Source organism: Phalangium opilio, unplaced genomic scaffold, assembly GCF_054372755.1.
Source record: "Phalangium opilio isolate 3A_F unplaced genomic scaffold, DU_Popi_V2 ptg000014l_1, whole genome shotgun sequence".
NCBI lineage: Eukaryota > Metazoa > Arthropoda > Arachnida > Opiliones > Phalangiidae > Phalangium > Phalangium opilio.
Genome location: NW_028324149.1, coordinates 4,562,979 through 4,694,449, shown reverse-complemented (window position 1 = coordinate 4,694,449; position 131,471 = coordinate 4,562,979). Strand labels below are relative to the sequence as shown.

Genomic DNA, 131,471 nt, shown 5'->3' with positions numbered 1-131,471 from the left:
TGGTAATTTTATCGGTAAATTAACTAAATTTTAATCTGTACTTTACCCGATAAATTACCATCTTTAAAAATTAAATTGCGGTAATTTCACATCTCTAAGGAATGCATACAGCCCCATATCCGTCATTAATTTCTATGAGGGATTTGTGGGCTGAGCTTGAACACTTCCCGTCACGATTAACTAACTGTCATTTCAATGGTCGATGCAACAGCTAGGCAGCGAGATGGATTATTCGCATCATAAATTTCGTCATACATAATGATGAGTCTAGCTATTCCCACAAAATCTCCCTTTTGATGACGTTGCTGACGGAGACGGCGAAAAATACGTTAATCCTTTTTACCTCTGTCGCTATGACCCGTCTCTTCTTTCATGCCCCCCCGGGAAGGGGGTCGTGGACTTTGACGTGCGCCCAATACACCCTGTTCTCTATTCCTGCTTCTAATATTACATGAATCCCCGGTAACAGTAAATAAATCTAAGTCGACAAAAACACTTGTCTCGGGGCTAATTCGTGATACAGTTGCACGCGTTAATTTTTCAGCAAAACGAAATTGCGTATCCCGGTTTGAGGAAAAAAGGGGGGATACTATTTCATTTCCTCAATGATCCAAATGTAACGGACCAATTGGCGAATGGCAAATCGGTTATCATTGATCAAACGCAAATGTTCTGGGATCCTGGTCGCGGACATTTGTTTAACCTGTGGAATCAATTGGATGAGAAGAAAAGACGGATTTATGTCGGAAAGAAAACTTACGAGCCCATATTCGCTCATATGTTTTTCAACAAAAGAATTCATCGAGAAATCCTTGAAAATGTCAACTATCTGTAAGTATTTTGGACGAAAATTAGAGATGACCGATACCCGGCTTAACCCGATACCGATCGTTGCCGGTGCAAACAGGAACCGATACCGATATTTACTCACTATGATCCAAAAACTCGATTCTTCGACCGAAGCCGATATTTTTAGTAGGACAGTGCCATTTACAGATCAAGGAAATAATTTAATTTAAAGTGTAATTTCATGAATTATACTTCTAAGTACACTGTTTAGAGGTATTTCCAAAATAATATTATTTTTTTATATAAATGAGAAATCATCACGATTGACATTCATAGAAATGAAATATTATCAATACATTACTGAAAGACCTAAAAATGTCACGTAGCGCCATTTAAAATATTTTAAACGAGTATCGGTTTAGTAGCATATTAAACGAGTATTGGTTTAGTATCATATTAAACCAACCGATCTGATACTATCGGGAAACCCTGAGTATCGGTGCCTAGTTTTAAAATCATTCAGAAGTATTTCCTGGATGTTTCACTATGCAGACTGTTCTTATAATAACTAGAAGAATCGATAAAAAGCACTTGATTTTCCACTTCACCCTCCCTTCAAGGAATTTGAAATGTTCATTTTCGCGCGCTTGGAATTTTAAAATATTAGATTTTGCGCGCAATGCCATCTCGCGGTAAAATGGAGGGAAAATAAGAAGTGGCGTTTCTTAAAAGTCGCCCCCTTCGAAACTACTGCGCACAGGCCTTGATTAACGTAGGCAGCCGTATAACTCAGTTCCTGGATAATTCTCGAGGTTTTACGTTAAATTACAGTCGATGTGTAATTCTATAATTAATTTATTATTATTTTTTTTTACCTCTCCGAGTGACGTATGTCACGGAGAGGTTCTGTAACGATCGTGTGTGTCTGTTTTTACCTCTCCGAGTGACGTATGTCACGGAGAGGTTCTGTAACGATCGTGTGTGTCTGTTTGTGTGTGTGTTTGTGTGTGTGTTTGTGTGTGTGTTTGTGTGTGTGTCTGTTGTTACACCCACGTGACCGCGTTCGCAATTTCCAAATCGGAGCAAACGTGTTCGCCATTTCCGAACTGCATTCACAGTCACGGAAATGGCTCCTCTACTTGAGTTCTCACACCACCATCTTCTGGTCTTTGTCCATTCCACACGGACACCAAACTGTACATACTGGCTTCTAATCACCACCATCTTCTGGTCTTCGTCCATTCCACTTGGACACCAGTCTGTACATACAGCTTCTAATCACCACCATCTTCTGGTCTTCGTCCATCCCACTTGGACAGCAGTCTGTACATACTGGCTTCTAAACACCACCATCTACTGGTCTTCGTCCATTCCACTTGGACACCAGTCTGTACATACTGGCTTCTAATCACCACCATCTTCTGGTCTTTGTTTTTGTCCATCCCACATGGACACCAGTCTGTACACCTGGCTTCTACACCACCATCTTCTGGTCTTTGTTTTTGTCCATCCCACATGGACACCAGTCTGCACACCTGGCTTCTACTCCATCGTCATAGTTTGGTTTAAGACTTTCGCGGCGATCAGCTAGGGTTACGAGAAACGTCTAGCCTCCCTAGGGTGGGTTGTCCACGATAGGTTTTCGCAATTGCGGTTGTTCTTGCTTTTAACTGTAGTTCGACACCCTTATATACTACCTATTTGAGTAAAACGAAGCAACCGGCGTATGCTTCATTTCAAACGCCAATATTAGTCAAGTCTCTCAAGAATGTTTAATTGTTCTTTTTTAAAACGATGTAACGTTCAATAAGGCGAATAACTAACGAAGAAAATATTAAATATTAATTATATTTATTTTAATATTTAAGATAATCTTGTTTCTCAATTCAAAATTAATACGGAAAGAGTTAAAAAGCAGTCTATGTTTTTGTCTGTGTGTGTCCGTCCGTTGTTATAGTAGTGCGCTGCGTTAGAAGTTCGTTTTGTTTTGATGTGTAAAGGAATCCTACAGAACCATAATATTCCCTTTATCCTTAATATAAAGTGAATATGTGGAAATATTTTTCGTAATTATGATCCATTTAGTACTTTTGTAGCTTTAAAGCTCTATTTCATTTTGATATTCCAAAGATTTTTTTTAATATTATTATTTAAAATGGATGTTTATATATTACTTAAGCTATACTACATCTGTTTATAGCATAATCCTTTCTAAAGTGAATACAAGCACAACGCTACTATGATGGTCAAATGAACTTTTATTTGTCAATAGACCTAGTGAACCAAAAAGTAAACGTTTGGGTTCGGATTTCGTTTCTGTAATGCAGAGACATTAACGGTTCAGAGTGAGCCGAAAGTTAAATGCACTTTAGGCTTAGATATTATAATCATGGTGGAAATCTGGGCCGCGTTCAGCAGAGCCCAGCGCTGTTAACAGTGTCCTACTTAACGGGATTTTGTTTTTGGATTTTGACGTCACGGTGCTTAGCGCTTAGCTAGCGCGGTCTTCAAAGAAAATAGTCGGCTCATTTTTAACGTGACGTAAAACGCGTATTTCTCAGCTTGGCGAAAAAACCATGGAGGAATTAATACAAATAGCTCTATGGGACTACAGCTATTTAATTGGCGTGAAACCAGTTGATCACGCGAGAATTTTAAGAGATATGTTAGTTTCTAATTTTAATTAAAAAAGTTGTTATCTATCTCTATAAATATGTTATCATCCAATTTTTGTTAAGCCTTGGTACATTGCACGCTTTATTGCGCTAGCGTCATTTATAAAACGCCGATGACCGGAGAAAAGCTATGACGACAGAGCTCACCGGTAAAATTACCATATTCCGCTGTCTTTTTTGGTGAGCTCTGCTGAACGCAGCCCAGACCAGTGAAAGGTCTGATCGTAATCGGATAATAGCTTCGTGTTTTCATGCTTTTTAAGGTACGCATTTACTTTCAGTGTGTGTAGCCACAAATAAGCTTTGGTGTTATGTAACGTTAACAGTCATGTTGACAAACTAAGAAAATCGTTGAGATGAAACGAGAGGATAGTGTTTACATGCCAACCCTGTTGTGAATATGGCTTTGAACATAGAGGGCATACAGTTGAGGAGTAGAAAATTGGGCCTTTACAAACACGTAAAGGTAATATCCCTCCAAAGTTTTATCTCTTCATTTCCCGTTTTTCCCCCATCGGATGATTTTAATGTGTACAAGTATATCATTATTGGATGTAAAATGTCGTCTGATTTACAGTATATTTGCTATTCTTTGTATACTGCTTTAATATTTCATAAATTTTAACTTAAGAAACATTTCCATGTCTGGGTAAATAAGTTTGTAAGTAGTCGTCTTGACTCGGAGAGGTAATATTTTGGTTTTCCCAACTTGTTAAACAGTTGCCAACGAATATTTGAAACTAGTCTACTGTCTACCCACAGATTTTCTGCAAATTTTTACGCTCAAAAATACCTAGTGGAGTCTGGCGCTTTGATATTGGGGGAGCCAATGAACTTGATCTTTCTCACTTCCGTTTTCCGAGTCTGGATTGTAGGAAACATTATGACTGCATTCATTTTCGTCTTTGAAGTGATACTGTCGTTAGTGATACTTTCTTACGGGGGATCATAAATTATTTTTCCGTATCAAATTTCAATAGAAATTCTATACATAATTGGCACATCAATTTAAAACATACTTCGAAATTACTATTTTTATAAGATCAACTCAGACTCATGATATTTACCTCATTTCACCCCAACAGGATTTAAATTAAATAGTTTTTTAATAGAATTGTAATGAAATACAGCAAAATGCTAAAAAATTATACAGTTTAAGATTTTTATGAGTTAGAAGAAGCAGTGGTCACAAAATGTGCCCGTTGGCTATTTGGACGTTTCAAGGGCACGTATAAATTCGTCACCAATAAGGTCATAACACTCATTTCTACAAAAATGCCACCAGAAGTTAGTATTATCCATGAGTTATCTGCAAAATTTAAACTGTTAAACATTTATCAACTAGTTATTTCAACATCACGCTAAGTAAACCCAGGGATAGATGTAATTTTAGAAGCAGGAATGGAGAATGGTTAGTATTTACTACAGTCCGACTCATAGCCCGGTATAGAGCCCCTCCCTTCAACACGTAAAGAAAATTTTAAATTATCTTACTGGCTCACTTAAACTACGTTTTGATGACGCTGCTGAAGGGGACGGCGAAAAATAAGTAATTCCTTTTTACCTCTGTCGCTATGACCCCGCCTCTTCTTTCATACCCCCCCCCGTCCCGTGGAAGGGGGTCCGGGACTTTGGCGCGCGCCAACATTACACTGTTCTCCATTCTAAAATTACATCTAACCCTGGTAAAACTAATTTATTCATACCCACGAAAAGTGTTTTACAAATTTCCTCATGAGAATAAAAACAACAATCAGAACGGAAAGAACATTCTGCTCTAAAATTGCTTGATTCTGCTGCTTAAAAATTCAACTAAAAACAATTTTCTTTTTAAATCCAACAATTTACTGTAACATGTCTATTTACCCTGATTTAAATATAAATTTACCTTTTGGAGCATTATTTACAATAATATAGAAAGAAATTGTACGGATATTGATAAGCCTTCAAATCGTTCGAAAATGTAACTTTTTACTAGAGTACTCCTTATTATCGGAGAGAACTGAGCAATGAACCCTTTCGTTAAGTGCACTATATTGAGGCTATTTTCCATTTTGCGAAAACAGCCTAAAGGGCTGGAGTTCCGTCGAATGGAACCTCCCAATTTTGGTTCCAGTCGGATTGGAATGGGTGAATATATAAAGTATTTGGTCTTTTTGAACTTGTTGAAAAATAAGAAATCGTCATGACAGTTGCGCGCGATTTTGCACGTGACGTGAGTCTGGTGGTTTATTGTTAAGCCATGGATATGGAATGAGCGTAAGGAAATTTTTTTTCACACTATCTTAGAGCATGAAAACAAATCCTCACGCGCATTCTTCGCGAGCGTCATTTCTCCAGACTAGAAACGTCACTCGTAACGATTTGTTATATTTTTCAATTAGCTCCTCCTAGTTTAAATATTTACCTATTCGGTCCATAGGGAGGGAATCTCCAAACCGTGGACCGTCTTCTTTCATCTTGAATAAAAACAGAAAATGGTTTCGAGATAAAGGGAGCTCAGATTTTCACATATGAAATCGTATAGAATCTATTCTTGTGAAGATACAAAATGAGCTTTTAGCATTTTAATTATTTAGGGTGGAACAGAAAAGAAGAACTTTTATTGAAATAAGTAAAATGTCGCTTTACTACTCCTAAAATGAGATCCCTCATTCAGATTTGTGGCTTTAAAAGCAGTATCGTGTTTCTGACAATCAGAAATGGTGTTCTTATGTGTGTGTTGTTTTATGAGTTTTAAACTTCAATTTCAACTCGAGTCATAATCGTCCTTAATTTTAGCTGTTTGGTCCGAAATGCCACATTTAAACCGTTTTTGTTGTAAAATTTCGAATCATAACAAATGTTTGAACTACGTAATTAAACTCAAATTTCTCATATCGATTAAACTTCAATTCAAATTGCTACACATATAATAATTTCTAATTTCGGGCACTTTGTTGGTTTGAAAAAGTGTCACCAAAGATTGTGTATAAATGCAGTTTTGTAAGGAATGCGAAGCAAAACCGGTTTTTGTATAATTTTCTTTATTTTTTCCCTTTCATTAAAACGTAAATAATTTACGAAAGTTTTAATTCACGTTGAAAATTACAATGTTAAGCCTAATTTTATATTTGAAAGCTTTAAATTTGCATTTCCCGAAAATTTTCACGCGCCCAGAGAGCAAAACAAAAATATTTTACAAGTTTTGACATAGCCTCCTGGATCATGCGATTCGCGGACGCAGGCTGCTCGCGCTATAGAAGCCCGCCCAAAAAACGCGTATCAAGCATTTTAAGCCGAAAATCCAAGCTGTCAGCTTTTAACATGGCCGTCTATGGGGGGAACCACGTTTTTTGCCCCTAATTTGGCAAATACTGGCTCAAATCTCTTGAAATTTTAATGAGAGGTGTCCTGAAGGATTATTACTGACCGAGCAAAGTTTTAAAGCTCTAAAACCAAGAGTTTTTTCCCTGAAATTTAATAAAGCTTTGTTTGTACATTATTCGTTTTAAATTTCCCGGTAAGGTTTCGGCGCGAAATATTGGCGAGAAAAACTGGTTACTAGCTGTTGAAACTGGTTTTTAGCTGATGAAACTGGTTTTCACTTTACCTCCCACTCTCCTTCCACCTTCAATCCTCCATTCTTCCAGAGAGAATTTGTAACTTTCTAGTGATAATGAAAAGTTTCATAAGCACATACAATTTGTTATAATTCCTGAAATGCTAATTAGTATCAACATTTAGAAATTCCCTAGATTTATATTTGTATGGTTAAGCATTCAAATTTTAGAAATAGGTTAGTTTTCCCTTCAAGTAGTTTGAAAATTTGAGTTAATAAAACTTTGTATCAGCTGTGAATTCTCCTCTTAAAATTCAACTGAACCACAACAGTTCATTGAAAAACACCTGAATTCCGTATGTTAATTCCTATCTATTCAATAGCATGATAGCATCTAGGAAAAAATGATTATCATATAGGTTTTGATCAAACACGCTCTGAAAAAAAGCCGACAGCTGTCAAAGGTCAACGGAAGCAATCTAGATCTTCTGGTTGTGCTCATGTACAAACAAAGCTTTACTGAATTTCAGGGAAAAACTATTGGTTTTAGAGCTTCAAAACTTTCCCGATCATTAAAAATCCTTCAATACACCTCTCATTAAAATTTCAGGAGATTTGAGCCAGTTTTTGTCAAATTAGGGGCAAAAAACGTGGTACCCCCATAGACGGCCATTTTAAAAGCTGACGGCTTTGATTTTCGGCTTAAAATGCTTTTTTTTTTTCGAGCGAAAATCAACGATACGCGCTTTAAGATAGGAAAATAATTCTTTGGGCGCGAACAGCCTGCATCCGCGAGTCGCGCATAGATATATTAAAAGGGTAGATACACAATTCAATGGGAGGTCGACGCGGAAGGGGCAACGAGCAGACAGCCGCTATTTTCTGGGGGTAGCCGTATAAAACGCCATCTATCGGGAACTTTCGAAACTAAATTAAAGAATGAGCTTAGAGTAGTGGCACTCTATGTTAACCCCCTATAGGGCATAATAAGTCAAACCTTCGGAGATGCCATTACTCCATTTTATACGAGCTAAGAGCAGAAAAACGTATTTTATAAATTTTACACCTGTAAAATCTTTTAAAAAACACTTGGAACTTGTATTTCTACTTACTTTCGAGGAAATAATACCGTTTTCTGAAGGTAAGAGTCTTTTTTTATACATTTATTAGTAATAAAAACATTTAAGGCGAGCTAAGCCTTGGTCATGGCCATAATGTAGATTTGCACATAGAGAAAAGAGGCTGTACTTTTGTGACTTGGAAAATTTATTTTTTAGGCTTTTCGAACATTTCTATGGCAAAATGAGGTAGGCCTAGGAGACTAATGAAATATTTAGAGGATAATTTTGGAAGCAAGGTATCATTGATGAATTGGTTGTCTTTCACTATCATCAAGATTTCGATGTTATTGGGTGGCACAAATACTGCCAAAAAGCATACGGGTACGTTACACACGAAAAGCTGACCCTGAATCTGATGATAAACGTCTAAAGTTTTTCTCCGTTCCAGTTCATCCGTTTCTTCGTCAATGTAAAGGTAAAAGCTACCCGAAGCTGCTTTTCCTCTGATAGTTTCTTTATTCTTGAAAATAGCGTAAGGGCATTTGATCTCCACTAAGTACAGCTGGTCCTCAACCAGTATAAGGCAATCGGGGCTTGCCCCAAGGAAGCAAAATTGATGAATTAACAATCAAACCCACAGAGGTGTTACACTGAGTATTGATGTGTTGCCTGAATATTTGAAAAAGCAGCGGGTTCATGCTTCAATCCATGATCCAAGGACAACGCTCCCATTTCTTCTAATGCTTCAGATTGTTGCTCGAGAGTCAAATTACGGAGAGTCAGTTTAGGGATAATTTCATCGGTTACATTAATTTGAACTCCAAATAAGGATGGAATCGCGAACGGTTTGAGCGCTCTACGTAGTCTCTTTCCAGTGGTGGGAAAGAAATCTGATTTTGTAAAATGTTTTGAACAAATCCGTAAACTGGAGATATCAGTGGACAGAGGTCCTACAGCTGTTGTTATAGAATTAATCCACTTCTTTCTAGTGGCAGTCTCTTTCGGAAAGTTGTGGTAAGAAAGAAAACGTTCTTTACACCTACAGTTTGAACGCAGCAAACATGAGTTGAAGCCATGATTGTTACATAAATAAGTAAATAAAAACGTTTATGTTATATTTTGTTTTATGCCTTTAAATATAGAGACACACACTTAACAAAGTTTGTTATGGTGGGCACCATTATCGACTCTTATTTTAAGAATATGTAACAGTTTAATGTCCGGATATTTAAATATCAGTACCTTAAAACGTTGCTAACGTTTTTTTAACATAATAAAATAACGTTTTGCAACGCTGAAAACAACGCTAATCACTAATCTGCCGTGTTTTACAAGACCAAGGCTTAGCTCGCCTTAAATGTTTTTATTACTAATAAATGTATAAAAAAAGACTCTTACCTTCAGAAAGCGGTGGTATTTCCTCGAAAGTAAGTAGAAATACAAGTTCCAAGTGTTTTTTAAAAGATTTTACAGGTGTAAAATTTATAAAATACGTTTTTCCTCTCTTAGCTCGTATAAAATGGAGTAATGGCATCTCCGAGGGTTTGACTTATTATGCCCTATAGGGGGTTAACATAGAGTGCCACTACTCTAAGCTCATCCCATAATTTAGTTTCGAAAGTTCCCGATAGATGGCGTTTTATACGGCTACCCCCAGAAAATAGCGGCTGTCTGCTCGTTGCCCCTTCCGCGTTTTTTCGTTAAGCCTAAGCCAGCGAAGTGGATCTAGACCCTTTATAGTTTTACTATATCTATGGTCGCGTGATCCAGGAGGCTATGGTTTTGAAATAGAGTGCTGTCAGAAGCGCCGGTGTGACGTCACCCATGCTGTTTTCCCATAAAGAAAAAACGGTAACTGTCATGGCCGCCCATTGCTAAAGGCAGACTCGTGACGTTTCACCTTGGATCTGACGTCACAACTGACAGCACTCTATTATTGCGCAGACTTTGCGCTAGTGGTTTGCCCCTACATGGTTCTCGAGGATGTGAAGCGAGATTTTTCAACAGTCAATAGTAGGCTGTCTACACTCTTTATATGTCTATGATGTCCAATGATCGCATCTTCTTTCAATGTATTACATAACCTAATATATGACATAATTCCTTTAAAAAATACTAGTGGTCACTCCTTTTTAAATTTCTAGTACATTTTCTGAAATCTTATGTCGATTAATTCCATTGCCACTTTCAATGGAGTAGTTTCTCTGAGCAAGAATGAATGTTTTCTTAGTAACGCTTCAATTTCAACTAAGTATACAATAATACTACTCCTTGGTGGTAGTTTCTAGCAGACAACGGAACTCCAGCTCCATCTCTCATGTCTTATCCCAGGATAAGTATCCCTGAGTTAACGGCTATAGCTTATTAGCGTTTTCCTTTGGGTCCTCGCGGAGCGCTCCCATGGAGGAATAAAACTAGGAGATCCTATTTATCAAAAACAGTCTTTAACGAAGCTGGAAACTACTACTACCATTTTTATTGCTCCTTGGGAGCGCTCCGCGAGGACCCAAAGGAAAACGCTATATGATTTCCCGGCGTCCAGTGCCGTCCACCCACTGCCGTCCACCCACCGTGACAACGAAACAAGTTTAACGGCACGCGGTATTTTCGGCGGGAAATTGGGTAGAAGAGGACAAGTTTATGCGAGTGTGCCGGCTGTTTTCTGGTGATGGTGAGTGAATATTGTTTAACTTTAAGAATAATAAACTAGCTATTTATCCAAATAATGGTCGGATTTTACTTTACCTACCTAACCCAACCAACACTTGATTCTGATTAATTAGGCCACGGGGAGTTCGGAAAAAATTTCAATACTACACTAGCAATTTATTGTAATTACTTCAGAATTTTGACCGAACTCGGGGCAAGGGTTATCAAATGTCAGAGCAGACGACGGTTTATATGGCTATGACATCACATTCGTTGGTTTTTTCATTGAGTTGAGAAAATTACTACTAGAGTGGCCTTTGCCTATTGGGGTACGTGGGACACTTTTGAAAACATGGGACGGACGGACAGCTTCCAAGTTTCTCACGCGATGGTGTCTCCATCTCGAAGCCTAGATAAGAAATGTATAAATACATGTATTCTTGAAATCAGTCAAATTTACCGCCTTTTCTTTTAGTTCCCTTGTTTGCACCGGGATGGCACCACGAGCGCATGATATAGTTAATTGGGTCTTCCCGCCTTTTCTTTTAGTTCTTTTGTTTGCATCGGGATGGCGCCACGAGCGCGTAATATATTTACTTGGGTCTTATATCCAAGGATGGAAGACTATTCTAGGGGTAATTTTCTCAACTCAATGGTTTTTTTTCGCCGGTCACGGACTCCCGTGCCTGAACTGGTTCACCTGACCTATTTAGCCAATCACTTTCACATTCAAGACATTTCCCGCCTATTCCGCGCCTAATATTTTCAAAATGTCAACTGACACGATCAACCTTGGATAGTGTTGTCTATTCTCAATTGAAGTTAACATTTAGTTTCAATTAAATATTTAATTAATCTAGAATGTCGCGGAGAAAACCTTTAAAGGGAGATCCGCAGAAGGAATCTCGCGAGGCTTTAGCCCTAAAAATAGGACAGTGGGCTTTTGATGAACTTGAATATTCGGAAGAAGCAACTCGACCTGTTGTTGCGAGTGCGTGCAAGGTATTTCAAAATTTAAGTAAAGGCGTAAATGGGAAATTGTGGGAAAATGTAATAAACGACGTAAAACGAGTCAAAACAGATGGTCCAATTAACGCCTGTACTAGTAAAGCTTTAAAGAAACTGTCAGAATTGAATGAACATTCCAAGGCTCTTGATTTAGAGTTAATGCGAGAAATATCTAATGTTGAGGAGTTGCAAAAGACAGCAACTACCCTTCAATCTAAGATTGACAAAGATTTAAACCAAATAACCCACCTTCAACGCGTGACTGTAATGTTAGAGTCCAAATCCGAAGAAACCAAGTCTAAGGCCTTACATTTTACGCGAGTTAACAATCATCTTCGGGAGAGTTTTGAGTTATTGAAAAAACCTGACGAAATAGTCAATGAATCCTTTTCAATCGCAAGCACGTGTCAAAAAGTACAAAAACGGAAAATTTTAGCCACAAATTTAATGATGGAGATTGAAAAGAATGTTTATTCTCTTTGCTATGATCATTCTATTGGAAAGCTTAATACCGAAGAAGAATCCTTCAATAAAAGAATTCTCACGGCACAAATAATTGACTTAAAGAAAAACATCTCCTTGAAGACCATAATGAAATGCTTAAGCCATCGAGCCCAAGAAGCGACTAATGATGTAACCAAATTAACAAATGCATTTTCCATCAGAGGACAAATGAGTGATCTGGGTGAAAGGGCAGCTTCAATGGGGGATGGGAAAGGCGATTTAATTCACGAAATTGAGGACAAGTGTATGCAACACCACTTTCATACTTTGCGTTGTAAACACGCAAAAATTGATTCTGAATACAGAATGATTCGTAATCAGATTGAAACCTTACTTTTGAGGAGGAAAAAGCTTGAAGAAAAAATGGCCGCCTTAATCTCAGATAGTTCCAAACGTCAGATGATCTCTGATTTATTAAAATCCGAAATAGGCTTAAAAAACGCGGAGACAAAGTTAAGCGCAATTCGCAAAGAAATAAATCTCATTGAAACTTCAGAATTTAACCCAAGTTTGAATGAAAAATTGGAAATTATTGAGGAAACTGAACGATTGATTCGACAAAAGCATATTTCAATATTGTCCGCGTTGTCTACGAATGCGAAAATGAAAGCTGAAATAGTTCTACGCTTCCAAAATCGAAAAGATGCGAGATTAATGTTTACACAAATGAATCTTTGCAATAACTTAACATCTATCGAAATATGGAAGGAGAAAATGGCACTAGGATTTCGCATGTTCTGTGAACTGGATATCGAAAATTTATCCCGTCTAAAAATTAAAGATAAAGTTGTCCCTTGCACAAAGACGAACCTCTCTTTAATTGAACGAAATCCGTTTTTGTCCCAAATTAAAGACATATTTAATGTTTCTCGAGTTCAAAGCTTTGACTACCTTATGAAACGCGCCATTAATGAAAAACAGATGTACGCAATCAATGGAGACATTTGTCCGCAACAAGTGCAACTAATTAATGAAATGAAGATTTTTCAAGCAAAGCAACGACAATTTGTAGAAGACTATCAGAAACGTTTGAAAGACTTGAACCGTGAAATGGCTCAATGTGTACCAGTTATTAAAGAATTCTTAAATGAAATACCCCTTATTGAACAGAGATGTAAAGAGACTGCGGAGCAAATTAACACATGGTGGACTCTACCCGCCTTTAATGTTAAATTTTAACAAAATAATTAACGCTTCTTAACCATTGTGATTTATCAAATAACATTTTTGTTACATTTACACTTCATGTCCTAACAAACCCGTAGCAGAACCAACTATTTTGTCTTTTTCAATTAACCCCAATGCAAAAGCAGCGACCAAGGCTGCACTTTGTTCCGCAAATTTCTTGTTCTTTTCACTATGAAAAACAAAGATGTTAAATTGTTTATATAATATTAAATAACCATGCACTTACTAAAATGAACTGGAGTATTTTTGGCCTCCAACTATAACCGCATAGATGAAAACATTTTCTCCATTGGCCACTTAATTATCTTTGTAATTAACTTAATAATAAAAATTATATCTACAGTCTTATAAAAAGGTTGCTTTTTGTTATTTTGTCGCGTCCAATTTAACAAAATTGTTTTAGGTAATTCTTCCATTGGAAACATTGATCTTTTAACGCAAAAAATATAGTCAGTCAATTCAAATGCAATTAAAAACGGATTAAAATTATTTTACTTGATATATCTGGCTTTCATAATCCACGTTTCACCGTCTTCAGTTTTCATTTTCTTTAATGAGACTTCTGGTGGTTCATCTTCATTACCATTTCCATCTATACTTTCTTTACGTTTCCTATTATTTTGAAAGCTGTGAGCTTTAAGATTTAAATTCTTTTGGTATTCTTCGTAATAGTCTAACACGCCCCATAGTTCACTAAAATTGTTGTAAAGTTTAAAAAAACAAATAACAAATCAAATTTTAAATTATATTTACCATATTTCCTCCATTCTTTGAGAGGCCAAGAGATTTCTTCCACGTTCAGACTCTTAATTGTAGTGAACCCAACATTTGTTGAATGCAATATTTTGTATTGTGAAAATGGTTATCATAATCTATAGCCTAGAAAGTAACACGCCTTTCAATAAATTATAATTTAATTAATTAAATGTAATACCAATTTTAAATAAGCAACAATTAATTCATCCAATGGTATTTTCCCTTCTGGTCTCAAAATGGAACAATTTTTTTCAATTTGTCTGGCAAGCATCACGGAAGAAGCTCCACACCTCTCTTTAAACTCTTTAATATCATTGTAACAATAAATTTCACCGGAACCACCACTAATTTTATTTAAACAAAAGGGGTTAAAGTTTCAAAGTTTGCATTAAAAATTTAAAATTGAATTTTTTTTCTATACTTTGCTATCACCGGGATTTTTAACATTTGGGCTATTTGTTTAATTTCTTCATTTCTGTTCTTGTCTCTCTTCTTTTCTTCTGCCATGAATGGCTATAGCGGAAACAGCAGTGCTTTCAATGACCTTGGCTAGTTTCATAGTTTCTTCTAACTAAAAATGATCATTATATAAGTAAAATTGACTTCAGTATCTATTTAAATTTAGCATACACAAGGAAGCAACCCCATTTTGCAAGTTATTGGCATCTTGGTATTTTTAACAAGAGTGGTCAAAATCTTTTCTACTTTTTCAGGATTTTTTAGCAAAGCAGCTCTCATACCACCCTAAAATTTTTAAGTATTGTTATTTAATGTTATTTGTTTTTTTTTAATTAATTTTTTACTTTGATTGAGAATTCTTTAGGACATCCCATATTTATATCTTATATCTATTAGCCACATCATTCTGCCTGTTAAAATGTTATTTTTTTTTATTTATTAGTTTATACAAGTGATGAAAATATATACTTACACTTTTAACGCTACTTGTAAGGCACGTTCTGGGTTGCATGTTCCCTATATTATTACGAATGCTTAGTAAAAGTTTAGAGAGACTGTTGTAAAAATTATAAGGTTTAATACGTTAACATTTGTAAAATTAATTGCTTCTTTTCATTATCACATGTTCGGAAGACTATGTTTTGATCATCATCAACATAGTCAACAGTACCCAAAACATCTAGAGCAATCGTTTCATAATTAAATTTTTTAAGTGGGGTATTTTTAATACATATTAGTTGAACAAGTAATTTACTATTTTCAATTCTTCGGCATTTTAATAATCGGTAATCAATCAGTTCCTGCAGGAATACATAGAAGTAGTAAATCTATGTATTCCTGATTGGACCTTTAGTTATGGGTTCTCACGCCGCTACTACATGGCTGTGGTTCACCTGGGTCACATTTTCGACGCTCAATGCTCACTCTGGATTTCACATGCCATTTTTCCCTTCTCCAGAAGCCGACGACTATCACCATTTGAAGTAAGTGTGGCTCCTAAGGGTTAATTTTAAAAACGACGCCCAAAACTAACTGTTAATAATGTTGGTACAAGTTGACACGCGCTTACGCTATATATTCTCACATTAGAACGTCTTTAACCGCCCATGCTGGAAAATATTTACTCATGAAAATTTATCAAAAATTATATACTTTCGCCCTATCCAAGTTGAGGGTCGCGGGACCCGCTAAGGTTTTCTTATCATTGCTTTGCAATCACCCCTTCAGTAAATTCCCTTTCTTTCTCTCTTTTGACATCTACCCTTATGTAGGCATCTCGGGTAGTTTCCCTTTTTAGTATCAAAGTTATTTGGAGCAGCTTAAGTCATAAAAGCAAAGTTTTCGCTATATTGTGAGAAAAGCTTCCATTATTGGAGGGTCCGGAGCATTTAAACAGTAAATTCGTGTTGTACAGGCAGGGCCGTCTTAAGTGCTATATGGGCCCCTGGGCAGTGCAGTATATTGGGTCCCTAATCCCCTATACAAAACAAATTAATCGAGAAATAAAAATATTTATTATTTCCTTCAAACGAAAGTCTACAAATTTAAAAGTCAACGCAAAGTCAGAGACATTTGCGCACTTCCTTCCTTGAAAATTCCTTTACAATTGGATCGAAGTCGATCATTTTTTGGATCGCCATTACGTAATTCACGTTTGAACACATTTTTTGACAAATATCTTGTCTTGGAATTCTAATGATTTCTCCATCCTCTTTATACACTCGGCGTGTCTTGGAAAGGTCGCTTTCATGGTTCTGACAAGATGTCGGCCTATTTCGAATCCAGCATTCAACTGTGTAAGGATTGCCGATTACCCATAGCCCTGTATCTGTTTCCTGGGAAATAAGGATATTTTTTAAACTAGTCCTTTGGACCAGTGACCCCCCTAGTGTCCGAAATAATAAACTTGTCTACGGAGTGGTCCCAGCCTTTGTTCTCCTATGGATTTGCAATTAAGAAACTGGTCCCGAGGACCAGTAACCCCCAATTCTTGAATTTAAAAACTAGACTGATGAGAACCTAGGATTTACACTGTGCAGTTATAGGGCTCTGAAACCCCCCCCCCTCCGTCTATCTTTAAACGTTCTCATGTCATATATGGGTTCTTAATTGCCAGAATTTATATTTATGAAAATAATTCAGATAAAAACGAACCGTTTATGGAAAGTAATCGCTCAAGTGATCTTGAACCAACTAGTGGTAATACCTTTCAGCGCAGTTATGTTCCTATTATTGAAACTGCGAGGTTGCGGTTGTGGACAGTTACCGACTTTCCAAAGATTGCTGTTCGAGTATATGATCTTCACTCTTGTACAAGAAACGGGGTTTTATTACAGTCATAGGTGAGGTAAAAGTTCGGAAAAACACAGCTTGTCTCATTTTCCGCCTACTTTATCGGGCATATTTTTGAAAGGAATTAAAGTCGATAGTGTTTGGTCAAACTTAGGCCAGGCTAGATAAGGTTTTTCTTTTCGCTTAGGTCTGGTTAGGTTTGGTCGAGGGGGTAGACACTTGAGAACTCAGGTGTACAATATGTCTTGAACTCAATGTACTGTCAAAGCTGAACTGTGAGTTCCGAAGGCTTTGAACTCAATGCACTGTCAAAGCTGAACTTTTTTGAACTCAGGTGTACACAGAGATCCAAAGCTTCTACCCCCTCTGGTTTGGTTTGGTCAACGCTCCAGGATTAGGGTAGTTAGTTCCTTTTAGATCGTGGAAATTAAGTAAAAATGTTTCAATTTTAGTCCATAAATATCTATTGTTTTATTAGGTTATTGCACCATCCACTTGTGTAAAAACATATCCACAAACAGCACCACTCATGGACTTCACCCATATCAATAACTGCGATTTATTGTCATCCTGTGGAGCATTTGATGTCAAATATTTTACCAGGATATATGGGGCCTTTAATTATGGGCTCTCACATTGGGGTCATATGGCTATGGTTCACTGGAATGTTATTTATTACTCTAAACTCTCACAGTGGTTTTCATTTGCCATTTTTCCCATCTCCAGAAGCCCACGATATTCACCATTTGAAGTAATAAATGACTGAATAAATTACGATCTCTTTATATTTAATTTATGAATAAATTATTAGGTTCAATCAAAATTTTGGAGCTCTGGGTGTGTTGGACCGTTTACACGGAACCGATTCTGGTTTTCGAGCCAGCTCGGCTTATCATCGACATATTCTAATGTTGACTTTAGTACCGCCTAGACAACTCTATCTCGAGGGCTTCAATAAGAAGACTAAAGTATCGATTAAAATGAATATAGTTCAAACATTTATTTCAAGGTTTAATTTGTTCTTGAAATAATTGCAAAGTGATATCTTTTAATAATTTTTGTATTCCTGGAGATAATCTTTTATATTTTAGTCAATTTATATTACGGAAATAATTGACTATATTCCATCGTTGTCAAATTGGAACCAAGCTTTATAATTGTTTGATATGTATTACATAAAGTTTTCAAAGATCTATCTATATCTAAATCAAAGTCCTGACTGACTGATAATCAACGCCCGTCGCCCAGCCCAAAACCGCTTGCCCTAGAAGGCTGAAAATTTTCAGGAACGTTACTCATAAGTAGTAGGCGCGAACTAAGAAAGATTTTTTCGATCCGCCGCCATCTTTAAAAATGGCGCCCAGAAATGTAAAAGATCTTCTCTATGCAACAAAGTCCGCGCGTTTCAACCGATTTCACAAATATTTAGTACACTGGTTTCCTTTGACCTATAGACGGGCTGAATGGTCTTTTGGGTTCCATTTGTTGCCATCTTTTTAAATGACGGCCAGAAATTCAAAAACCCTTTATGGTATAATGTCCGCGTGAAAAGTAATAAAAAAAATGTCCCGAAGGGGCTGACGGGCAACGCCGAGTTCCTTCTCTCCTAGGGTGCTACAAAAATATTAGTCATCAGTAAAATCTACCCATTCTTTATATCATTTTTATGGAAGTTCTTATTACACGCGAGCGACGCCGCGGGTAAAAGCTAGTTGGTCATGGTTGCGCGTCTAATTTCAATCTTTATTCTATCAGGGTTGCATACTACACCCCAGTGATCATCGGGTAATAATTGTCCGAGAGTGTTCGCGGTCTCAGGGGTTCCCAGATAGATTTCAATTCTGCGGAAATATTCTCGAGCGCCACAGACAGGTACGTATGGTTCTAAATAATGTGCTCATAGGGTATGTGGTAACGCTGGGCTGATACTAAGAGCCCGGTTACATGGGCCTTCGAAGAGCGCTTTATCGAAAGGCGCTTTTAATCCGCCCTCATGTAACACCTGGAAACCGGTTTTCACGAAAAATTTTCGAGATAAAGCGCTTTAACGAAAACTACCTCGGACAGGCGGTTTTCGTCGATAAAGCGCCTTTCCGCGGGGTTAAACCGCCATTCCCTAGTCATGTAACTACAAAAGCGATTTTCTTGGAAAACAAGAAATCCCTTATGCGGGAATTTTTCTACTGTAGAGGCTTATTCTCCAGTACTGAAATGTATTTCGCCAAGTGTGGCAGGATTTTTTTACAAACTAGTCTTAAGAAAAAATTTAAATCTTAATTTTGAAAATTGGCGATTTCTGCATTTCTCTCCGAACTAATTAGTCCAGATTCATAAATGAAATCGTAAATGGGAAGAATGCCACTTTTTAAAATTTGGGCAACTACGGATCTTCGTTGTTTAATTAGTTTATCAAATAGTAACCGAATTTTTAATTGAGTTTGAAGTTGAAATTGTGTTGTCAAAATCAATACCTTTACTATATTATGTAATGAAATATCCATAATCATACCTAAAGCTTTCTCAAAAATCCTAACTATTCTCACAAGGAGCTGGGACCGACTGACAAACCAGGCAATTTGTAAACACGATAAGTTCCCCAAAATCGAGAGTGGGAAAACCGAGGGTTTCACGAAGAGCGCGCATGTAACAGTAATCATGTTTTCAAAAGCGCCTTTCGCAAACGCGCCTTTCGTCCGTCCTACGAAAAAGCGCTCTTCGAAGGCACATGTAATCGGGCTCTAAGTCACTTTTTTCAAATTCGGTTGCTAAAAGTCACTTTTTTTGGATTTTTGCGTCTTTCGGTGTTATTTATTTTCTCGACCACAACATTAAACGTTATATATTCCAATTGCCCAGCTGCAGTGGCGGGCAAAACAGGAATGACATTCGTGGCGCGAATGAAATAAGGTCATTCTTTTTCTCTCATTCCCCGAATGGCGAACGTTTTTGTTAGAGCGACACTTTCCCCTCCCACTCTTTGAATTCCAACTACCGAACTCTATCACCCCCTTCTCAAAATTGAAATGTCTCACCCTAGGAATGAAAATTTCCCTTTCCACAAAAGTCTCTCTCCAAACCAGAATGAAAAAAAAATTCCTCCCCTCTCCTAGGCGTAGCCTATACAATTACCGAATGAAAGTAGAGGCCTGCTCGAAAATCTATCTCGGTTTGGGAATGAAAATTTCTCTTTTTAACCCGGTCATTCTCATTCGTGATTTCTGAATGTGGTCAGGACCGAATAACAAAATCATTCCTTTCGCGACTTTTGTCGGTAGATGGCAGCTCAGTCTTATCTCATGCTTAAACGACAGTGCATACATATACTGGTTGCCCGTATATCTCTCGCTGATGATTAGAGAAGAGATTGGGAAAAGTAGGCTTTCATGCGCAGACTTTTAAAGATGAAATGAGCAGTGTGAAGAGATTTTTTGGGGGGTCTTATATCAAGTTCCATTGTAAGCCTCGAGGAACATTGATTTTTAATCATATATTCAAGGATGATAGGGACTTGGACGCGCACCCGAATAACCCTGTTAACCATTACGTCTTAAAAAAGTCTATCTATCCCTGGTTTTAATAAGTAAACGTGCGTAATAAATTAAAACGAATCTCAGTTTCATTTATTTATTTTTTATCTTAATTTATTTTCTATTTTTTTTACTAGGGTCTTCCTCAGGTTAATTTACTAAGCACAGAGTTCCTTTTGCTAACGCACATATCTTTAGGTCAATTTTTAAGTTTTCTAATTTTTTTTCCGAACGTTTAATTTAACATGCACTTGTCTAACAAGCTATATTATCAGTTTCACACTTTATGTTTGATATTAACCTATTAGGGTTTTTACACTTTTTATCCAAAGATAACATTTTTTAATGTCTTTGATTATTTACGAATAATGTACAATCTTGGATTTTTAGAGCTAATGAATTTTGCATAGTACTTCACATTAGCGTAATTTCTTTTTCATAGCTTACATAATTTTCACAAATATAATAATTTGTTATGTAAGGATAATCTTTATAAACGGCCAGCAAGAAGGGTGATGAGATCTTCATTATCGACGACAACGCCTGGTGAAACTGATAAGGTTGAGAACAACAACCAGGTCCAAGGGTGAAACTGATAAGGTCATCCTTCTCAACGACCAGGTCCAAGGGTGATATTGATAAGGTCATCCTTCTCAACGACCAGGTCCAAGGGTGATACTGATAAGGTCATCCTTCTCAACTACCCGGGCCAAGGGTGATACTGATAAGGTCATCCTTCTTAACGACCAGGTCCAAGGGTGATATTGATAAGGTCATCCTTCTCAACGACCAGGTCCAAGGGTGATACTGATAAGGTCATCCTTTTCAACGATCAGGTCCCAGTGTGATACTGATAAGGTCATCCCTATCAACGACCAGGGCCAATGGTGATACTGATAAGGTCATCCTTATCAACGACCAGGGCCAATGGTGATACTGATAAGGTCATCCTTATCAACGACCAGGGCCAATGGTGATACTGATAAGGTCATCCTTATCAACGACCAAGGCCAATGGTGATACTGATAAGGTCATCCTTATCAACGACCAAGGCCAATGGTGATACTGATAAGGTCATCCTTCTCAACGACCAGGTCCAAGGGTGATATTGATAAGGTCATCCTTCTCAACGACCCGGGCCAAGGGTGATACTGATAAGGTCATCCTTTTCAATGACCAGGTCCCAGTGTGATACTGATAAGGTCATCCCTATCAACGACCAGGGCCAATGGTGATACTGATAAGGTCATCCTTCTCAACGACCAGGGCCAATGGTGATACTGATAAGGTCATCCTTATCAACGACCAGGGCCAATGGTGATACTGATAAGGTCATCCTTATCAACGACCAGGGCCAATGATGATACTGATAAGGTCATCCTTATCAACGACCAGGGCCAATGGTGATACTGATAAGGTCATCCTTATCAACGACCAGGGCCAATGGTGATACTGATAAGGTCATCCTTATCAACGACCAGGGCCAATGGTGATACTGATAAGGTCATCCTTATCAACGACCAAGGCCAATGGTGATACTGATAAGGTCATCCTTATCAACGACCAGGGCCAATGGTGATACTGATAAGGTCATCCTTATCAACGACCAAGGCCAATGGTGATACTGATAAGGTCATCCTTATCAACGACCAGGGCGATCGTGATAACATGTTTCTTATCATCGACCAGGACCATTTTGATGTTATCGCCCATTGCTTTTCGTCCATGTTCGAACCTAAATCGGGTTTGCAGGACAGGGTGTATTAATTTTTGTAGTTGATGGGTTCAACAAGAGTACTTTTAATGATCAAAGGGGCTAAATATTATACAACTTAGTTGTTTTTTCAAGATTTAAGATGTGTGTGTCATTTATAGGGTGTTATTAGAAAACTGGCATAGTTTATTTTCTGAAACCTTTCAAAATCGTATGACCTGAAATTATTTTCATACACTTTACGGTATCAATACTGAATGCGGACATATCAAACTCCTAATTGTTTATATGACACTTTGCCGTCCGGACCACTGTTTTCGAGTTATGATTTCAGTGTTTGAAGAAACTACCATTGTTTTTCTGTTTCTTAATTAAATTAACTTGAAAACAGTGGCATATTTTCGGATGTTTTAAGGTTATCAAATGACTGATATTGTATGCAGTTTCTCACTACATGCGAGTACTTTCCTCGCTATAAGGGGAGTAGTTTTACATATAAGAACTGCCCGTCCTGTGTTGGAATTAAGTGGCCGTGAATACGGCTTCATATAGCAGTATCGGTATGTAGCGCTTTTTCGACTACCAAAGGCCTATGGCTGCCAAGCGTTAGCATTCCTACTAATTCCAATTAAAGTTTAAAGTCTGGGTATTAAAATGACTAAACTTCATATTTGCCATACTTCGAATCTTATTTATTAAAACAATTAAATTGGTAATTATTAATTAAACTGAAAGTTTAAATATTACGGTGTTCTTAGCCGGTACTATTAATTAGCATGGCATTATATCTGCCCTTAAAACTAACAATTAAATATTTATCCCCGACAATAACGATTCTAATTAATGATCCCCCAAAGTAGTTGGTAAAGATAAAAATAATGAATATCATGCAGCATGTACGCGACAATTTGGTCTCGCCGATTTGGTCTTGGGACAAATGGGTCCCGGGACAAATTGGTCTAGGGACAAATGGGTGACCAGACACTTTGGTCTCGAGACAAATTGGTCACGGTACAATTGGGTCTCGGGACAAATCGGTCCCGGTACAATTGAGTCCAGGGACAAATGGGTGACTAGACACTTTGGTCTCGAGACAAATTGGTCACGGTACAATTGGGTCTCGGGACAAATTGGTGACTGGACACTGACTAATGGGAGAATATTTTGGAAAAGGTGGCAGCTAACTAATAGCAGAATATTTTGGAAAATGTGGCAGCTAATTAATAGGGGAATATTTTGGAAATTGTGACAACGAATTATTGGGACCATGTTTTGGAAAAAGTGGCCACTAATTAGGTAACCAAATAATTGGATGCCAAATAGTTCCGAGACCAAAAAATCACGATACCTAATAGCACCGAGACCGTAAAATCACGAGACCAAATAGTACCGAGACCAAAAAGTCCCGAGACCCAAAAATCACGGGACCCAAAAATCACGGGACCAAAAAATCACGAGACCAAATGGTCCCAAGACCAAATCGGTGAGACCAATTAGTCCCGCGGAAAAATCAGCGAGACCAAAATGGCGCGACCATATTTTCCTGTTCCGGCATCATAGGTTTAGCTTTTCAATCTAAGAAAAATACTACGATTTTTACTGCTATCCTATTAAAAAAACGTTCCCACTATCGAAAAATACGCTGATTTGCCCATAATCTCTAAAGGTTTTTCTCAAAAAATTCATATGGTATTTCTCAAATAAAAAAAAATCCAAAGGTATTTCTCAAAAAAATTCCAAAGGTATTTCCAAAGTATTTATCAAAGAAAAGAGGTCAATATTCCGAATTTTCCAAAGAATGCCTTAAGGATTTCTAAAGGAATTTCCGAGAAATTTCTAAAGAGTTCTGAAGAAGAATTTTGTTTTCTCCTCAAAATCCATCCACATTAATTTATGACAGACTTATCAGAAACACCCTTTGTATAAGTAATTTTATATAATAGTTCCTCACACCGGTGTATTTTAGGGTGATAGATAGTAGTGAACTCGAAAAGCCCTTGCAAATTTTAAAAGCAAAGTCAAATTTGTTAAACAAGCACTTACATTTGAACGGACAAAGTCCCAGGTCTCGGTAGCAGCATACATTTGATACATTCTCCATTTCTTTAAGTTTTCCGCAGGAAAGGTATTTGAAACAACGTATTAAATTGCCTTTATATAGAGAATAAAATTATATCCGGCTCGTGAAAAACCGGAAAATCGCAAGGAACAGGAGTGTTTAAAAAAAAGAATCTTATTGGCTATTGTGTATGGACGCCAAATCTGAAGACGTTGAAACGTTAGGGCGTATCTATTCTTTCACATTTAACGAATTTGATTTGTAGGTTTCGAATTAACGATAATGTTAGGGCCGTTATACAAATAATCATAATATCTTCTACATATTTCTTTAGTTTTTTTTAGCCCCATCCCATATTTGATTTTGGTATTTTTTGTTTCTTTCCAAATATTTAACAAGATTTATGGTCTTACATTTAATTTGGAGCTTTCTTTCCATTAAGTACCAATAAAATTACTTCAAACTATATCTATTTACACATTAAAATGCAATTAGGCAACATAAGTAATTTTTCTCTTGAATTAGGTCTTGTTTAACTACCTTAAATAAATTTCGAAAATGTTATGGCTCTAGAACAGTGTTTCATTAGACTTGAAATATTGCCGTCAAATTTTCAGATCAGCTTGTAAATTTCGAGCCTTAAAATTGAAAATTTGGATTATAGACAAAGTTTACATTATATCAGGGATAGATTTAATTTTAGAAATAGGAATGGAGAACAGAGTAATGTGGGCGCGCGTCAAAGTCCCGGGGGCATGGAAGAAGAGGCGGGTCATAGCGACAGAGGTAAAAAGGAATTACGTATTTTTCGCCGTCATCGACAGCAACGTCATCAAAACGTAATTTTAGTGAGCCAATAAGATAATTTAAAATTTTCGTTAAGTGTTGGAGGGAGGGGCTCTATACTGGGTTATAAATACTAACCGTTCTCTATTTCTTCTTCTAAAATTAAATCTATCCCTGATTATATATATTCCTACTGAAAGATGCGTATGCCATATGGTAGTTTTAAGTTATTATTATCGATTCACAAATAATCTTACCGTCCTGTGACTTTGATTAATACAAACTATAAAATTATATTTTCGACAAAGACTGACAACACCAGATATAACACAGCTATAAGACAAGTTACTTGAGATTTTCTTTACAAAATGGACTTTCGTCATTTAAAAATTACTTCCCACTGTACCGAAATCGTTTACAGTCGGACTAAAACTTCGAAGGTCCCATTGAACCGAAACCGTGTCCCTGGGCGCTATACGAAAATTGCATCCGCGAGCACTTAACGACAATGAACATCGCTTAAATGCACCCGATTCATATAAAAACATATTTCACCAGGGGCGCAATGATAGAAAATTTACAGGTAGGCCTAATGTAAGATAAGCCTAACTTCGAAATATTTCATTTGATATTATGCTTAAATGGTAATTAACACAAACAAGTTGGGAAACCAAAATAAACCTCTCCTAGTTGAGACGATATTAAGAGGTTTTTCTTAAATAATTAAATAAATATAATTGACGTAAGTTATTTTGATCGTCATTAATATACCTTAATTCTAGTTAAATCGTTTTATGAAATTTATTCCTAAAAATCATTTTAAACATAGCTTTTGTCGATGTTGACATTTGTATTTAGGCGTATGCCTCTTTAACAAATTTTGGGAAATTTAGGGTATATTAGGCGATTGATTCACGATAAATTATAAGAAAAAGCGCAAATTGCGTGAACCTTTTGTGGAAGCCCTGCCTTTGGGAGGCTAGACGTTTTTCGTAACCCTTGCCGGTCGCCGCGTACTTCTTAATCCTAAGAAGCCAAAATTTGCTTTCTGCTTCGGAAAGGTAAAAATATATATATTTATTTATCAGCTAATACTGTTGGTGAAAGAAACTGTTGGTCTTGTATTTAATTTTACTCAAAATCTTCCAGTTTAGTAAAGCATTATCAATAAAAGATAGGGCCGAATATTTTTAACCCGTAAAAGAGGTCATTACGGATTTTTAGAAGAAATAGTGGTAAAATTATTGGTACGTATATGTCTCGACGCCTAAATGTCACGGCGCCAAAATGTCACGGCGCCTTATTGTCTTGGCGCCTAATTGTCTCGGCGCCTAAATTTCACGGCGCCTAAATGTCACGGTGCCTAATTATCTTGGCGGCTACATGGTGGCGCCTAAATAACCAGCGCTTAAGTGGCAGCGCCTAAATGTCACGGACCGATTATAGCCTAACCAAACATAGAATATTCTAGCCTAGCCTCATCATACCAAACTTAACATAGAATATTCTTGCCTAACCAAACATAGAATATTCTAGCCTAACCAAACACAGAATATTCTAGCCTAGCTTCGTCATACCAGAAGTATATAATACTTCTCTTCGAGAGAAGTATACCACAAAGCGGGGTAAGTGTAACGTCACTCTTCCCAACATCGGAACATTTAGAGCAAGGTTACTAAACCGAATCACATACACGATAAATAGTTCCCTCATCATTACTCTATTAGCGTTTAAATATTTGGCAAGACGCATGTGCTTGTGCATTTTGTCCCACGTCAAGACAATCAAGGTTTGTGGGATGATTGCTGGGGATTTAGTGCCAAACAACGATAGAATTCACTTTACAGTGCGATGCCCATTTGTAGTTTGATGAGCGGGAAAGCAAACTAAAAGGGTGAGCCTGGGAAGAATGACGTTACATAACTAAAGCATTAAGAGGATACAGTGTCATCCTTCTTCTATTATCCCCTTCTGGTCATACCTAATCTAGCTTTATCACACCTAACCTAACCTAGAATATTCTAGCCTAGCTTCATCATACCTAACCTAACCTAGAATATTCTAGCCTAGCTTCATCATACCTAACCTAACCTAGAATATTCTAGCCTAGCTTCATCATACCTAACCTAACCTAGAATATTCTAGCCTAGCTTCATCATACCTAACCTAACCTAGAATATTCTAGCCTAGCTTCATCATACCTAACCTAACCTAGAATATTCTAGCCTAGCTTAATCGTACCAAACCTAACCTAACCTCTATTATTTTAGCTTAGCCTTACCATACCCAACCTTACAACCTTACCTACAATATTCAAGCCTAGCCTAACCAAACCTAGCCTTGAATAATCTACATAACCCAACCCAACCTTGATTAACCTACATAACCCAACTAAACCATGATTAACCTACATGACCCAACTAAACCTAGGCTAACCTATCCTAACCTTACCTAACCAAACCTAACATAACCCAACTCAGATACAGAACAAATTTCCTTTCAAACATTAATATTTAGCTTACTTCCGTTCCTGATCTCTCATCTAAACATTAATTATTCGCCACGGGAAGAACATCATGCAAGGTGAACAACATTATTATTCGTATGATAGCATTAGGATTAGTGCATAAATCGCATAGATTCGAATTCAAACCTGCTACGTTAGGATCAATGAGGTGTATGTATGGCGTTGTCAGCTGTGGGCTGTGGCATAGGGGCTAACAACGACCACTCTATACATTGTAATGATGTCCCAGGCTTTGTATGGGCATTCTTGGACAAAGCTTTGATTATTATCATAAACATTTGATTAATTTGATATTCACCATTCCGCTAATTTCGAAAATAGTTTGGCGCATTTCTGTTTAATGTGATTTCATGCCAATGTCAAATTGCTTAACAGGGAGGATACCATTTTGATCGAAGTGTGAATGTTCGAAAAACAATATTAAAATGTTCGGTAGAAGAATGAGATGATGGCACCAGAGGTCAATGCTAGGTCCTCATATTCTTAGCAACGTAAACTAACAAGGGTTAAGGGCTTGTCCATCTTGTTAACTGCCACTAATCTTATTAAATGTATAACAGCTAAACTTCCTTTTCCATTGATTTTTTTTCCAACGGAATCACAAAAAATATAACTTATTTTTCTCTAAACGGATATCACCAAAATAATTCCTAATCGTGTATTTGCCAAGTGTCGAGATCTATATAATAATTTCCTGCTCTATTAGCTGTTATCGAACTTCTCTGGATTAACACGCAGAAAAACCTTTTTTTTAAGCAAATATGCCACCGCAGATAAGAAGAGGGGTCGAAAAAAAAAAACTATTCCGAAAACCCTGTTTTTTTATTTCTTTATTTTTATTTAATTTTCATTAGTGTAATAAGAAAAGCAAAAAAAAAGAGTAAAATTATCATTACTCTTTTAAAGCGAAGGGCACTGTTAGTTATTGATAGAGCTCGGCATTTTCTATCCATTATCCACAAATTGGTGGATAACCGATTATTTATAAACAAAGTTGTGGATTATAATACGATTTAACATGTAAGTTCTTTGGATAATTATGGATAATGATAAAATAACGTGTATAATGATAAAATAACGTGGATAATGGATAGATAATGCCGACCTCTAGTTATTGGCAACTAGCGAAGCGATCCCGTCGTTACGGTCGTTGTCTGGGATATTTTAAAAAGGGGAAGGCGTCCTTTTTCTGTAGACACTAAATAGTCTTTGATGTTTAGCTTCATTGACATCTCAAATGACATGCCTTTTCCAAAACATTACTGTTACTTTATGTTAAGTTAGGTTTGGTTTGGTTAGGAGGACGTCTCTTTCTCTTTGGAGCGGTTATACACTTCAAGTAAATGTATCCCTTATGGAATGAAAAAATAAATAAATAAAACCATCAAATTCTACTCTATTTGAGTCTTTTTTGGGTATGCGTTAGTTAGTTCCATGATTCTAATGACTGTTTAAAAAAGAGCAAGCGATCTTTTCGAAAGGAAAATGTAACTTTTAATAGCGGATACAAAATGAGGGTGATGCGACTAAATTTGTACATTTAACCCCTAATGTCTAAATGCTTGATTTCTTTTGTGGCCACTATTCAGGCATTTCCGCTTCCGTACTTCGGAGTATCTTGGTCAGAACTCATCATACATTTGAAACGTCACCACCCCTTACTTATTTGTAGGCGCTCATGTTTTCCGTTTACGGATTAAGCGTATTAATTTTAGCACTGTCAAGGGCCTAGCTTTATAGATTACTCGTAATCTTTTTAGAACAGTAAAATGTACCTACAGTGTAGAGAAAAAACATAGGAAAAATGTTATTGCTTTGCTTTAAGTAGACGACAAAATAAGTTATCCTTAATCATATTTTTGAATATCAGTCTTCAATACAGATTGGTAATATATAAATCAACTGGAAGGGTCTCCAAACAATTAAACACTCATTTCAAACAGTCGAATAATTGGAAGGTTTTGACTGGAGCCAGAAGTTTATGACTTCTTATCCTGGGAAGTATTGGACTCTAACCATATAAGGAACCATGTCTGTTAGCAAAATTCTTATTAGGTCCGATCACCGCGCCACCTACGGCGCTTCTCTCATTTTGAGCTGGCAGGCTGATATGCGCGCCAGCAGCGGGCAAGTAATGAAACTTTAAGGTGTGTCCTGTGGTGTACGTAACGAATCAGAAACGGTGACAAGAACAGCTGTTTGCTAGAAATTCCGTTCAAACTAGCGTGGGTTCCTAGGCCCAAGGGATTGTAATGGATTTTCAGAGAGCTCTAGACAGACGGCTTTTCAACGATTGGCGGTGAAGAAGTTTTGAACACGCCCCTAAGTTTGAGAGCCACAGCCTCTCGGTGTGGGATTTTTTTCAGTAGACTTGATCGTTTTTCTTGTGGGGAGGAAACTTTCGACCCTCTTTTACGATTGCCATAGGGAATTTTGACTAGCAGGGATAGATACTATATAAAGCTTTAGTGTCCAATACTTCCCAGGATAAGAAGTCATTAACTTCTGCTGGAGCTTATTATTTCTATTATTTCAGCTTTTCGCTCATTTTCAATTAAAAAAGAGTTAAAAATATTCGAAATTTCTCTCCATAAAAAACATGTTTTAAACTTTTTGTTTAAAACGTTTTAAACAAATAAAAAAATTTTCAATGGCTGTTTAAAACGTTTTAAACAAATTAAAGTATTTTTAATGGCTGTTTAAAACGTTTTAAACAAATGAAAGTTTTTTTTAATGGCTGTTTAAAACAAGTTTTAAACCAAAGTTTAAAACAATTTGTTTAAAACTTGCCAACACTGCCCCTAACGGTTGGAAACAGTATTCTACGCAAAAATGCCAACCAGAGGGGGGCTGCGTGACGTCAGACTATCTCTTCCCCGTAGACAGTTGTTATCTCCCTATAGACAAATTCGTTTATTACAAACAGAGAAACCAACACACAGGGGCCATTGGGGTAACCTCCCTTTAGCCAAGAAACAATGCCAGACGGAGCCCGTGTTGACTTCAAGTGGAAGGCTAACCAACTCACACTGCCTCTGGTGGAGCTTCATTGTGAGAGGGAGGATACCACAATGGCTGCCTCATCCCTGTGTGATGATTTCCTTGTTTGTAATAAACGAATTTGTCTATTGTCTGAAAGAAGAACAATGTAGACTTACATTATTTCAGAAATATTCCTCGACTTATCACTTATCCAGTTATTCGTATTGTTTGATGACAGTTTCAAACTTTTACTTATTCCTATTCTTGTGTGTAATGAAGTAAAAAAATCATTTCTTTTTACACCCACTTCCACTCCTCCAAAGGTTTCAGCTCTGTAAAATTGTATTAAAAGAATTTCTCCAAAAGTTGTAATGCAGCTGAGATGTTGCGGATTCAAGAATCAAGGGGTTAGTTACTTAACTGTAGACTGTAATAAAGGATCGAAGGCATTAGGCATTACTCGTAATCTTAAAAGCAATTCCCTTCAGAGTGCGAAAATGATTAAATGTAATGCGCTATAAGTGTACAGAAAATTTGAGAATTTTACGTATGATTGAGAAAGTAGTTTGTTCGTAAATTTGTTTTTAATGCACAGTCATAGTTCGTTACTGAATTTGAAATAACTAAATGGTTAGGGGAAAGTTTAAGAAATGGTGTGGTTCAACTCCTTAAAATTGGGTACATGAAACCCGTAATATTTTAGCCGTATGAATAACTCTTAATTAAGCATTGTTTTATGGATTTTAAATCTTGTAAAAAACTTCGATTCCAAAAAAAAATCCACATCATGCGGATATTTTATACGGGTGACCTAAAGACAATTAGGAGTTCAGTGCATAAATAGAATTGTCATCCTGGTTTCCAGATTCTTAAAACGCCATTAACATTTCTCGAAAACGGTGGATCGGACTGCAAAAAGTCACAAACATTTTCGACTTGAAATCGTCCGAAGAACATTACCCGTAATTGCTGACAGACCTTCAGAAACATTTTGTATTTCACAAAGTGGTTTGTTGGTTTGTTTGCTTCTTTGCTTGAAAGTTTTTTTCTTTATGCACAGTCCCAATTCTTTAACGAAATTGGTCAAAAAGCATGGTTGATATCAGTCAAACTTTGTTAAGGTTTTTGACGTGGTTTGGTTCTGATACTCGAGGTTGGGTATTAAGCCTGTTAAGAATCTTCAAGACCCGTAGCTAAGAAAGCGTTGTTTTATTGAATTTGAAACTTGTTAAAAGCTTCATTTCTTATGCACTTTGTGAAGAAAGCATGAAACTTTGCACAGCGATAAATAAGGGTATTCCTAATTAATTCGAGATTAGAGCCCACCTCTAACTCATCTGTGACATTTGTGACAAGCTTTCAAAAGTCCCCATAATGACATATATATTTGAATTCTGAAATTTATGAAATTCCCCAAACTTCGATGCAGAGCGAAAGGCGTCCCGCCGGGACTGGCTAGAGGCATTTCCGTAGGGACCGTCTCTAAAGCGAAAACATACCCAATTTATGCAATCTTAACTGATTTTATCAGAAGTTTATGACTTCTTATCCTGGGAAGTATTGGACTCTAACCATATAAGGAACCATGTCTGTTAGCAAAATTCTTATTAGGTCCGATCACCGCGCCACCTACGGCGCTTCTCTCATTTTGAGCTGGCAGGCTGATATGCGCGCCAGCAGCGGGCAAGTAATGAAACTTTAAGGTGTGTCCTGTGGTGTACGTAACGAATCAGAAACGGTGACAAGAACAGCTGTTTGCTAGAAATTCCGTTCAAACTAGCGTGGGTTCCTAGGCCCAAGGGATTGTAATGGATTTTCAGAGAGCTCTAGACAGACGGCTTTTCAACGATTGGCGGTGAAGAAGTTTTGAACACGCCCCTAAGTTTGAGAGCCACAGCCTCTCGGTGTGGGATTTTTTTCAGTAGACTTGATCGTTTTTCTTGTGGGGAGGAAACTTTCGACCCTCTTTTACGATTGCCATAGGGAATTTTGACTAGCAGGGATGGATACTATATAAAGCTTTAGTGTCCAATACTTCCCAGGATAAGAAGTCATTAACTTCTGATTTTATTAATGCAATGGAATTATTTAAAATGAGAGCATACACAATTTTAATTTTAATACTTAAAAATAGACAAATTTAAATGCATTTTAAGTAGCTCTCTTTCAATATTTTTCTTTTTCATTTATTTATTTTTTTTTTAAATTATTTTTCACATCCGCAAAACATACGCAATTGCGGCAATTTATGCAGCCTTAACAGATATAATATTTTCTAAAAGCAATTTAAAAAATCTAGAATGTACAAAATTTTGATTTTAACACTTAAAAGAGACAAAACTAAATGCAATGTAAGTAGCATTCCTTGAATATATTTTCTCTGCTTTTGAGGCGAGATGAAAATGCTTTACAAACCAAGACTTACCGTGAATTTACAATTACACGGTGACGTACAACGGGTTTCTAAATTTGTACCAGATTGTACGGAAAAACCCAACCACAGGTAGTAGTAGGTATAGTTTACTGTTCAAAACACCTTCATTTCATTCAATTGCTTTTTAACACGCTGGTGACACTATTTTTTCGATGGTGGTAAGTTTTTTTACTCATTCAATATAGTCTTGTATCTAGAATTCTACATAGTTAACGGCTTGTTAGTATAATGATATGAGGTGTAACTAAATTTCTGCAACATCATGAGCAACATTGAAAACAAAAAGAAAAGAAAATTCTCCTTAGTTAAAAGTAACTCATTAAGTAAGAAAAATAAAGACTGTGTAGCGCAAACAAACTGGGATAAATGCTTTTTATGTCAAAGCGAAAAAGATGAAAGCCTTACAAATCCAAGTGACTACGAGGATAGGTTTAAAGGCGCTAGCTACGCAACAATTGCTAAAAACTTATTAGAGTTTAGGGAATTGACAGACGAATTGCCGCTTAATGTAGACATTGGTGTTCTCGATGAAGGAATTGGTTTGGAAGAGACTTTAAGGAAGAGAAAGGCCAAATATCATAAAAATTGCCGTCTTCGCTTTAATCAAAAAGAAATCAAACGTGCCGCAAAACGAATCAATCGAGTTAATAGCGAGGAAGGACAATCATGTTCCAAAGTTAAGAAATTGTTAAGAAACTCCACTAAAAACTTGCCAAGCATTATCAAAATTAATTGCTTTTTTTGCGATCAACCTGAATCAGTTACGAAGCCCTTTCACGAAGTCACAACTTTTGAACTTGATGATAATGTAAGAGAATGTGCCTTAAATTTAGGAGACCAACGATTGATAGCCAAATTAAGTGAGGGAGATATGATAGCAACAGAGGCTAAGTATCACAAGTACTGTCTCACTCAATTATACAACAGAGAAAGAAGTAGACAATTGGCAGCTGCAAGCAAAGAGAAAACCCCAGATTTTAATCAAAAAACAGCTTTTAAAGAAAACTTCTATCTTATATTCAAAGCACGCTAATAGAACCATAAGTAGAATAATAAACATAAGTATGCCAATTAGCCCATTTCCCGTGTTAATTGATGTCTATAACCTTTTTTCACAACCGACCACATAGCGGACTACAACACAAACTACATAAATGGAAGGATATACAAATAGGGTGGAATTATAAAATTGGAATTTTTTGATTGGCTATCATATGTCCACAAGCTAAAGGGAATAGAGAGGACTATAACGTCCAGGCTTATACCGCTTTTACTAGTTCACGTGCCTTAGTCTTTCTCTCTATTCGTGTTTCTATATGGACGAGTTTCGAACGCGAACTACTTTTTTCCGGCAAAGCAGACGGTTACTCTAGGCCTAGGTGGTTAAAAATGTATAGCATTTTGAAGTCAAATGTTTCAAAAGAAATCGTAACTAATAAGGTAATTAAGTCTATTCAGTGCAATCTAATTCCTAAATCGATAAAGGCTGTATCAAAGTCCATTCAATGCAATCTAACACTTAAAACGTTTAAATCCGCGTTAACTCAAACTACGGCGCTCAAAAACCAATTACCAAGGGTTAAGTTAGTTACCGGCGTGGGCACTGAGCGAAATAACACAAAAGAAGATGATTCTTTTAATCAAGTTAGTTGCTTATTTTGTTACAATTTTAATTTCTGTATGTACGATAATGATAATTTTAATTGACATTCCACCAGAATTTTGAAATAACGTGTCCTAATTCACAAGAAGGATCTGCAAAGTTGTTGTTTAAAAAAGCCTCCGAAACTTCGTTAGGTTTTGTGAAGGTATTTATTTTATGATAGTTTTCAGTTAAATAATAAAAAATATTTGTGTTAATCTGGCTTAATATAATATTTGCGTTCGACAAAGGACCATAACGTTGCAGATTGCGAACGTGAGTTGCAGAGTGTATCACCCAAAAACCAAACTAGTTGGGAAACTTTCAAAGTGACGGAAATTGAACCACGGGATAGCGTAAAAGAATTTCCTGGGGTCTTGGCTAATTCAATGAAGAGTCTGGCTTCTGATTTTAAGAAATCGCTGAAAAATTCTCCCCAGATAAACAAGTTTGTAGATTTAATATTGTTTTTATTTTCAATTTTGTTCAAAATATTGAAATAAGGACTTTTCAGTGTGTTTTGGAAATAACAAGAAGAGGATCCTTTGAAGTACAATACTGTACAGAACCATTCAAATATGTTCTAAATTCTGCTGGCGTTTTGAAATTTGTTGTACTTAACAAAGGGGTGGTTAAAGAGGATATTATATTTGAAAATAACATTTTTTTGGAGAAAAAGGCTAGCGCCATACTGCTAGACTTTTCAGATATTGGAAACATCTTTTGCAACGGCATTGCCAAATAAACCCAGGAACTTAATCATTTATGAGTATCCCATAAAACATGTTGCTTCAAAACGTTGCCCAGGTTGGTTTAAAAAAGGAAATCGTATAGCTGACAATGAAGGAAACGTTTGTAAAGAATGTAAAAGTCTCTTGAGATATTTGAGAAACTCTTGTTTGAGAAGAAGGGTGAATGCCTTATCAAGTCCCAGTGCCCGGAAAAGAAGAAGTGATCCCTCGTCAACACACCCAACTTCATTCCTTTCACCACACAGTCTCGCAGCAAAAAAGATAAAAGTCTCCTACAGATATCAAAACCTAAAGAACAGAAACATTAGGCTAAAAGCGAAGCTGAATGAACTGAAAATTTCCGTGACCGATCAACAGCATGACGATATGAAATCTGCCACGTCAATAATAAGAAGTCGGTTTTCTGGCGAATTAGAGACAATATTGTCAGAAGAAGGTGAAACAAATGAAACTACGAAAGAGGCTCGCCGAAGGCTTCGTCAAGTTTGGGAAGAGGATACTGCTCTGTACTCTGCCATAGAAAAAGAAGATTTCCGGCGTGATCAGCAGAAAAACGGTAATTTTGCCTTATGAATTGTAATAAACAAAATGTTGTAAAATGTTTTACAATTGTAGAAAATGGTAAACACAAAAACCGTTGGAGCATCATTACTTATCGAATTGGTAACGTTTAGTTTTTCATCTTTTAACTTAAAAATGTCATATTAATTCTAAACTTATAAACAAATTTAGCGTTGGCCATTGCTTGTAGAAGTAAAGCTGCATACGAAGCTTTAAAGGGCTTTAATATCCTGAATTTGCCTTCCTGGCGAAGCATGCAAAGGAAAACCGCAAAAAATCTAGACGAGCCCGGAATAAATTACGAGTATTTACAAGATCAAAAAGAACCTACGATATGTTCAGAAAGGAACAGGTTTCCTTAGGGTTAGCTGAACCAAAATCTGATGGTCTATTAATTTTTGATGAAGTAAAAGTTGCTGCAAAAATTATATGGAACAGTAAAAATCACAAAATTATGGGATTGGCAATGCGGAAAGAAGAGTACGCTTACTTAGATGATCTTTATTCTGAAGTTAACGATGAGAAAACGATATCAAAAGCAAATTATATGCTTCAATTCTTATGGAGAGATCTTACATCAAACTACGACGTGATCGGGCCGTATTTCTCAACAGCTTCTACAGCAGATGCCCATTTCACATTTGGCTGCTTGCTTCAAGTGATAAAAGCCTTTCAATGCCAAGGTTTTAATGTCTGCGGAATTATCTGTGATGGTGCCAGTTCAAACTTGTCAGTCCTTAAAATGATGGTTCGTGTCGATAGTTTTCCTAGCTACAAGACTATCAATGGCGAAATTGACGTTAAAATCCCAGTATCATTTCCGAACCCATTTCGGCTTGATAGGAACATTTATTTTATCACATGCCCGTCCCATCAGGTTTAAAATATTTTAATATGTTTTCTGGACATTGATTTATAACTGGATTTATGTGTTTCAGTTAAAAAACATGATCAACCAGCTCTTTGCGTCAGATCCAGAAAGGGCCAAAGATTTTTCGAACAATGGAACACGTTTTGGTTGGAAACAAATAGTGAATCTGAAGATGAGGGACGACGAACTGCGTGACAAGGGAGTACCTAGATTAGTTCCTGGACTGGTTCAGAGCTACGTTGAACGTGACGCTTGGACTAAGCTTAACGTTAAACCTGCGCGCATTTTGCAAGTAAAACAATAATCAACGACTTAATTGAATATTTACGTTTACACAAAGTATGTTTTAGCAAAATGAAGTTCTCTCTGCTTTGTTTGAATACGCAAACCCTCCAAATGGTGAAGATAAACCACAAGATGCTTCAAACGTTATGGAAACATACAACTACCTAAAAGCGTGTAAATGTTTATTTGAAGATGGTTTCTTCCAGAAACACAGAAAAATCGATTCACTAGATAGTCCCATTATAAAAAATCTCGATATGGCAATGAATTATTTCACAAATTGGCTAAAATATCTCCTAGGTGGGTTACGTGAAAATTCTAACGTCTTTAATAAATATTAAATTTTTATTCCAATCTGTTTACGTTTTAGATGAAGACAAAGATTTTAATCCAGGGCATCCCCGACAAAAAAAATTCATTTCATGGCAGACTTGGGCATTACTTCGTGTGATGGTTTATGGGCTTAAAGGATTGTCAGAAGAATATCTGAGAGTTTATCCCAGTGGAGATCATTATTTGAGTCCCATCCGCATAAATGGTAGCGCCGTAGAAACCCTGTTTTCACAATATAAACATGCAGCTGGGGGAAAACTTACAAGCATAAATTTTAATACGTCACGCAAAGCTATCTTAACCAAAATAGACATAAAGGGTCATCACAGCGGCCAAGGTTATCGAGATGTTCCTCTTTATGTCAAGGAATCATTTGAAGAAAAATATGGACAAAAATAAGCGTTAAATTCATTTATTGCAAATTATTTTTTAAAAAACTTTATCACAAGTTTTTCACTTTTTAAATTTTAAACACAAATGTTCTTTAATAAAATCACAATGAATAACGACTAGGAAGTTTTATGACTCTTTTCACTCTCGTCTTTGAAGGTTCGTCTAACAGTTTTTTAGCCAAAACAGTCTGCTTTATAGTTTTAGCTCTTTTAGGGGTCTGAGGAATTTCATATTTCGTTGTTTTAGGAACTTGGTTAGGATTTGTTGTGGTTAGATTATTGCAGTTATCGTTATTAATTACAACCTGTTTTGTTGTTGTAGGAACAGTTGAATTATTTTTTGTTGCAATATTAATGACCTCTTTGAAAGGTCCCTGCGTGGGTATAGGGCTTACATAGTTTTTATCAGGTTTTAAAAACTCTTTGGTAGATTTCTCAGGTGTTAGATCAATTTCCAATGTTTTCTTTGGTATTAAATGGTTTTTGGTAGGTTTCTTTATCTTTGGTAATTTGATAGGAACTTTATTGTTAGAGTCTTTGCCTGGTTTGGAACCTTTCTTCGATATAACGTACAATTCATCGCGCAAACCATTGGCCCCTTTAGAATAATCATTTTTGGAATCTTTAATTCTTTCATCCATGCCGGTTAGAAACTCATTGCTTAGAGCATGGACAAATTTTCGCTCAAACTCCTTTCTGAATGCTTCAGCTGCTTCATCTTCAACAATACCTTTGGTTCCTTCTAAGAAAACTTCTCGTAATTTCTGCTTATTATCATCGTTGTTGACAGTATTAAACACGACTTGAAGAACATTTTGCCCATGCTTAACAATTCCTTTTTTGTCAAGGACAGAACGGCAAATCTTATTGAGCAAGATAAGATATGGTTGCAATTGTTCTTTTGGAATGAATAGCCCTCCAGTGTCTCGTAGTTTGATACCTGAAAATGTTATCTGAGCTTTCTCCTCCGTTGATTGACGAAATTTTAAAACTGTGTCGTACAGCATCTTAGCTTCAGCTTTCTGTTTGTCAGTTAAAATCTGATTCCCAATGTACGATTTCCTTTTGCTTTTTTTCCAAATCTGGCCCATACATCCACCACCCACCGTTAATAGGGATCTTGCATAGTTTTCTTCACCTACTGAAACATTGTGGCTATCTTCAATATCATCAGAATTTATAGCACAAAAAATTCGCCGCTTTTGACACCAATAGTTTAAAATTGCTTCGGCATATGCTTGGATCAGAAGCAACAACTCGTTGTCGTCCACTTCACCAATTGACGACACAGTATTCTTGTAAAATTCAATATTTTGTCTAACAGATTGAGAAAGCATATAAACTGTGAGATTACTTTTACTCTTTGCATTAGCAAGTTCGCCTTTCTTCGTCATAGGTGGTTTATTGTCGTTGTACAGTCTCACAAAGGAATGGTAGACGTTTTGAAGTAAAGTTTTAACAATATTTCCATCAATTAATTTTTTATGAATGCATATCACGTTGCTAGACGGACCAAATAACTTGGGTAACAATAAATTGGTATCGTTTAATAGCTCGCAAAACTCATCAGCATTTAGAACATCCATTTTAAATAATAAAAATATAATAATTTGACCGTTAAAATTATGAACTCTAAATCTAAACAACGGTGCAACTGCTTACAAACAAGTTACTGTGTTTTAAGCCTTAGCCTAATAACACCCCCACCCCCACTCCTCCTCTCTTCCAAACACAGTAAAAAGTCTTATTTCCGCCCAAGACCAAAACCGGAATTCGCGGATGGATACATTGATTGAGTTTCTGCTAGTTTCTGCTAGGGGTCGCTGCGCCGAAGAACTTAAGCAGTTGACGTGAAAAAAGGTTCTCGTTGGATTTGGCTTAATTGGCATACTTATGTTTTATTATTCTACTTATGATAGAACCCATGCCTGAAATCAGGCCTGTTCTAAAGCTAAGTGAGTTGAAGAAACTTTTCGATGCTAGAACAAGTTGGGAAAACCAAAATATTACCTCTCCGAGTCAAGACGACTACTTACAAACTTATTTACCCAGATATGGAAATGTTTCTTAAGTTAAAATTTATGAAATATTAAAGCAGTATACAAAGCATAGCAAATATACTGTAAATCAGACGACATTTTACATCCAATAATGATATACTTGTACACATTAAAATCATCCGATGGGGTAAAAACGGGAAATGAAGAGATAAAACTTTGGAGGGATATTACCTTTACGTGTTTGTAAAGGCCCGATTTTCTACTCCTCAACTGTATGCCCTCTATGTTCAAAGCCATATTCACAACAGGGTTGCCATGTAAACACTATCCTCTCGTTTCATCTCAACGATTTTCTTAGTTTGTCAACATGACTGTTAACGTTACATAACACCAAAGCTTATTTGTGGCTACACACACTGAAAGTAAATGCGTACCATAAAAAGCATGAAAACACGAAGCTATTATCCGATTACGATCAGACCTTTCACTGGTCTGGGCTGCGTTCAGCAGAGCTCACCAAAAAAGACAGCGGATTTTGGAAATGTTTACCGGTGAGGTCTGTCGTCATAGCTTTTCTCCGGTCATCGGCGTTTTATAAATGACGCTAGCGCAATAAAGCGTGCAAGGTACCAAGGCTTAACAAAAATTGTATGATAACATTTTTATAGAGATAGCTAACAACTTTTATAATTAAACTAACATATCTCTTAAAATTCTCGCGTGATCAACTGGTTTCACGCCAATTAAATAGCTATAGTCCCATAGAGCTATTTGTATTAACTCCTCCATGGTCTTTTCGCCAAGCTGAGAACTACGCGTTTTACGTCACGTTATCCAAAAAGCCGACTATTTTCTTTGAAGACCGCGCTAGCTCAGCGCTATGCACCGTGACGTCAAAATTCAAAAACAAAATCCCGTTATGTAGGACACTGCTAACAGCGCTGAGCTCTGCTGAACGCGGCCCAGATTTCCACCATGACCATAAAATCTAAGCCTAATTATTTATAAGTGTATTTAATTTTCGGCTCACTCTGAACCGTTAATGTCTCTGCATTACAGAAACGAAAACCAAACTCAAGCGTTTACTTTTTGGTTCACTAGGCCTATTGACTAATAAAAGTTCATTTGACCAACATAGTAACGTTGTGCTTGTATTCACTTTAGAAAGGATTATGCTATAAACAGATGTAGTATAGCTTAAGTAATATATAAACATCCATTTTAAATAATAATATTAAAAAAATCTTTGGAATATCAAAATGAAATAGAGCTTTAAAGCTACAAAAGTACTAAATGCATCATAATTACGAAAAATATTTCCACATTTTCACTTTATATTAAGGATAAAGGGAATATTATGGTTCAGTAGGATTTCTATACACATCAAAACAAAACGAACTTCTAACGCAGCGCACTACTGTAACAACGGACGGACACACGCAGACAAAAACATAGACTGCTTTTTAACTCTTTCCGTATTAATTTTGAATTGAGAAACAAGATTATTTTAAATTTTAAAATAAATATAATTAATATTTAATATTTTCTTCGTTAGTTATTCGCCTTATTGAACCTTACATCGTTTTAAAAAAGAACAATTAAACATTCTTGAGAGACTTGACTAATATTGGCGTTTGAAATGAAGCATACGCCGGTTGCTTCGCCTTAATCAAATAGGTAGTATATAAGGGTGTCGAACTACAGCTAAAAGCAAGAACAACCGCAATTGCGAAAACCTATCGTGGACAACCCACCCTAGGGAGGCTAGACGTTTCTCGTAACCCTAGCTGATCGCCGCGAATGTCTTAAACTCAACGAGGACGATGGAGTAGAAGCCAGGTTTGCAGACTGGTGTCCATGTGGGATGGACAAAAACAAAGACCAGAAGATGGTGGTGTCGAAGCCAGGTGTACAGACTGGTGTCAAGTGGGATGGACGAAGACCAGAAGATGGTGGTGATTAGAAGCCAGTATGTACAGACTGGTGTCCAAGTGGAATGGACGAAGACCAGAAGATGGTGGTGATTAGAAGCCAGTATGTACAGTTTGGTGTCCGTGTGGAATGGACAAAGACCAGAAGATGGTGGTGTGAGAACTCAAGTAGAGGAGCCATTTCCGAGACTGTGAATGCAGTTCGGAAATGGCGAACACGTTTGCTCCGATTTGGAAATTGCGAACGCGGTCACGTGGGTGTAACAACAGACACACACACAAACACACACGATCGTTACAGAACCTCTCCGTGACATACGTCACTCGGAGAGGTAATAAAACAACTAGGAGGCGATTCAGATGTACATTCAACGAGACTAAAAGAGAAAATCCTCGGCTTTTTCCCCGAAATACAAGCTAGCAAAGACGGAAGAGAGATTTTATTTGTCGCTATCGACGATATTGGGCAATCATTAAAATCAGCATGCTCCCTAGACGACGAAAGTCAAATAGTACAGACATCTCATACTGCGCGTTCGGTTCGTAATGACATATTAAGTCGTTCACGAGTAAATTTCAATGGAACATTTGAAGAAAACTGTCAGATCTAATCCGTACCAGACTCTCTGAAAACACTCGTCACTATGATTCTAGAAGGCTCTGACATAAAAACTCAAACTAACTACGATACGCAAGCTTGCCTTTCGATTTGCCAATTAATAATATTTAATACTAAACGGCGACATTCATCAACGAATAATGATGTCAAACGGCATTCTGACCAAAACGAAACTCCTCTTCCCCTTTTCTTGGGCACCATGGTACATTCTAAAACCAGATCCAAGAGCCTGATTGATACTCTGTACAGTCTGGGACTGTCTGTTTCCTACGATCGTGTACTCGGCTGTTCTTCTGATCTTGGAAACGCGGTTGTAAGACATTTCGAAGAATTGAGGGCTGTTTGTCCACCATCTTTGAATATCGGAGTTTTCACTACATCAGCAGTCGATAACATTGATCATAATCCGACTTCAACAAGTGCTCAATCCTCCTTCCATGGAACAGGTATATCTCTGTTCCAGCATCCAAAGAAAGGAGATTTGGGCCAAAAGCAAAATCGAATTTGCTTAGAAAAATCTGGAAAGAAGCTTCCGAAGCTATCCAAAACCTACACGGATGTACCTCCAATTGCCGCTACAAAGAAAAATGCGGAAATTCCAATGATTCCCGATTTGGAAGAAAAATTTCGAATTGACCACAATCTAATAGAAAATGGATTGAAGGAAGAATTTGATTGGTGCAATCATGTAGCAGAAACTATTGAAAATGAAAATAGTTCCGATATTCACGTATCATGGGCTGCGTATCACTCAAAAAAACATTCGACGAATAGCGAAATAAACAATTGTCCTCTCGTAACAACAGCCATATTACCATTGTTTCCAGACGACTCTAAATCTGTGGCTATGATACGTCATTCTATGGATGTAGTTAAACAAGCAACTGGAATATTAAATCCAGGTCAAGTACCTGTCATCGCTTGTGACCAACCACTTTTTAAAATTGCCAAAGAAATACAATGGAGATTTCCGGAGAATTTCGGAGAGGAAAAATTTGTTATCATGCTTGGAGGTCTGCATATCAAAATGAATTTATTAAAAATCTTGGGTGACCTTCTAGACGGCAGTGGTTGGACATCCGCTCTTGAGCAGGCTAATATAGCGTCATCAGGTACAGCGCAATCATTTTTAAAAGCTTCTCATGTAAAAAAAACAATGAGAGCGCACCAGGTGACAGCTTGTGCCCTGTTCAACCTTCGAATGATGGCGTACAGAGATGGGGATGCAATAACCCCATTTGAGGAATGGTGCGATCAAAAAGCAAAAGTCAGTCCGCAATTTTATTTTTGGCAATTAATTTTGAAAACTGAACTTGAAATTCTAACATGGGATCGAGCTGTCCACGAAGGGGACTTTCATCTATACGTGGAAACGTTAAAAAATGTACTATGGGTTTTCCATTCTCTCGACCATTCAAATTACGCTAGGGCTGTGTCTATTCACTTGCGTGACATGATTTCTCTTAAAAATAAGCACCCCGAAATTTACACGAATTTCTGCAAGGGAAAATTTACAGTCAACAAAACTGAGAGGCCTTTTTCGAGAATGCCGATTGACGAAACCCATGAGCAGAACAATGCTACAATCAAAGGTGACGGCGGAGCCATCGGTCTCACAGAAAAGCCTACAGCTCTCTTGAGATGGATGGTAGCGGGACCCGAAACTTGTCGTATAGTTAATGAATTCCATTCGATCATCGAAAAGGGTAGTTCAGCAAGCCGAACCCGTCATCACGAAGATACTCCATGCAAGCAACGAAAATTCTTGGAACACGTTAAGTCCTTACAGCTAATAATTAACGAAATGGGAAATCCATTTGCAGACGAGAGTCAAGATTTGCTTGTGCTCGATACGCATCAAATTCTGGATAAAAGAAAAGCCGATTCGCTAAAAAATATTAAAAATATTGGTGAAATGCAGTCTAAGGAGCTAATCGAAAATCGTCTCGTTAAGTGCAATGTAGAACTTACAGATGTTTTAAAGAAAAACAAAGTGGCACTTTTCAGTCGACCACCAGAAAGAGAAAAATCCAAGAACCAACTTCAAATCGCGGCCATGAAGAATGATCGAAATTTATTTTCAAGACTATATATCGGTTGTCAAGGCCGTATGGGTGATCTAGAGGATTTTTTTCGACACGAAAACCAACCTTACCCACCCTCATTGTCGGATAATGGTGTCATACGCTTCGGTACCAAGTCTGACCTAACGCATTGCTTAGAAGATATGTTGACAGACGACGACGATATCATTACAACACCCAAATCTGATATGATCGTACTCGATGGGGCTGTGATTGTCAATACCATCAAACCAGTGGCGCCGCTAGAAACTTTTGCGGGGTAAGCGGTGTTTGATGAATGGGCCCCCTACCCAGCAGTGATTCATGCGTGGTGAAAACGGGGGTAAATCTAAGGTACACAGCGGTGCCTGGGCGCTGCTTTCTCGCGCACAGTTGACGTAGGGGATGACAGACATAAGGCGAGGAGGTCAATCCCCCATGCGCAAAGGATGTGCGTCCTAAAACTAAACGTATCGAAAATTGTTTTTACTACCCCCCTACACTCTAAGAAATGGAAGTGTTAAAAACGTGTTAAAACGGTGTAAACACCGTAAAAACACCCACAAGAGAGTTTTATTACCTTGACTTTTTAGGGGTCAATTTAAGGTGTAAATTCGGTGTAAAATAACACTATTAAAACACCGTTCGAAATTAAACCTGAAAAATTATAATACTGCGGGTTTCTTAAATAAGGTCTTTCATTTATTTTTCATTAATGTTCTAATATTAAAGTCAATACAAACAGTAAAAAATTATTGAAAAACGTAATTGTTAAATCTTTTTTAAAGATGATATTCATGAAAGAAAACAGTTTTATCCTTTAAATAAAATTAACAAAGAAATTGGTAATCTGGCGGTGTTGTACTTTCATAAAACTATGCTAAACGTGTTGGGCGACACTCTTACAGGTGTTAAGCGATACTCTTAAAAAACGAGACTAGGTTTGGTACTGGCCTCACAGTAGGGCCAGCTTGAGAAGCCAAAGTGGGGCACTTGCTTTTGTGACATGTTTTATCATTATTTTGAGAAAAATTCGAGTACAAAATGGTTTTTTTTTTTGTAAAATCTGTAGTGCAAATTAGATTAAACGCGTTTCTGGTGCTCGAAAAACTCTTAGTGAAAAGAGATTATTAAATTTAACAAGAACGTCTATATCTACTGCTTGAATATTATAGCCTCCAAAACTAATTTAATACCCTATGCATTTGTACAAATTAAAAACTTTCTGCCTTTTTCAGAAGTTTATAAACCCGTAAAAATGACTTTATATGCAACAACCCTCGCTTAAAGAGCTATAGTTCTGCATGTGAGAACTTTCCTCCCTATAGGTGATGAAGTTCTCTAAAGATGGGACCCTGCTATGAATATAGCACTAATTGCTAATAATACTGCGGAATGGCGGATAATCAAAATTTAATTAAACAGGAAAACCATACTCGATATTTGAGTTATGCCTCATGAGTGGTCAAAATGTAGCTATAGTGTTTTTTACGTCATCGGTTTTGCTCTTAAGTCTAGGAAAAGTACTAGAATTTCTACTATTATCCTACCAATAAATCTCCAACTCTTAAAGGTGTTACGCGACACTCTTAAAGGTGCGAAGCGACACTCTGAAAGGTGCCATGCCGCACCCTTTAAGGAGTTGCACAACACTAATATAAGAGTAAAAATTCACTTTCAGTGCGATATAAGAGTTAAAAAGGTGTTAAACTACACCTCTGTTGCACCATTTTATTCTTCTCTTTTCCACCAATTGCTCAAATAAGTGTTATTAAACACTTTCAGGGGTGTAAATGAACACCTGTAACGGTGTCAAATTTGGACCCATATAAACTACTTTTAAAGGTGTTAAAGCACACCCCAATTTCTTAGAGTGTATTTTTCGGCGGATTTTATAAAGCGCGTTTCTATCTCCCTCTTTCTCCTCTTTGTATTTACTATTTCGAAATAAGAAGTAACAGTAGAGAGTTTAAGTTGCAATACGTGTAATCTTCTAAAGTGCATTGGACAAATGCACTGTAGAAGCCTACAAGAAGTGCAGCATAAACTCTCTAATAATAATCCTCGAGTCAGCGCCGTCCCGTTGACGATCCTTATCAGTACACAAAAAAGTAACACAATAGAGCTGCAGCTCTAAGAAATTGGGGTGTGCTTTAACACCTTTAAAAGTAGTTTATATGGGTCCAAATTTGACACCGTTACAGGTGTTCATTTACACCCCTGAAAGTGTTTAATAACACTTATTTGAGTAATTGGTGGAAAAGAGAAGAATAAAATGGTGCAACAGAGGTGTAGTTTAACACCTTTTTAACTCTTATATCGCACTGAAAGTGAATTTTTACTCTTATATTAGTGTTGTGCAACTCCTTAAAGGGTGCGGCATGGCACCTTTCAGAGTGTCGCTTCGCACCTTTAAGAGTGTCGCGTAACACCTTTAAGAGTTGGAGATTTATTGGTAGGATAATAGTAGAAATTTTAGTACTTTTCCTAGACTTAAGAGCAAAACCGATGACGTAAAAAACACTATAGCTACATTTTGACCACCTTAAGGCATAACTCACATATCGAGTATGGTTTTCCTGTTTAATTAAATTTTGATTATCCGCCATTCCGCAGTATTATTAGCAATTAGTGCTATATTCATAGCAGGGTCCCATCTTTAGAGAACTTCATCACCTATAGGGAGGAAAGTTCTCACATGCAGAACTATAGCTCTTTAAGCGAGGGTTGTTGCATATAAAGTCATTTTTACGGGTTTATAAACTTCTGAAAAAGGCAGAAAGTTTTTAATTTGTACAAATGCATAGGGTATTAAATTAGTTTTGGAGGCTATAATATTCAAGCAGTAGATATAGACGTTCTTGTTAAATTTAATAATCTCTTTTCACTAAGAGTTTTTCGAGCACCAGAAACGCGTTTAATCTAATTTGCACTACAGATTTTACAAAAAAAAAAACCATTTTGTACTCGAATTTTTCTCAAAATAATGATAAAACATGTCACAAAAGCAAGTGCCCCACTTTGGCTTCTCAAGCTGGCCCTACTGTGAGGCCAGTACCAAACCTAGTCTCGTTTTTTAAGAGTATCGCTTAACACCTGTAAGAGTGTCGCCCAACACGTTTAGCATAGTTTTATGAAAGTACAACACCGCCAGATTACCAATTTCTTTGTTAATTTTATTTAAAGGATAAAACTGTTTTCTTTCATGAATATCATCTTTAAAAAAGATTTAACAATTACGTTTTTCAATAATTTTTTACTGTTTGTATTGACTTTAATATTAGAACATTAATGAAAAATAAATGAAAGACCTTATTTAAGAAACCCGCAGTATTATAATTTTTCAGGTTTAATTTCGAACGGTGTTTTAATAGTGTTATTTTACACCGAATTTACACCTTAAATTGACCCCTAAAAAGTCAAGGTAATAAAACTCTCTTGTGGGTGTTTTTACGGTGTTTACACCGTTTTAACACGTTTTTAACACTTCCATTTCTTAGAGTGTGGTCGAAGTGAAAAGTGCTCGGTTTAGTTACCTCTTTCGCTTCCAATAAATTTCTACCAGCAGGAGGTTTCTATCACGTGAAAGTATTTTTGCCTCTCACTTCTAGGCCCGGTAGGACTAAAGGTCCCCATCCCCAAAGCGCATTCTTTACTAACCTAACCCCATCCCATTATGATAGCGACGGTCTACAAAAGTCGGCCAAACCTGCAGTAGCCACCGCGGTATTCCACCTGCGACTCCAGGACTAAATTTTGAATATTTTCAGTAAAATCGTATTTTTGTAAATGAGGCCCTTCCTCCAAAATTAGGCCCCCTTCAAAATTTGAAGTAAGCAGCCGCTTACCGCGATTACCTCTGGCGGCGCCACTGCATCAAACCAGGCAACGCTAAAACGTTCTCTGATTATGCAACTATATTTTCAAAATACATACAGTCCCAGTTCATCGGTTCCGTTCGCCGTATAGATATCGTCTTTGACGTGTACCTGAATGGCAGCCTTAAAGGAGCTACTAGAAAGAAGCGTGGTAAGGGAGTGAGAGTTCGAGTTGAAGGTCGAAAAGATTTGCCACGCAATTGGCCAGAATTTCTAAGGCACGAAGAAAACAAGAAGGAATTGTTTGCCTTTTTAAGTCAAAAGGTTGTCGCGACTCAGTTTCCAGGGGCCATATTCGTCACAAACGGTGAAAACGTAATTAGCTCTGTTGAAGGCAATCTCGGAGACATTTCTCCTTGCTTTCACGAAGAAGCGGATACGAGGATGGTCCTTCATATTTTGAACGGCGTGAAGCAAGGATATAGATCCATTTTGATTAGAATCGTGGATACTGATGTCCTGGTTCTAAGCGTCTCACTGGCACATATTATTTCATGCCAACGTCTGGTGATCGCGTTTGGTACAGGAAGATCTTTCCGTTACATAGACGCAACACGTCTTGCTTACAAAATGGGAAAAGACAAATGCGAAGCGATGCCAGTCTTCCACGCTCTCACAGGATGTGATACCACCTCACAATTTAACGGAAAAGGAAAGAAAACCGCGTGGTCCACTTGGAATGTGTTCAAAGAACTAACTCCCGCTTTACAAGCCATATCTAGAAGACCTTCTATAACAGCCGTTAAAGAAATTTTCCCAACTATAGAGAGATTTGTGATATTAATGTATGATCGGTGTAGTTCTGACGAAAAGTAAACCAAGCAAGAAAAACCTTATTCACACAAAAAAAAACGTGACATTGAAAACATACCACCTTCGGAAGACGCGTTGCTACAACACGTGCTTCGAGTGGCTTTTCAGGGTGTTCACATTTGGGGGCAGACATTGCAAAAACAGCCAGATTTACCGGACCCGTCTAACTTTGGGTGGACCAAACTGGTACACCCAGATAATACCATAGAATGGCAACCAACATGGCTGACAATTCCACCAGCCGCAGAAGCTTGTCGGGAAATGGTAAAATGTGGGTGCCTAAAAGGTTGTCATGGCAAGTGCAAATGCGTCAAAGCAAATTTACCTTGCACCGCACTTTGTAAATGTGGCGGATGTGAAACAGAATTTTAAAAAAATAAATAAATGAAAAAGAAAAATATAACTTGAAATGCATTTAACTTTAACTATTTTAAGTATTAAAATTAAAATTAAAATTAAAATTGTGTACGCTCTCATTTTAAAAAATTCCATTGCATTAATAAAATCAGTTAAGATTGCATAAATTGGGTATGTTTTCGCTTTAGAGACGGTCCCTACGGAAATGCCTCTAGCCAGTCCCGGCGGGACGCCTTTCGCTCTGCATCGAAGTTTGGAGAATTTCATAAATTTCAGAATTCAAATATATATGTCATTATGGGGACTTTTGAAAGCTTGTCACAAATGTCACAGATGAGTTAGAGGTGGGCTCTAATCTCGAATTAATTAGGAATACCCTTATTTATCATTGTGCAAAGTTTCATGCTTTCTTAACAAAGTGCATGATTGTTTTGCTTATCCTATAGACTATATAATTTCTTCGTGAGCCACCAAACTATCAACAAAGTCATCTACTGCTACTACAACTACTTTGCTCATGCTCAAAGAAGTAACAGTTTCAATTTCTTCATCACTAGTTTTGCTCAGCCTAAAATATGTCTGTGGAAGTGCATGAAAATGTAGTAAAATGTGGTGTCAAACTTTAACCAAGATATTTCATACATGATCTTGCATTATGTTTTTGTTAATATTTTCAAAGGACTGACGGTCATCCGAGTCCTCAATGGTTTCAGAAAAATCCATAGGAACAACACCCTGTACTGAATCTTGGGTTTCGCGTGTAAGACTTTCTACGCATGATGAAGAAGCAGCTGTACAAGATGGAAATTCTACCTCACAAGGACCATAAGTTTTCTATAACATAAGTTAATCACATGTTGAACTGGATGTAAAATATTAGAAACGGAATAAATACTTTGGTTCCAGTTTTATTAAATTCTAAAAAAGGATTTTTTTCAATAACTTCCACGACAGTATCGCTTGTCCCGTCCATTTCCACCAATGTATCACTTGTCCCATCTATTTCCGCGAAAATATCACTAGCCCTGTCTATTTCCACAAAAACCGAAGGAATTGCGTTGTCCTTTAGAGTTTTCCGCTTGGACGAGACCCGATAATCAGTTTCTTTAAAGTGGTTTTCACATACAAAACGGTTTTTTCCCGGATGGAGATTCGACTGATTAATCGCGTCTAGCCATTTCGCGCACAATGAAGGTTTAGACACCGGAAACCTTTTAATATTCAAGTTAACTAGGGTATTAAACCTATACCTTGATAAATATACAAACATTTTCGTATTAGTATACCTGTGAAATGCAATCTTATGGGTCGTAGAACGATTTTTACACTTCGAAACTATGCAAGATTTCACCATTTTTAATATTTGGTAACTATTTACTAATTATATTTTTGACATTAACGAAAAAGGTATTTCAAAACGGTATAAACTTTTACTTTTTTATTAAAAACGTTACTTTATACAAAATCGTTAAGTTTCACATTACAATGTTAAGCCTATTTCATACTTGAAAGTTTTGAATTTGTATTTCCCGCCAATTTTCCCGCGCCAAATAAAATATTTTTTAAGTTTCCGTTAGGGACGATAGATGGTGCTGGGGTTTGACCCTATGAGACATGGTTTTCGAGCGAGAGCGGAAGCGGGGTGAAAAACGAGATTTTCGATGCCTACACAGTGATTCTATCCTTTTAATACGTCTATGACAAAGACCTGAAGATGGTGGTGCATAGAAGCTGGTGTCAATGTGGAATTGACGAAGAACAGAAGATGGTGGTGCATAGAAGCTGGTGTCAAGGTGAAATTGACGAAGAACAGAAGATGTTTGTGCTTGGAAGCTAGCAAGTACAGACTAGTGTCCATGTGGAGTGGACGAAAACCAAAGCTGGTGGTGTTGGAACTCAAGTAGAATAGCCAGAGGAGACAAACCCAAATTTCCGTGAACTGTCAATGCAGTCCGGAAATTGGGAACACGTTTGCTCCGATACGCAAACTGCGAACGCGGTCACGTGGGGTCTGACAGACAGACACACAGACACACAGACACGAGCGGTGTAATACCTCTCCGTGACATACGTCACTCGGAGAGGTAAAAATTCGGCCCGTAGGGAGGGAGTTGACACTCCATTGCTATCTTCCCATAGACTCTAATACAATCAAAGGCAGCAGGCTGCCTTTCCCTAGAGACCAGACCCAAACAAGACTACCGAGAGATTATCTTCCCTTTAGCCATGCTTTAGCTAACTGCAAAAATCACTTCATCTACAGATTCTACACTGTGTAGAGCGTAGACAGACATACGAAACCCACCCATAATCCCACTCCCACATACACAATTCAGGCCAAGAAAGCAAACAGCATAGAAGCAAAGGCGAGACAATCTTAGGGATTAACATAGTATTTATTTAATGATCCAAAGTATTTATTTAATGATCCAAAGTATTTATTTAATGATCCAAAGTATTTATTTAATGATCGAAAATCTTGAGGGGGAAAACTTTGAATTAATTAAGTGGCCACCAGGGCCAGTAGACCCCAAAGCGTTTAATTTTTAAACTGGCCCAGGTAATTTTTAAACTGGCTATTGGCCTGTGAAAGTGCTTTATTTCCATAGATGGGCACTATCATATCATTTGATAGTTTTACCACTTGATACGATAGAAAACTATATCTGCCCCTATCAAAGTATCAATTTTGATAGTTATTTTCGAGAAAAATTTGAATTATAATGATCGATTGAGTTTGATAGCTTAGAAAGTGCACTCGAAGTTGATATGATTCATTGATTCGTTGAAATCTTCTAGAGAAAAATATCGATTCTCAACGTGATCTGGCTACTAACCCCATCTTTTAGAAATCATAAAAAATGATAGGCATTATTCCTTGAGAAATATATTGATTCTTTGAGTGATTTTATTTGGCGACATCTGTTTTCTGATTTCATTTTAAAAAATTATGTGCTAATCTTTGATAGGCAATTTTGATAGTTATGAAAATTTCTGGAAAGATAAGTCGTTCTTTGAATGATATCGAAGTTTTTAATATATTTGAACGTTAGCAAGTGTAGGTTTATTCTATAAGAAGATTCTGTACTTGGTGGTCGTTATAACCCTCTCAAACAAATAAATAAAAATAAAATAAACGATGGTTCAACAGTTCAAACTGTGAAGGCGGAGCTTCTTGTATATAGAAGCTCCGTGCTGTCACTGATGTGAACGACTACTCGAGGAGGAAGAGCGATTCCACGAAATCATCCAAACGTAGAAGTAGATAAATTAAAGTGTAGATTTTCTGATTTTTATTACCCACAGTTTTTAATTGCAATTTTTGCCTTTAATTATTATTAGTTAACCGTTTATAGTAGATGGTTTAGATTAAATCAAGGGCGAATAATTTGAAAAAGTTTGGATAGTAGCTTTTGAACTATAGACAGTTAAAAGTCAAACTTGAGAAATGAGATTATGGAAATTATATGAATATATGAAAATATTAGAAATTCTACAAAATCAGGAAATATCAGGAATCGATTAAACAGAGTAAAATTAGGTAGAGCCCAAATCAGTTTGATCGAAAACAATCAAATTTAAAGTCCGGAAATTAAATAATCGATTAATTTAGTCGTTCCTAAAGATTTCGATTTGATTTGATAGGCAAAAAATCTATCTAACAAATAATGCCCGTCTAAAATATAGCTAGAAGAATTGATAGTTTCGCCAAATATGATAGTTTGAGAGGAAAAATATCTATCTAACCAGCAGTGTCAGTCTAAAATATAGTCAGAAGAGTTGATAGTTTCGCTATCTATGATAGTTTGAGAGGAAAAATATCTATCTAACCAGCAATGTCAGTCTAAAATATAGTCAGAAGAGTTGATAGTTCCGCCATCTATGATAGTTTGAGAGGAAAAAAATCTATCTAAGAAGGAGTTCCACTCTAAAATATAGCCAAAAGAATTGATAGTTTCGCCATCTATGATAGTTTGATAGGAAAAAAATCTATCTAAGGAGGAGTGCCCAACTCTGTTTATTTCCCACACTGATGCCGGCCAGTCTGGGAAATAAGGATATTTTTTAAACTAGTCCTTGGGACCAGTGACCCCCTAGTGTCCTAGGGTACGTTCAGTAACGAAAATCTCAAAGAAATCGCTGTTTTCTTGATGTTTGGTTGATGGGCTCGAGACGTCACAGTGACGTAAAAGGTTGTTGAACGGAAAAGTCACATTTTGAAGTTAGCGCTGTTTTCGAAAATGGGGTTGGGGAAATGTCTTACTGGCCCTCAAAACGTTACGAAGCGCAAATGGTTCTTGTCCACTATTAACGAACTCGCAAATAATGAAATTTTTTAAGAAAAGTATGTCCATTTGAATGGTAGAAGTATTTTTGTAAAGAAAACTAATACAATTACTGTTGGAATAGCATTATTGGAATTTAATTTTTAAATCCCGCGCCAACAACAGTCAAGCACTACGTCACGCCATCAAAAAAACCATATCGATTAGATGGTTTTTCTGATGAGCAAGCGCTGAGCATCATGACGTCAAAACCGGAAACGCGAAAAAGCGTACAGTAGTGAAAATCTGACATCGCTTAGTAAGCGCTGCCATCAAAGAGGGTTACTGAACGTACCCCTAAATAATAAACTGGTCTCCGGAGTGGTCCCAGCCTTTGTTCTCCTATAGATTTGCAATTAATAAACTGGTCCCAACCCCACATTTTGAATTAAAAAACTAGTCCAAGCAATTAATGAACTGGTTTTGGACCAGAGGAAGTGTGCTATTTCCCAGACTGATGCCGGCCAGTCTGGGAAATAGCACACTTCCTCTGGTCCAAAACCAGTTTATTAATTGCTTGGACTAGTTTTTTAATTCAAGAAGTGAGTTTTACTGGTCCTCAGGACCAGATTATTAATTGCAAATCTATAGGAGAACAAAGGGTGGGACCAGTCCGGAGACCAGTTAATTATTTCGGGGACTAGGGGGGTCACTGGTCAGAAGGACTAGTATAAAAAATATCCTTATTTCCCAGACTGATGCCGGCCCGGCCGGGTTAGCGAAAATCGGTAGCAAAATAAAACATTAGCAGGTAAACTAGTATCACCAGGCTTAGAAATAAGGTTTATTTTTGAAGTAGTCCTCCGGACCAGAGACCCCTGATGTCTTAAATATGAAACTGGTCCCGGGACCAGTGACCCTTCTCCTATTTATTTTTCTACTGGTCCCAGGACTTGTGGTCGTTCTCTCTTCTAAAAAAATCTCTCTCGGCTTAGGGTTGTATACACAGCTGGACTCCTGGAGTCGAAATTTATGTTAAAATGAAAATAATTAAAGAGGTCCTCCATATCAATTTTTAATAAAAGTAGGAATTAATAAACTAGTCATTGGGACCAGTGACCCTCACGTTTTGAATAAAAAAAGTGGTCCAAGCTATTAATAAACTGGTTTTTGACCTGTAAACCTGTCTTATTTCCTAGCCTGAGTATCACCCGATACTCTTACGGCCCAACCACGTGACGTTAGAGAAGCTAAGCCTAACGTGGAAGACAGTCAGTGTCAGTCGCCGTCGGGCCCAAGAGAACTGGGTGAGTCGCCACTCGCCGGTCAGTTACGCTTACAGAAATAGCTTTTATGTCAATTAATTACGCATTTTAAAGTAAATTAATTACATTAATTAAAATAAAATTAGACTTTAACGCTTTAGTAACAAATTATGCGATCGTCTAGTAGTAGTACTAGTTATTGGCCAAAATGGCAAATCGCATTGGCCGTCGGGGCACCAGTAGCCATAGGGTTAACGACGTACTTATACTTTAGAAAGTCAAAGCCAAAAAGTAATATAGATAGTAATAATCTAAATAAAGAGTACGATAATGCTAGTGTAAAATCAAGTACCGACTCGAAAACGTCGAAAAAGGAAGAAACAGCCATTGTAAGTTATTATCATATCGTTCATTGAAACCTCAACAATCTTTTATCATTCGTTGAAACCGCAATCCACTAACCTTTCTTCAGGTTGACCCTTATGAACGCGCCAAAGCGTCCAAAAACAAAGGTAACAAGTTGTTTAGAGCCGGGAAATTTGACAGGGCAATTGAATGTTACACCGAAGCTATTGCCATTTGTCCACCGGAAAAGAAAGATGATATATCAACGTTTTATCAAAACAGAGCAGCGGCTCATGAAAACTTGGTGAGTTACGCTACTTTAATCTATTAATATTAAATCGTTACAAACTATAAAATTTAACAGAAAAACTTCACGGAAGTAATTAGAGATTGTACACACGCAATTGAACTTAACCAAAAGTATACTAAAGCACTCTCGAGACGAGCAAAGGCTTATGAAGCTGTTAATGAGCTGCAAAAGTGCCTAGAAGGTAGATATAGCTTAATATCTTAGTTAATTTTAATTCTAGGTTCGTTGATAACGGCCCAAATTTTTTTTCAGATATAACAGCTGTATGCATCTTAGAAGGTTTTCAAAATCAAGCATCGCTTGAAATGACAGATAGGGTTCTTAAAAATCAAGGCAAAGTCAAAGCTAAAGACGCTATTAAAGTAACTTATTAAATTAATCTAAGTATAATTTTAATTAAAACAATTATATTTTCAGAACCGCGTTTTATCATTGCCATCGAAACATTTTGTTAAAAATTTCTTCATTTCGTTCAGCGAAGATCCGGTTATGAAAGCCGTTGAGAAATATAAGGAAAAAGGAAAGACGCAAAATTCAGGCGATCTTAGCGGTTATAGACTCGTGTTGCATCTATTATCGGAAGAGTCCTTTGACGATGTTATTGCAGCATGTACAACGGAAATTGAACGAAAGGGACCTGATATGGCAGAGTGTTACTTGATCAGGGGAACGTTTATGCTGTTACAAGGACAAATTGAAGCTGCCATGGAAGATTTGGAGAAAATATTGGAATTAGACAGTGTTGATATTAAGGTAATTATAGATTGGTGAAATTTAGGCGTTGATAATGGCGACGCCGGGCTCATTTATTGGCCGACGCCGGGCTCATTTATTGGCTGACGCCGGGCTCAGTTATTGGCCGACGCCGGGCTCAGTTATTGGCCGACGCCGGGCTCAGTTATTGGCCGACGCCGGGCTCAGTTATTGGCCGACGCCGGGCTCAGTTATTGGCCGACGCCGGGCTCAGTTATTGGCCGACGCCGGGCTCAGTTATTGGCCGACGCCGGGCTCAGTTATTGGCCGACGCCGGGCTCAGTTATTGGCCGACGCCGGGCTCAGTTATTGGCCGACGCCGGGCTCAGTTATTGGCCGACGCCGGGCTCAGTTATTGGCCGACGCCGGGCTCAGTTATTGGCCGACGCCGGGCTCAGTTATTGGCCGACGCCGGGCTCAGTTATTGGCCGACGCCGGGCTCAGTTATTGGCCGACGCCGGGCTCATTTATTGGCCGACGCCGGGCTCAGTTATTGGCCGACGCCGGGCTCAGTTATTGGCCGACGCCGGGCTCAGTTATTGGCCGACGCCGGGCTCAGTTATTGGCCGACGCCGGGCTCAGTTATTGGCCGACGCCGGGCTCAGTTATTGGCCGACGCCGGGCTCATTTATTGGCCGACGCCGGGCTCAGTTATTGGCCGACGCCGGGCTCAGTTATTGGCCGACGCCGGGCTCAGTTATTGGCCGACGCCGGGCTCAGTTATTGGCCGACGCCGGGCTCAGTTATTGGCCGACGCCGGGCTCAGTTATTGGCCGACGCCGGGCTCAGTTATTGGCCGACGCCGGGCTCAGTTATTGGCCGACGCCGGGCTCAGTTATTGGCCGACGCCGGGCTCAGTTATTGGCCGACGCCGGGCTCAGTTATTGGCCGACGCCGGGCTCATTTATTGGCCGACGCCGGGCTCATTTATTGGCCGACGCCGGGCTCATTTATTGGCCGACGCCGGGCTCAGTTATTGGCCGACGCCGGGCTCAGTTATTGGCCGACGCCGGGCTCAGTTATTGGCCGACGCCGGGCTCGGTTATTGGCGGACGCCGGGCTCGGTTATTGGCGGACGCCGGGCTCGGTTATTGGCGGACGCCGGGCTCATTTATTGGCGGACGCCGGGCTCGGTTATTGGCCGACGCCGGGCTCGGTTATTGGCCGACGCCGGGCTCGGTTATTGGCCGACGCCGGGCTCAGTTATTGGCCGACGCCGGGCTCAGTTATTGGCCGACGCCGGGCTCAAATATTGGCTAAAATTCCCGCGATTACATCTTGTAAATTCAATTTCAACATTTATCTTCACAGGTTCGTGTAAATGCCTTAATAAAGGTTGGCACTCTAAAAGTACATTCCGATCAAATGGACGAAGCTTTGGGTTTCTTCAACAAAGCTATCGAGATTGATCCAAATAACGCTGATATTTATTTACACAGAGGACAGGTAAATTTCAATGCACCCAAATATTGAAATATCATCTGTCATTATCGCAACTTAAAAAATTAAAAAAACCTTGCAGGTTTATTTACTTCTTGACAGAGTCGATGAAACTTTGAGAGACATGGAAAAAAGTTCGGCGTTAAATCCAAATTTCCCTTCGGCCGTCGCTCAAAAATGTTTCATTCAATATCGCTGTGGTATGAGATACAACGATAATAAACAGAGAGATGACGCTTTGAAAGGCTTTGAGGAAACGCAGAAAAAATTCCCAAAATGTTCCGAATCATATTTTCTTTACGCTCAAGTAATTATGACTCTTTAATTTATCTATTTATTAATTGTAATTAATTTTTATGGTTTACAGGTTCTTTCTGAACGAGAGGAATTTGATAAGGCGGAAGAGTTTTTCCTAAAAGCTGGAGAATTGGATCCGACTGATCCAAATGTTTACGTTCATAGAGGGTAAGATTAGATATAAATAACAATTAAGGGGTTTGTTAATTGGGTTTCTTTCATTACAGAATTTTAAGGCTACAGTGGAAGCAAGATATTGATGGAGCCGTCAAACTCTTGAATAAAGCTATTGAATTAGATGAGAAGTGTCAGTTTGCTTACGAGACGTTAGGGTCAATAGAAGTACAGAGGTAAGATACCAACCGACCATAATTTTTCTGGGATGGGTGCTTTGAAATACTTTTAGCCCTGGGCGATTAAAACTTTTAATGTATAGAGTTGAGTTACAATATTTAGGCCTTGGCAAAATTAATGCTACTGTTCTCGCGAGTATTCCGAGCCCAGTATAGACTCGCGAGTATTCCGAGCCCAGTATAGACTCGCGAGTATTCCGAGCCCAGTATAGACTCGCGAGTATTCCGAGCCCAGTATAGACTCGCGAGTATTCCGAGCCCAGTAGAGACTCGCGAGTATTCCGAGCCCAGTAGAGACTCGCGAGTATTCCGAGCCCAGTAGAGACTCGCGAGTATTCCGAGCCCAGTAGAGACTCGCGAGTATTCCGAGCCCAGTAGAGACTCGCGAGTATTCCGAGTTAGGAGTAAGTAAGCGTACTAACTTGACAACTCGTTTAATTTTCAGAGGCCAACTGGGTCGAGGATTAGAGCTATTTAGAAAAGCCATACAATTAGCGCAAACTGAAAACGAACTAGCGCATTTATACTCGTTACACGATGCGGCTGAAGCTCAATCGAAGATTGTTGAAAGATTAGGAATTCAGATAGGATTCAACGCTGAAAATCAGTAATTAGTCATTAAGAAAAAAAAATAAAAGAAACATTTCATTTTTAACTATGAATAATAAATAAATAAATCAATTAAAAAGTTAAAGGTTTATCAAATTATCACACAATAAGAGAGAAAATGTTTTAGCTTCTGAGTAGGTTTTACGAGTAAAAAAACCCCGCCACCAAAAATAATAAATGTTGTTAATTAAAGAGTATTTAAATCACTTAATTTTATTTTGAAAAATAATTAAAAAAAAACAATACATATAAACTTTCTTTAAGCTTTTTTAAGATGGATTAAATTTAATCGCTTTTATTAGCATCCACGCTTTCTTCGGGAGATGTAGGTTCCATGGAAGACTTAACGATTGGCTTGGAATCAACTAAATGCGAAAGTAAACTGAGTCGAAGTTTACGTTAAAATTTTATTTAACGTTAACGTACTTTGAGATTGCGGAGTGACTAATAATTTTTGGTAAGTTGCGAAGCAAATTGTGGGTTTGACTTCGACTTGCGCTACAATTTCCGTCACCAACGGCGCTGTTTTGTTAACTTCAAACTTGACCCAGCGATAGCCGGCGCATTTTCGGGCACCGGGACAACTTTGAATTAAATTACGAACAACTGGATGATAAAATCCAAAGAATTCCGTCCCTTTCCCGACAGATGGGACAACTTCTCGACCGCAAGCTTTATTAACCAGCGTTAATAGTTGACCGTGACAATCTGTAGCGGTGTTACCAACGAGAGGATGATCCGGATCATCTTCCGCCATGATTTCAAACTACAAATTATCGAGTTACGTTATCCATTTATTGGGTTGGGAAAAGTTTAAAATTTTTTACTCGTGGTTTCCCAAATTGGTCCATAACTGTACAAGTATACAGGACGCAATGACTCGGATTTTTAAAACTAACAAAGAATCTCGAGCTGCAAAATCCAACAGGGAACATTGATTCTTCCGTAAAAAATCCAGGGCGATCATACACAATCTAGAATTAACATGTTTTTTTTTTTTAGAATTTTACAAATTAATTCTAAAAACAGGGTTGCCACGTATTAGGCAAAACATCAGGGGTGTGCGAGTACTCGTTAAGTTCGAGTACTCGACTCGATACTCGATAACAACACATTGAGATACTCGAGACAGATTCGAGTAGCTTTTTAACATCTTAAATACTCGACAAATACTCGAGTCCGAGGCTTACAACTATAGCAGACGATGAGTTCATGATCATTTATTTTGAAAATCACCTGTTCAATGTTTAATTGATCACTAACAATCTTTTTGAACTAGTTAGATATTAGATAATTGAACATCTTCGTTATTTTCAAGAAATTTACAAAATTGCTACTCGACAAGTCAATATTTAAGACTCGATAATTACTCGAAAGAAGCAAAATTTGACCTATCTAAATACTCGATACTCGAAAGTATTTTTGAGACTCGGCTCGATACTCGATAAAAAATTAGTTTCGATACTCGGACTCGCACACCACTGATAAATAAGCTAAGAAACGCACTTCCCCCAAACTGTGAATTCTTATAGTTCCCAACAATATCGGGAAAATTGGTCTCCCCGAAGTGTCTAGAGGTATTGGAGGAACTAATTTCTTTTCAGTAGAGGATTTTTTACGTTTACTTTTAGTTTTAATGTGTTCATCTATGAATTATAAAAATATATTTTAATCAGGTACTTAAGTTTTAAAGGAATTAGGCTTGAAATATCTTATGAAAGGTTTAAAAGCAACATTAAGGCATTTCCAAGCCTATTTTATACAATATTAACCTATATCTTTTGTTTTCTTCTTTAGTGGTTTCTTTTTCTTTGGTTCATTATTTTCACTCGTTCCTGATGTGGATGCTTGAGGATTCGTACTTTTAACGGAGACAACTTCCTTGACTCCTTCGAAATTCAGTAATTTCTTGAGTAGAAACCTTCTTTCTTCTTTCGTGATTAGAATTTTCTCTTGAACTAACGCAACTTCATCGCAAAGAGCCGCGTTTTCCTGGAAGATGGTTTGATTAAGGTACGAAGGTGTTATAAGTTTAGAGCCAAATGCTTACGAATATTGCAGTTTTTACAATTTTCTTGAGTCTCTTCCATTTTTGTTTGTATCGCATGTTTAAAAGGTGATCAAGATGAGGAGAGTCAGAGCTAGAGCCGCTGAATGCCATGGAACTGTCACCATCAGAATCCGGAAAACTATTGAAATTTGCGGAGAAAAGATTTCCTGATGATATCATTTTTAAAGTTTATCTTTTGAAATTAAGCGCGTAACAATAATTAAAAACTATCATTAAATACAGCTCGTCGTTTGAACCCAAAGAACGGGGTACTTAAGTTCTAACGATATCAAATTTGCGAATGTCTCTGGGTACGTTCAGTAACCCTCTTTGATGACAGCGCTTACTAAGCGATGTGAGATTTTTCCTACTGTACGCTTTTTCGCGTTTCCGGTTTTGACGTCATGATGCTCAGCGCTTGCCCATCAAAAAAACCAACTAATCGATATGGTTTTTTTGATGGCGTGACGTAGCGTTTGACTGATGAACACTTGACAGACGAAAAGTTGGCGCGGGATTTAAAAATTAAATTCCAATAATGTTATTCCTACAGTAATTGTATTAGTTTTCATTACAAAACTACTTCTACCATTCAAATAGACATAATTTTCTTAAACAATTTCATTTTTTGTAAGCTCGTTTATACTTAAAAAGAGCCATTTGTGCTTCGTAACGTTTTGAGGCCCAGTAAGACCTTTCCCCAACTCCATTTTCTAAACCAGGGCTAACTTTAAAGTGTCACTTTTCCGTTCAACAGCCTTTTACGTCACTGTGACGTCTCGAGCCCATCAACCACACATCTAGAAAACAGCGATTTCCTTGAGATTTTCGTTACTGAACGTACCCTCTGACTCAGTCTGAACATAGAGACTATAGAGCTATTTCAGAGGGGGTAATGGCTACGTCACCAATGCTATTTGCCCATAGAGAAACCCTCACAAAATGGCCGCCCTCTACACTCAAAGGCAGGCCCAATTTTCGTAGCAGACGAAATTTTTCCCCCACTGAAATAGCTCTATAGTCTCTATGGTCTGAACTCTGCAGTGTTGCCAACAGTCTGGGAAATAGCACACTTCCTCTGGTCCAAAACCAGTTTATTAATTGCTTGGACTAGTTTTTTAATTCAAGAAGTGGGGGTTACTGGTCCTCAGGACCAGTTTATTTGCAAATCTATAGGAGAACAAAGGCTCGGACCAGTCCGGAGACCAGTTAATTATTTCGGGGACTAGGGGGGTCACTGGTCCCAAGGACTAGTTTAAAAAATATCCTTATTTCCCAGACTGGTTGCCAATGTTCAAACTGTCAATTTCACGCCTGACGACCCAAAATTTCCCACCGACGGTCATTATTTCCCGCAACTCCTTTTAGAGCAAAATTGACGTAAGTTTTACGTTTTCAGCCGCACTACAATTTAAGTAAGCATTGTGAACTTGTGAAGGTGTTGCCTGAGAAGCACTAAATACTAAACTATAAGAAAGGTCCCATTTGGAGGACCAAAACTATGAAGGAAACATTGATGGTCGGTTGGTAAAAATCGGATGTGACAAGCCAAAAAATTAAAATTTTACCAAATGTTTAAAAAAACATGATCAAAACCCCACCAGAACTTTTTGATTTATCAAAAAACTACCTTTTTCCCGCCAAAGCCAAAATACCATCGAAAAATCCCGCAAAACGGGAAATTCCCCGCACATTGGCAACACTGGAACTCTGCAGCAATCACGTGCAAGATTTTCAACCAATGAAATTCAGCGTTTATTAGACAAGGGGAGGGGTAAACAATTTTCCACGGTTATTTGCAGTGCTGCCAGCGTCATTTAACGTTAACGTTTTGTTGCACGCTTGGAAACCCGAGACACGTGGTTGACTCTCTTTTTGTAACGTGTTGAAAGTTAAAATCAATTCGTTAAATTTAAATAACCATGGGAAGGCCAGGTAATTAATGAAATTTATGTTTTCAATTCTAAAATATTAATATCAGAAGACGAAATTTCGCTAACATTTAGTTGATATAGTACTTTTTAAGGAGTTTATTTAAGCCTTGGTTAGGTTAGACCCCCAAAGAGCCTGAAGTTGTTAATGATATCACAAAGATAATTAATTTAAATTTACAGGATTTACGCCAAGAGGTGGTGGAGGACGAGGGGGCGGCTTTAGAGGTGGCCGTGGTAAGTTTTAAAGGAAAATAATTTCCATTAAGCATTTTTAACTTTTTTTTATCCTTAATCACGCAAGGTGGAGATAGAGGTGGGGGTGGTTTCAGAGGCGGCTTTCGAGGAGGTCGTAACGGTGATGATGGAGAAGGAGGTGGTTTCCGAGGTGGTGGAGGTGGATTTCGAGGTAGAGGAGGCGGAGACAGAGGACGAGGTGGTTTTAGAGGTGGCAGAGGAGGAGATAGAGGAGGCCGTGGTGGACGAGGAGGTCGTGGTGGAAGAGGCGGAGGTAGAGGAGGGTTCAGAGGAGGTAAAAAGGTCATCGTTGAACCTCATAGGCACGAGGGAGTCTTCATTGCCAGAGGAAAAGAAGATGCTCTAGTTACTAAGAATTTGCTAACGGGAGAGAGTGTTTATGGTGAAAAAAGGATAGCGGTTGAAGTACGAAGAATATTTAATTACTGTAGATAATAGAGATTAATATTATTATTTGTTAAGGATGAAAATGGAAAGGTGGAGTACCGTGTCTGGAATCCTTTTAGGTCAAAGTTAGCCGCTGCAATCTTAGGTGGTGTTGATAAAATCCACATGCCTCCCGGTTCCAAAGTACTATACTTAGGAGCAGCTTCCGGAACTACAGTTTCTCATGTGGCTGATATAGTTGGACCCGTAAGAGAAATCCACTTTTATTCGCATTATTAATTTGAAAGTAAAACAAATTTCCTTATTGGTTTTTAGGAGGGACTAGTTTACGCTGTTGAGTTTTCTCACAGATCAGGTCGCGATTTAATTGGTGTAGCCCAAAAACGTACCAATATAATTCCTATTATCGAAGACGCTAGACATCCTCATAAATATAGAATGCTAGTTGGGATGGTAGATGTCATATTTGCTGATGTTGCTCAACCTGACCAAGCTCGTATTGTTGCCATAAATGCCCACAGTTTCCTGAAAAATGGTGGACATTTTGTTATATCCATAAAGGTAATTATTTATGTTGTAAGCCTCTGTGTGTGTGGGGGGGGAGATTTGGGCCTAAAATGTAAGCCTCTGTGGGCGGGAATTTGGGCCTAAAATGTAAGCCTGGGGGGGATTGGGCCTAAAATGTAAGCCTGGGGGGGATTGGGCCTAAAATTTAAGCCTGGGGGGGATTGGGCCTAAAATGTAAGCCTCTGTGGGGGGGGGCTTGGGCCTAAAATGTAAGCCTCTGTGGGGGGGGCTTGGGCCTAAAATGTAAGCCTGGGGGGGGGGGATTGGGCCTAAAATGTAAGCCTGGGGGGGTTGGGCCTAAAATGTAAGCCTCTGGGGGGGATTGGGCCTAAAATGTAAGCCTCTGGGGGGGATTGGGCCTAAAATGTAAGCCTCTGGGGGGGATTGGGCCTAAAATGTAAGCCTCTGGGGGGGATTGGGCCTAAAATGTAAGCCTCTGGGGGGGATTGGGCCTAAAATGTAAGCCTCTGGGGGGGGATTGGGCCTAAAATGTAAGCCTCTGGGGGGGATTGGGCCTAAAATGTAAGCCTCTGGGGGGGATTGGGCCTAAAATGTAAGCCTCTGTGGGGGGGATTGGGCCTAAAATGTAAGCCTCTGGGGGGGACTGGGCCTAAAATGTAAGCCTGGGGGGGGAACTGGGCCTAAAATGTAAGCCTGGGGAACTGGGCCTAAAATGTAAGCCTGGGGAACTGGGCCTAAAATGTAAGCCTGGGGGACTGGGCCTAAAATGTAAGCCTGGGGGGGATTGGGCCTAAAATGTAAGCCTGGGGGGGATTGGGCCTAAAATGTAAGCCTGGGGGGGATTGGGCCTAAAATGTAAGCCTGGGGGGGGACTGGGCCTAAAATGTAAGCCTGGGGGGGATTGGGCCTAAAATGTAAGCCTGGGGGGGATTGGGCCTAAAATGTAAGCCTGGGGGGGATTGGGCCTAAAATGTAAGCCTGGGGGGGATTGGGCCTAAAATGTAAGCCTGGGGGGGATTGGGCCTAAAATGTAAGCCTGGGGGGGATTGGGCCTAAAGTGTAAGCCTGGGGGGGGGGTTTGAAGGTTGGTCCTAAAATGTAAGCCTCGGGGGGGGGGGTTGGGCCTAAAATGTAAGCCTGGGGGGGTTGGGCCTAAAATGTAAGCCTGGGGGGGTTGGGCCTAAAATGTAAGCCTGGGGGGGGTTGGGCCTAAAATGTAAGCCTGGGGGGGGGGTTGGGCCTAAAATGTAAGCCTGGGGGGGGGTTGGGCCTAAAATGTAAGCCTGGGGGGGGGACTGGGCCTAAAATGTAAGCCTGGGGGGGGACTGGGCCTAAAATGTAAGCCTGGGGGGGGACTGGGCCTAAAATGTAAGCCTGGGGGGGGGAACTGGGCCTAAAATGTAAGCCTGGGGAACTGGGCCTAAAATGTAAGCCTGGGGGACTGGGCCTAAAATGTAAGCCTGGGGGACTGGGCCTAAAATGTAAGCCTGGGGGGGGGGTTGGGCCTAAAATGTAAGCCTGGGGGGGTTGGGCCTAAAATGTAAGCCTGGGGGGGACTGGGCCTAAAATGTAAGCCTGGGGGGGGACTGGGCCTAAAATGTAAGCCTGGGGGGGGGAACTGGGCCTAAAATGTAAGCCTGGGGAACTGGGCCTAAAATGTAAGCCTGGGGAACTGGGCCTAAAATGTAAGCCTGGGGGACTGGGCCTAAAATGTAAGCCTGGGGGACTGGGCCTAAAATGTAAGCCTGGGGGACTGGGCCTAAAATGTAAGCCTGGGGGACTGGGCCTAAAATGTAAGCCTGGGGGGGATTGGGCCTAAAATGTAAACCTGGGGGGGATTGGGCCTAAAATGTAAGCCTGGGGAACTGGGCCTAAAATGTAAGCCTGGGGGACTGGGCCTAAAATGTAAGCCTGGGGGGGGTTGGGCCTAAAATGTAAGCCTGGGGGGGGGGGTTGGGCCTAAAATGTAAGCCTGGGGGGGTTGGGCCTAAAATGTAAGCCTGGGGGGGGGACTGGGCCTAAAATGTAAGCCTGGGGGGGGACTGGGCCTAAAATGTAAGCCTGGGGGGGGGACTGGGCCTAAAATGTAAGCCTGGGGGGGAACTGGGCCTAAAATGTAAGCCTGGGGAACTGGGCCTAAAATGTAAGCCTGGGGGACTGGGCCTAAAATGTAAGCCTGGGGGACTGGGCCTAAAATGTAAGCCTGGGGGGGGGGGGGGGTTGGGCCTAAAATGTAAGCCTGGGGGGGTTGGGCCTAAAATGTAAGCCTGGGGGGGGGACTGGGCCTAAAATGTAAGCCTGGGGGGGGGGACTGGGCCTAAAATGTAAGCCTGGGGGGGGGGGAACTGGGCCTAAAATGTAAGCCTGGGGAACTGGGCCTAAAATGTAAGCCTGGGGAACTGGGCCTAAAATGTAAGCCTGGGGGACTGGGCCTAAAATGTAAGCCTGGGGGACTGGGCCTAAAATGTAAGCCTGGGGGACTGGGCCTAAAATGTAAGCCTGGGGGACTGGGCCTAAAATGTAAGCCTGGGGGGGACTGGGCCTAAAATGTAAGCCTGGGGGGGATTGGGCCTAAAATGTAAGCCTGGGGAACTGGGCCTAAAATGTAAGCCTGGGGGACTGGGCCTAAAATGTAAGCCTGGGGGGGATTGGGCCTAAAATGTAAGCCTGGGGGGATTGGGCCTAAAATGTAAGCCTGGGGGGGATTGGGCCTAAAATGTAAACCTGGGGGGGATTGGGCCTAAAATGTAAGCCTGGGGAACTGGGCCTAAAATGTAAGCCTGGGGGACTGGGCCTAAAATGTAAGCCTGGGGGGGATTGGGCCTAAAATGTAAGCCTGGGGGGATTGGGCCTAAAATGTAAGCCTGGGGGGATTGGGCCTAAAATGTAAGCCTGGGGGGATTGGGCCTAAAATGTAAGCCTGGGGGGGGATTGCGCCTAAAATGTAAGCCTGGGGGGGATTGCGCCTAAAATGTAAGCCTGGGGGGGATTGCGCCTTAAATGTAAGCCTGGGGGGGATTGCGCCTAAAATGTAAGCCTGGGGGGGATTGCGCCTAAAATGTAAGCCTGGGGGATTGGGCCTAAAATGTAAGCCTGGGGGGGATTGGGCCTAAAATGTAAGCCTGGGGGGGGGACTGGGCCTAAAATGTAAGCCTGGGGGGATTGGGCCTAAAATGTAAGCCTGGGGGGGGGACTGGGCCTAAAATGTAAGCCTGGGGGAATTGGGCCTAAAATGTAAGCCTGGGGGAATTGGGCCTAAAATGTAAACCTGGGGGGGAATTGGGCCTAAAATGTAAGCGTGGGGGGGTTTGAAGGTTGGACCTAAAATGTAAGCCTCTGTTGGGGGGGGGGGTTGAAGGTTGGACCTAAAATGTGAGCCTTGTATGAATTGATTCTTTGATATTTTCATTACATTATGCCATTGTTTTAGGCTAATTGTATTGATTCAACTGCTGAACCTGAAGCTGTTTTTGCTGGTGAAGTGAAAAAATTGCAATCTGAGAAACTAAAACCCCAGGAACAGATCACGTTAGAACCTTATGAAAGAGATCACGCTGTTGTAGTAGGCATTTACAGATCATCAGGGAAGAAAACAGAATGATAGAAAAACCATTTCAATTAAAATAATTTTATTTTTTATCATAAGAGAAATAAAACCCATTTCCCCCTATCAAATTTTATTTCATTCTAAGAAACGATCGAGCATTTTCATGTAAAAAAAATGAAAAATAAAAAATGTTCATTATGTTTTTTCAAATTTGGCGGGAAATACTTCATATTTAGTAGGTGGCGCGCCTGTGTCACGTCACGTGATTAAGGCAGAACGCGACAAAATGGCGGCTGAGGGTTCAACGTCGACATCGTGCTGATCAAAATTTTAAAGTTTTACGCGATTATTATTGGAATTTTATCGGATTTTCGGCTTTTAATCGGTGTTTTAATAAAGCGTACGCTTTTTGCGAATAATTTCGGTGGTTTGGAATCTCCGGATTAAGCGGAGCCAGGAGGATTGGAAGTCGGACTGGACATCGATGGTAGGTTTGAAAATATTACAATGCAGCGTTTTTGGCGGGAGGAAAACGGCCATTGATGGCGCGAGAAGTCTTTTTTGAACAAACCGACTACGCGCCACTTTCTCCTTTCGCTTTTTCTTTCGCTTTTTCTCGGATAATTTAATAGTTTTGAACTATTACTTAGTAAGTGATGTTAATTCTTCGGGTGGAAATTTAGGCCTAGCTAACGTTACATTTTGAACGGCGCTTAACGGTTCTCTCGGTCAACATGTGATCGCCAATGATGCTGCCGAGTCGTTAGGCCTAGGCTAGACAGCTGAAAGATTAAGGGGGGTGAGAAACCATGGGGAAATGTTTGGGTTTTTGTGGTAGGTAGTTGGCTCGATGACGCAGTTATTGAAATTGGAACCTCACCACTCCCCCACCATCCTTCGTCACTCATTTTCACGCGTTTTCATTTCATAGGCAGACAGGCTTAGCAAACTAATTATTGAAGGCTTAGTTAGTATAATTAGTCAAGAAATTAAATCGGTAAATTCAATAATTTTTGATATCTTCTGTAAAATGCTTAGGAAAGTTTAAAATATATTTTTGGTCCCTCTAAATGTAGATTTCCGGTTCATTGAATACCCCCTTTCTACTTTTCATTCTTAAAGAAAATTCTTGGAATTCAAGCGCGTAGATTACATTCAACAGATTGCGGGGGGGGGGGGGGGAAAACCAAAACTTGAGGTTCGGAAATGGAATTTTCATTCAGTGATAAAATTTTTTAAGAGAATTAAGATAACGATGCGATGTTATTTTTTAGTAAGTTTCTTAGATGACATCACTAGGAAAGTAGGAACCAAACTAGGTCCTGTACAGTTTAAAATTAGAGTAATAACACCCCGTAGTATTATTAAATTTTCCTTGAATTGTGTTGATCGTAAAGGTCACTGGAATTATTTGAAAAGACTTAATGTAAACCATTGGTGGCTTTTAGGAACCGCTTGACCTGGTCACACCAGTAAAGGGGTCTACCGCGGGAACTTACAATTAGTAAATGAAGAACGACAAGCGCGACAATAATTAAATCATTGCGTAGGTTTTAAGTATATTTTTATTTCCCAAATAAAATAGTCAATTAATTTATTCGCCGCCTATCTTTCCATTTCATAGTATTTGACCCTGGTTAGATTGTAAGAGAGGACATTAGAGAGTTTAAGCATCCCCTATACGCGTACGTGTAGCCACCTTTGACAATGCATTGGTCTAATGCACTGTGGAAGGTAGCTACACGTACGCGTTTAGGGGATGCTTAAACTCTCTATTATGGGGGGGAGTAATTCAACTTTGGTCGCGCTTGTACAGGCCGGCATCTATTTTCTCTCTCTCGGCTCTCTCTCTCTCGCGTCTCATCTCCTCTCCTCTCCAGGCTCTCCCGGTTCACTCATCCTCCCTTTTCCATTTTGGGATCTTGGATTGGCGTTCGCGCGCGCGTCGACTGTGTCTGCTAGACGTCTGGAATATCCCAAAATGAGAGAGGGCCGAAAGGGAGAGCCCACCATTGGGAGAAAAATATCTGGGGGTGGTTAAAGGCTAGCCCGCCATTTTTGCGCCGTTTTTTTTTTAGCCCTTCCTTTTGCGCGGCTCTTTTGGTACCTAGAGATATTTTGTCATAGATATAAGAAATATATGTTATTATCTCTAATACTTCGTCTTCGGGAACTGATAGTAGTCAAGGGGGTATATTTTTGATGTCTATTTTACCCCTTTAATGGTCGAACATGTAGGTATGGCGGTAGAGTTTTCTTTAAGACTGGAGTATGGGGTAAGAGTTTACCTCTACTTCTTACTGGCGACGTTTTTTCTAGTCAGGGTATAGGGACTTGGCAGTACTACGTCATGCAACCTCACGGCTTGTTTCCTCACTAAGATACCAAGGGAGGGGGGGGAAGGTCTCTGTTGGTATATTGGTATAAAATAAAGGGAATAGCCTTATGTCTCTTTTAAGGCCAAAGGGAGACACCTTGTACATCTACCTATCTCTTTATTATATTACGTAAATGTTTTTGATATTTATGATATTGGTTTTTTTGGAATGTTTTAAATTAATTTATGGTGGGTGGTTTTTTGTATGAAGTGGTGAGTTTATGACGTTGTTTTTTATGGAATGTTTTAATTTATGACGTTGTTTTTTATGGAATTTTTTAATTTATGACGTTGTTTTTTATGGAATGTTTTCATTTATGGCGTTGTTTTTCATGGAATGTTTTCATTTATGGCGTTGTTTTTCATGGAATGTTTTAATTTATGACGTTGTTTTTTATGGAATGTTTTCATTTATGACGTTGTTTTTTATGGAATGTTTTAATTTATGACGTTTTTTTTATGGAATGTTTTAATTTATGACGTTTTTTTATGGAATGTTTTCATTTATGACGTTTTTTTTATGGAATGTTTTAATTTATGACGTTTTTTTTTATGGTATGTTTTAATTTGACGTTTTTTTTTATGGAATGTTTTAATTTATGGCGTTGTTTTTCATGGAATGTTTTAATTTATGGCGTTGTTTTTCATGGAATGTTTTAATTTATGACGTTTTTTTTTCATGGAATGTTTTAATTTATGACATTGTTTTTTATGGAACGTTTTAATGGATGACGTTTCTTAATAGTGACATTGTAATTTGTGATGTTGTTTTTTCGGAATGTTGTAATTTGTGATGTTTTTTCGGAATGTTGTAATTTGTGATGTTGTTTTTTCGGAATGTTGTAATTTGTGATGTTGTTTTTTCGGAATGTTGTAATTTTATTTACTTATTTTGGAATGTTCTAATTTACGATATTGTTAAGTTGGAATGTTCCAATTCATAACATTGTTTTTGGAACCTTCCACAATTTACAACATTGTTTTTGGAACCTTCCAATTTACAACATTTTTTTGGAACCTTCTAATTAATATTGTTCATTGTTTTTTGGAATCTTCTAATTAATATCTTTTTTGTTTTTTGGAACCTTCTAATTTATATAATTTTTTTTTTGTTTTTTGGAACCTTCTAAATTATAACATTTTTTTTTGGTTTTTTGGAACTTTCTATAATATTGTTGTTTTTTTGGAACGTTTTAGAATGTTTCAAATTAATATTTAAATTTAATATATAACAAAACTTAACCCTTTTTTTTATTCCAAGTTTACCCGTTATTGTTAGAATTCATTAAGACATAATTAAAAGCGATTAAAATTTACTCGTTTATTTAATTTTAGGTTCTTGGAAAATCGAGGAAAACATACAGTGTGTTACGTAAATATCGGATCACGTCTAGTTTTTCGTTTTAAAATGTCTTCGAAAGAAATTCGAAATTGTTCGAGTAAAAATCTGTTACGATCGAGCGTTGATTGTGGCACGTAAAAATAATTACAATTAATTAACTTCGCGTCGAGTGAAATTTTCGCGCCTGTTTGTTCGATTGGCTACTTTAAATTATCGACTTCTGCCAGGAAAAACCAAAAAAAAAAAAAAAAAAAAAAATCGCGGGTGCTCGCGTGTAGAAATTGTTTGTGCTTCGAGAAACTTCACTGGATTAACCTTTTAATTGGTGAGTAATTTTTTAATTAAACTTGCCACTGGAAATAGCCAGGGAATAGGTAAAACCAGAAGGGGATAATAGCAGAAGGATGACACTCTGCATCCTCTTAATGCTTTAGTTATGTAACGTCATTCTTCCCAGGCTCACCCTTTTAGTTTGCTTTCCCGCTCATCAAACTACAAATGGGCATCGCACCGGGCTAGGGTGAATTCTATAATTGTTTGCCACTAAATCCCCAGCAATCATCCCACAAACCTTGATTGTCTTGACGTGGGACAAAATTCACAAGCGCATGCGTCTTGCCAAATATTTAAACGCTAATAGAGTAATGATGAGGGAACTATTTATCGCGTATGTGATCCGGTTTAGTAACCTTGCTCTAATTGTTCCGATGTTGGGAAGAGTGACGTTACACTTACCCCGCTTTGTGGTACACTTCTCTCGAAGAGAAGTATTATATACTTCTGGTAAAACTATGTCAGGGGATTGTAACAAAGTTAGGGAAATTGAGTTTAGTCAGAACATTTCTTGGATTTAGGAAAATAGGGAGCTAACAGTTCTGACCCTGAAACGTCACACCCTTCTATCTCTTACTGGAGTTTTATCCCCCCTGACGGATGGAAACAGTATTCTACGCGCAAAAATGCCAACCAGAGAGGGGCTGAGTGACGTCAGACTATCTCTACCCCCTAGCCAGTTGTTAGCTCCCTATTGCATTAATATGTGTTAAAACATAATTTCCAAATTAAGAGTTGACAGGGTTCGTACAAACCTGGAAATTCCAGGAAATTAATTAATTGAAACTCGGGGAAAATAATAATTTTTAGTAAAATTTGTGAGGCTTAAGTAAGTTTGCTCCTGAGGCAGCGTGAGGCTGGAGTGGTACTCGAAACTATAACTCTTCCAGTTATCAGGTGGTCTTGAGCCCGGAAAAACCTGGAAATTTCAAGGAAATATACGGGGGAAAAAACCTGGAAATTTCAAGGAAATATATGGGGGAAAAAACCTGGAAATTTCAAGGAAATATATGGGGGAAAAAACCTGGAAATTTCAAGGAAATATATGGGGGAAAAACCTGGAAATTTCAAGGAAATATATGGGGGGAAAAACCTGGAAATTTCAAGGAAATATATGGGGGAAAAACCTGGAAATTTCAAGGAAATATATGGGGGAAAAACCTGGAAATATCAAGGAAATCGGGCTTCCAAAGGTTGTATCAACCCTGGTTGACTCGTTTTATAAACAATGATATACTGTTAAAATTGACAACGTGTTTTTGGCCCAAATATTACGAGGGAAAAACCTGGAAAGGCCAGCTAGGAATTTGAATTATTCCAAATTGTGGTGGCAACCCCCTGTTTTTTTTTTTTTTTTTTTCTTAATTCTAATTAAGTATCGTTAATTTGAAATTTTACGCAACGCACACTAGGGTAGAATTTATTTGGCTTAAATTAAGGTTTGTCGCGCACGTTCACGTTTGAGCTTAAAAACGAATTACTTTAATAATAACAGAAGTTAGATGAGACTAGAAGTAAAGAGCTCTAGCATTGGTAGTAGATCCTGGCACTAGTGAACAAATTTGAGGATTTTATTCGCCGCTTCCATCGCGCTAAAACTAGAGAGAAAAAAATTGGCCGAGTTCCAAAAACATTTCCTACCCCCTTCCCCTCAACCTAAAGCGGCCGAACACGGACGCGGCTCCTTGAATCTAGTTCGGCCGTCTACCACCGCGAGCGTCTCACGTTTTGGAGGGGAAATTCAAAAAACCGCTACCAGAGGGCCAACCGTTCTTGTGTTATCAAGGATATTCACTTTCGCCGAGTGAAGAATTTGGTTACCTCGATACTTCTGGTCTAATCTCACTTCTGATAATAGTGGTTAGTATCTCAGGGTAAACATTAACTTGTACCAGAAAAACAGAAATTACGCGGCGTAAAATCTTTACGTTGTTTCGATGATACTAATAAGATATGTTTCGTATCCCTTAAAATTGAAGCGTCGAGAGCTTACTAGAGTACCCGCCCATTTCAATATGTTTCATACTGTCAGACGTGGAGGTAAAAATTCCTCGTGTCGCTTCTATTTTGTTTTTGAAGTGCAAGGAATAGACCAGTTCGAATATGACATACTTATTATACAGGGAGCCCACCGGTCCTATAATTCCTATAAATTCCTATATTTTTGAACCAGTCCTATATTATCCTATAGAGCTATTTCAGTGGGGGAAAAATTTCGTCTGCTACGAAAATTGGGCCTGCCTTTGAGTGTAGAGGGCGGCCATTTTATGAGGGTTTCTCTATGGGCAAATAGCATTGGTGACGTAGCCATTACCCCCTCTGAAATAGCTCTATAATTTCATGAAACCTCCCTTAAACACGCTAATCGTAACTCGTAAACTGTGTCCATTAGGGGCAGAATGTCATCAAAGAACATTTTCGACCACCCTTTTCTCGTAACACCCTATATATTACTCGCTTAACCTCTCTAGCGCCATAATTGACTGGTTAAGCACTCCGCGGAAGTTCTTCGGGTAATTTTTGACTGAACAATAATACGAGAAATACAATATTTAACGTAAGAGAAACATTGTTATTAAATAAGCGTTACAAAGAGAGATGATTTTAACACGTGATTAAAATTAATTGGCTATCTGTCAAATTTGCCCTTGCACGATGCGTTATCAATCAATCTGACAGTATGTAATTTTTCAACCCAATATTGTTACTTATTTGAAACCACGTTACTTCCGTTATAACAGCGATGAACCCAAAAATTTTAAAAATGTATCAACTTTTTATAGCGTTTGAAAATACCAAAATATTGGAACACTTCATTTTTTCGAAACTGTGGCGGTCTCTAGCGTCATTACGGGGTAAATTTTAAAGGCGATAGACGCCAGGAAGACTCGGAGGATACGTAACCTCCTTCGTTATTGGCGGGTTTACTCGAGAAGGAACTCCCTTATTGGTTGCTACGCGTCGTCGGACGCGCTTCTCATCGCCTAGCAACAGGAAAAGGCCGCCTAGATCAAATACATAGACCACGTTGGCCCGCTCCGCTAATACTTTCCGCGCCAACGTCTCTCTCCCGAAATTCATCTCGGGCTTCCCACATTCTTAGCTCACGCTAAGCCTTGCTCTTTCTGAAAATTTCTCGTTATGTCCGAGATTCCTAGACAAAGTTAGATTACAGGGGGCACCGAGGCTTAAATCACTTTCAAAGTTTGATTGGTTGATTTACAGTGATCATAAACACTGCGTGTATAGTGTGATATAAATTTCCCACACCAAGGGTTCAGCCAAATTTAATAAAGGTTTGCTCCGGAAATGATGGGGACAGTGAAATATAGGTCAGACCCTTTTTCCCAGTTAATTTAACTTTGCGAGGTGCGTAAGCCTTCTATATTCGTGCTCACTGATTCGTAGGAGCCTCGTTATCAAGGTCAAAGGTTATTTATCGTTGGAATGTTAATTGATTATTAGTTAATTATCAAAATAATATTAAATATATTAGTCCAGTCTAGTACATTGACCCATGATCAATCTTTTTGACGTCTCGCGGAGGCTCAAGAGCGGATGGATAAGAGAGAATATAGCAGCATCCTTTGGCGCGCGCTGAATTTTCTAGGCGCGAGTGAGGGTGAAGATAGAAAGCACGTGCGATAGTCTTTTGGCGGGAAAGAGGAGAAAGAAGCGCCGAAGCTATAGGGACTTTTCCCGCGTGACGTAAGTCTTTTCCATATCCTATGATTGCCCCGCGCTCGTGTTGCTGGGTTGGATCGCTGGCGAATCATAGCAGCCACCCTCTTGACGTATTTAAAGGGAAAAGCCCTAAAGGAGCGTTTGCGCTTGAGGATAGATGAGCATTCGGAAGTTGAATGTAAAGAAAGTATTGGCCTAGATTATATTTTTGCCATCTTTTAATCTTTAAACGTAGTTACAAATATAAGGGAAGCTTGTTTTGATAAAAGAAGCATCAAAGCAACCTTCATTTGGAACTGGGGATTCTTGCGTTTAGGGAACTAACGTCGAGTGTTACAGTCTTCCCTCTCCGGCTGTTGAGGGGTTGAGGAGGGTTTCCTAACTACGTCACGACTTCGTCAGCTGTTTCTACAGCTGCGCCATGGAGCCCTTTAGGTTAACGTTCGATGTGAGATCAGGCATTGCGAGTTTCGCAACCACTTTTTAACAGCTGGTCACGAAAAAAGCCTTAAACATTAGAGACTGACCGATAGATAAGTAAATGAATCCTACCTACATAAGTATGACACTAAGTCTAATGGGATGTGGAGTTTGAGAAATTATAGGAGTGGTCCTTTTTAATCCTAAACTAAACCTTCGTATTTGGTTCAGTGGTTAATATTGCAAGCAGCAAGGGGGCGTGTTCTTTTTAAATGGCAAAATGAAAATATTGGAGTTTGAATTGCCGAATGTCGCGCTTCGTTTCCCTGTATAGATCCCCTCTCTCTTTCCCGTTTCCTCATTTAAACCCGATTCTCGGAATTGTTTGTCGACTGAGAGAAACGATTACCTGAAAAACGTCTCGCCAAAACTCAGAATTATGAATATATTTACTATAAAAGCCAGTCTCAGCTGATACAACGGGCTGCAGCCTTTTAGTTTTAAAAATAACTTAAGCCTTTTTTAGATTTTTAATTTGGCACGATTTTATAATTGATAGAATGTCACGTGTTATGTCAATACGTTAATATTCCGTATTGAGCCTTTGTTTTTGAATTTTGAAAGTTCCCGCGCTATAGTTCATATATGGTAAACCCTAAACGCGCTTTTATTCCGCTAAAGTTAACACGTGGTCCGTTTTTAACCTACAAACTAGAGAGGTCCTATAATTCCATAATAATTCGGTAAAAACAGACTCGTATTTTGAAGAAGTTACGTAAAAATGTGTTTAGTAGTTTCATAATCGAAGACCAATTTGGTTTCTGTTAAATGTCAGTAACGTAGCGTCCCCTATAGCGACGCGCGTGTATGACAGGGCTTTGAACCTCCGTCTAGACTATCTCCAGCCAATCAGAAGCTTCGTTACAAAAGACGCTAGACAGACCGCATTTTCTCTCTCGCTCTTTCTCTTTCCGACGCGTAACCATGGATGCCGTCTTCTCCCTCGCCCGCTTAGAAAATAATCTTAGTAGTAATTAAACAAGAAATTTGTATATCATGATCAGACAAAGTGCCGTTTCGCTATGTATTTGGGATGGGTATCCTGTTTTAATTTGTCCAAGGTTTTGGCGCGGTTGTTCGTGTTTACGGGATGAATTGAACCGAAACGGGGGCCGGCGAAGTAAAGACAGCCGGAAGGCTAGGTTTCCTACCTTTAACCGTATTCCACATTTCCGTCTTGGTATAATTTTCCTTCCGAGATGAAGCGCGTGAATTTTGCGTTTTAGGCTCGGAGTTTTTTATTTAGAAGTTAAGCCTAACTTTTAGGCCTATTTGTTCGTACCGTATCCGCGGGATAGAAAATTGCGTTTCGAGCGTGCGCGGTATCGCCTCTCAGCTGAGAGGAAACTGGGAGTGATAGAGTTGGTGCCGACCTCCATGTTTATAGAAATATCTAGTTCTTCGGGAGGTGCCGCGGCGCCCCGTGTTTTGTAAAGTCTACCGGTACTACTGCCCATTTGTTTTGTCGTCCAGTCGTGTCCGAATTTAAGCCTTTCTCACGTGGATGCGCGTTAAACTTTTAGACATAAGTGCCGTATAAACGAAAAGGCGGTTACGAGTACTACTACCTTCATTAAGCCTCGGAGTTGAAGACGTCAGTTGTTGCTAAGTGCTAGAAATAAGTTTCTCCTCCGTGTAAATTAGGCTTAGTTAATTACGCGGGAATGTATAGAGAAAAAACAGTCCGCGCTATAGATACGGTGTAAGTTAAGACGAAATGTACTCCGAACAAACTCCGATGGAAATAAAGTTACTTAAGCCTTGGTCCGCGTTTATACACCCAGTCGCGCTATGTATTTTGCTCGGGATTTTGATTGTAGACAGTTAAATTAGTAGTAGTTTCAAACCGTAACGAAGAAAAACCCGATCACGTTCTAAGCCTCGGTCGTTATAGTGTCGGTAACCTTCCGTGTTGGTATATTTTGTCGCTATTTCGCAGCGACTCCGAGATAGTGCGAAAAATCTCCCCGCTTTTCTGATATTATTTCAAGGCTAAGATTTTCCTCCCGTCTTGTCTTCCAAATGATAATTCCTTATTCGGGCCGCGACGAACGGAACCCTCGGCCCTCGCGTAGCAACGACAACGTAAAATTTCCAGTCCCATTAGATTGTTTCTCGTCACAAAATTAAAACTGTACCGAACGAGGAGGGAAGTGAAATATACGTTTCTCTGGAATATTTTCAGCCAGGGCAGTAATTTTACATTAAATCGCTTCTCTAAAGTGTTAAATTATTAAATGTAATAGGTGAAAATTACGCGTAGAAGAAACAGCAACCGTGAAAATTGCGCGTTAATTATGCGCGCGACGTTATTTATTGAAAGAATATACTTCAATCTATAATATCGTAATAAAGATTTTTACGTTATCGGCAGTATATTTTATAAGAAATTGACGTTATAGGCATTATATTTAACGAGGGATTGACGTTATTAATGGAAATCCGCGTGATTTAAACCACATTAACTAAGACCCCTCAGTGTGCGTTGGAATTGAAATTAACGTGATTTAATTAGGGGAAGAAGTGATTAGTTTTATTTTTTTTTTAATTAATTGAATGTGTGGCTTCCATTTCCATGGTGCTTCTTAGCGGTGAAGATCACCACCCGGCCGACGAGCGATTTCGCGTCTGCATGGACTCCCAAGAACACTCGGTACTGCTGGCCAAGCAGACCGATTGGCCGAAAGGAGACCAACAGATCTATCTCGACTCGCAACCGACTAGGGTCAAACGTAAGTTGCCATTTTTTTATTTTGACCTATTTCATTTAATACTTCAATTACCGCGAGGAATTACTACCCTGAAACTGAGTAAGAGTCACTCGACTAAGTGACGTACTAGGCCAGACTCGTGTCAGTAGCCAATAGATATCTCTCTTCGCGGTACATGTTAACCTAATCCCCATCCTCCTCTCGTAAAGAGATAAACAAGACGGCCCAAGGGCTCGTAATAGTAGCCATATCGTACGAGTGAATAGCCCCTCTATACCCTACCCTAATGAGTAGATAACCCCTCTATACGTTACCCTAATGAGTGAATAGTGCTATCTTTTTCAATGCTTAAATGATTTACCGTGCATAAAATCAGAGTGAATAGCCCCTCGATTCCCTACTCTAAACAGTGATTAAATTATAACCGTATAAATTTACTTATGCTGTAATTCTAATATTCCGGCGAATCGAAGAACAGATAGTTTTTAGTGATAATCCCCTCGATGAGTTTACGACATAGACTTATGCCGATGCACACTTATCGCATCTTATAAATTTCGAACAAGGACTTTTGCCCAGAAACTTTTGAAAGAGAAAGTTTAATTATAGTGATTACGCATTTTAGTGATTATCCCCTCGAATTACCTTTAGCAATGCTAAAATGATCAAACGCATAACGCTCATTTAACACTATGTTAGCTCTATCTAAACCCACATTTGAATTAACCGCCAAAACGTTCCAGTCAAACATAACATAGATGACGATAGCTACCGAACGAGAACGAAACACATGAGCGCGGTAGGAAACGGGGAAAATCGTTATCTATTTAATTAGCACATACATAAAAAGAAAATAAATATAAAAACCCCAAACATACAAATTCATAAGTATCCGACCCTACAGATAAAAATTCAAAAGTATCCGACCCCACAGATTATGAGGTACCCCACCCCACATCACCCCGACATTTTAGAGATAAAAATAAATAATAAAAAACTCGAGGTTTCTATCAAGTCTCTATGGTTTAGTGGTTAGAATGTTTGTCTACTGTGCCAGCGTCCCGGGTTCGAATCCCGGGTCTGACCTGAAAAAATTTTAATTGAAATTAAATCTCTAACCGAGCCCAGTAACCCCTATGGGTGGGTTGTGGTAATATAAAGTTCCTTTTAAGCTAAAATCTGACGATAACGAAGCGACAACCCCGGCCACTACTACTACTACTACTACTACTACTACTACGGACGGCTCGGGTCAAACTAAGATATGGCTAAAAATAGCAGACAAACGCCGCCACAAAAAAAAAATAGACATTTTTTTCTTCTGTGCTAAATATATAGCGCGCGCCAAGAAAAGTGGCGGCAAGCGTGACTCGTGTTAAAGCATCTCTCTCTTCTCTTGGGCTTCCCATAGAGATGCGTTAGAATGGAGAGGAAAAATAAATTTGACTAGTTTTAAAAAATTGACTTTAAATAGACAAAATAATCGGTTTCATCTTGGGCTTCCCATTGGGATGGAGAACCAAGTAAATTTGATCAAGCTTCCCATAGATATGTATTACAGTAGAGAAACAAAATCGAGGATTTAAAAAAATTGACTTTAAATAGACAAAATAATCGGTTTCATCTTGGGCTTCCCGTTGGGATGGAGAACCAAGTAAAATTGATCAAATTAATTATCCCTCATCTTGAGCTTCCCGTTGGGATGGAGAACCCAGTAAAATTGATCAAATTAATTAACCCTCATCTTGAGCTTCCCGTTAAGATGTAGATTAAATAATCGGTTTCATATTTGGCTTCCCATTGGTGTGAACTAAGAACAGTTGACACAGAAAATAGGCAAAAAACATCTCTCATCTTGGGCTCCCCAAAGAGAGACCTTATAATTTACAGGGTTCATACAAACCTGGAAAACCTGGAAAAATCCGGGAAATAAATAGTTGACAAAAATATCAGGGAAAACTCGGGGAAATTTAGAATTTTTAGTAAAATTCAGGGAAATTTTTGTCAAACAGGGGCCGAGTAATTAAGCAAAATGTTCATAAACATACCCTCCATAGGATTAACATTACACTATACTTTGGAGGCTTATAACTCTGGTTATATTAGAGATACGGGGATGTTCTTTGATTATTTGCCCCTCCCCCATCCTTCGTTAACATTTGCTCCGTAGGATACTCCATATACGGGAAAAACCTGGAAAACTCAGGGAAGTATATGGGGAAAAACCTGGAAATCTGAGGGAAATTTGTTTTAAAAACACCAAATTATTGTATTATTATTAATCTGGGAGTTGGATAGAACAGTTACGCGGAGAGAAAATAGGTCCAAAAAATCTTATCATCTTGGGCTTCCCATTGGGATTTTAGAGTGAAGATCAGTTGACTTGCCATAGAGATGTATTAAAATAGAGAAAATAATCGACTTCATCTTGGCCTTCCCATTTGGGGTGGAGAACGGTAGAATTGAAGGGAGAATGAAATTGTTTGACAATCATTTTTGAATCTATTTGCATTAATAAAATAACATTGAAATCGTTAATAAAACTTTCCGTTATATCTAAATAATTTTTCAGTTTCAACTCTTATTTTAACCCAAAAAAATGGCCTTTTCTAATTAAATATCAAGAAGGAATATACTATAAGAAGGCCTAAACGGTACGACAGTTGTTTTTAATTGCAATTAACAAGTTAGTTAAAGGTTTTGAACCTAACTTGATGGAGTTTGAATACGCGTCTCTACGTGAAAATGGTTTTATAATTATTTCTAAATCGAATCAAGTGTACTAATTATTTCGTGAGTTCTAAAAACCAAACCAAACCAAGGCTTAACGAAAATGTAAAATAGATGGTGGAAAACATAGAGTAAGATAAAATATTTTCCATCCCCCCACCCATGAAGGGGGTATTGTCGTCTATCACGTAAAATTATGCCTTCTTATAGTATATTCCTTCTTGCTAATGATAATAAAATTATTGCGTAACCGATTAGAAGCGTCAAATGACTTTTGCATAGCAGAGAAAAGTCGTATTAAGAAATTGTTGTCTGACCATTTCATTGTGCCTTTATGCGCGAGAGAAAATAGGCGAAACATTCCCGATCCTCTTGAGCTTCCTATAGAAGAGAAAAGAGAAGCCCGAGAGCAACGCGGAATATCACGTGGAGGGAAAAACGAGGATGCGCCCGCGCCCGCCCTACTCGCACGCGTGTTAAAGGTCACGGAGGGCGGCAAGAGAGAGAGATGAATAAAGACAATAGGGTTTGGCAATCCCTTAACTATCAACCCATCTGGGATGTTCCCTAACTATTTTCTATTTCGGAGAAGCCTCCGTGCCTTTGACGCGTGTTTTAGTATCGTCGTGTATGAATGGGGAAAATTGGTCTAACTAAACCGTGCTTCAGTAACTTAGCGTACCGAATCAGTTTTAACAGGGTTGCCACGGGTCAGGGAAGAGTCAGGGAATTACAGGGCCGTCTTAAGGCGTTATGGGGCCCAGGGCTAATTATTTCAGCAACATAAAAAAATAAATATTCAGTTGTAAAAGACTCGAGATAGCCTATTATATTAAAAAGGCAATTTCATGTCGTCAAAAATATAAAAATTCCAGGAAAAGCGTCCATGTTGTTTCAATACAGTAGCGATAAGCTTAAAACATTTTCTTTCTAGTCTTTTCATGAGTTCTGATTATCTTTGATTATCACGCTCTTCTGACTCATCCTGAGATACATTACGCTTTTGGTGTAAATGAGAATCCGATGATGTTGTCCCCTGTTTTGTTGTTAAAAATTAGGTTAATTTCGTTATTTTCGAAGAATTTTCCATCTCCTCAGGCGCCTTTTTTCTCTTTGTAGCTTAACTTTAAAATTTGCGACTCATAGTTTTTACTCGTCTGAAACCCACTGACCCTTGCGATGATTAAGGATATTTTGAAGTTTGAAAAATATAGGCCTGAAAAATCCATGCGTGCTCAAACTAAAACCGACTCATTTAAGAGAGCAAAGTTCATAACTCCAGTTTGCCCTATCACTCACATTTACATCCCTGCATAGTGTTTGAGGGACAATGCGTCACGTTATCAGTTAGCCTTAGGAAAAGTAAACAAGAAAAGTCGATTAGTGTGGTTTATTGAAAATTCAAAATGAGTGTATAAATAATTTAATTTCGTAATCAGATTGCAATTGTTGTATGTTGTATATTATGTATATATTTTGTATGTAAATATTTTACGAATCAGGCCTAATGCGCTCGCGCAAATATTCATGTTTTGAAGAATTACATTCACGTTTTAAAGAGTTATTTTCATTAATTCTATAACTGTCCTGCTAGAGGTGATGTGAGTAATCAGGACAATTAAAACAGAAACTTTGAACGAAGGGACCGGTTCCCACGACAATAACACTATAAAAACTTGAAGCATCGATATCGGAGAGCTTTAGTTTTTTCTATCTATTTTACCGCGAGATGGCATTGCGAGCTGGACCAAAACGTGCGCGAAAATGAACATTTCAAATTTCAAACTAGGGAAAATGAACATTTTAATTTCCTTAAGTCCAGCAAACAGCGCTCTCGTGTGAGGGAATTAGGCAACATAAGTTGCCAAACGAAAAATGAAAATCGGCGCCGCGCACAGGCCTTGATTAATGTAGGCAATATATGAAGTAACAGATTAAGTAAAGTAGAGTGACAAGACAGTTTAGAGTGAAAGACATTGAGTTGATTGGATTTAATAAGCCGTTTGAATTCGGCTAACCGCTAAAGCAAAATTGGGTGATATGTTACTAATCAGACTGATTCTTTGATGTTACGAACGGGAACTAATGTTTTGATTTTTCAGTCGGTCGGAACACTAAAAAAAGTTAGCTCTCCTAAAACGAAGTTAGAGAATAGAACGATGACATCAAAAGTGGATGAGAGGAAAAGTATGAAAATGGCCAAAAGTCGCGAGTCATCAGAGTTTCGCCGTAGTTGGCCGTTTTATTGGCGTAGCTATACTGGGCCTGTTCACTCCCTTAAAATAGGTCTTGTGTTAATTCGCGGTTACGCGGTTACCGTCGTCTGCTATTGTGTAATCTCGGTAATTTAGCTATAGCGCGAGCAGCTTGCGTCGTGATGCGCGTGATCGAGTGGGTTATGGTTAAACCAAGGAGCATAAATGTTTGAACTACTTTCAGTTGCGAGTTTTCAAGTCCATCAGTCACTAGTAAACTAAATAGTTATTGGCGAAACTTTGATGTCCGCGTTATTTAACACAGGCTCTATGGCCATTGTCATTCTTTCCCTCTCATCCACATTTGATGACATGGATGCAGCTTGGGCTAGGTATACTTTTCTATCTGTAAACATGTGCGAATTCATCTGAGAAGGGTGGTTGTAGCCATGGAACCTAGTGTAGGCCATGAACCTCTTTAGAAAGGGGGTCCGCAGAGATTTTGCTTAGAAAATTTGTTCACAACTTAATATTTCCTCGAAGCGTGACGGTCAAAGTTACGTATTGCCTACTTCTTGAACAAGAAATTTGGGGCCCTTAATTCACGCGGGGCCCTGGGCTATAGCCCATGCCTTAAGACGGCACTGGGGAATTATAAAAATTTCAGCAAAGTCAGGGAATTTGATTTTAGTGGGTAAAATTTCTGGGTTGTAAGTCTTTATTGAAAGAGTAATGAAAGTTTCTCCTCATCCTAATATCTTAACACAAAATGTCTAGAATTGTTTTTGTAAAGTATATGCTCTCTAAAAAATCTCTTAGACTGTTATTTATAGTTAAAATGTTTCTTATTCATTTTCGTGCGAAAAATACATTGGAAAACTTAATGTAGATCGAGTTTATTTAAATATAAGCTGTAAACATTCACACTTTCGGCCTAAAAAGGTCAGGGAAAATCTCAGAAAAAGGTCAGGGAAAACCTGAATTAATCAGGGATTTTAAAATTGAACCGGAAGAGGTCAAGGAATTTTGTTTTCAATTGCAATAATTGTCAATTCGGTTTATGAGATTCAGAAGAATCGCAACGTTGAACGTTCCATTGTTGCGCTATACCATAATCATGTTTTAAAACTCTAATATTATTCTCTTATACCATTGACAACTGTAGTTTATTCTGAAATGTTCACTTAAATTCACTTGAAATAGTTAGGGAAATTTCGGAACTAAAACCTCCGTTACTTTCCATCGGATCAACAAACCCGTAAGAACTAAAAGAATTTGGGATTTAAATTTATTTAATTTATTATCTAAACTGATTAAAATGAACTTACGGAGACTGAACCTGGCTCTAAAATAGATCACGAGAAAGATGCGTTAATATTTTATAACCAGTTGGGCCACAATCGTATCTAAAAATTAATTTTTTTAGTTTAATACACTATTGAACTTTGCGGTACTAACGCGGGGTTGCCATAGATCAAGGAAAACCCTGGACAGGGACCGTCCATAAACTACGTCTCACTCTTATGGGGGGGGGGAGGGGGTTTCTAAATTTGTGACGGTCCGTGACAAGGGGGAGGGAGGGGTTCTTCAATGCGTGACGTCACATTTAGCATTGATTTTGTTACGAAGTCAGTAAGAGGCCGATTGGCTCTCTTATGTTATAGAAGAAGAAAGACAACATTCCATAGTCCACCGTTACAATAATTTACCAAAATTGTTATTCCATCACAGGGTTGGCACGCTGGTATCCAGTCCGGTTTTATCCACCTGGATTAAACCGGTTTAAACCACATTGAAAAATCCACCAAAAATCCACATTTTTCAAAAAACGTGATATACCTCTAAAAACATAAAGAAATAGCACAAAAATAGTAGAAAATATTTTATTTAACAAAATTTTCCATTTTGAAAATGAAACGCAAACATTTAAGGATTCATAATATTTCGCTTTTCAATGTTTAGATATCTATTTATCTTTACAAGTTTTTCGGCTTTTTCATAACCTAACCTGTTTCTTATATCGGTCCAAACAAGTCCATATGTCGAAAACAATCTCTCTATACCAGCGGAACTAGCTGGGCAAGACAAAAGTGAAGAAACAAAATGGCAAAAGTCAACCATAAGTTTGGAATTTTCAGTGTTTTCCTTCTGTTTACTCGCTAATATTAGCCACCACTTATGTGGCTTAATAGTTTCTATAATCGTTTGTTTAAACATAGTGGCTGTAGGATAGACATCACTATCTTCAATTTTGAACGCCATAACAGCCGGCAAAAAGTGTTCATGATGTTCTGAGACCCAATTCTCAGCAATTTCCTCTTCTTTAGAGGTTAATCGCTGTCCCTTATAACGTGGATCCAACATATTTGCTAGCAAGTGGCAAGGATGAATTGCATCTTCATAACGTTTTTTGATAGAGTTTTTATATTCTCCAAAGTGTTCGTTATCCAGAAGGTTTTTCCATATTTCTACCGCTTCACTTAGTCCACAATTGTCCGACTGCAACCTGTTTAGACAATCAGTGACTACTCCTAGTTGTTTAGCCATTTGAAGAGCCCCGTTATATATTTGAAAGTTATCCAGAATTTTTTCAATATTTCTATCAAGTGCATTAGGATTATCTGCTCTTATTTCCAAATATTTGCTGTGATTCGAAACGTAAGTGGATACAGTTGCTTCTTGACTGTTCCATCTCGTGGTATTTGGTATCTGCGGCATTTTCCCATTTTTAGCTAACAACCAACCTCTTGGCTGGTGGTGATTCCTGAAGTATTTGTTTACTTCGACTAGGTGCTTTAATACGGTTTTGGGAGTGACTTCTTTTTCTAGAAGGTTCATAAAATGCGCGCTACAACCGTAGGTTATTAGTTTGGGATATTCCTTTTCCAAATCCCTTCTCATTTTTTTCATTTTATTTTCATTGTCTGTTACGACTGCAAAAACCGTAAGGTTAAATTTTTCCTCTACCAGCTTCATGGATTTTATGGCCGCCTCTTTACAGTAGTCACTGCTTTTTCTCTCCTCAGCTGAATCTTCAGAGTTTAACAAAAACACATTCTTCCCAGTGTGGATACTGCTGGCAAGAATCGGATCATTTTTGCAACTGGACCATCCGTCTTGCATCAAGGTTATTGTAACGAACTTTTGATTTCGTAAATCTGTTTGAAGAGCAGCTTCAACTTCTTCAGCAACTTCATTTAATAATTGTCCCGCCAATTCTTTTCGATTTGGTGGCTTATATCCTGGTCGCGTTTGTTTCATCATTTCTACGAAATATCTGCTTTCAGCTGCATTGAATGGAATGTTATTACTGAAGAAAAATTTTGCTACAGATATATCTATAGCGTGTTTTAGCGAAGAAGAGGTTTTAGTTGCATATTCCGTAATTCGAGGCTGATTTCCAAGACTACTACTAGTTGAAAAATGTGTCTCTCGACTCTCTCCACTTGCTTCCTCAAAACTTTCACTTAGTGGAGCTAGTGAAGAAGAGGGTCTATGATGTGCTTCTGCAGCGGCACCTTGGCTTGAAGACCAGCTTGACCTTGATGAAAGTGAAGATCCAGGTCTACCAAAATCCTGGTTAATTTCAGTTTCAGGAGAATCAGGACAAATATTAATTTGCCTTTTTCTACATTTTTCCAAATGTGATCGAATTCTTTCAGCCCTTGCACTGATTTCAGAGTTGCAATGTTTACACCGGGCTTTTACTGATAAACCTTCATTCGAAATTTTTTCTACTTCAGTCCATACGGGATCAACCTTTCTTCCACCAGAGTGGTGGCCGCCACCAGCTTTAGGCATCCTTGGTTATTATTCCTGACACAGCGACACGAGTTCACAAAAGGGAAATGTCTAAAGAGTTTTATCTCAATGAATCTCAAGCAGCCGACGTAGCAGACGACAACTGACGCAAAAAATGTGCCAGAAATAAGCCCTAGAGATTATTTTTCTTCTAATTTTTGAAAAACCGGATAAAACCAATAAAATCCGGTTTAAACCAGCAAAAAACCATACCACTGGTTTTTTCAAGAAAAATCCGGATTTTTGCCAACCCTGCTTAAATAGTAGAAAATTTAAGCAATTATCTACTATTTACACCTTTATATAGCCAATTTAAATAGCGCATTTAAAATAAACAGCGTAAACTCTCTTATGTCTCTGTTTATTCGCCCCTATTATTTGTGAGGATGAATCAAATCCCCTGCCGATTGAAATGGTTTCGATTCTTTGGCAAATTTTCTAAATCTGAAGCTCGATTAGTCTGTTTTTGGTGACAGTGTCGAAACCTAAAAAGTGTGACCCTTTAACTAAGCTTTATGGAACTTTTTTGAAGGTTATAAAAAGCACATCCAGACATTAAAATTCTAAAGGTCAATCAGAGGGAAAAAGCTTAAAACGGAAGAGAACTTGAATTTTCAGCCGAGCAAAATTTTTCTGAGAGGGCGGCATATCACTCAAGAAATTAATCAAATTAAATTTGTAAATAGAGACAAATCATAGTGCATAAGGGGGGGGGGGTTAAATAAATGTTACGTGGTTTTTAGGGGAGGGGTCTGAGAAAAGCGTGACGAAGCGTGATCTGGGGGGACGGGGGGGTCAGAAAATGCTTTTTTTCGCGTGACGTAGTTTATGGACGGTCCCACAGTCGCTTAGTTTCATTTTAAAGATGCTAAAATATCCGAGGTTCAACCATCCAATTGGATGACCTTTTAAAAACCCCGTTTTAGCGAGACATCACGTTTGTTCAGACACCAAAGTCGCGGAGCTCACTACTCGTAATGTGTTACCTTAAATATTGATAAAATGCTTTTAGACGTAAACGAAACCCCTTCTTATACTTAAAAACGATATCAATTGGGGCTAAGTAAAATCATCAGGGAAAACTTTAGAGAAAAGGCCTGGGGGGAAACCGTTGAGGAAAAAGGGTCAGGGAAAACCGTTGAGGGAAAAAAAGGTCAGGGAAAACCGTTGAGGGAAAAAAAGGTCAGGGAAAACCGTTGAGGAAAAAGGGTCAGGGAAAACCGTTGAGGAAAAAAAAGGTCAGGGAAAACCGTTGAGGAAAAAAAAAGGTCAGGGAAAACCGTTGAGGAAAAAAAAGGTCAGGAAAACCGTGGAGGAAAAAAAAGGTCAGGGAAAACCGTTGAGGAAAAAAAGGTCAGGGAAAACCGTTGAGGAAAAAAAGGTCAGGGAAAACCGTTGAGGAAAAAAAGGTCAGGGAAAACCGTTGAGGAAAAAAAGGTCAGGGAAAACCGTTGAGGAAAAAAAGGTCAGGGAAAACCGTTGAGGAAAAAAAAGGTCAGGGAAAACCGTGGAGGAAAAAAAAAGGTCAGGGAAAACCGTGGAGGAAAAAAAAGGTCAGGGAAAACCGCGCAGGGAAAAAAGGGTCAGGGAAAACGGTTGAGGAAAAAAAAAGGTCAGGGAAAACCGTGGAGGAAAAAAGGGTCTGGGAAAACCGTGCAGGAAAAAAGGGTCAGGGAAAACCGTGCAGGGAAAAAAGGGTCGGGGGAAAAAAGGGTCGGGGAAAACCGTTGAGGGAAAAAGGGTCGGGGGAAACCGTTGAGGAAAAAAGGGTCGGGGAAAACCGTGCAGGGAAAAAAGGGTCGGGGAAAACCGTGCAGGGAAAAAAGGGTCGGGGAAAACCGTGCAGGGAAAAAAGGGTCAGGGAAAACCGTGCAGGGAAAAAAGGGTCAGGGAAAACCGTGCAGGGAAAAAAGGGTCAGGGAAAACCGTGCAGGGAAAAAAGGGTCAGGGAAAACCGTGCAGGGAAAAAGGGGTCAGGGAAAACCGTGCAGGGAAAAAGGGGTCAGGGAAAACCGTGCAGGGAAAAAAGGGTCAGGGAAAACCGTGCAGGGAAAAAAGGGTCAGGGAAAACCGTGCAGGGAAAAAGGGGTCAGGGAAAACCGTGCAGGGAAAAAAGGGTCAAGGAAAACCGTGCAGGGAAAAAAGGGTCAGGGAAAACCGTGCAGGGAAAAAAGGGTCAGGGAAAACCGTGCAGGGAAAAAAGGGTCAGGGAAAACCGTGCAGGGAAAAAAGGGTCAGGGAAAACCGTGCAGGGAAAAAAGGGTCAGGGAAAACCGTGCAGGGAAAAAAGGGTCAGGGAAAACCGTGCAGGGAAAAAAGGGTCAGGGAAAACCGTTGAGGATGAAAAGGGTCAGGGAAAACCGTTGAGGATGAAAAGGGTCAGGGAAAACCGTTGAGGATGAAAAGGGCCAGGGAAAACCGTTGAGGATGAAAAGGGCCAGGGAAAACCGTTGAGGATAAAAAGGGCCAGGGAAAACCGTTGAGGATAAAAAGGGCCAGGGAAAACCGTTGAGGATAAAAAGGGTCAGGGAAAACCGTTGAGGATAAAAAGGGTCAGGGAAAACCGTGCAGGGAAAAAAGGGTCAGGGAAAACCGTGCAGGGAAAAAAGGGTCAGGGAAAACCGTGCAGGGAAAAAAGGGTCAGGGAAAACCGTTGAGGATAAAAAGGGCCAGGGAAAACCGTTGAGGATAAAAAGGGCCAGGGAAAACCGTTGAGGATAAAAAGGGCTAGGGAAAACCGTGGAGCAAAGAAGGGTCAGGGAATTTGAATCTGAAAATTTCGTGGTAACACTGTTACAGTTTGGGATAGATAATGGGAGATGACAAGAAATAGGCGTAAGAATGTCCGAAAGGGTGAAATATGGATATAGCTTTTGCATCTTCCACACCACCACGCTTCCATAGAGACATTGCCTGGCGCGCTACTGCCGGCGGTGGCGGTGGCCGAGACTTTGCCTCGCGCTAACATCGGTCACTATAGAGCGCCAGCCGATCGATGCTCCGAACGGATTCTCGCAAAGGTCGGCGTACCCGATCCCCGGTACAAGTGCACTCGACTATGGCTATGGGCCCCGCACACTACTGACCAACCTGTCACAACAACCGGCAACGCTTGCTTATTTATACGCGGATTATTTTTGATTGTGTTCTTCGGCTCACCTTGGTCAAGTTTAGCGAGCGCAACTGGGTTGCCACAGTTTCTGGACAACAAAGGAAATTTGAAATATTGTCACGAAAGTCGCGGAATGATGAACCAATCCTATATTTTTCATCACTTTCTTCCTATATTTTTTTCATCACTTTCTTCCTATATTTTTCATCACTTTCTTCCTATATTTTCTCATCATTTTCTTCCTATATTTATTTCATCACTTTCTTTCTATATTTTTTCATCACTTTCTTCCTATATTTTCTCATCATTTTCTTCCTATATTTATTTCATCACTTTCTTCCTATATTTTTTCATCACTTTCTTCCTATATTTTTTTCATCACTTTCTTCCTATATTTTTTTCATCACTTTCTTCCTATATTTTTTTCATCACTTTCTTCCTATATTTTTTTCATCACTTTCTTCCTATATTTTTTTCATCACTTTCTTCCTATATATTTTCATCGCTTTCTTCCTATATTTTTTCATCGCTTTCTTCCTATATTTTTTCATCGCTTTCTTCCTATATTTTTTCATCGCTTTCTTCCTATATTTTTTCATCGCTTTCTTCCTATAGTTTTTCATCGCTTTCTTCCTATAGTTTTTCATCGCTTTCTTCCTATATTTTTTTCATCACTTTCTTCCAATATTGTCCAATATTTCAAGGATAAATTTCCTGTATTTCCTTTAAAAATAATTTCCCATTTTCAGCGGTCTTACCGTCATTGTAAATATTAAATGATAGGGGAGGTTGGATAGGCCAGAGAAAACCTGGAAACGTCAGTGAAGTTTGAGACGGTGTGACTGTGAAATGTTAGTGAAAAGTATACGATTAATTTTAAACCCACAACATATATTCTGACGAATGAGTTAAATTAAATGACATTTAGATAGTCAGGAAATTTGGAAATTAAAAATATGTGGCAAATGGGAATTTGATAAACCTTGGGTTGTTAAAAGATAACGTATTACCCCAGAAGGGGATAATAGAAGAAGGATGACACTTTGTATCCTCTTAATAATTTAGTAATGTAACGTCATTCTTCCTTGGCGAGGTAGCACTTTATGTTTGCTCTCCCGCTCATCAAACTGCAGATGGGAATCGCACTGTGTTAGAGTGAATAGGCCTTTCCTGTAATGGGTGTAATGAAACTGTACCAGTTTAGAAATAACATATAATTTTGTTTAAGAATGGACTAGCACTAGTTTACTATTTTGTGTTCCTTAAACTTTGTTGAAATTGTAATCTGGCAGCTCTGTTGCCAGGAGTTTTTGGTTACTTTGGTGACGAATAAGGTCTAGGCTGGCTACCAATGTTTTTTCCTAACTTCAGGCTCATACGCGAAAATGCCGAAGTGAAGTGTGTACCTTATTCTAATGTTAGGAAAGGATTTTAAAATATCCATGCGGTGGCATAACTAGTTAAATATCAACAACAGTTAAAAAACCGACGCCTTCTGCTAGAGTATAAGGTACAGTCGCGGAAATAAGTTTCGGATCATTTTCAATCGACGATATTTTCATGATGGATCGTCGTATCGCAAAATTTTTGATATTATTAGTTAAGTGTGAATGTCAAGAATAGGTCAACACCTTGTTTTTGAAAATCAGAAAATTATTGCGCTCGTGACTACTAAAAAACCAAAAAATCACTTTTCGACCAATCAAAATCCTCGCGTCACGTGAAATTTTTTAGATGCATCACATAGCTCGCGTCATTTGGAAACGAACCCTTTTTGAAATTTTAAAATCGGTTCAGCCGTTCAAAAGTTATGGCGTAAAATGTGACTGGATTTTGGTCACAAATTAAGCCTAACGTCCAAAAGATTGTTTAAGAAAAGCCAATGAAGCCAAAGGCGGGTAATGTTATTTCAATGGAAAAAGGAAAAACAAAAAAAATTGCTTTTGAAAAATATTATAAAATTGAGTAACTAATATAAAAATTTATTAATTAAAATAAAAATTGATTAATTAAAATTAAAACTCATTGAATCAAATTAAATTGATTAAATCAAATTAAAATTGATTAAATCAAATTAAAATTGATTAAATCAAATTAAAATTAATTAAATCAAATTAAAATTGATTAAATCAGATTAAATCAAATTAAAATTGATTAAATCAAATTAAAATTGATTAATTAAAATAAAAATTGATTAATTAAAATAAAAATTGATTAATTAAAATAAAAATTCATTAAAAATAATTAAAATTCATAAATAATAAATAAAATTCGCAAATAATTAATAAAATTCATAAATAATAATTAAAATTCAATAATAATAATTAAAATTCAATAATAATAATTGAAATTCAATAATAATAATTGAAATTCAATAATAATAATTAAAATTCAAATATAAACATATAAAAATAATCAAAATTCAAGAATTCAATTCAATTCAATTAAAGAATTAAAATTCAAGAATTCAATTCAATTCAATTAAAAAATTAAAATTCAAGAATTCAATTCAATTCAATTAAAATTGTATTAACTCTAAACAACATGCTTTCGTACTTTTTTAATTAAAATTTATTGCAATTCGACTGTTTATCCGTTCTAATGGGAATATGAGCTATGTTTATGACTATTTATTTGTTTCAAATATTTGTGCTATACCTTAAATTTTTATTCTACGTAAAATTTAATAAGTTTTTTTGTGCGGCATGTGAATTAGGCTTATGAGCCCCTTCAAAAAATCTTTCCATTGCTGAAGGCAATGTCCTTTTTGGGAATGGCTATTTCATGTCCATTAGTCTCTTTCATTTCGATGTGAGAATCCTTTGATAAAATGAAAGGCTGATTCAGGTATTGTAATTTTCAGTTAAAAAATACAAGAAAGGGAAGTGTTTAAAACGTGTTAAATTTAAGAAAACACTTTTTATACACCGTAAAACACCCAAAAGAGTTTTAAAAAAACACTGCTAAACGTGTTAGGCGACACTCTGAAACATGTAAGGTGACATTCTTAAAAGCGTTATGCGACACTCTTTAAAGTGTTATGCGGTGGCGTCGCTAGGCGTTTTATGGGGGCTTTAGCGCCCCCAAATTTCATAGTTAGCCCCCTCAAAATAATCTGTAAACTCTACCAAAAATAGCTCGTAGCCCCCTTAAATTCTGTAGCAATATAGTGTATAAAAATTATTTTGATAAGTTCGTTAAGTTGCATCTTTGTAGGGATAAATTCAATATCAAACAGTAGTGGGGACCAATTGCTAATAAATCACCCACTCTAAAAGGTGTTATGCGACTTTAGGAATTGCACAACACTCATAAGAGAGTAAAAATTAACATTTAGTTCGATGTAAGAGTTAAAAAGGTGTTAAACTGCACCTCTGTTGCACCATTCTAATCTTATTCAAATTTGGACCCATATAAACAACTTTTAAAGGGATAGGCTTTAGAACCCAAATATTAATGAAATTAAACTTTTTCGTCTGCCCATTGTCTCCAACTAAAAAAACGTTCTCGTCACTGAAGAAAACTTTGGACCAGTCATCAATTGTCCAGTTTAGATGGTTTTGGGCAAATTAAAACGAAGTCTTCTGTGATTTTCGTTTAATTTTGCCCTTAAGGCATGAAATTCAACTATTTAAATCCATAACTTTCACGCGCTTATAATATTGGTTTGAATCACGCGATTGTTTCAAACTTCTATCACGAGCAGCTTTGTTAAAAAATAAAACAGGCTATTTTTATTAGGCCTAATTTTTATTTATGTTTCAACATGGATCGTCAAGCTATTCGTCAAAATATAATAGATTTACACAATGAAGGACTTTCAGCTAGAATAATTGCAAGGCGATTGGGTGTAGGAATAGCAACAGTCCTTAGATGGATAAATCGACACAATAACGGTGATTACAATGGCGGTCAAGATAACGTTAGAGCGGGAAGGCCTAGGATTTTGGAGAATCACAACAGAAGAAGACTTCTCCGCGAGTCAAAAGCAAACCCTTTCATGACGGCCAAGAAACTCAAAACTTCGCTCAACCTCAACATATCAGTTAGGCGAGTTCGGCAAGTTCTAGTCCAAGAAGGCTTGCACGGTAGAATTTCATGCCTAAAGGAAAAATTAAATGAAAATCACAGAAGACTTCGCTTTAATTTCGCACAAAACCATCTAAACTGGACAATTGATGACTGGTCCAAAGTTGTCTTCAGTGACGAGAAAGTTTTTGTAGTTGGACACAATGGGCAGGTAATATTTATTGATAAATCGTTTGCCTAATATATAAGACGAAAATGTTTAATTTCATGAAGATTTGGGTTCGAAGGCCTATCAATACCAGGTTTGATAAAAAAAATATAAAAGAAACTCGAAGAAGCGGACGCTTCACCGTGAACGTATGGGCCTGGGTATCGGCCCAAGGAACTGGAATCTGCCATCGAATTGAAGGCCGACTAAATGGACGTGAATATGCCAATTTTCTCGAAAATGTTATGGTGCCTTCCGCAATGGAGACATTTCCTCAAGGAAATTTTACCTTCCTAGAAGATAGGAGCCCTATTCATACTTCTCGTGTGGCTCAAAACAAGCTTCGCGAACTAAAGCAGAACAATGGATTTGAGGTATAGCACAATAAATCGTTAAATATCAATAATAATGATATCAGAAAGTTATACCAATATTTGGGAGTGGATAAGTGGGCCAGTTTTGGTAAGACCACAAATTAATAATATTAGCTATCGCGTCACATCAAGTTGCGCGGTTTGTTTTCTATCCAACATTAAGAACTGCTCAATCGTGAGACTAGTGAGGGTTGAGTCTAATTTTATCGAGAAGCAAATACAGCCTATAGATCTCTGAGTAATCCGACATTACTCCTCACCCTCTTTCACCACAAACATCGTAGTTAGAGGTGTGCGGTTAACCGTTTCAATCGAATAATTCGATCGAATACCGAACCGAATAATTCGATTCGGTATTCGATAAGCCTATTTTCACTATTCGATTCGAATATCGAATACCGAACTGACTATTCGGTTAAAGTTCGACTACCATAAATTTAGGTCCTTGGCACTAGAGAGACCCACCTTATTTAAAAAAATATCATCCCAATTTTATTTGTCTCCCATCAAAAACTACCAGCAAGTGCATAGGAAAATTTTAAGAAATACTTGACCACCAATGAGGAGAGGTATTTTGAAATTTAGGAGCTTCTAAATGTTCTTCTCCTTGCTTTGTAATTTTATTGGCAAATATTAGGGTTACTACCCGATTAACCGCGAATAGTTGGCCTAGTATTCGCGAATATTAGGGTTAAATATTCGCGATTAATCGGGAAGGAAAAAAATTACCAAGGCCCAACTATTCGGTATTCGATTTGGAATAAACTATTCGATTCGGTATTTGATAAGGAAAATTTTTTGGTATTCGATAACCGGTTCGATACCCAAAAAGTGGTATTCGCACACCCCTAATCGTAGTATAGGCTGTATGGGTATCTGCCCATTCCAAGGAGGAGTAAGGTTTCGGAGTGAAATTAACAAGCTGGTTTAGATATATACTAGGTTTTTTTACTAATGACTACTTTGTGCCAGTAAATGAAATTTTTGAAATGGCTAATTTTTCTTCTATTTCGAATACAGTCTTTCGATTGGCCACCATAGGGGGCTGACATGAACATTATTGAAAGCGTTTGGGCTGAAATGGTCAAAGTAATTGACCATAGAGACGTTATTAACGCGGAACAGCTCTGGACTGCAATCCAAAACGCTTGGGAAGAGATTGGCCAAAATCAAACATTATTTGAGAATTTAATTGCCTCACTACCAAAACGGATGAGAGACGTAGTGGAAGTTAATGGGTACTGGACAAAATATTAAATATGTTATATTTTTGAAACTGGTATTCCAATATTTTTATAAAAATAAAGTATTTATTTGCTGAGGAGTATTCATTCTTATTTCTATTTAAAGACTTTTTCACGAATTTCAATAATTATTTATGCACTTTAATTTTTATCAAAGAATGAAATTTTATTGTCATTCGTGAATTTCTATTATCATTCATGAATTTCTATTATCATTCATGAATTTCTAATATCATTCATGAATTTCTAATATCATTCATAAATTTCTATTTTTCCGCGAATTAATTCAAAAATTTTAATTTTTATTCATGAATTTCTATTTTTCCGCGAATTTTTAATTATCATTCCTGAATTTTAATTTTTTATTCATTTTAAAGATTTTTCTGCGAATTTTAATTTTTACACATCAGTTTCCATTTTTATTCATGAATTCTAATTATTATTAATCAATTTTAATTAGATTTAATCAATTTTAATTAGATTGAATCAATTTTAATTAGATTGAATCAATTTTATTTAGATTGAATCAATTTTAATTTGATTGAATCAATTTTAATTTGATTGAATCAATTTTAATTTGATTGAATCAATTTTAATTTGATTGAATCAATTTTAATTGGATTGAATCAATTTTATTTAGATTGAATCAATTTTAATTTGATTTAATCAATTTTAATTTGAATGAATCAATTTTAATTTGAATGAATCAATTTTAATTTGATTGAATCAATTTTAATTTGATTGAATAAATTTTAATTTGATTGAATCATATTTAATTAGATTGAATCAATTTTATTTAGATTGAATCAATTTTAATTTGATTTAATCAATTTTAATTTGAATGAGTCAATTTTAATTTGATTTAATCAATTTTAATTTGAATGAGTCAATTTCAATTTGATTTAATCAATTTTAATTTGAATGAGTCAATTTTAATTTGAATGAGTCAATATTAATTTGAATGAGTCAATTTTAATTTGATTTAATCAGTTTTAATTTGAATGAGTCAATTTTAATTTGATTTAATCAGTTTTAATTTGAATGAGTCAATATTAATTTGAATGAGTCAATTTTAATTTGATTGAATCAATTTTAATTTGATTTAATCAATTTTAATTTGATTTAATAAATTTTAATTTGATTTAATCAATTTTAATTTGAATGAGTCAATATTAATTTGAATGAGTCAATATTAATTTGAATGAGTCAATATTAATTTGAATGAGTCAATATTAATTTGAATGAGTCAATATTAATTTGCATGAGTCAATTTTAATTTGATTTAATCAATTTTAATTTGATTTAATCAATTTTAATTTAAATGAGTCAATATTAATTTGAATGAGTCAATTTTAATTTGATTTAATCAATTTTAATTTGATTTAATCAATTTTAATTTGATTTAATCAATTTTAATTTGATTTAATCAATTTTAATTTGATTTAATCAATTTTAATTTGATTTAATCAATTTTAATTTGATTTAATCAATTTTAATTTGATTTAATCAATTTTAATTTGATTTAATCAATTTTAATTTGATTTAATCAATTTTAATTTGATTTAATCAATTTTAATTTGATTTAATCAATTTTAATTTGATTTAATCAATTTTAATTTGATTTAATCAATTTTAATTTGATTTAATCAATTTTAATTTGATTTAATCAATTTTAATTTGATTTAATCAATTTTAATTTGATTTAATCAATTTTAATTTGATTTAATCAATTTTAATTTGATTTAATCAATTTTAATTTGATTTAATCAATTTTAATTTGATTTAATCAATTTTAATTTGATTTAATCAATTTTAATTTGATTTAATCAATTTTAATTTGATTTAATCAATTTTAATTTGATTTAATCAATTTTAATTTGATTTAATCAATTTTAATTTGATTTAATCAATTTTAATTTGATTTAATCAATTTTAATTTGATTTAATCAATTTTAATTTGATTTAATCAATTTTAATTTGATTTAATCAATTTTAATTTGATTTAATCAATTTTAATTTGATTTAATCAATTTTAATTTGATTTAATCAATTTTAATTTGAATGAGTCAATATTAATTTGAATGAGTCAATATTAATTTGAATGAGTCAATATTAATTTGAATGAGTCAATATTAATTTGCATGAGTCAATTTTAATTTGATTTAATCAATTTTAATTTGATTTAATCAATTTTAATTTAAATGAGTCAATATTAATTTGAATGAGTCAATTTTAATTTGATTTAATCAATTTTAATTTGATTTAATCAATTTTAATTTGATTTAATCAATTTTAATTTGATTTAATCAATTTTAATTTGATTTAATCAATTTTAATTTGATTTAATCAATTTTAATTTGATTTAATCAATTTTAATTTGATTTAATCAATTTTAATTTGATTTAATCAATTTTAATTTGATTTAATCAATTTTAATTTGATTTAATCAATTTTAATTTGATTTAATCAATTTTAATTTGATTTAATCAATTTTAATTTGATTTAATCAATTTTAATTTGATTTAATCAATTTTAATTTGATTTAATCAATTTTAATTTGATTTAATCAATTTTAATTTGATTTAATCAATTTTAATTTGATTTAATCAATTTTAATTTGATTTAATCAATTTTAATTTGATTTAATCAATTTTAATTTGATTTAATCAATTTTAATTTGATTTAATCAATTTTAATTTGATTTAATCAATTTTAATTTGATTTAATCAATTTTAATTTGATTTAATCAATTTTAATTTGATTTAATCAATTTTAATTTGATTTAATCAATTTTAATTTGATTTAATCAATTTTAATTTGATTTAATCAATTTTAATTTGATTTAATCAATTTTAATTTGATTTAATCAATTTTAATTTGATTTAATCAATTTTAATTTGATTTAATCAATTTTAATTTGATTTAATCAATTTTAATTTGATTTAATCAATTTTAATTTGATTTAATCATTTTAATTTGAATGAGTCAATTTCAATTTGATTTAATCATTTTAATTTGAATGAGTCAATTTCAATTTGATTTAATCTATTTTAGTTTGATTTAATCAACTTTAATTTGAATGAGTCAATTTTAATTTGAATGAGTCAATTTTAATTTGATTTAATCAACTTTTATTTTAGTTACTCAATTTTATAATATTTTTCAAAATCAATTTTTTTTTGTGTTTTCCTTTTTCCATTGAAATAACATTACCCGCCTTTGGCTTCATTGGCTTTTCTTAAACAATCTTTTGGACGTTAGGCTTAATTTGTGACCAAAATCCAGTCACATTTTACGCCATAACTTTTGAACGGCTGGACCGATTTTAAAATTTCAAAAAGGGTTCGTTTCCAAATGACGCAAGCTATGTGATGCATCTAAAAAATGTCACGTGACGCGAAGATTTTGATTGGTCGAAAAGTGATTTTTTGGTTTTTTAGTAGTCACGAGCGCAATAATTTTCTGATTTTTAAAAATAAGGTGTTGACCTATTCTTGACATTCACACTTTACTAATTATGTCAAAAATTTTGCGATACGACGATCCATCACGAAATTATCGTCGATTGAAAATGATCCGAAACTTATTTCCGCGACTGTACTATACGTTCAGTAATATAAATCGGTTACATAGATAAGACGCTCTGTACGGGTTCAATGCATTGAGTTCAGAATATATGTATTTCTAGAGTTTTTGTTGAATTTCCTCCTCGCGTACTCGGATTCGTCGAATTTCATTACTTTATCATTAGTCGTTAGCGCCATCTGTCGCCTTACGTGAGAAGCTTAAATGAATTTCCCACGAATTGCGGGAAACCGCCCCGCAAAATCGCCGCAGCTTGAGTTTGAAAATTAGGCTTAGGAAGAAGTAAAGCGCGAAATATGAAAGTTAGGTAATTGAAAAACCGTAAGTGGAGCCTAATAAATAAAATTTGATATTTAATAAATGGAATATTGATCAATTTCTTATTAAATGCGTGTTTTTACTTGGGAATTATATGTTATTAGTTATTAAAGTAACACATAATGTGAAAATGTATTAAATTTTGAAATGGGGTCGAAAATGCTCAGTAGGAAAGTGTGTCAACACTGGTAGAAATAAAAATGTTTTGTGACATAAGTATATAGTATACGTATAGAAAATTAATAAATATTTAGATAGTTCAACCCTTCTTGAACTGTACCATTAAGATTCCATGCAAAAAATTCGGAATTACCAAAACAATGGTGTCAGGCCATTAATGGAATTGTATGGACTCCCAAAAAAGACATTTTCAGTGATCATTTTTGTCAAGTTGACTATCACGAGAGCTCAAAAATACATATACTATCGGTTAATGCAGTTACTTCTCTGTTTTTACTCGAATCTACCAATTTACTTCCATTATCATAGCGGTTTCTAAACATTTCCTATCTATATTGAGAAATTATAGCAGACGCCATAGTAAAAAATATGTGTTTTTAAGTGAAATAGATGGCGCCACCACCTAATGATAAAGTTATCCGTCCGTCCCATAATTTCAAAAACGATGGTCGCGCGATCGCGAAAACCCGATATCCAAATAGAACTCTAGAAAGATATATGTTCTGGACTCAATTATCTCTCCCAATGTACCTGGCCATGGCCAACTTAGATACTCGACAAGCTCGCCAATGAGGCCAGCCAAGTTTGATCGCCCTCTATGTTAACGAGCGTATGAGAAAAAACCTGAAAAAAATATGAAGCCGGGACAAAAAGAGACGAGCTAAAATTTTTTTATAATGTTAATCCTATCATGGATGTACTAATAACTATCGTTACTGGATAAATTACTGAGCCTGAAACGCGGCCATTGTTTTTCCTCCATAACCCCTAGCGCCGGCTGGCGAGAAAAGTACGAACTTATGACCGGAAGTTCTTCGATGGGACAAACAGTAGTCTTTTCCGGTCTTTGTTCATTGGCTATATCGCGTTACGTATTTACATTTTTTCCCGCCAAGTCGTGAACAGCAGACAGCTACAAATTTCAGCCAATGAACGACGACCGGAAAAGACTACCGTTTGTCCCACCGTAGAACTTCCGGTTGTTTTTAACACCCGATGCCTCCCCACCCCCCTACGATTTGGTAGCCAAAGCGCGAGCTTTTTTCAATGCACGGTGGAAGGTACGAGAGATTTATCCAGTAACGATAGTTATTAGTACATCCATGATCCTATGGGGCATGGTCCCGAGAGTGGATTCTATCAGCAATTAAGAGTCCTTTTTAAAATGTTTCCAATTTTTGACAACTCTGGGTATTTTATGAGGCGTGAAGTAAGTTTTGAGCTTCATTTTGAACCTAATTTCATAATTTTACATAAATTATTTCGCTTTCAATAAATTATTGTTCCTAAGCCTTGGTCATGTTTTTGTTTAAGCAAGCCGGGACAACTCGGGACGAGCTAAAATAAGATTCTAATGCTATTCCTATGGAAAATGGTTTCGAAACTGGATTCTACCTTTAATTAGGAGTCGTTTTCAAAATGTTCCCGATTTTTATCAACTCTGGGGATTTTATAAGGCGTGAATCATATTTTGGGCTTCATTTTGAACCTAATTTAAAAACTTTATATCCATTGTTTCACTCCCAATAATTTTCTAAACTTGAACTTCAATTTGAAGGCAAGTAATTATGAAGCCTGGCTTCATTTCCCGCGAAATTTGAATTTGTAAATATTGCAATGTCAAAACTCAATAAATTTGAAAAATAATTTTTTTGCCGTTTTATTTTATCACAAAAATTCATCTTATGTGTAATTTAATAATATAAATACTTGTCAAGCTTCTAAAGGAAATCTTCGGTACCCAAGCAGAACTTTTGTAGCGAACCTTCAAAATTATGTTGAAGCTACAATACCAGACTTGTCAAAATAAGAATCCTGCCAAAAGTAAAGTCTCTGTTACTTCTCAAGCTTGAAGACTGCGGCAATCAGCAACACATCCAGAAAATGGCATAACATTTCCCAAAAAATTTAAATGTTACCAAAGACTTCACGAATAAACCCATTCGTCGTAAAGTTTTGAAATTCTAACTACGAGTCATATGACAAACATTCAGTTTAAACATTGTTTATTTAAATGCAATGCACTATTTAACATCCACAATACATACATTTAATATAATATTAAATCTTATTCCATAAAACAAACAATTCCGTAGTGTAATATTTTAAAATAACACAGAGACGAGCCAAGGTCCAAGTTTAGAAAATTATTGGGAGTGAAACAATGGATATAAAGTTTTTAAATTAGGTTCAAAATGAAGCCCAAAATATGATTCACGCCTTATAAAATCCCCAGAGTTGATAAAAATAGGGAACATTTTGAAAACGACTCCTAATTAAAGGTAGAATCCAGTTTCGAAACCATTTTCCATAGGAATAGCATTAGAATCTTATTTTAGCTCCCCTTGCTTAAACAAAAACATGACCAAGGCTTAGGAACAATAATTTATTGAAAGCGAAATAATTTATGTAAAATTATGAAATTAGGTTCAAAATGAAGCTCAAAACTTACTTCACGCCTCATAAAATACCCAGAGTTGTCAAAAATTGGAAACATTTTAAAAAGGACTCTTAATTGCTGATAGAATCCACTCTCGGGACCATGCCCCATAGGATTAACATTATAAAAAATTTTAGCTCGTCTCTTTTTGTCCCGGCTTCATATTTTTTTCAGGTTTTTTCTCATACGCTCGTTAACATAGAGGACGATCAAACTTGGCTGGCCTCATTGGCGAGCTTGTCGAGTATCTAAGTTGGCCATGACCTGGCGCACGCCCCTACCCTTCGGTAGGCGATTGCTAAGCAGTGTTGCCAATGTTTGAAAGTGGATTTTCCCACTTCCATTTGAAAAATTTCCCACATTTCCCACACCCCCTTTTTAGCCCCGCCCCCAGCTAAAATATGGTAGAAAAGTTACAGTCTTATTTATCTGTACTATTTTTTCCTATTAGGTTTAATATGGAATATCACTGCGCATAGCTTGGACAATATGTACAAATGCGCCAAAACGCTATAAGGCTTTAAAATTCTCAAAATATGCTACTTTTTTCAAGCGCCAAATTTAAAATCACCGGATTTATTTCAAAATTTTCGAAAATACAATAATTTTAACTGCACTGTCTGCACTATTAACACTTAAAGAGAAAAATTCCCACATTTGACCGATTTAGGGAAAAAATTACCTTTGTCCCACAGAGCCAAAACCTTACCAAAATTTCCCGCGATGTGGGAAATTTCCCACACATTGGCAACACTGTTGCTAAGTGCTGTCGCGTAGCGCCATTTTATTTGTATGAGAACTAGCTTCTATTTTTAAGATAGAGGGAGCGCCCTTTACAATTTCGTCCAGTACGACCCTACCTAACCGCTGAGGATGCTGGGAGGACTAGGGTGCCGTAGGTGGGGGTACACAGACAACACTATAGGTATGGGGGTTTCCACTCCATTCCTCTCTCCTTGTACCACTAGTATAATTTAGGGGGCCGGGGCAACATTGTAATTTAGCCTTGTGGAGCGGGGGAGTTTCCAGAAAGTGCCTACAAGTGCCCTCAGTAGGAAAACTACTATAGCAGTAGTTTTATAGAAAAAGACCCATAATTAACTTAAATAATCGCATTTTCTGTAAAATAGTGTGTTGTAGACACCCTGAATTTAAGTGAGATAATAGTAAGTTATTAACTATTTAAGTAGTGTATATTAAACCAAACACGTTTCTGATTATGTATAGTAAATTTGAATTAATTTGACCCGTAATTAACTTAAATATAAGCATTTTCTGTAAAATAGTAAGTTGTAGTCACCCTTAAATTTAAGTAAATTAGTTCGGAATTAAGTTTTAAAATGGTTTATAATATAGATCATAGCTTACTTATTATATATATGCAATTTTGAACCAGTTTCACTGGTAAATAACTTAAATATAAGTTTTTTTCTATAAAACTACTGCTATAGTAGTTTTCCTACTGAGGGTACTTGTAGGCACTTTCTGTAATTCTGTAAAAAAGTGGCGGCCGAAGCGTAGATTTGATGTGTAATGCTAGGGGGCTTATATGTTCCAAGTTCTTTGTTCTGAACGGTTAATCGCGATTAAATTGATTAGTTAATAATTAAAGCTTGGAGATTTATGATAACTACTTAAAATAGTTTAAGATTTGTTGCGCAGAGGTAAATATATTTACTTAATGTTATAATTAGACCTAAATTTTAGCCACCCTAAAGTAACTATTTGAAGGGCAAAATTTAAGAAATTTAGGGCCATTTATTAAGTTTGGAAGAGCAGGGGCTATTCTTAAAAATAGCCATTTGGAGTACTGTTTGACGTTTGTAATGAGTTTTAATTATGATTTAATGTTTTAATAGGGTAATGGCACCCCTCTGCCTTTGACTGTATTAAGCTCTATGGGGAAATAACATGGGGTGCCATTAGTCTATTATACCAATTAATTTTTAAAATAGGCTTAAGATGGATTGGTCTGCCTTGGAATGGAAGCAAGGCCTACCTGAACCAGCTTTGCAGATGATAAACACATTAGAAGAAAAGTTGATTAAAATTAATCAACAGAAACGCCATTTTCTGGATCAGCTTGAAGTGGCTCAGAGACACAAACAAAAGGTAAGCTTTTCTTTATAAAATCCCTTACTTATTGACAGGCCACAGCTGGATTTAATTTAATAGCAATAGAAATGTATACTTTGTTTACGTTCATTGCCCTATTACGGAAGATGCTAGTTTCCATTTTCCTATTGTTTGTTTATTTTGAAGCTGTTATTACTTTAGAATTATTGAATATGTATGAAATAATAAGGCTATGTAGTTCTTTTATTCGTTGAAACATTGGTTTTAAAGCTTCTATCTCAAACCAATCTACATTTTAGTTTTAAATGGCTTTATATTAGGCCTAAAGCTAATAGGACCTAGAACTTCTAACGGAGTCATGTTGGGTTAAATTCATTATAGAATGACTCTCACAAAGAAGTGTTCAAGGAAAAAGAGAATGCGTTAAGGGAAGAGGTGAAACAGCTTTCTCAACAGATGGCCGAGGCTGAAAAACAAATGAACGAGTTTATAATCAAGTTTAATCAGGCCCAACACGAGTCATTGAAGGCTGCTTTAGAGAAAGAAAAAGAAAAACCTTTAAATGTGTAGGTTTTGGTTTGTTATTTAATATTTAATGATCTAGGGTTGGGACAGGGTCAGGGAGAATTTGGAACGGTCGGGGGGAATTTGGAATATTATGTCTTTAGTGTATTGGTAAAGCGTGTTCACCGATTACGATCGATGAGTGAATGGCCCCTCTGTTTTTTAGACTTTTGGGGGGGGGTTGCCAGGGTTCATACAAATATGGGAAACTTGGAAAAATCAGGGGAAATAAATAGTTGACAAACTCAATTTAGTAAATTTTTAGTAAAATTCAGGGAAATCCGGGAAATAAATAGTTGACGAAAAATTCAATTTAGTAACTTTTAGTAAAATCAAGAAGTGATATCTAGTTAACTAGGGAGAAGGTATAAATTCGCGCCACATTCCTAGCTATATCTCCAGTTAATCCCCGCCTCTAAATTACAAGTTCCAGCATCTCATTGGTTCTTCACCTACGCGAATGACGAAAATTGCGTATTTTCCGACTGAGGAGAGGCGAAATATCCCGGCCTCCTTTTACGTCCCCCCTTGTATTTTGAAAGGGGGACTGGGACTATGGCGCGCGAATACCTTCTCCCTAGTAAACTAGACATCGCTTCTTAGTAAAATTCAGGGAAATCAAGTAAGATGACTCTGCTATATAAAAAACACTCATTGTTATTACTCCATGTATTGGGAAAAAAACTGGAAAAAACATGGAAATCGGTTTTCCAAAAGTTGTACGAACCCTGGTTTGCTATTTATTGGTATTATCATAAGTTTATGTGATATGTGTTAACGTCACGTGTTCTCAAACAAAAACGGTTCAAGTATACTAAGCAAAATTACGCCGAATCTGTAGAAACCTCATAACGCGGCGCAAAATCCCAATTAAATTTAATTCACTAATGTAGATTAAAGAATGGCAAACCTTTGGAATTCCCTCTCGAGGAAGAAATATTAACATTAAGAGAAAGAGTTAAAAACGTCGAAGACGCTAATGACTTCTTGAAAAATTCAAACGCCAGTTTAGAAAATCAAATTCAAATATTCGAAATTGAAATTACAAAATTGAAAAACGAAGTCCGTCACCGCGATGAAACGGTCAAGCAATTATCGGCGACTATCGAAGAAATTGAATTAAATTTGGAAGAAGTTTTTAAGGAAAAAAATGAAGCCGTTGAAAAAGTATCGCAATTAGAAACCCAAAACTCGAATCTCTCCCGAGAAATAATCGAATTGAACGAAAGAATCGAAACCTTAAATTCAAACTCGAAAAATCTCGATACGACCTCAAATTTGAAGCTCGAAATTAAGTGTCTCGAATGGGAAACCGAAAAGGAACATCTCGAAATTAAATTGGTAGAAATGTCCCAAAATGAGATGATCTTAAAGGATAAATTGGTTGAAACTTCGGCTTCAAACCAGAACAACCTTGATGAAATCCAGCGTTTAAATGAAGAGATTGCGCAACTCAAAGCTGACAACCTCAAAAGAAAGAACTTGAAAGAATGTTTAAATTCCGTTGAGATTCGCAATAAAGATTTGGAAAGTAGCCTTGAAGATTTGTCGAATTTGAAGAGCGTTGTTCAGGATTTGGAGGTGAAACTGAAGGAGTCTACGATTCGGGAATCGCAACTCGTCGAGTATAAGGTAAAGTACGAGGAAGTCGACGAATCGTCGAAAAACTTGCGACTAGTGGTTCATGAGTTGCAATTGGAGAAACAAAAGTGGATTGAAATAGGCCAGTACCAGAATCAATTGGAACTCCTTAAACAATCGAAACAGGAAGCTGAAGACAATTTGAAGACTCTGCAAAACGATATTGACGTTTATGAAAAGAAGTTGGCCATTTTGGAGAACCAATACCATGATAAACAACAAACAGTTCATGAAATGGAAGCAAAAGTCGGTGAACTTAAGAAGTATCTGGATGAAAAGACGCAGAGTCTTGACGAACAAGAATCGTTGCAAGTCAAAGCCGGAATCCCCATAGCTCGAGAAGTCTTCGAAGTCGTCAAAGAGAAAGATAACGAAATATTGAATTTGAAGGAACTCTTACGCCAAGCCAAATCACTCGATTTACAAAAGAGCTCGGTTTTCTCCGAGAAGGAAGCCAAGATTTTGGAGCAATGCCGTACTATTTTGAGCCTCCAAAACAATTTAATCGAACGACAAAACGAAATTATGTCCTTAAATGAAAAACGCTCCGATGCCAGTTTTATCGATAAGATGCTTTTACATACCGAAGTTCTGCAAGGAAAGTTGAAGATTATGACTCAGGATCGACATAATTTTGAGCGCATTTGTCAGAAGTTGAATGAGAAATTGGAGGCCGAAGTTCAAGCTCAAGTGGATTTGGAACGAATCAAATCCCTTCAGAAGAAGCTCGACACCCAAGATATGCAAATCGGTGTCCTTCAACACGAAAACGACAACTTGAAGACTGAATTAAAACTAGAGAAAGCGGAAAAGTTGTCCATTTGGAAACAACTCGAAGAACAAGATGCTCCAGCTAATCCTATTAAAACAGATCGACAACTTCGAAGCCGTAAACTAAGCAGTTCTCCGACACCTCCTGAAACGGTTGGTAATGCCAACAGAACCCGTTCTCGCGCTGCTACAGCTACAACTGCTACTACCAATGGTCAAACTGAGGCTTACACCGAGACTGGACCATTGAACAAACTGCCTAAAATGTCGTTTGATAATGAGAACCCATTATGACCCGAGCCGCTCATCGAAGATCCTTGCCAAATGGTAATGTGTTCATTTTAGGCTTAGGGAAACTCGTCGTAATCTGTTTGTTCTTCAGATGACTTTCAAATAGCTTCGAGAAAAAGCTTGCTTCAATCATCATCTGTTGCCGTTTCTACCTCAAAGTACAAACCGGAAGCCGCCGCAACTTCCTCTCGATACAAAATGGAACCTCCATCCACTGTTACGTCATTGAGGTACAAATCTTCTTCCGTTTCATCTTCCAGAAGCAAACCTAGTTACGATTCCACTAGTTCTTTTGCTACCACCAAAAAAAGACCTTTGCAAGATACCAATAAGAAGTCATATAGCGATCATAAACAATGCAAGGTTCAATAAGTTTAAGGCATTCCGTCCATAGTGGAATTCTTCCTTTTATTACTTCTTTTTTCTACTCATTTTTTATATTTCTTTTCGTGTTTTGAAGTTATTTTGTAGTCCTTAACGAAAAAAACATTTTCTTTTGTTGAAACACATCTTTTAGCTGTCGCATTTTTTTATATAAGCGCTGTAAAAATTGTATAAAGTTGAATAATAAATAATATTTTAAGGGCCTTTGTTTGTTTTTATAAGAGTTGAATAAAGTTATCTTCATTCATTAAAATTGAATTTATTTATTGGCCTAATTATTTATTACATTCAAAATAGTCTCTTAAAGTTAAGTTAAATCGTTTAATTCAACATTCTAACTTAATTTTCAACAAAAATATTCAGGTTTGTTCGATTTTAAGCCTAAACACGTGTAGTTACAAAGTTGGAATTTTGGCGCCTTTCTTTTCTTAAAATTGAATTTATTTATAGGCCCAATTATTTATTACATTCAAAATAATCTCTTAAAATTAAGTTAAATCGTTTAATTCAACTTTCTAACCTAATTTTCAAGGAAAATATAAACTTTTGTTCGATTTTTAAGCCTAAACACGTGTAGTTAAAAAGTTGGAATTTTGGCGCCTTTCTTTTCTTAAAATTTAATTTATTCATAGGCCTAATTATTTATTACATTCAAAATAATCTCTTAAAATTAAGTTAAATGGTTTAATTCAACTTTCTAACCTAATTTTCAACGAAAATAAAAAGGTTTGTTCGATTTTAAGCCTAAACACGTGTAGTTACGAAGTTGGAATTTTGGCGCCTTTCATAACGATGTAGTAGGGGGCGCTTTACTCGTTGCAACTTTTTGAATCACTAGACCTAGCAGACGACGTTTAAAATTAGGCTTACAAAACATAGAGATTAATAGTATTCTAATGTCTATGGTCAAGCTATAATTCTATCATTTTCTATGCGCAGAATCTGGCAACCCTGAACTAGGGAAATTTTAAGGGCTAGAAAGGGAAATTCCATTTTTCCCACCTGGCATCACTGTGCTGAAGTTTGTTTATTGTTATTGTTATTAAGAAGTTGTCAATTTGCTGTCGTTTAAGTAAAACGTTTATTGTCATTTTAAAATTTAACGAAGTAACATTTAAAGTTAAGCGTGCTATAATTTAGTTTGTTTAAAAGACGTCGTGTGGCCCCGTGGGTAAGTTTCATAAGTTAATACTATATAAAGCGGCGGATGACTAAGCCAAGGCTTCGGTGGCCCAGGGCCAGAAGAGATGATTGTTTAATGTTTACTTGTTTTGACGGTAAATAACCAACGTACTTTTTAATATCAGTCAGATAAGATTTTTTTAATTACAACGACATCACGCGATAGTGTCTTAGAGCTCTGTAAAGTTTACAATTATTCCGTTTTAATGACAAGGTTAATAGAATTCGGAAATGGAGGATAAGATGTTAAGTGGCATTTGTCCGGATGACCATTGTGGAGCTAAGTTATACTTCACATACTATGATGCCAATATCGAATGCAATGGATGTGGTCAACGTTTTGAAAGATCTAAAGTCAAAAACATTGAAGAATTGCCAGATCGTGAATCTTTTATCCATAACTTGATAAGAAACATCCTACGCAATCGTCAACCCCAATCTCCTCCTAAAAAAGGAGCTGAGATGCTTTTAGTTTCTGGTTTATCTAACTACCATTGCAAACGCTTATCACCTTACTTAACAACGTATGGAATGGATAAAAAGACTGGGCAGGCCAAACCATTAAATGCCACAAATCAAGGAGAAATGTTTGACTGTGGAGTTTAACACGATTTTAATGTTTTATTTTTTAATGTTTTAATTTTTAATGTTTTAATTTTTAATGTTTTAATTTTTAATGTTGTAGCGGATGCGCTACTGAGCCTTCACAATCACACTTAGCTAAGCTTATGTCCGGCTCCCTTTGATCTCTAATCTTAAGTTTTTTATATGAAGACTTTTTAACCTCACAATAGATTAGGTGAACACTAGGTGGCGTCTCATATTGCACCTTTGGTGAGCGCCCCCTATATTGAGCCAGGCCTATTGCTAGGGCTATATAAAGTCAGGTCAGCTGTGCTTTACAGTCAGTGTACAGTATCATCTTAGTGCAGTCTGTTAGGCAGTCTGTCTCATAAGTCATTATGATAGTATCCGGATAGAGTGGCAGTCTATCCAGGATAGTTGTTGGTGTTAGTAGGGAGTTAGTTAGCTAGTGCGGTAGGCCTTAGGCCGTATTCACCATCTAAGCTAAGACCTGTTTAGATGTAGGGTAGATTGACCTTCTACGAGGCAATCCAGTGATCAAGTCCGTAATGACTAGTTCTCGCACGTTAACTCTCTCTGTTCGTGCCATCACTTCAGTAGGCCTAAAGACGAAACTCAACTGGCTCTACTTAACCCTAGTAAGTGTTGCTTTCTATAGCTACCTCCTAAAGGCACACCCCTAGTCTGGCGCTCTCACTACCCATCCTATCAATATCATTGTAATTAGCATTATCAATTATTTTGTTATTTATTTAATCAATTATATTCTGTAACAAGTACTAACCCAAGAACCTAATAAAAGAGTTCAAATATATAGTATTATGGTTTTGAGCTCATTGTTTCACTCTGTAACCTAGCTTTGACAGCAAATCGGTTACAGGGGGAAATAATTGGTGAATCTACCAGGGCCCAGTTAGTTTAATTTGACCACCAAATACATGGTGTTTCTGTTAGGCCCTTAGTTATTTTAGTTATTTAAAATTTATTATTTTCTATTAAATTGGCCAAGGCTTCAAGCGCTTTCCGTTTGTTAAGCCTAATTATCCGTCATGTTTACATGAATGGTAGGATTCAGAACGTAATGTTAACTGCCATCACTATTACAGTGGTTAGGCCTAATCTTGTTCTACCAACATCTACACGGAGACAAGAAGTAATTATTATTAATTTATTTCCCGCATTACGTGCTATCCGTAGTATGGAACTAGTTAGGATCAGGCTTGCAAGGCATGTGTCCTGCTTGTCCCAATTAGTTTACAGTTTAATCATTACTGTAGGAATCTTTACTATATCATTCCCATGACTGATTATCCCTTAAACGGTTAGTCCTTTCATTTCGATAAACCCCACTTACAATGCGTCTACACAAAGGCTTACTCCTAATATACATATCACTGTTAGAGAGTGTTTCCTTTGTAGCTTTCGCAAGAACTAGGTTTATGAGTCATGACTAACCCTACTTTATATTAAGGCAGTTCAGTTGAGTCTGCAAATACTTAACCACTTTAAACTTACTAGTACTTAGCTATAGCTAGTACTTATCCTAATTCAATTAGATTATAGGCTTATCTCCTACTTCGGTTTATATGTTCCTTTTACATCTCATGGAACTACACCTTTAGTAGAGATAGCTATTAATTCCTTCAATTAACGTCTATATTTCTGAGTAAACTGTATTAGAGTCTCAGAAGGTTGAAAGCAACGTTGCTGTCTTTGGATGGACAGTTTCTGCCCACCCATAAAGCGTATGTTCTTGCTTGGACCATACCAGCGTTACCAGAGATAACGTCTGAGGACCTGCACAGAGGAGCATACTCCATTCATTATGCATATACCTCTTCTTCAACGATATCTGGCGACTATCATCCGGAATCAGAATCCAGACCATCACGATCTAGTCTGGAGTGGAACGCTGCGGTGCCAAGCCAAGCCAAGTTGCTCAACCACCTTAACCAATTACGACATTCATATTTTGTAAGATGCCAGCCTAGGAGTGTCCCTTTTTAACGTGTGGGGGAATGTAGCGGATGCGCTACTGAGCCTTCACAATCACACTTAGCTAAGCTTATGTCCGGCTCCCTTTGATCTCTAATCTTAAGTTTTTTATATGAAGACTTTTTAACCTCACAATAGATTAGGTGAACACTAGGTGGCGTCTCATATTGCACCTTTGGTGAGCGCCCCCTATATTGAGCCAGGCCTATTGCTAGGGCTATATAAAGTCAGGTCAGCTGTGCTTTACAGTCAGTGTACAGTATCATCTTAGTGCAGTCTGTTAGGCAGTCTGTCTCATAAGTCATTATGATAGTATCCGGATAGAGTGGCAGTCTATCCAGGATAGTTGTTGGTGTTAGTAGGGAGTTAGTTAGCTAGTGCGGTAGGCCTTAGGCCGTATTCACCATCTAAGCTAAGACCTGTTTAGATGTAGGGTAGATTGACCTTCTACGAGGCAATCCAGTGATCAAGTCCGTAATGACTAGTTCTCGCACGTTAACTCTCTCTGTTCGTGCCATCACTTCAGTAGGCCTAAAGACGGAACTCAACTGGCTCTACTTAACCCTAGTAAGTGTTGCTTTCTATAGCTACCTCCTAAAGGCACACCCCTAGTCTGGCGCTCTCACTACCCATCCTATCAATATCATTGTAATTAGCATTATCAATTATTTTGTTATTTATTTAATCAATTATATTCTGTAACAAGTACTAACCCAAGAACCTAATAAAAGAGTTCAAATATATAGTATTATGGTTTTGAGCTCATTGTTTCACTCTGTAACCTAGCTTTGACAGCAAATCGGTTACAATGTTTTAATTTTTTAATGTTTTAATTTTTTAATGTTTTAATTTTTTAATGTTTTAATTTTTAATGTTTTAATTTTTAATGTTTTAATTTTTAATGTTTTAATTTTTAATGTTTTAATTTTTAATGTTTTAATTTTTAATGTTTTAATTTTTAATGTTTTAATTTTTAATGTTTTAATTTTTAATGTTTTAATTTTTAATGTTTTAATTTTTAATGTTTAATGTTTTAATTTTTAATGTTTTAATTTTTAAATGTTTTTTTAAACTATTGAGGCTGATACTGGAGCCGCATCCAATTACGATAATGCCGCTGACAAATCAAATTATTGATTTTAATTTTCATGGAACTTTTTTATAATTTAACATTTTAATTTTCATGGAACTTTTTTATAATTTAACATTTTAATTTTCATGGAACTTTTTTATAATTCTTCCTTTTATTACTTCTTTTTTCTACTCATTTTTTATATTTCTTTTCGTGTTTTGAAGTTATTTTGTAGTCCTTAACGAAAAAAACATTTTCTTTTGTTGAAACACATCTTTTAGCTGTTATAATTTAACATTTTAATTTTCATGAAACTTTTTTATAATTTAACATTTTAATTTTCATGGAATTTTTTATAATTTAACATTTTAATTTTCATCTAAATTTTTAGAAATGCAATTCGACTCATTTAAAAATGTAAATAACAAATATTTCATGTTCAAATAAAAATTCACTGATATTTATTTTAAAAAATGAAATTGGACTCATTTAAAAATGTAAAGATAACGAATATTTCATGTTCAAATAAAAATTCACTGATATTGATTTTAAAATGAGTTTCTATTTATTGAAATAGAAATCGAATTGATTGGTGGGTCTGCAAAATTAATTAAATGCCCAAATAACTGACAAATGGTACTGTCAAACCTTTTGCGCAGCTTATAATCCGTCAATTTATGGCTAAATAAAGTGGTTTCGTTTTGTTAGGGTTTTAAAAATGGTGTCAGAATGTAATACCCATTGAAATATCTAAAAGAAAAACTAATTACAAATTTTCACGATAAATTTTTGGCTTGTTTTTGGGCTGGGTAGTCTAGATCTTAGTCAGTTTTTGGGCTTCTTTTCGAAATATAGATTGGCGGTTTTTTGGGCTTGTTTCCAATTTGATTTTGGCGCGTTCATGGTTTTCAAATCTGGCATCCCTGCAGCAAAGCTTTATTGGCTTAACAAAACTAACTAACCGCTTGTCAAATTCTAGAAAGTTAGGCCTAGGTCAAGAAGTAAAAACCAACATGAAATTAAAAACAACGGTGTTATAATTCAGCAAAATAAAATACGAAATCGTTAATTGGTTACGCGGTAAAGTAAATTCGTGTTTAAATACCGCGGACATCTTATTGAAAAGGTAAGAATAATATAAATTTAACTACAGACTCCTATGTGTTTGGTTTACGTCACGGGTTTCTGCGTATAGTAATGGCAGCTCTAGTTTTCCCCCCATAGAACTTAATACCTCAAACTACGAGAGCTGACATTACATTCTATATCATAGACTAATGGCAACCCGCGTTATTTCCCTCTAGAACTTAATGAGGGTAAACTAGGGGGCTGCCAGGAGTGTCTAGTATAGGCAGACCATAGATAATATATATTATCTATGGGCAGACGCTAACCCTTAGTCAGGTTAGCTGATCGGCCCAACAGGGTTGCCATATTGGGCTGGAAAGCCGCCAATTGGGCTTCTTCTCTAAAATATAGGCTGGAAATAAAAGGGTTGGCTGTCGTGGTTTTTTTTTTTTTTTGCTTTCTGTACTTAAAATACCGCCAATAGGCGAAGATCATTAAAATGGCCAAAAAAACTGACAAATGGTGCTGTGAAACCTTTTGAGCGGCTTATAATTCGTCAATTCATGATTAAATAAAATGGTTTCATTTTGTTTTGGGCTTTAGAAACGGTGTCAGTATAGAATATGCATTGAAATTTCTAAAAGAAAAACAAATTTCAAATTTTTACGATATAATTTTGGCTTGTTTTTGGGCTGGATAGTCTAGATCTTAGGCAGTACTTTTTGGGCTCCTTTCAAAATATAGATTGGCGGTTTTTGGAATTTGGGCTTGTTTCCAATTTGATTTTGGCGGGTTGAAGGTTTTCAAATCTGGCATCCCTGCTGATCGGCCCAATCGGGGTTTGTGGCTAATGGCACTTAATTTTTTTTTATATTTACAACTTACAAGATAACAAGTTTAAATAATAAATATGCATCGAACTTAAATTAATTATTAGTAATAGTTTAAGTTAAGAAATTCCTACGGTTATAACTTTAAAATTATGTTTACGGGGCCTGCGATGATTGCTGTCTGATAAACTGTTTTTTCGCTAAGCCTTGTCCATGAAAATCTATACAAATTTTGGGCAGTTTTGGCCCGTTTTGCAGTAAGTTTTAAATTAATATCACTAATTGTAATTAGAGTGAAATATTAATTATAAACTAGGCTGTCATTTAAAAGTGTTTAAATATTTTAATCGCAATTAGAAAGGCATTTTAATTCTAAATTTTAATAATAATAGGATGTATTTTTTATTCTGTCAAAGTTAAGCCTAAAAATGGTTTTATATTATTTAAAATTAATCTTATTAACGTTATTTAGTGCAAATTTTAAATTAGAATACTTTAAAATACTCTTTTTTTTTTTTGTAATTTTAATAGCATTTACAGTCATTTTTATTGCTTTCTATATAAAATGATAGGAATGCTCCGATGAACGCTACGATCAACTTTTTGAGATGGACTAGCTATTTATCGGAAGTGTTGAACATGATTTAAGTACAACGGGGTCCAAATAAGTGTGCAAAATGTTGGTTGAATCATCTCGAGGGTCATCTCGGTCCGCTCCTTCAACGGGAATGACCCCTCGGGAACTAAGTGATAACGATGACATCGCAACCAGTTTGGTCCTAGATGCCTTTTTTGGCTTCAAAACGCACAAAATGAATATAAGGTAAAATGAAACAAAACGAAATGATTTTGAAAGTTTAGGCTTAACGAAATGATTTTGAAAGTTTAGGCTTAACGAAATGATTTTGAAAGTTTAGGCTTAACAAATGAGTTTGAAAGATTAGGCTTAACAAAATGAGTTTGAAACATTAGGCTTAACGAAATGAGTTTGAAACATTAGGCTTAACGAAATGAGTTTGAAACATTAGGCTTAACGAAATGAGTGTTTGAAAGATTAGGCTTAACGAAATGAGTGTTTGAAAGATTAGGCTTAACGAAATGAGTGTTTGAAAGATTAGGCTTAACGAAATGAGTGTTTGAAAGATTAGGCTTAACGAAATGAGTGTTTGAAAGATTAGGCTTAACGAAATGAGTGTTTGAAAGATTAGGCTTAACGAAATGAGTGTTTGAAAGATTAGGCTTAACGAAATGAGTGTTTGAAAGATTAGGCTTAACGAAATGAGTGTTTGAAAGATTAGGCTTAACGAAATGAGTGTTTGAAAGATTAGGCTTAACGAAATGAGTGTTTGAAAGATTAGGCTTAACGAAAAGATCAAAAAAATTCCAGATTCAAAGCATCAAATATTAGGAAGGAAAAGTTACGTACTGTTATACTGGATTTCAAAGAGCATCAAGACTATGAAAAGGCCTATTTTCACTTATCGACTCTTGACAGTAACTTATCGTCTTTTAAGAATAAAAATCAACAGTCCACTCTGAAAGAACATGTAAGTGTTTTTGTCATTATGTTCTTAGTATGTTTTGTATTTTCTCGGTGTGTTTTGTATGTTCTCGGTGTGTTTTGTATGTTCTTAGTATGTTTTGTATGTTCTTAGTATGTTTTGTATGTTCTTAGTATGTTTTGTATGTTCTCGGTGTGTAATTAACATGTTTTCTATGCTTAAATTTCTTATCATTTTTTCATGTTAATGTTCTCGGATGGTTTATGTGTTCTTAACGCGTTCTCTGTTTGTTAATTAGGGATTAATTTTTGTTTGACAGGTTTTTCGCTATCTAAGAATGTTCGACAAAAATTCTGGCTTTGAATTGCTGCCGTGTAAAAGATATTCGTTGGAAGGAAATCTAGGAGCTAAAATATGTGCCACCAAGAAATGGTTCGTTATTCTCTTTTTAGTCTCTTTTTAGCCACATCGTAGTAGTAGTAGTAGTAGTGCCACAGTCCTGCCTTTGGCAGTATCGTTCGTCATTTTTGAACGTCGAGAGAAAATATTTCTCTTTTCAGTTTTACATCGAATGAAAGTGACCTTATTAGGGAACTAAATATGAGGCATAAAATGTCAGGGAATTCCAAACTAACTTTGAGAAATCATGGTCTTTATAAAAATAGGCCAAAAATAGGCCTAGAATTTGATTATATTTGGGTTATAAAGCACCAAGTGATGATACATGGCGTGGTGGTCAGACTGTGACTCGGTACCGCGAATCTTTGTGGCTAACCCGCGAGTTCTGGGTTAGTACAGTAAACGCGTACCTACATTAAGCCTTGGCTGGCATTATGTCATTTTTTTCGACCAATTGAAACTGTTTTCCCAAAAACATGAGATTACAGTTGGTTAAATGAATTGTCACATTTGTCCCGATAATTTTGATGTTGGTGACGTTTTTTAGTAATCTGATGGTGCTTTAATTTGCCCATTCCCGAAATTCCTTTAAAATCCCGTACCAGAGTTCATAGAAACCTCAGGGAAAATATAGGGAAATAAATAGTTGACAAAAACCTCAGGGAAATTTCGAATTTTTAGTAAAATTCAGGGAAATCAGGGAAATCAGCGTCTAACAGGGGCCGAGTAATTAAGCAAAATGTAAACAAACAACCCCCTCCATAGGAATAGTTTTACACTGTAATTTGGAGGCCTATAACTCTGGTTCTACTAGAGATAGGGGGATGTCCTTTGAGTATCTTATAGTCCAATTTGTCCCCCATCCAATCATACTAAAAACTTAGGGCTCCGACAAAAAGGGGCCGAGTAATTAAGCAAAATGTTCAAAAATATGCCATAGGAAAAGCGTCACACCCAACTTTGCAGGCTCGTAACTCTGGCTCTACTAGAGATAGGGGGATGTCCTTTGAGTATGTTATAGTCCTATTTGCGCCCCATCCAACCATACTAAAAACGTAGGGCTACGACCAACAGGAGCCGAGTAATTAAGCTAAACATAAACAAACAACGCCCCCCATAGGATTAACATTACGCCCAACTTTGGAGGCTCATAACTCAGGTTCTACTAGAGATAGGGGTATGTCCTTTGAGTATGTTATAGTCCAATTTATCCCCCATCCAACCATACTAAACACTTAGGGCTACGACAAACAGGGGTCGAGTAATTAAGCGACTTTTTTTTACTGTTCCGCGAAATTTTCGGCAGTGAAAACCCCGCTTAACTAAGCGTTGTTTTTTTGTTGCTGGTGGTTTTTCAGGTACAAGAACGAAATCATAGACTATTTGGTTGGATGTATCGCGGAGTTGAGTGAGGAGGAAGAAGCTGAACTGTTGCATTGTGGGAAGAACGATTTCAGCGTCATGTATTCTTGCAGGAAAAATTGCGCCCAACTTTGGTTAGGACCCGCTGCATTTATTAACCACGATTGCCGTTCAAATTGCAAGGTAAGCAATTCACTTTTTATTCCTGATTAAAAAAAAAGGTGGCGCTGCTAAAAGCGGGATTATGACGTCATCAAAGGGTGGGGGGGGGCGGGGCCTAAACTTAATTGATAGTATCGATGACGTCATTTTGAAACTTCAAAAATAGTCACGCGTTGTTTTGGCAAACAGTGTCGGATTAGCCACTGGGAACTTTAATGAGTTTCTGTCTAATTAACTTAATTATTTAATTTTAATGATAATTAATATTTCTTATCTTATACGCCTTCGTGTTTTCTTTGCTATCGGAAGTAAAGTAATAACCCTAAGTGAGACGCTATTATAAGTAACCCGTAATAGTAATAAGTGTGACACTCAGAAGTAACACAATAGTAATGAGTGTGACGCTGCTATAAGTAACGCAATAGTGATAAGTGAGACGCTGCTATAAGTGACGTATTAACCCTTAGTGAGACGGTACTATAAGTAACACAATAGTAATAAGTGAGACGCTGCTTTAAGTAAGGCAATAGTAATTAATAAAAAATGTCTTGATTAGAATCAAGACCTAAAAAGTATCGATAAGACTGAGGTTATCACTTGTCTGAAGGATCAGATATTAATTTTTCTTTTTAATTGAAACTTAAATGCATGCTTAAGAAAAAACAACGTTCCATTACCGTTTTCCGTTGAAATAAATTATTTTACTGGTAATCAATTTCAAAAATTTACTTATCTCGGCTTTTCGACCACAATTCCATTCCCCGAAAACATTTTATCATTACATTAATTACTTTTGGGAGAGTACGTGTATGGTTTTGCATTTTGAAAGGTTCCTAAAGACGTTACATCCCCATTCGTGACCGGCACGCTTCGCAGTGGAACATTTTAATTATTCTAAAACCAATGGCGCCAAATTCAATAGGGACAGTAAGATTTTTACTCGCGGTTTTGCAAAATGATGTAATATCAAGTGTACTTTAGTCAACCGTCGTATTCTTCTTTCTCATAGTTCAGGGCATGATCAGTGATACTGCCCAATTTCTCTCTCTAGTTTCTAACAATGGTTAGAGACTATTTGATATGGCACGGACAACATTTGTAAATTCTTAGTAGCACAAAAGGAAAAAAATCCAATTCTTTTATATTTTGGTTTGAATTAAATAAACTCATGATAGTAGTTATAACGAACAGAAAGTCAAGGGAATGGCACCGGTAATGAGCAGCAAAAAGAGAGGAATGTTTGCTTCAAGTTAGCAGAGGGACATGGTAGTGAAAATGGTAATCTAGAATTTTGTTCCTTCAAACCTTAATATATCATGAAAAATTCAAGTGAGGAGGCGGCACTACCATGAAAGATTGATTTTGGCAGATAACAGCGAAAAAATTATGTTCTACACACACTCGGACTATGGGAGAGTTTCAAGGCCGAGGTCGCACATGATGAAATTTCAACTCCAGTTTACATCAGTTCTCCCTAGTCGTACTAGTAGCAGGTTAAGCTATAGTTTGCTCAGGTCCTGTTAGTCTCGAAAGGGTTATATAGTGCTTGAAACTTTTAAAAGGTTCTTGTCATGGCTAAACAGACCGCTATTACAGTTTTTTATTGTTTTATAGGCTATTTTGACACGTTATCTCCCAAAAGTAATTAATGTAATGATAAAATGTTTTCGGGGAATGGAATTGTGGTCGAAAAGCCGAGATAAGTAAATTTTTGAAATTGATTACCAGTAAAATAATTTATTTCAACGGAAAACGGTAATGGAACGTTGTTTTTTCTTAAGCATGCATTTAAGTTTCAATTAAAAAGAAAAATTAATATCTGATCCTTCAGACAAGTGATAACCTCAGTCTTATCGATACTTTTTAGGTCTTGATTCTAATCAAGACATTTTTTATTAATATCTGTTCCTTCAGTCTTCATTTTAATTAAGAATGTTAAGAAACTGTTTTACATTTTCAAAATCTGCACAAGCACCCACAATTACCTACAAGCACCCACAATTACCTACAAGCACCCACAATTACCTACAAGCACCCACAAGCACCCACAAGTACCTACAAGCACCCACAAGTACCTACAAGCACCCACAAGCACCCACAAGTACCTACAAGCACCCACAAGTACCTACAAGCACCCACAAGTACCTACAAGCACCCACAAGCACCCATAAGTACCTATAAGCACCCACAAGTACCCATAAGTACCTATAAGCACCCACAAGTACCCATAAGTACCTATAAGTACCCACAAGTACCCATAAGTACCTATAAGCACCCACAAGTACCCACAAGCACCCACAAGTACCCACAAGCACCCACAAGTACCCACAAGCACCCACAAGTACCCACAAACACCCACAAACACCCACAAACACCCACAAGTACCCAGAAGCACCCACAAGCACCCACAAGTACCTAGAAGCACCCACAAGTACCTAGAAGCACCCACAAGTACCTAGAAGCACCCACAAGTACCTAGAAGCACCCACAAGTACCTAGAAGCACCCACAAGTACCTACAAGCACCCACAAGTACCTACAAGCACCCACAAGCACCCACAAGTACCTACAAGTACCTACAAGCACCCACAAGTACCTAAAAGCACCCACAAGTACCTAAAAGCACCCACAAGTACCTACAAGCACCCACAAGTACCTACAAGCACCCACAAGTACCTAAAAGCACCCACAAGTACCTAAAAGCACCCACAAGTACCTAAAAGCACCCACAAGTACCTAAAAGCACCCACAAGTACCTAAAAGCACCCACAAGTACCTAAAAGCACCCACAAGTACCTAAAAGCACCCACAAGTACCTAAAAGCACCCACAAGTACCTAAAAGCACCCACAAGTACCTACAAGCACCCACTAGTACCTACAAGCACCCACAAGTACCAACAAGCATCCATAAGTACCTACAAGCACCCACAAGTACCTACAAGCACCCACAAGTACCTACAAGCACCCACAAGTACCTACAAGCACCCACAAGTACCTACATGCACCCACAAGTACCTAAAAGCACCCACTAGTACCTCCAAGCACCCACTAGTACCTCCAAGCACCCACTAGTACCTCCAAGCACCCACTAGTACCTCCAAGCACCCACAAGTACCTACAAGCACCCACAAGTACCTACAAGCACCCACAAGTACCTACAAGCACCCACAAGTACCTACAAGCACCCACAAGTACCAACAAGCATCCACAAGTACCTACAAGCACCCACAAGTACCTACAAGCACCCACAAGTACCTACATGCACCCACAAGTACCTACAAGCACCAACAAGCACCCACAAGTACTTACAAGCTTCCATAAGTACCTACAAGCTTCCATAAGTACCTACAAGCATCCATAAGTACCTACAAGCATCCATAAGTACCTACAAGCATCCATAAGTACCTACAAGCATCCATAAGTACCTACAAGCATCCATAAGTACCTACAAGCATCCATAAGTACCTAAAAGCACCCACAAGTACCCACAAGTACCTACAAGCACCCACAAGTACCTACAAGCACCCACAAGTACCTACATGCACCCACAAGTACCTACAAGCACCAACTAGTACCTACAAGCACCCACAAGTACCTACAAGCATCCACAAGTACCTACAAGCACCCACAAGTACCTACAAGCACCCACAAGTACCTACAAGCACCCACAAGTACCTACAAGCACCCACAAGTACCTACAAGCACCAACTAGTACCTACAAGCACCCACAAGTACCTACAAGCATCCATAAATACCTACAAGCACCCACAAGTACCTACAAGCACCCACAAGTACCTACAAGCACCCACAAGTACCTACAAGCACCCACAAGTACCTACAAGCACCCACAAGTACCTACAAGCACCCACAAGTACCTACAAGTACCCACAAGTACCAAAGGCAGTTGGTTCCATAATTTATTAGTGTGGGGGACCTTTTCCAACTTAACTTGTTAGCTCACACAAAGCTAGGTCCCCTTGTTTTTCAACCACCACGAAATATGAACCAAATAGCTTTAAAAGTGCTAACATCATAAACTGACTCTTTACACTGCTTAAATATCGCAGATTGGAATGGTTTTGAAAATTTAAATTTAAACATACTTAGACTTAATTATAGTCAATGAAAATTGCTTAGCGCCACGTTAAGTGTTGTACCTTCCATTTAAAACCGTTTTCAAGTCTAACAAACGTATAGTTTTTCTAAAATCGGAGTAACCGGAATGTTTTTTTCTTAAAATTTCCCATGTTATTTCTATGGGAAAAATTCCTGTTTTTCATAAAAAGGTGTGAAAAATTTTATGGAAATGAAAACCACCCTTAGCAACTTTATTTTTTATAAAATTAACTAATTAATGGATCTCTTTGAAATTTTAACCACATATTGTGGGCCAGAATTGTAGTTCTGTGGAATTTTTTCAAAGCAGTTAATACAATACAAAAAAATCTACATCCAAACAAAAAACCCTCCTTATACATTAAGAGCAGTATGAAGTCATATCTAAGAGAGCTACCGCTCTCTCAGAATAAGTGAGACGCTATTATAAGTATCATAAAACCACCAAATGATGATAAATAGCGTGCTTACGTTGGAGGTATAAGAATCTTGGTTACTGATTTACAAGTATTTTTCCAGTTACTGTAAACTTGTACCCAAATTAAATTAATTTATCGCGTTACCTTAATTTTAATTATTTGAATTATTTTTAAGCATAAAATATTCAAATATTAAGGAACGCTACATTTTATTTTGTTAGTAATTTTGACCATAATGGTGACAATTTTAGTAATCTGATGGTGGTTTTTAGAAATGATTTGGTGTACACCCAAAAGTATATAGATATGAGATCCCCCCTTTACCCTCCCCCCCCCCGGAATAGCAGAGCCCCCAGAGGTCCTATAATTCCTATAAAATCTCATATTTTTAAAAACTGTCCTATAAATTAAGCAAAATGTTCATAAACATCCCCTCGCCTCCATAGGATTAACATTACACTATACTTTGGAGGCTCGTAACTCTGGTTATATTAGAGATAAGTATGTTATAGTCCTGTTTTCCACCCCATCCAACCACACTGAAGACTTGGGGCTTCAACAATCAGGGGCCGAGTAATTAAGCAAAATGTTTGTGAACATTCCCTCCATAGGATTAACATTACACTATACTTCGGAAGCTCATAACTCTGGTTCTACAAGAGATACGGGGATGTCCTTTGAGTATGTTATAGTCCTATTTGCCCCCCATCCAACCATACTGAAGACTTGGGGCTACGACAATCAGGGGCCAAGTAATTAAGCAAAACGTAAACAATAGGATTGCTCCCTAGGATATTCCATATACGGGAAAAACCTCAGGGAAATTTGTTTTCCAAAAGTTGTATGAAGCCGGATTATTTTACGCGTCGTCTACCTCCAAACCAAAGCAAGGCAGCTAAGGAATTGTTAATGAAGCGTACTTTTTGCGTTTATATCGATATACTTTTGGTAGAGCAGTTTGTTATTTGGCGAGTGGCGAACCTTCGTTATACACACAGAGTAATAATTCAAATAAAATATTTCAGTTTGTTTCAACGGGACGAGACACAGCCTGCGTTAAGGTCTTAAGAGACATCGAAGAAGGTGAAGAAATAACCTGTTTTTACGGCGAAGACTTCTTTGGCGATGGAAATGGTTACTGCGAATGCGAGACTTGCGAAAGGTCAGATAACATTTCGGTACTTTAACCAAAGAGGGGGAGTTGAAAATGGACCGAAAAAAGCGGAGGGAAAAGTCCGGGAAATTTAAAATGGACCTAAAAGGTCGGAGGGAAAAGTCAGGGAAATTTAAAATGGACCTAAAAGGTCGGAGGGAAAAGTCAGGGAAATTTAAAATGGATCTAAAAGGTCGGAGGGAAAAGTCAGGGAAATTTAAAATGGATCTAAAAGGTCGGAGGGAAAAATCAGGGAAATTTAAAATGGATCTAAAAGGTCGGAGGGAAAAGTCAGGGAAATTTAAAATGGACTTAAAAGGTCAGGGAAATTCAAAGTGGACCTAAAAGCAGGGTTCATACGAACATGGAAAACCTGGAAATATCAGGGAAATTGGTGTAGAGGACAAAAATCAGGGAAATATCAGGGAAATGAAAATTTCTTCGAAAAATCTGGGAAAATTAATTTTATTCCCAAAAAATCAGGGAAATTAAATAAAGTGAAACAAATACCTTCCGTGGGACTGGAATTCTGTATGTTGGTCCTGTCTTGATATGGTGATGTAGGTATGGTCTGGTAACCCCATTTGAAATTAAACCACTCCTCCAATTAAAAAATGCACCTGGAAATTTATCAGAAGTACTCTGGAAAACCTGGAAAATATCAGGGAAATTGAATTTGGAAATTTCGTATGAACCCTGTAAAAGGTCAGATAAGATTTCGGTACTTTAACCAAAGAGGGTAGAAAGAGGGGGAGTTGAAAATGGGCCCTAAAAGGTCCGGGATATGGAAAATAGGGGAAAAAATCAGGGATTTAAAAGTTTTTCCTAAAAAGTCCGGGATACGTCAGGGATTTAAAAGTTTTTCCTAAAAAGTCCGGGATACGTCTGGGATTTAAAAGGTTTTTCCTAAAAAGTCCGGGATACGTCAGGGATTTCGTTTGGTATATCAAAACACGCTTCGAGCAATGCTAAATTGAGATTTTCACGGATTTCTTTTTTTAAATTCATGGCGTCTCATTTTATTTTATTATCAGACGCGGTTTGGGGGCGTTTTTCGCCAAGAACAAAATATCAGGAGGGAATCAAACGTTGGGAAGTAAAAGCGGAGGCGTGTATTCCTTACGAGAGACCGACAATCGCTTGAACAGATTAAAAAAACTGAACAAAGGACGACGTCATGACAAGAAAACCGCGCAAGGTAAGTATGGCTACAAACTCGGACTTTGGTAGAATATATTTAAAACGAGTCACGTGAAAAAAACAACGTCCCTATTGGCTAGGTGTGGTTGGGGATGGTGGGGGGGGGGAGGGCGTCTTAGTTCCGTATTCGTGTTCTCTAACTTGTTCTCTAACTCGCTAAGGTAATGGCCCAAAAGGTTCGGGTACATTAAAGGGAGCCATCGGAGGGTTTGCATTTCCCTCCCGCGGATTTCCGAGCCCTCTTCTAGCTACGAGGGGAGTGAATAGAAAGTATCCCCCTATGGCCACCTAGAACCAGGCTTCTCCCACAGAAAACTGAAACAAAGTTGAACGTGCAGATTCAGCGCCACAAAAGTGCAGCGTCGAAATTTGAAACGAATAGGCAGACTGGCTAGCATACCCTCCGGTGGCTCCCTTTAAGTTCTTACCACGCCTGGCTTAAGTTAAAAGGCCTATCCAGTCTCCACACACAAAAAACAAACATACACACTCACAGATCATAATGGTGAAAGCCAGTATGTCTTTATATCTATTCATCCACATTGAAGGGTCAGGAGGAGTTTTCAACGACAACTATAACTAAATAACCGCGACTCAGCCTTTAAAGGTAGTGCCCTTTCAGCCTGAAAACTGAATCTCTCTCATTCTCGCTACCGTGCCCCGCATTCCCCCCTCCCCCTCTCTCCCCTCGGCGTGGCAACCCAACAAACCGGAGTATAGAGAAAATATTTCCATTTCAAACGCTTTGCAATTAATCGGCTCTTCGATACAGCCGTCCATCAAATTAAAGCAAAAGCCTTCATATTACGTAATATTTTTAGATCTTTTATGGTATTTGGTGTCTAGGAAGAAGGGGTAACTGGTCGGGTGGTTTTTATGCTCATGAAAATATTGATTTTAAGTTAGTTTCCACCGCCGCGACTTAAATGTAATTAATTATCCTTTAATTAACCTCCAAGAAATGATATCATTATTGGAAAAATTTCCGTATTTTGAATGTGCTAAGGGCTAAACCCTAAAGTTTTATTTATTTATTTTTTGAAAGACGAAACGTCTTCCGCCAATGACGTATTCAAGAATAGTTTAAACTGTTCCGAAAAAAGATCAACGACGAAAAATGGTTCCAAGTTGAGCAACAATCATTCGAAGGATGGCCTAAACGGACTCAACAATTGCATTTTGCCGCTGAAAAGCAACAAGAACAGCGTCAATGGTGTCAATTGCGGCGGTGGTGGTGGTGGTGTCGCTACAACCATCTTTCGTAAAGATATCAAAGAACAAGATACACTCGGGGAACAGAAATATGACGTCAGGTAATTTAAAACTATATTTTAAGCCACCGCTTCTTTTTACTATCGAGACGAATATCGAATTGTTAGGCTTAACGATAATGTAGTCTTATCAAATGCCCGTCGAATATCAAGGACTACTATTCGCGAATATTATTAAGAGGATACGGAGTGTCATCCTTTCCCCCCCCCCTCCCCTCCATAGGATTTACATTACACCCAATTTTGGAGGCTCGTAACGCAGGTTCTACTAGAGATAAGGGGATGTCCTTTGAGTATGTTATAGTCCAATTTGTCCCCCATCCAACCATAATAAAAACTTAGGGTTAAGACAAACAGGGGCCGAGTAATTAAGCAAAATGTTCGTCCCCTCCACAGGGTTTGCGTCACACCCAACTTTGGAGGCTCGTAACTCTGGTTCTACTAGAGATACGGGGATGTCCTTTTAGTATGTTATAGTCCAATTTGTCCCCCATCCAACCATACTAAAAACTTAGGGTTACGACAAACAGGGGCCAAGTAATTAAGCAAAATGTTCGTCCCCTCCACAGGGTTTGCGTCACACCCAACTTTGGAGGCTCGTAACTCTGGTTCTACTAGAGATACGGGGATGTCCTTTTAGTATGTTATAGTCCAATTTGTCCCCCATCCAACCATACTAACAACTTAGGGTTACGACAAACAGGGGCCAAGTAATTAAGAAAAATATTCGTCAACATACCCCCCTCCATAGGATTAAGATTACACTATACTTTGGGTGCTCGTAACTCTGGTTCTATTAGAGATACGGGGATGTCCTTTGAGTATGTTATAGTTCTATTTGTCCTGCCCCCCCTCTTTCGTTAACATTTGCTCCATAGGATACTCCATATAAGGGGAAAAACCTCAGGGAAATTAGTTTTTACCAAAAGTTGTATGAACTCTGCGTAAGTTTATTTTACACGCCGCAAACTTTCTTTAAAGGCAAACCAGATTGCGAAGCCGTCCTAAAAGGCTTAACGATTCGACCAATCACAAAGAAGATGAAAAAACGTCATTATCTAAAGTGCCACTAAGGCGACGATTACGAAACAATAACTACGAATCTGTCGGTAACGCCCCTAAAATAGTGCAGCGGAACAAACGCGAACTTTTAGAAGATAGCTTAGATAGTGTGGCCGCCGCCGCCATTAGTGACGAAACTTCGCGAGAATCGAACGAAGGTAATTCTACCTTGCTTTACCAACGTCTATGCAATGGGAACAACGATAACTCATCGTTTCATAATGAGAAAAACGATATTAAATCCACTAACAATTCCGATAATGCCCTCGGTACCTTAGCCAGTGACGTCATTAGACCTACTGCATCCATTTTAAAAGAAATTTCTACCGCGAAAAACGGGGATGGAGAAATTTTAGACTTGGACATTGATGATGAAAAACCAAGGCTTAGTGATAGTAATGAATATTCGGTAGTAGTTTCGAAAATGACTACTAGCAGCAGGGTTGCCAACTCGCTTAAACGTCCTTTGCGTAATAAAACGAAACGGACTGGTGGTGCTGGTAAATGCGATGGTAAAACGCTAGTTGAAGAGATCGTTCAAGTTCCTAACCCCCCCGATGGTATAACGCTAGTTGAAGAGATCTTTAATACGCAAGTTCCTAACCCTAAAAAACAGTTGTCACGATCTAGAAGCAACCGCCGAATTGCAAAATTACAACAATCCCAACCCGATGATTTACAAGGTCCGTTTTTACATCAAAATCCACCAATCATCACCGGGGATTCGAAAAACTACTTTGATAGCGGACGACGCGTTACGCGGAGTACGAACAAGTTATCTAATTCTACTTTGGAAGCTCCCGTACTGACCAAAATTGATTTCGAAACGCCTGATTTAGCCCCTGATATCGAGACTGAATTACCCCCTGATATCGAGACTGAATTACCCCCTGATATCGATGAAAATGACACGGAACATATCAACGATACTTCCGAAGGGACTCGTAATAATAATATGGTTGTTGTAAGTGCCGCTGAAGGTGCCGATGTTATCGTTGGTAAAGCGGCGGCGGCGGCGGCCCATACCTCGCGTATTGCCAAAGTAATTAGTGTAAATACGCCAGGGACTATTTTAACCACGGAAAATAGTACAATTGCTGCGCCTAAAGTTATTCCCCCGCCAGTATTAGATCTACAGATTTTACCGCCAAAGTTTGAAAAAAATGATGCGTTGGAGGACGGTTTTTCGAATCTTCGTAATTGTGTTGAAAAAACGGGGAATTTCGGTGAAAAGTCGTGGAAATTCGATGAAAATTCGGATAAGTTCCTTGAAAAATCGGGGAATTTCGATGAAAATTCTGGTAAGTTCCCTGAAAAATCGGGGAATTTCGATGAAAAACCGTGGAAATTCGATGAAAATTCGCTGAGGATTGATGAGAAATCGTCGAATTTCGCTGAAATGTCGGAAAAATGCGCCGAAAAAGCGATTGTGCGTGATTCGGTTGTTCTTACAAACGACTCGTCACCACCACTAGCCGCAGCACCACACGGTTGTTTAAAATTAACCATCCGCGTTCGTCGAACGACGCAATTAGACGAGCACGCGACGGCGACTAAAAGCAATCGTAGAAAAAGTAAAGTCCCTGAACGTAAGATTTACGAGATTTTATCACCCGTTAAAGATGGCGGCGCCTGTAGTAGTAGTAGTTTAGTAAATGAAAGGTCACCGATGACGTCATCATCGACACTCTCGAGGTCACGAGGCGCGAGGTCGAGGTCGAAGAAGAAGAAACGTCATAAAGAAAAGAAAAAAAGATCTTCTCGTCGCGAACTCGAAGCCACGTTTCGTAATTGTAACAAGAGTGGTGGTGGTGGTAAGCTTAAAAGCGGAGGCGGCACGAAACGCTTAAGGCTGATTGTCGGCAACGACTCCATCGATATCGAGATTCCGCCAACGCCGCCCCCCAAAATTAGAAAAACAATCACGTGACCAAAACTCAAATCCTTAATGACCACCAAGGTTTAATTGAAATTCTTTTGTACGCGTACATTCTAGGTATATTTCAAATTTGATAATCCAAGCTCAAAGCTGTAAATATTGTTTCTTCCGCGGGTCAAAAGGTCGCGTTGGGCCATTTTAAAAGGAGATTGAAATGGCTGGACGATTAAATCAATTTAAAATTTAATTTATTTATATAAGTTTCCTTTACGATTTTATGAATATAAAATTGAAAGTAAGGCCGTTTCATTCTCTATTTAGTTTAAAAATCTTAAAGGGAGAATGAATTACTTTAAGTTCGCCCCGCGTCACTTGTAAATTTAACCGAAAAGTTTCGTTTAGAACTTGGTTCTACACCACTTCATTCTCCCTTTAGTTTAAAAATCTTAAAGGGACAATGAATTACTTTAAATTTATCCCGCATGACGTGTAAATTTAACCGAAAAGTTTCGTTTAGAACTTGGTTCTACACTACTTCACTCTCCCTTTAGTTTAAAAATCTTAAAGGGACAATGAATTATTTTAAATTTATCCCGCATGACGTGTAAATTTAACCGAAAAGTTTCGTTTAGAACTTGGTTCTACACTACTTCACTCTCCCTTTAGTTTAAAAATCTTAAAGGGAGGATGAATGACTTTAAATCCATCCTCCCTTTAGTTTAAAAATCTTAAAGGGAGGGTGTAATGGATTTAAATTGATCCCGCGTCACTTTTAAATTTATCCGTTTATGACTACCGATATTTAAGTAATTTGGACACTACTTCATTCTCCCTTTAAAATGAAGGCGAATTCGGTGCGTGTAATAATAATTTCCATTTCAAGTATACTCGAGTTCTTTTTGTATTTGATACTTTTGTAAAAGTTGCGTTACACGTTAATAATTATATTTAATTTATATTATAAAGCCTTAAATAGGATGAACCATTTGTTTCTTACACTTCATTAAAAACGAAAATGGGGAGGGGTTTATTGGCGCAATCTTTATAATACTGTTCGCCTTCTTAATTCACTCTACAGTGTTATTTAGACTCTTCATAAACCCTTTCATTCATTTATTACGAAAAGTAATAAATTTCAATTCCTTATCTTTTCATATTGACTTATTTTTAAGGCAGTTATTTAGACTCTTCATAAACCCTTTAAGGAACAAAATCAAAAGTCTATAGATATAAAGGCAAAAAGTACACATTGCTTCATTAAAGGGAGGGTGAAGTGGAAAATCAAGTGATTTTTTATCGATTCTTCTACTAATTATAAGACCAGTCTGCATAGTGAAACATTCAGGAAATACAGTCTCCGAATGATTTTAAAATTCAAATTAGGTTCAGATTTTAAGGATAATTTTAAACAAGGACTGCCGACCAATCGCGTAACGCCCTGCCATTTTATTAACAAAATTCTCGTGGCACGCGCCATGCCTAAAGAAATTTATCACGAGATTTGATAAAATTCGCGCGCGACGTGAAAATCGTGGCGCGAGACATGGAACGTGCCACG

The 131,471-nt window shown here is 37.4% G+C and overlaps 10 protein-coding genes, 8 long non-coding RNA genes and 1 pseudogene across 26 annotated transcripts; 9 read left to right on the top strand and 10 right to left on the bottom strand.

Annotated features, from left to right (window-relative positions):
- Positions 1 to 4,432: 4,432 nt before the first annotated feature.
- On the bottom strand, positions 4,433 to 5,459 carry LOC149705285 (uncharacterized). Its single transcript, XR_016381604.1, has 3 exons — positions 5,353 to 5,459; positions 5,171 to 5,276; positions 4,433 to 4,773 (listed from the first exon to the last, which is right to left on the bottom strand). It is a non-coding gene; the product is annotated as an uncharacterized LOC149705285 (long non-coding RNA).
- LOC149705284 (uncharacterized) lies at positions 5,459 to 6,538 on the top strand. Its single transcript, XR_016381592.1, has 2 exons — positions 5,459 to 5,607; positions 5,887 to 6,538. It is a non-coding gene; the product is annotated as an uncharacterized LOC149705284 (long non-coding RNA).
- A 1,715-nt stretch (positions 6,539 to 8,253) lies between these two features.
- LOC149705283 (uncharacterized) lies at positions 8,254 to 9,443 on the bottom strand. The gene is made up of 2 exons (XM_089865621.1): positions 9,219 to 9,443; positions 8,254 to 9,105 (listed from the first exon to the last, which is right to left on the bottom strand). Exons 1-2 carry the CDS (start codon positions 9,245 to 9,247, stop codon positions 8,712 to 8,714), a joined length of 423 nt encoding a protein of 140 aa, XP_089721747.1. The 5' UTR covers positions 9,248 to 9,443; the 3' UTR covers positions 8,254 to 8,711.
- A 1,166-nt stretch (positions 9,444 to 10,609) lies between these two features.
- LOC149705282 (uncharacterized) lies at positions 10,610 to 13,769 on the top strand. 2 transcript variants are annotated; one of them, XM_089865552.1, is made up of 2 exons: positions 10,610 to 10,737; positions 11,576 to 13,769. In XM_089865552.1, the coding sequence occupies exon 2, from the start codon at positions 11,577 to 11,579 to the stop codon at positions 13,404 to 13,406; it is 1,830 nt and encodes a 609-aa protein (XP_089721678.1). In that variant the 5' UTR covers positions 10,610 to 10,737; position 11,576; the 3' UTR covers positions 13,407 to 13,769. The 2 variants fall into 2 exon arrangements, with proteins under 2 accessions (XP_089721678.1, XP_089721679.1); XM_089865553.1 differs by having other exon boundaries at positions 10,631 to 10,737; positions 10,861 to 13,769.
- Positions 13,422 to 15,141, bottom strand: LOC149705281 (tRNA-dihydrouridine(20) synthase [NAD(P)+]-like; annotated as a pseudogene). The gene is made up of 10 exons (XR_016381613.1): positions 15,099 to 15,141; positions 14,975 to 15,012; positions 14,802 to 14,915; positions 14,593 to 14,742; positions 14,350 to 14,515; positions 14,169 to 14,294; positions 13,911 to 14,123; positions 13,757 to 13,844; positions 13,642 to 13,711; positions 13,422 to 13,584 (listed from the first exon to the last, which is right to left on the bottom strand). The product of XR_016381613.1 is annotated as a tRNA-dihydrouridine(20) synthase [NAD(P)+]-like (transcript).
- A 2,153-nt stretch (positions 15,142 to 17,294) lies between these two features.
- Positions 17,295 to 18,049, top strand: LOC149705280 (fatty acid hydroxylase domain-containing protein 2-like). The gene is made up of 2 exons (XM_089865623.1): positions 17,295 to 17,673; positions 17,734 to 18,049. The coding sequence occupies exons 1-2, from the start codon at positions 17,507 to 17,509 to the stop codon at positions 17,951 to 17,953; spliced, it is 387 nt and encodes a 128-aa protein (XP_089721749.1). The 5' UTR covers positions 17,295 to 17,506; the 3' UTR covers positions 17,954 to 18,049.
- A 17,069-nt stretch (positions 18,050 to 35,118) lies between these two features.
- LOC149705279 (uncharacterized) lies at positions 35,119 to 37,904 on the top strand. The gene is made up of 6 exons (XM_089865562.1): positions 35,119 to 35,901; positions 35,961 to 36,008; positions 36,078 to 36,783; positions 36,845 to 37,069; positions 37,128 to 37,362; positions 37,433 to 37,904. Exons 3-6 carry the CDS (start codon positions 36,241 to 36,243, stop codon positions 37,792 to 37,794), a joined length of 1,365 nt encoding a protein of 454 aa, XP_089721688.1. The 5' UTR covers positions 35,119 to 35,901; positions 35,961 to 36,008; positions 36,078 to 36,240; the 3' UTR covers positions 37,795 to 37,904.
- On the bottom strand, positions 37,889 to 39,454 carry LOC149705278 (uncharacterized). 2 transcript variants are annotated; one of them, XM_089865561.1, is made up of 2 exons: positions 38,518 to 39,454; positions 37,889 to 38,385 (listed from the first exon to the last, which is right to left on the bottom strand). In XM_089865561.1, exons 1-2 carry the CDS (start codon positions 39,371 to 39,373, stop codon positions 37,889 to 37,891), a joined length of 1,353 nt encoding a protein of 450 aa, XP_089721687.1. In that variant the 5' UTR covers positions 39,374 to 39,454. The 2 variants fall into 2 exon arrangements, with proteins under 2 accessions (XP_089721687.1, XP_089721686.1); XM_089865560.1 differs by having other exon boundaries at positions 37,889 to 39,057; positions 39,142 to 39,454.
- A 15,471-nt stretch (positions 39,455 to 54,925) lies between these two features.
- On the top strand, positions 54,926 to 59,296 carry LOC149705277 (mitochondrial import receptor subunit TOM70-like). The gene is made up of 10 exons (XM_089865556.1): positions 54,926 to 55,367; positions 55,451 to 55,627; positions 55,688 to 55,814; positions 55,886 to 55,995; positions 56,051 to 56,386; positions 57,698 to 57,832; positions 57,909 to 58,133; positions 58,194 to 58,291; positions 58,351 to 58,473; positions 58,922 to 59,296. Exons 1-10 carry the CDS (start codon positions 55,149 to 55,151, stop codon positions 59,085 to 59,087), a joined length of 1,716 nt encoding a protein of 571 aa, XP_089721682.1. The 5' UTR covers positions 54,926 to 55,148; the 3' UTR covers positions 59,088 to 59,296.
- Positions 59,273 to 61,465, bottom strand: LOC149705276 (transforming growth factor beta regulator 1). The gene is made up of 6 exons (XM_089865565.1): positions 61,136 to 61,465; positions 60,858 to 61,077; positions 60,592 to 60,731; positions 59,913 to 60,059; positions 59,512 to 59,851; positions 59,273 to 59,450 (listed from the first exon to the last, which is right to left on the bottom strand). Exons 1-6 carry the CDS (start codon positions 61,313 to 61,315, stop codon positions 59,371 to 59,373), a joined length of 1,107 nt encoding a protein of 368 aa, XP_089721691.1. The 5' UTR covers positions 61,316 to 61,465; the 3' UTR covers positions 59,273 to 59,370.
- Positions 61,466 to 62,918: 1,453 nt separating this feature from the next.
- Positions 62,919 to 67,996, top strand: LOC149705275 (rRNA 2'-O-methyltransferase fibrillarin-like). Its single transcript, XM_089865566.1, has 6 exons — positions 62,919 to 63,070; positions 63,250 to 63,303; positions 63,371 to 63,729; positions 63,787 to 63,957; positions 64,027 to 64,272; positions 67,670 to 67,996. Exons 1-6 carry the CDS (start codon positions 63,058 to 63,060, stop codon positions 67,838 to 67,840), a joined length of 1,014 nt encoding a protein of 337 aa, XP_089721692.1. The 5' UTR covers positions 62,919 to 63,057; the 3' UTR covers positions 67,841 to 67,996.
- Positions 67,997 to 68,083: 87 nt separating this feature from the next.
- On the top strand, positions 68,084 to 113,166 carry LOC149705270 (uncharacterized). 4 transcript variants are annotated; one of them, XM_089865546.1, is made up of 8 exons: positions 68,084 to 68,273; positions 71,499 to 71,830; positions 78,592 to 78,734; positions 104,885 to 105,041; positions 105,387 to 105,571; positions 106,463 to 108,308; positions 108,364 to 109,677; positions 110,061 to 113,166. In XM_089865546.1, the coding sequence occupies exons 4-6, from the start codon at positions 104,892 to 104,894 to the stop codon at positions 108,273 to 108,275; spliced, it is 2,148 nt and encodes a 715-aa protein (XP_089721672.1). In that variant the 5' UTR covers positions 68,084 to 68,273; positions 71,499 to 71,830; positions 78,592 to 78,734; positions 104,885 to 104,891; the 3' UTR covers positions 108,276 to 108,308; positions 108,364 to 109,677; positions 110,061 to 113,166. The 4 variants fall into 4 exon arrangements, with proteins under 4 accessions (XP_089721672.1, XP_089721673.1, XP_089721674.1 ...); XM_089865547.1 differs by lacking the exon at positions 78,592 to 78,734; XM_089865548.1 differs by lacking the exons at positions 68,084 to 68,273; positions 71,499 to 71,830 and having other exon boundaries at positions 77,391 to 78,734.
- LOC149705274 (uncharacterized) lies at positions 70,833 to 71,194 on the bottom strand. The gene is made up of 2 exons (XR_016381605.1): positions 71,154 to 71,194; positions 70,833 to 71,122 (listed from the first exon to the last, which is right to left on the bottom strand). It is a non-coding gene; the product is annotated as an uncharacterized LOC149705274 (long non-coding RNA).
- LOC149705273 (uncharacterized) lies at positions 71,676 to 72,773 on the bottom strand. The gene is made up of 2 exons (XR_016381609.1): positions 72,077 to 72,773; positions 71,676 to 71,997 (listed from the first exon to the last, which is right to left on the bottom strand). It is a non-coding gene; the product is annotated as an uncharacterized LOC149705273 (long non-coding RNA).
- Positions 80,433 to 92,210, bottom strand: LOC149705272 (uncharacterized). 2 transcript variants are annotated; one of them, XR_016381597.1, is made up of 3 exons: positions 90,530 to 92,210; positions 84,967 to 85,044; positions 80,433 to 84,903 (listed from the first exon to the last, which is right to left on the bottom strand). It is a non-coding gene; the product is annotated as an uncharacterized LOC149705272 (long non-coding RNA). The 2 variants fall into 2 exon arrangements; XR_016381598.1 differs by having other exon boundaries at positions 90,599 to 92,210.
- On the bottom strand, positions 102,479 to 103,782 carry LOC149705271 (uncharacterized). Its single transcript, XR_016381596.1, has 2 exons — positions 102,942 to 103,782; positions 102,479 to 102,837 (listed from the first exon to the last, which is right to left on the bottom strand). It is a non-coding gene; the product is annotated as an uncharacterized LOC149705271 (long non-coding RNA).
- Positions 113,167 to 113,573: 407 nt separating the features above from the next.
- LOC149705269 (uncharacterized) lies at positions 113,574 to 115,414 on the bottom strand. Its single transcript, XR_016381600.1, has 2 exons — positions 115,278 to 115,414; positions 113,574 to 115,195 (listed from the first exon to the last, which is right to left on the bottom strand). It is a non-coding gene; the product is annotated as an uncharacterized LOC149705269 (long non-coding RNA).
- Positions 114,289 to 131,065, top strand: Hmt4-20 (Histone methyltransferase 4-20). Of its 2 annotated transcripts, none has more exons than XM_089865545.1 (9): positions 114,289 to 114,616; positions 115,961 to 116,211; positions 116,776 to 116,935; positions 117,210 to 117,322; positions 118,648 to 118,834; positions 124,374 to 124,510; positions 125,536 to 125,699; positions 126,747 to 127,014; positions 127,954 to 131,065. In XM_089865545.1, exons 2-9 carry the CDS (start codon positions 116,066 to 116,068, stop codon positions 129,962 to 129,964), a joined length of 3,186 nt encoding a protein of 1,061 aa, XP_089721671.1. In that variant the 5' UTR covers positions 114,289 to 114,616; positions 115,961 to 116,065; the 3' UTR covers positions 129,965 to 131,065. The 2 variants fall into 2 exon arrangements, with proteins under 2 accessions (XP_089721671.1, XP_089721670.1); XM_089865544.1 differs by lacking the exon at positions 114,289 to 114,616 and adding an exon at positions 115,157 to 115,645.
- Positions 118,940 to 121,319, top strand: LOC149705268 (uncharacterized). The gene is made up of 3 exons (XR_016381607.1): positions 118,940 to 119,740; positions 119,823 to 120,091; positions 120,183 to 121,319. It is a non-coding gene; the product is annotated as an uncharacterized LOC149705268 (long non-coding RNA).
- Positions 131,066 to 131,471: the final 406 nt, after the last annotated feature.

Coding starts and splice junctions, on each gene's coding strand:
- LOC149705276 (XM_089865565.1), bottom strand. CDS start 61,315: ATGATATCATCAGGAAATCTTTTCTCCGCAAATTTCAATAGTTTTCCG. Junction 60,060..60,591: donor GAATTCACAGTTTGGGGGAA/GTGCGTTTCTTA, acceptor TGTTAATTCTAG/ATTGTGTATGATCGCCCTGG. Junction 59,451..59,511: donor AGTCACTCCGCAATCTCAAA/GTACGTTAACGT, acceptor TTTCGCATTTAG/TTGATTCCAAGCCAATCGTT.
- LOC149705283 (XM_089865621.1), bottom strand. CDS start 9,247: ATGGTGCCCACCATAACAAACTTTGTTAA. Junction 9,106..9,218: donor ACCATAACAAACTTTGTTAA/GTGTGTGTCTCT, acceptor TTCAAACTGTAG/GTGTAAAGAACGTTTTCTTT.
- LOC149705280 (XM_089865623.1), top strand. CDS start 17,507: ATGTCAAATATTTTACCAGGATATATGGGGCCTTTAATTATGGGCTCT. Junction 17,674..17,733: donor CACGATATTCACCATTTGAA/GTAATAAATGAC, acceptor ATAAATTATTAG/GTTCAATCAAAATTTTGGAG.
- Hmt4-20 (XM_089865545.1), top strand. CDS start 116,066: ATGTTGGTTGAATCATCTCGAGGGTCATCTCGGTCCGCTCCTTCAACG. Junction 118,835..124,373: donor ATTGCCGTTCAAATTGCAAG/GTAAGCAATTCA, acceptor AAAATATTTCAG/TTTGTTTCAACGGGACGAGA. Junction 125,700..126,746: donor TGACAAGAAAACCGCGCAAG/GTAAGTATGGCT, acceptor ATTTTTTGAAAG/ACGAAACGTCTTCCGCCAAT.
- LOC149705270 (XM_089865547.1), top strand. CDS start 104,892: ATGGATTGGTCTGCCTTGGAATGGAAGCAAGGCCTACCTGAACCAGCT. Junction 105,042..105,386: donor CTCAGAGACACAAACAAAAG/GTAAGCTTTTCT, acceptor AATTCATTATAG/AATGACTCTCACAAAGAAGT. Junction 105,572..106,462: donor AAAGAAAAACCTTTAAATGT/GTAGGTTTTGGT, acceptor TCACTAATGTAG/ATTAAAGAATGGCAAACCTT.
- LOC149705278 (XM_089865560.1), bottom strand. CDS start 39,373: ATGGATGTTCTAAATGCTGATGAGTTTTGCGAGCTATTAAACGATACC. Junction 39,058..39,141: donor TGCTAATGCAAAGAGTAAAA/GTAATCTCACAG, acceptor CAATTGGTGAAG/TGGACGACAACGAGTTGTTG.
- LOC149705282 (XM_089865552.1), top strand. CDS start 11,577: ATGTCGCGGAGAAAACCTTTAAAGGGAGATCCGCAGAAGGAATCTCGC.
- LOC149705275 (XM_089865566.1), top strand. Junction 63,730..63,786: donor AAAAAAGGATAGCGGTTGAA/GTACGAAGAATA, acceptor TTATTTGTTAAG/GATGAAAATGGAAAGGTGGA. Junction 64,273..67,669: donor ATTTTGTTATATCCATAAAG/GTAATTATTTAT, acceptor CCATTGTTTTAG/GCTAATTGTATTGATTCAAC.
- LOC149705279 (XM_089865562.1), top strand. CDS start 36,241: ATGTTCAGAAAGGAACAGGTTTCCTTAGGGTTAGCTGAACCAAAATCT. Junction 37,070..37,127: donor AACCTGCGCGCATTTTGCAA/GTAAAACAATAA, acceptor AGTATGTTTTAG/CAAAATGAAGTTCTCTCTGC. Junction 37,363..37,432: donor TTGGCTAAAATATCTCCTAG/GTGGGTTACGTG, acceptor TTTACGTTTTAG/ATGAAGACAAAGATTTTAAT.
- LOC149705277 (XM_089865556.1), top strand. CDS start 55,149: ATGCGATCGTCTAGTAGTAGTACTAGTTATTGGCCAAAATGGCAAATC. Junction 58,134..58,193: donor CATATTTTCTTTACGCTCAA/GTAATTATGACT, acceptor TATGGTTTACAG/GTTCTTTCTGAACGAGAGGA. Junction 58,292..58,350: donor AATGTTTACGTTCATAGAGG/GTAAGATTAGAT, acceptor CTTTCATTACAG/AATTTTAAGGCTACAGTGGA.